Raw genomic sequence first — 144,179 nt, forward strand, 5'->3', positions numbered from 1 at the left:
CAAGTGACCAATGCAGCCTTTGGGGAACAGGCTCAGAGAGACATTTGCCAAAATTTACAAACCTAGAGGGCTTTACTGAGAAGTGTGCCAGACAGCTGACGAAGATGGTCACAACAGTTTTCATCAATTGAGACCCAGAGGCTCAAAGACAGGCAGAACAAAAAGATAAAGAGGAGGATGGATCTCCTTACAGCTGCCCTCACCACAAACCCAGAGTTCACTCAAAGGAGGGGTCTCACTAGAACAAAGTCAATGGCTCAAATGTTTATGAGGGAAAAAAGCGTGGCCAGACAAAAGCGGAAGGCTCCAATGGCCCAGGCAGGCAAGCACCCACTACCATGCTCAAATACTAAGCCTTGATCAGAGAAGGAATGAATGTTTTCCCCCAGGCTTTGGCCTCAACCCCTCCTTTCCCACTTGCTTGGAAGTTGATGATTGACGAATATGGCAGAGGTCCGATAGACACACACGATTGCATCTGATGCATGGGACCCAGAGCAACAGGAGGGCTCAGATGCTGCAAGCCCCAAAATAAACCAGAAATATATTCATGTTAATACCCGATAGTGGGCCATACGGTGCACACTCCAAAAGGACATGCCACCCTGGCTCCAAGCCAAACGCTCTGATCCACCAACAGAAAGGGACACAGAGCCCCATGCACTCAGGCATAGTTAACAGAAGCACAAGCAGGGCAGCTACTATATATAATTAGAGCAGACTCCCACCTGACAAGAGGAGAAAGCCACTCACACAAAGAGCAACACCTAGGTCAGCACAATGTGGCTGCCACACCAGGACCTGCATGGAACCTGCTCTCCAACCTTGGCAGATGGCCCACGGCGAGATAGACAGAGGTGCCTTTTATACAAATGATGTCCCAGGTCATCAATCTCTGCTAAGATTTACGTTAGATTTGAGAGTTGGAGAATCCCAGCAGCCAAGATCCTGCACCTGGACATAACAAAAAAATTCCTGCATCTTAAAGCGCCAGAGGATCTATGTACGCTCCCCTTACCTAAATGGCAGTTCCTCCCAGGGGCTTGGGTACACCATCCTTGGGACAGCACTGGACTCTGACTTAAAAGTCCATATCTATCGAGAAAAAGGTCAAATACTTTGGTTACTATCTGACTCAGCAAAAGAACTGACAATAGCCACCGGTCCTCAAAAGACACAGGAAATCTGCCCAATTCTATTCCCTTCAATCTGCCATCAGACTAGAGAATTCTTTGGGGCTACCAGATTGAGCCATATATGGATCCCCAACTTTCAATTATGGCAAACCTCTCTATGAAGCCACAAAGTGGGGAGAATGGGATCCTCTAATATGGGGGACAACTAAGCAAAAGGCCTTTGAGGACATTAAACAAGCACTCCCAGTGCATCTGGACTGGGGCTCCCTGACCTCACAAAGCTTTACTTTTTGTATTGAACATTCTGGAATGGCTGTAGGAGTCTTGACATGGATATCTGTCCAAATAGCTGGTCTCTGTAGCCCAAGGCTGGCTACTTTGTTTACGGGCCCTTGCAACCACAGATCTTCTGGTGTTGGAAGCTGATAAACTGGCTATGGGACAAAAAAAAAATGGTTTTCAGGGTTTCTCATTGAGTTTTGACATTGTTTGAGTACAAAGGACAATATTGGTTAACTAATGGTCAATACTAGGGCATATTATGTGAAAACCTATGTATCCATGTTAAAGTCATCCAGACTCTAAACCCAGAAACTTTACTGTCCATTGGACCTGGACAATCTGATCACAACTGTATTGAAGTCATGGATGAAATGTTCTTCAGCAGACCACACCTGGCAGACTAGCCCTCAGGGACCCTGATGTGGAGTACTTCACAGATGGAAGTAGTTTTATTAAGATGGGGTATGTTTTGCTGGATATGCAGTGGTCACTCTGGACTCCACTGTTGAGGCAGAACCTCTGCCTCAGGGAACTTCAGCACACAAAGCAAAATTTATTGCTTTGACTCAAGCACCTCAGTTGACAGCAGGAGTCTGTGTGGATATTTACATAGACTCAAAATATACGTTCGCATCCCATGATGTTCATAAGGCCTTATGTAAGGAAAAGGGGCTAATTAACTCAGAGAGAAATTAACTCAGGAGAAAAAAAAAAGGTATGATGTATGGGCAAGAAATTCTTAAACTTTTAGGTGTATTGTGGGCTCCCAGAAAGGTTGTGATTATATATTGCCAAGGTGGTCGAAAGGAAAATACTGTGGTTTTTCAGGGCAACCGAAGAGCTGACAGAGAGGCCAGGTTAGCTGTCTGCAAGAAATGAGAAGAAAATCCAGTCCCCAGTTTAAATGCTGCCCTTCTGCCTGGCTGACTATCTAACAGAATGGGAGCCAATATACTCCCAACATGAAAACAAATGGTTTATGACTGAAAAAGAAAATTTCTTTTTCAGTCCCAGGAGGATGATGGAGATTTTCTGATGGCCAGCATAGCCATCCCAGATATTCTAGCCCCTGCCTTTATCAGTTTCACAGGAGAACACGTTGGGACAGTTCTGAGTCAACATTTGTATATCCCCTGGCTCACAAACATTACCTGGATGATCTGAAAACAATGTGAGGTTTGTGCTCACAACAATCCTTGTCAGGGGCCAGAGCTCCTACCAGGAATCCAAACTATAGGAGGAGCACATTTTGAAGACTTGGAAGTAGACTTCACTGAACTACCATGCTCACGGGGCTATAAGTAACTTTTGGTTGCTGTGTGTTCCTACTCTGACTGGGTGGAAGCCTTTCCCACATGCCCTGAAAAGGCTAGGGAGATAACCAGGATGCTTCTCTGGGAAATGATTCCCAGATTTGGTATCCCAATAACTATTGGCTCAGACAATGAGTCAGCTTTTGGGCAGAGGTGATATGATTACTGACCAAGAATTTAAACATCAGATGGAAGTTATATACTGCCTATAGGCTGCAGAGTTCTGGTAAAATTCAAAGGATGAACAGGACTTTAAGGCTCAATTGGGTAAGCTGTGTCAGGAGACTCACTTACATTGTGATGAACTTCTCCCTATTACACTGTTGAGGATTAGATCCACTTTCCCTAGGAGGACTGGATTCTCTTCTTATAAGATAATGTATGTGAGGCCCCCTCTTAATAGGGGACCATTGGGAGACTTAAGAGAGATAGGAGAATTCACCCTGAGATGACAGCTTCAGACCTTAGGGAAAACTTTAGAGGTTTTCAACCAATGGGTTAGAGAAAGTTTGCCACTAAGTTTGACCACAGGTGCACACTCATTCAAGCCTAGAGATTGAGTCTAGATCAAATAATGGAATATTCAAACACCTACACTTCTTTGGAAGGGCCCTTTCCCTGTTATTTTTATCCACCCCAACTGCAGTCAAGTTTGCAGATATAGGTCCCTGGATTGACTACACCAGACTCAAGCCTGCAGCTGCAAACTGGGCGTGTACTCCAGATGCTGCTACACCCTTGAAGCTGACTGTCTAGAAAAACAAAAGGAGCACCTGAGAAGCTTGAGGGTCAGAAGGACAACATCCCTGCTCCAGTCACTCTGGAAGCTGACTGGTGTATGCATGGCCAAAGTTTGAGGACACTAAGGCCCTGCTTCAGTCACATGGGAGGGACTGGCTGATCAATGCACAGTGAAAGATAAGCTTTCCACCAGGACTAATGAACTCTTTCAACCTCTAAGATAGTTGTTATACTATAATGCATTGCCATGACTTGCTTCTAGATATATACATGATTATCTGGTTTTTGCTACTGGCTTGATAACAGTAATTCCTACTGACTGGACACTGGGTAAAAAAAAAATTATTTATTCTTTTATATCTTGCTCATATAAATTTTCTAGGATTTTTTTGGTGTTATTAGTTTGGCTTTGTTAATTTATGCTGTTTAACCTATGCTAACCAAAACATTAGTCTATTATTTAGTTTGGTTTCCTTTGATAACCTTAAGGGTTCTGTCCTACTCCTATTCCAACCATGGAGATCATGTGAACCATATGTCAAGACAATCCACAATAACCAAGAGGTGGTAGAGCATATATTTAGGACCTGTTCTTCCAGAAGAATGCAATCGATGGATTACTGGAAAGACAAAAGAGGTCCATTGGGAATAAACTTGATTTATGAGGTCACCAATCTTGGACTGAAGATAACTGGCCACCCCAGAAATGATTGCCACTTATGGTTCCACTACCCTGGCATAAAATGGCAGTTGGAGTTATAGAACTCCTATTTACATTTTAAACAGAATCATTCACTTCCAAGCTATACTAGAAATTATTATTAATCAGACTGCCATAGCCTTTGACCTCCTAGCCACACAATAGACCCAATTCAAGTGGCTAACTATCAAAACTGCTTAGCATTAGATTACCTACTCTGAGGAAAGAGAAATATGTGGAGAGTTCAACAGCTCAGACTGTTGCATCCAAATGGATGACAATAGACAAACAGTTAAGAATATCGCCAACAACACAAGAGAACTAGCACATGTGCTAGTTCATACCTAGAAGGGTATTAAACTTTGGGTCCCAAACACGCTTTTGGGAGATGGTTGTCAACTCTTGGTAGATATAAAAGCTTAACTGGTATAGTGAGTTCTGCAGTTAACCTGTTTATTGCTCTCATATTTGGCTCCACTGTGCATTAAAACTCATGGGTCCACTATAGAAGCTGCTGTTAAAAGGATGACAACAACTAAGGTTTTGACATCATATAAAGCTTTAAGCCAATATAATGGTAATGATGCTCTTAAATTTAAAGGAATAAATTATGGGGAGCATGATTAAAGGGGGAATTGAAGTGGCACCCCCTTTCTCCACAGAAAAGTCTGAACTGGGCTTCTCCAGAAATCTTCACCATGGCTGATTTTAGGACTGTCCACAAAAGAGTCTCTGCAAAAGAGTTCAATGTAGATAAACTTCCTATTATCATGTTGCCCTATTTTACTTGGCCACTGGCTGAGAAGATACCAGCACTCCAGGTGCTAGGCACCCCCTTACTAGTTTTTCACAAACATATCCGGTATAGTAGTTGGTAGAAATGTGCAAACAAGGCCATTGGCCTTGAGCTGGGCTTCACAGAGATGCCTACATTTTTAAGATATGTTACCAATTGGGCTCCATGGTAACAACTGGCAGGAAGAGGAAAATGGGGAAAAGAAACTCTCCCCTTCTCAGGAGTTGTCCTTGAAGAGTTAACTTGCCCAAAACAGTGAAATAAAAAGCTGCTTTTATGTGGATATTGAATTCTGCAGACTGTGAACTTCTGACCCCTCCCCTTACATGCTGGGTATAAAATTCTGAAACTGTCTGAAATCGGGGTTCAGGGGATTGATTGATGACAGCAAAAGCTGTGCCCTCTGAACCTGGCTACAGCCAAATAAAACTGTTCCCTGCTATGTTTGGTGCCTTGCCTCATTTGACCCTACAACAGTATTGTGGTATCCTGGCATTACCCGTACTCTCCCCTCCCACTGCTTCTCCCTAGCCTGGGCTCCAAGAATGGGTCCTGGATCCCCACAGACCCCCACAATCCGGCACAAGGTGTCCCTTCATAGTGCCCTCCTTTGGCCCTCCTTTGGGCCAGGTTCCTCTTTGAAGATCTACACATCTGGGGCAGAGGAGTGGAATTGACTGGCCTCTGCCCACTGAAGCTCTAGTGCCAAGCTTGTCCTGCCCAATCCCCTCCCTTCCATCCCTGCCCTCTAGCTTTGCCTGCTGCCCCTACCCCAACCCAGCCCTTCTAACCCTGATGTTACATGCTCTAATCCCAGGGCCTGGCTGCTTACCTGAGCCCCTGATCACTTTCCTTGTATCCCATTTCTTCCCGTGGGGTCTCTTGTTGTTGAGTCTGACCTGGGGGGTCCCTTGCTTGGGCTCCCTAGTGAACTCCCTTCTTTGCCTTTTGTGCTGCCCTCTATCTCCTCATCCTAGCACCGTCCCTTCCTCTCCTTCCCCTAGAGCTTTCCCCCGGAGAGCAGGCCTCCTACTCCTTGGGTTCCTAATCCTCTTTTGGGTGGGCTGGTCCCTTGCCCGGAATTCTTGCTTGGGTCCTGGCTCTTTCCCCTCTCCAAACCCACTGTGACCCTGTGCCATGCTTTCCCATCACCATCCTCCCAGAACTTGTCCCTTGCCAGGCCCCCTTGACCTGGTCCCTGGCCCTTGATTCTCATCTGAGCCAGGGCATCTAGTGGGAAACAGAGGCCTGCCCCTCATGTGGGCCCCTTGCTCTCCCTGGGCCCTTGGTCCTGCACCCGGAACCATGACACCTGGCAGTGGCACTGGGATTCGAGCCTAGCCTGCCCCCTACTGGATCCACAGCCTTCCCTCCCCAGCCCTGTCCACTCTCCTGAGCCCCCTGCCCCAGCCTTGGTCCTTAGCTCTCCATTCCCTGGCCTGGCTCTTCGCTTCACCATCTGGTGGCCCTTCTTGCTCTGTGCGTCCCTGGGCTTGGACTGCGGGCCCTTTGCTTGAGCTGCTTCCCTGTTCCCCTTGGCTTCCCTGCATTGCAGAACCCTAGTACTGTCCTCCTTCCTGGCTCTGCCCTTCCTTGCTCTCTCCTGGCCTGGGCCCTGCTCTAGGTCCCTAGCCTGGGTTTCTTTCTGGGGTCCTGGTTGCTTCCCCACCAACACTGGTCCTCCGGCCCTTCACGCTGTGCCTTTCTTTGGCCCTCCTGTTGTCCCTGTCTCTGCCAGTCCCCCTTTCCTGATCCTTTTTCCTGGATTCTCACCAGACCCAGGGAACTGGACCTGGTTTTTGTCCCTGCGGCCTCCCTTTGGGAAACTGTAGCCTTACCGCTTGTCTGGGCCCTTTGGCCTCCCTCAGCCTGGGCCCTGCTCCCCAACTCTGACACCCATCAGTGGACCTGGGCCTTGAGCCCTCCAATCCCTGTGCCACCCGATCACCTCCCCTCCCTCCCCTTCCCAGCCCTGTCCATTTTTGTGCAACCCTGGCCAGTGCCAAGCCACTTGGCTCTCCATTCCTGGGCCTGGTTCCTTGCTGGAGCATCCGACTATACTTCCTGAGGACTTTACCCTGTCTCTTGATTTCAGGCTCCATTTTCAAGTCATCGCTGTGTCTCCCCTCAGTTCCCCTTGTACTGTATTATCCTGGCACTTTAGGGACCCTCTCTTCCCCCTGCTTCTCTCTAGCCTGGGCTCTCTAATGAGTCCTGACTCCCCATGACCACCCCCCAATTCCAGAAGCAAAACATCTATTCACAGTGCCCTCCTTTGGGCCTCCTTTGGTCTGGTCTCTCTCTGAGGATCTACTCACCTGGAGCAGAGGACTGGAATTGGCTGGCTTCTGCATCCTGAAGACTCCCTATGGGAAATACAACCCTGTCCCACTCCTGGGCCCCCTTGGCCGCTGGAACCCTGACACCTGGCAGTGAAATTGGGCCTAGCGCCAACCTTGCCCTGTGCAATACCCTCCCTTCCTTCCCCTACCCTCTAGCATTGCATGCTCCCCCTACCCCAACCTAGCCCTCCCTAACCCTGACCAATCGTGCTCCTGTCCCCGGGGCCTGGCTGCTCACCTGAGACCCTGACCACATTCCTTCTGTTGTGTGGCTTCACGTGGCATCTCTTGGTGTTAGTCTGACCTGGGGGTCCCTTGATTGGGCCCCCTAGCATACTCCCCTCCTTGCCCTTTGCTCTGCCTGTGTCTCCTATCCTAGCGCTGCCCCTTCCTCTCCTTCCTCTCTTGCTTTCCCCTGTAGCACAGGCCTCCTCCTGCTTGGGTCTCTAATCCACTGTTGGTCAGGTCCATCCCTTGCCTGGGTCCCTGCCTTGAGTCCTGGCTCTTGCCCTTCTCCATAACCAACTCAACTCGGTGCCATGCCCTCCTGTCGCCCTCATCCTGGCCCTTCTCCTTTGCCAGGCCACCTTGGCCAGGTCTCTGAACCTTGAATCTCATCTGGGCCAGGGCGCCTTATGAGAAACAGAGCCCAGGCCCTCGCCTGGTCCCCTTGCTCTCCCTGGGCCCTAGGTCCTGCACTTGAACCCTGACACCTGGCAGTGGTGCTGGCACTCGAGCCTGCCTCTCCCCTACTGCATCCGCTCCCTCTCCTCCCCAGTCCTGTCCACTGTCCTGAGCCCCCTGCCCCAGCTCTGTACCTTGGCTCTCCATTCCCTGGCCTGGCTTCTTACTTGAGCTTCTGGTGTCCCTTCTTTCTCAATGCTTCACTGGGTTTGAATGTGGACCTCTCACTTGCGCCGCTTCCCTGCTCCCCATGGCTTCCCTGCACTGCAGAACCCTAGTGCTGCCCTACTACCTGGGCCCCGCTTCCCTGCTATCCCACGGCCTGGGCCCTCCTCTAGGTCCCTAGCCTTGGCTCCTTTCTGGGATCCTGGTCCCCACTCCACCAACACAAGTCCTCGGCCCTTCACACTGTTACTTCTTCAGCCCTCATGTCACACCTGTCCATGCCAGGCCCCTTTTCCCGATCGCTTTCCCAGGATGCTCACCATGGCCAAGGGACTGGACTTGGCCTTTTGTCACTTCAGTCTCCCTTTGACAAAATGTAGCCCTGCCCCTTCTCTGGGTCCTTTGGCGTTCGTCAGCCAGGGCCCTGCTCCTCAACCCTGACACCCGTCAGTGGACCTGGGCCTTTACCCTTCTTTTCCCTGTGCCACCCACTCCCCTTTCTTCCCCCTCTCTCCTTCCCAGCCCTGACCCTTTTCATGCAACTCTGGCCAGGCCAAGGCACTTGGCTCTCCATTCCTGGGCTTGGTTCCTTGCTTCATCCTCCGAGCATCCTTCTTGAGAACCCTGTCCCTGTCTTGTGATTTCATGATCCATTTTCGAGCCTCCTCCTGTGCTTCCCCTTTGTTCCTCTTGTGCTGTGGTATCCCGTAACTGCCTGGACCCTCCCCTCCCCTCACCCTGCTTCTCCCTGGCCTAGGCTCCTCTAATGGGTCTGGCTCCCCCAGACACCTACCAAATCCCGAAGGATTGGATCCCCTACAATGCCTTCCTTTGGTCCCGGTCTCTCTCTGAGGATCTACTCACCTGGGGCAGAGGAGTGGAATTGGCTGGCCTAAGTAGAAAACACAGCCCTGCCTCACACCTGGGCCCCCTTCGCAGCTGGAACCTTGACACCTGGCAGTGTTCTTGAGTCTAGGGCTGACCTTGACCTGCTCAATCCCCTCCCTTCCATCCCCTGACTCTAACCTTGCATGCTGCCCCTACCCCAACCATCCCATCTCTAACCCTGATCCTTCATGCTCCAGTTCCCAGGGCTTGGGCACTCACCTTAGCCCCTGACCGCGTTCCTCGTGTCGTGTGGCCCCTGGCTGCCCTTCTCAAGGACCCTATTCCACTTGGTGTCGGGTCTGACCGAGGAGCCCTTGGCTTGGGGCCCCTCGCTTGGGCCCCCTACCGCGTTCCCTACCATGCCCTTTATGCTGCCCTCTGTCTCCTCATGCTAGCATCGCCCCTTCCTCTCCTTCCCCTCATGCTTTCCCTGGAGCACAGGATTCCTGCTCCTTGGGTTTCTAACCCTCTGTTGGTTGGGTCAGTCCCTTGCCTCATTTCCTTACTTGGGTCCTGGTTCTTACCCTCTCTTCACCCACCGGGATCCCATGCAATGTCCTCCTGTACCGTCTTCCTGGTCCTTGTCCCTTGTAGGGCCCCCTTGCCTCGTTGCTGACCTTTGATTTTAATCTAGGCCAAGGCAACTTAATGGAAACAAAGTCCTGCCCCTCGCCTGGGCCCTTTGTTCTCCCTGGGCCCTTGGTCTTGCACTCGAAACCCTGATGCCTGGCAGTGGTGCTGGCACTCGAGGTTGCCCCCCACCCCTGCTGGATCACCTGCCTTTCCTCCCTAGTCCTGTCCACTGTCCTGAGCCCCCTGCCCTAGCGCTGGCCCTTGGCTCTCCATTCCCTAGCCTGGCTCCTCACTTGAGCCTCTGGTGGCCCTTATTGCCCAGCATGTCCTTGCTTGGGCTGCTCTCCAAATCCCCTTGGTTTCCCTGCACTGCAGTCCACTAGTGCCACCCTCCAGCCCGACCTTGCCCTTCCCTGCTCTACTCTGCCAAGAGACCTCCTCTAGAAACCTAGCCTGGGTTCCTTGCTGTGGTCCTGACCCCACCCCACCAGCACCCATCCTCCAGGTCTTCATGCTGTGCCATCCTTTGGCCCTCCTGTGGTCCCTGTCCCTGCTAGGCCCCCTTTCCTGATCCATTTCCCAGGATGCTCACCCAGGCCAGGGGACTTGACCTGGCCTCTTGACCCTGCAGGCTCCCTTTGGGAAAACATAGCCCTGCCCCTTGCCTGGGACCTTTTGCCTCCCTCAGCCTGGTCCCTGCTCCCCAACCCTGACACCTACTCTTTGACCTGGGCCTCGAGGCTTCCCCCGCATGCCACCTTCTTCCCTCTCTCCCCTCCCTATTCTCCCAAGCTCTGCCAGGTCTCTGGAACGTGGCTTTCCATCCTGGGTCTGACTCCTTGCTTGAGCCTCTGGCTGCCCTTCTCAAGTACCCTATTCCTGTCCCTGTCCATTGGTTTCAGGCCCCTTGCTTGCACCCTCTCCTGTGCTGCCCCACTGTTCCCCTTGTGCTATGGTATCCTGCACAGTCCGGACCCTCCACTCCCCATGATTCTTCCTAGCCAGGGCTCCTCTAATGGGTCCCGGCTCCCACCCACCCAGCAACTCCTGCCCCCGTTTCTGGACCCGGGATTTCCCCACACAGTGCCCTCCTTTGGCCATCCTTTGGTCCTGGTCCTTATCTGAGGATCTACTCACCTGAGGCAGAGGAGTGGAATTGGCTGGCCTCTGGGCCCTGAAGGCTCCCTATGAGAAACAGCCCTACTCCTCACCTGGGCACCCTTCGCTGCCGGAACCCTGATTCTAGTAGTGGTTGTGGGCCTTGCGCCAACCTTGGCCTGCGTGATCCCCTCCCTCCTGAGCCCGCCTGCTCTGCCCTGCCCTCCCCTGCTCTCCCCTGGTTTGGGCCTTGAGACTTCTTCCCCCAGTGCTACCACTCCCATGTCTACCCTCCTTCACCTCTCCAGCCCTACGGGGCCCTGGCTCGTGGCTCTCCATTCCTGAGCCTCGTTCCTTGTTTGAGCCTCCAGCCGCCCTTTTCCAGGACGGTGTCCCTGTCTCTGTCCCTTGATTTCAAGTCCTTGCTCGAATTCCCTCCTGTGCCACCCTCTATTCCCCTTATGCTGTGGTATCCTGGCACATCCCGGACCCTCAGCTCCCCCTGCTTCTTCCTAGCCTGGGCTCCTCCAATGGGTGCTGGCTCCCCACTGATACCCCCCCCCCAATCCAAGATCAAAGGTATCCCTCATAGTGCCCTCCTTTGGCCCTCCTTTGGTCCTGGTCTCTCTCTGAGGATCTACTCACCTGGGGCAGAAGAGTGGAACTGGCTGGCCTCTGGGACCAAAAGACTCCCTATGGGAAACACAGGCCAGCCCCTTGCCTGGGTTCCCTTCGCTGACCAACCTTGACACCTGGCAGTGTATGTGGGCCTAACAATGACCTTGCCCTAGGCAGTCCCCTGCCTTCCCTCCCCTGCCCTCTAGCCTTGCAAGCTACCCCTAAGCCAACTCAGTCCTCCCTCACCCTGACCCTTCACCCTACAGTCCCCAGGCCTTGCTGCGAGCATGAGCCCCTTACTGTGTCCCTGGTGTTGCATTGCTTTGCCTGGTGTCTCTTTGTGTCGCCTCTCACCTGGACGCCCCTTGCTTTGGCCTCCTAGCGTGCTCCCCTCTGTTCCCTTTGTACAGCCTTCTGTCTCTTCATCCTAGTGCTGCCCTTTCCTCTCCTTCCCCTAGTGCTTTTTCTGGGATCAAGGGCCTCCTGCTCATTGGGGTCCCTAATATCTTTTGGTGGGTCTGGTCCCTTGCCTGGGCTCCTTGATTGGGTCCTGGCTCTTGCCCCTTGCTGCACCCACCATGATCCCCCATTGTGCCCTCCCATCACACTCCTCCCATCACACTTCCCCTGACACCCAGGTTAGAGTGTTCCTTCTACCTTGGGTGTGGTTGGGAGCTCCCCCTGACACCTAGGTTTTAGGGGTGTCTCCCCCTGGAGAGGGGAAGTCTCCTCTACCATGGGTGCAGTTGGGAGCTCCCCACTACATCCAGGTAAAAGGGGTCTCTCCCCACCTGAATGGGGGAGTGCCCTCTACCCTGGGTGTGGTGGGGAGCTTTCCCCCACAAACAGGTTAGAGGGGACTAATCCCCCTGAAGGATGTGAGTCCCCTCTACCCCTTGTGCAGTGGGGTGCTCCCCCACACCCCCAGGTTAGAGGGGAAACTCCCCCCTTTGGAGGGGGGAGAGTCCCTTCTCCCCTGGGTGGGGTGAGGAGATACCCCTGACACCCAGGTTAGAGGGGACCCCCCCTCTGGAGGGGGGAGATTTTCCTCCTGCACCTTTCCCTGGGTGCAGTGGGGAGCTCCCTCTGATACCCAGATTAGAGGGGACACTTTCCCTCCTGGAAGCGGGAGTCCCCTCTACCCTGGTGCAGTGGGGAGCTCCCCCCAATACCCAGGTTAGTGGGGGTCTCTTTCCCCTGGATGAGGAGTCCCCTCTACTCTGGGTGTGATGTATACAGAGCTCCCCCTCTACACCCAGGTTAGAGGGGGTCCCTCCCCTTGATGGGGGAGTCCCTCTACCCTGGGTGCAGTGGGGAGCTCCCCCCAACATCTAGGTTAGAGGGGTCTCCCTCCTGGAGAGAGGAGTCCTGTCTACTCTGGTTGGAGTGGGGAGCTCTCCCCTGACACACATGTAACAGGAGGAAAGAGGTCAGGGGTTCGTGGGAGCAGACAAACCAAGGGACTGGAGCACAAAGGGTGAGGCTTAGGGAGGGCTGGATTGGGGTAGGGGCAGAATGCAAGGCAAGAGGGCACTGGAGGGGAGGGAGGGGACCGCTCAGGGCTAGGTTGTGGAGAGTCCCACCTGTACTGCCAGGTGTCAAGTTCCCAAGGGGAAGGGGACCCAGGCAAGGAGCAGGGCTGTGTTTCCTATAGGGAGCATTCAGGGCACAGAGGCCAGTCAATTCTACTCCTCTGCCCCAGGTGAATAGATCCTCAATGAGGGACTTGGACCAAAGAAGGGCCAAAAGTGGGCACTGTGAGGGGATACCTGGTGTGCAGCAGTGAGGGAGGGTCGTTTGAAAGCCTGGACCCTTACGAGGAGCCCAGGCTAGAGAGAAGCAGGGGGAGAGGAGTGTCCTGGCAGTGCCAGGATACCACAGCACAAAGGGAACAGATGGGAGGCACAGGGGGGTGCCGGAAAACTGGGCCTGAAATCAAGGGACCGGGACAGGTTCTAGAGAAGGGCGACCAGGAGCTCAAGCAAGCAGCCAGGCCCAGAAATGGAGAGACAAATGCATGAAAAAGACAGGCCTGGGAAAGGGAGCCAGGAGAGAAAGGGGAACAAATGGCACAGGGAGAGGAAGCTCAAGGCCCAGGTCCACTGCTGGGCGTCAGGGTTCTAGAGCAGGGCCAGGCTGAGGGAGGCCAAAGGGCCCAGGTAAGGGGCGGGGTTACGTTTTTCCAAAGAAAGCCTGCAGGGCCAAGAGGCCAGGTCCAGTCCCCTGGCCCAGGTGAGCATCCTGGGAAGGGGATTTGGAAGAGGGGCCTGGCATGGACAGGATGACAGGAGGGCCAAAGTAGGGCACAGCCTGAAGGGCCTGAAGATGGGTGTGGGTAGGCTTGAGGCCAGGACCCCACCAAGGAGCCCAGGTTAGGGACATAGAGAGGTCCCATGCCAGGGGAGAGCAGGGAAGGACAGGCCCGGGAAGGCGGGGCAGCAGTAGGGTACTGCCAAACAGGAATCCAAGGGGAGCAGGGAAGCAGCCCCAGCAAGGGGCCCTCAGACAAAGTCCATGGAAAAAGAAAGGCCACCAGAGACTCAAGCAAGGAGCCAGGCCAAGGAATATAGAGCCAAGGGCCAGGGCTGGGGCAGGGGGCTCAGGACAGTGGACAAGACTTTGGAGGGAAAGCAGGGAGGAGGTAGTCTCCAGACCCAGGGCCACTGCCAGGTGTCAGGAATCCAGGTGCAGGACCAAGGGCCCAGAGCGAGGGTCAGGGCTCTGTTTCCCATAAGGCGCTCTGGCCCAGATGAGAATCCAGGGCCAGAGACCTGGCAAAGGAGGCCTTGCAAAGGAAGGGGGCCAAGAGGAGGGCAACGGGAGGACACAGTGGGGGGTCGCGGTGGGCGCGGAGGGGTGCAAGAGCCTGATCCCAAGCCAGGAGACCCGGCAAGGGACTGACACAACCCACTGAGGATGAGGAATCCAAGGAGAAGGAGATCCATGAGCGCCAGGGCAAAGCACCAGAGAAAGGGGAGGAAGGGGTTGCTAGAGGACCAGGAGACAGAGGGAGGTGCAAGGGGCAAAGAGGGGAGCATGCTAGAAGGTCCAAATAAGGGGACTCAGGTCAGACCTAACAAGAAGAGATGACACGCTATGCCACACGACAGGAGGAAAGAGGTCAGGGGCTTTGGGGAGCACACAAGCCTGGGGACTGGAACACAAAGGGTCAGGCTTAGGGAGGGCTGGATTGGGGTAGGGGCAACATGCAAGGCAAGAGGGCACTGAAGGGAAGGGAGGGGATCGCTCAGGGATAGGTTGTCCAGAGTCCCACCTCCACTGCCAGGTGTCAAGTTCCCAAGGGGAAGGGGACCCAGGAGAGGTGCAGGGCTGTTTCCCATAGGAAGCATTCAGGGCACAGAGGCCAGTCAAGTCCACTCCTCTGTTCCAGGTGAGTAGAACCTCAGAGAGGGACCTGGATCAAAGGAGGGCCAAAGGAGGGCACTTGCATCTGGAAGTGGGAGGGTGTTGGTGGGGACCCGGGACCCATTGGAGGTACCTAGGCTAGGGAGAAGCAGGGGGAGGGGAAGGTCCTGACAATGCCAGGATAACACAGCACAAAGGGAACAGAGGGGAGGCACAGGAGGGACCCCCAAAATGGGGCATGAAATCAAGGGACAGGGTCAGGGTCCTTGAGAAGGGCAGCCCGAAGCTCAAGCAAGAAGCCAGCCCAGGAATGGAGAGTCAAGTGTGAGAGCCAGGGAGGGCTGCCTGAATAGGAACAGGGCTGGTGAGGGGAGGGAAAAAAGAAAGGGGAGCTAGTGGTGCAGGGGAAGGAAGGCTCAAAGCCCAGGTCCACTGCCAGGTATAAGGGTTGGGGAGCAGGCCCCGGGCTGAGGGAGGCCAAAGGGCCCAGGAAAGGGGCACGGCTAAGATTTCCCAAAGGGAGCCTGCAGGACCAAGAGGCCAGGTTCAGTCCCCTGGCCCAAGTAAGCATCCTGGGAAAGGAATCAGAAAAAGGGCCCTGGTGGGGATGGGGACAACAGGAGGGCCAAAGGAGGGCACAGCATGAAGGGCCTGAGGACGGTGTGGGTGGGGTGGGAGCCAGGACCCCAGCAAGGAACCCAGACTAGGGACCTAGAGGAGGGCCCGTGTGGGGGAGAGCAGAGAAGGGTGGGGCCAGGCAGGTGAGCAGTACTAGGGTACTGTGGTGCAGGGAAGCCAAGGGGATCAGGGAAACAACCCAAGGGAGGGGCCTTCAGTCAAAGCCAAGGGACACAAGGAGCAAGAAGGGCCACCAGAGGCTCAAGGGAGGAGGAAGGCCAGGGAATGGAGAGCCAAGGGCCAGGGCTGGGGCAGGGGGCTCAGGACAGTGGACAGGACTGGGGAGGAAGGGCAGGGGATAGAGCAAGGGGGAGGCAGGCTGGAGTCCAAGGGCCACTGCCAAGTCTCAAGGTTCTGGGTACAGGACCAAGGACCCAGGGAGAGCAAGGGGCCCAGGCGAGGGGCAGAGCTCTGTTTCCCATAAGGCGCTTTGACTCAGATGAGGTACTGGGCCAGGTACTGGGCAACGGGGGCTGGGCAAGGGAAGGGGTCCAGGAGGAAGGCGAAGGAAGGGTCGTGGTGGGTGTGGAGAGGGGTGAGATCCAGAACCCAAGTCAGGAGCCCAGGCAAGGGACCGACCCTACTGACCCGGGATGAGGGACCCAAGGAGCAGGAGGCGAGCGCAACTGCACTAAGGGAATGCACCTGGAGAAGGTGAGGAAGGGCTGAGCAAGGATGAAGAGACAGAGGACAGTGAAAGGGGCACCCAGGGGAACGCGCTAAGAGACCCAAGAAGGGGCCCCCAGGTCAGACCCAACAGGAAGCAACGCCATGCGAAGCCACGCAACAGGAGGAACAAGGTCAGGACTCAGGTGAGGAGCCAGGCCCTGGGACTGGAGCATGAGGGTCAGGGTTAGGGAGGGCTGGGTTGGGGTAGGGGCAGCATTCAAGGTGAGAGAGCAGGGGAGGGAAGAGAGGGGATCGTGAGGTGCAAGGTCAGAGCAAGGCCCACATCCACTGCCAGGTGTCAAGGTTTGGGCGGTGAAGGGGGCCCAGGCGAGGGGCAGGGCTGTGTTTCCCATAGGAAGCATTCGGGACACAGAGGCCAGCGAATTCCACTCCTCTGCTTCAGGTGAGTAGATCCTCAGAGAAGGCCCGGGACCAAAGGAGGGCCAAAGGAGGGCACTGTAAAGGCATACCTTGCATCTGGAAGTGGAGGGGGGTCTGTGGCGACCCAGGACCCATTGGAGACACCCAGTCTAGAGAGAAGCAGGGGGAAGGGAGGGTCCAGGCAGTGCCAGGATGCCACAGAACAAGAGGAACAGAGGGGAGGCACAGGAGGGGGCCGGAAAAAGGGGCCTGAAATCAAGGGACAGGGACAGGGTCCTTGAGAAGTGAGGTTGGGGGCTCAAAGAAAAAGCCAAGCCCAGGACTGGAGAGCCAAATGAGAGGGCCAGGGTAGGCTGCCTGAACAGGGGGGCTGAGGAGGGGAGGGAGGGGAGAAAGGGGAGTGGGTGGCGCAGGGGAAGGAAGTCTCAAGGTCCAGGTCCACTGCTAGGTGTCAGGGTCGAGAAGCAGGGCCCGGACTGAGGGAGGACAAAGGGCCCAGGCAAGGGACAGGGCTATGATTTTCCAAAAGGAGCCCACAGATCCAAGAGGCCAGGTCTAGTCCCCAGGCCCAGGTGAGCATCCTGGAAAGGAATCAGGAAAAGGGGCCCAGTGGGACAGGGAGGACAGGAGTGCCGAAGGAGGGTACAGCATGAAGGGCCCGAGGACGGGTATGGATGGGGTGGGGGCCAGAACTCCAGCAAGGAGCCAGACTAGGATCCTAGAAGAGGGCCCATGCCAGGGAAGAGCAGGGAAGGGTGGGGCGGGAAGTTGGTGGGGAAGTTGGGCGGCACTAGGATTCTGAGGTGCAGGGAAGCCAAGGGGAGCAATGAAGTGGCCTAAGTGAGGGGCCCGCAGTCAAAGCCCAGGGATGCAGGGAGCAACAAGTGCCACCACAGGCTCAAGCGAGGAAGAAAGCCAGGGAATAGAGATAGACATCCAGTAGAGAAGTAGCAGGGATAACTTATGGGTGAGAAGCCACTAAGAAGGAGAAGGCTTCCAGACCCAGGCAGAAAGTTTGGCCTTACACAGGAGGAAGGACAGCTCCTCTGCTTTAATGCAAGATAGAGGCAGAGAATGGGAGATGCATTGAGGCAGGGCAGCAGAGAGGAGGAAATTCCCATCTACGCTTCTTTTCTTTCTTTCTCTTCAGTAAATTATGATGCTAGGCCATTTTGTAGAAAGTGATTTGTGAGGGTATGTTGGAAAGGGGGCAGGTGGTAATGGTCAAGGAGATGGAAGAAGTCATTGAGTGTAAGTTTACCTGAGAAAACTAGCAGGTCTCTTAGCAGTGTTGAGGATTGAGCCATTTGAAGATGTTGATGAAGTTACAGTGGTACTAATCTCCATTATATCCCCCAGTTCTTAGGGGCAGGCTGGAGACTTGATCCTGAGCTACATGATACAGGTATTCAGACAAGACAAAGTGGAAAAGGATGTTACAGCAAAGTCCATCATTCAAAAATGTGGACTATAACATCTGCTGGGGAAATGACCAAAATAAAGGAACAAGCTGAAGGCTTGGGAGAAAGGAGAGTAAATAATGTTGCTGAGGTCATGGGCAGAGAGCAAGATGCTTAGATTATATTATTATAGTGGTAGAAATGTCAAGGAATCAAGCTAAGGATGGGTGGGTTGTCCAGGTCTGTATCTCCTCACCTTTTAAACTCTCTTCATCACATTCCAACTGCTGCCACAGTCCACCCAACGGCTTTGACTAAGGTCTCAGATGACCTCTATGTATTCAAATCCTATAAATATTCCCCATCCTCATTTTGCACAATTTCTTAGTGTTATATGATACTAAACTGCTCTCATTCTTGTAAAAAGTCTCTTCTGCTGGCTTCTGGGACAACACATTGCCTTATGTCTCCCAGTGAGAAGCTCCAGACATTGAATGCTGTTGCCCAGTCTCCTGTGGGGGCCCATCCTCCCCTTGCTGAGTGGTACATTTGGAAGTTTCCTATTAAGGCTTGGTCCTTAGCTCTTTTACTTGTATTCTTTCTTGGCAATCATATCTGGGGCTCATGGCTTAGCTCATCATCTTAGGAATTTCTTTTTAACTTTAAACCCATATATCCAATTCCTATTGGCTATTCCTCTTGGATGTCTTAGAGATTTTCACATTCCTTACCTATCAACCTGCTCTTATATGTAACTTACCCCCAAACCTGGTTATTTTCTGATGTTCCATCTAAGTGAACCTCTTGTTCCTAGGCAAGTCAGAAATTTAAGAGCCATCCTGAGAGGCTCTGGACAGAGCTCAGTGGTAAAGTGCTTGCCTAAAATGCATGAGGCCCTAGGTTAGATCCCTGGTACTACTACAACCCCTGCCCCCTACACACACACACACACACACACACACACACACACACACACACACACACAGAGCTATCCTTGATGCTTGCCTTCCCCCCAATTCCCTGAATCCATCCATTCACTTCTATGTCCAGTGCTATGACCCGGATCCAGGGCATTTCCCACCCAAGGTGCCACAATTCCCATTCCCTTGGCACAAACCCGCTGATCATATAACCCTAACTTAACCCTCTCTGTTACTTCCCACTGCTCCTTAAATAAATACATGTTCTCATCATGTGGTCCTCAGGCCCAGGATGGCCTGACCTTTGCAGCTGCTGCAGGCATGCTGGCCCTGCAGGCATCTGCTTTACCCACCTGCTCCTCCCTGGTTCTTCCTGTCCTTCACCTCTCAGTTCACACTTCCTGAGGGTAGCCTTCCTGACCACTTCATCCAGGCTGGTCTCTGCCACCATTTCTTCTCATAGTTCATTGTGTGCCTTCCCTTCGCTCTTACCTCAGTGTGGAATTACAGATCTCTCTAGGTGGTCATTTGATTGTGTCTGTGTCCTACACTGTACTCCATGCTCCATTAGAGCAGGAATCACAACTGGTTTTGCTCGTTGTATCTCCTTCTTCCACTTAGTAAAATACTTGGCTCTTGAGGGTGTCCTAATTTTTTTTCTTTTTTAGTTACTAGAAACCACAGGATTTAAGCAGAAAAGTGTCTTATAAATCATCTGTTATCCATCATTTTCTAGCTAAGGAAAAGGTGTGGAGAGGTGAGAGATTGGGGGTTTGTATACCCATGGTGACATAGCTAATTAACAATGGAGTTTCCAGTCCAGGGATCTTTCCACCTCCCCCTAACAACTATTTATTGAATATAAATACTCTAGTAGTATTCTCTCCCTCTCCTTTCCTTTTTTAAAAGTAAAGAGCAAGAGCTGTCTATTCTTAAACTGTGCTCGTGTGTGTACGTACACTCTACAATCACAAAACATCAAACCAGGATGTTTTATGTATATTTCAGTTGTAGATGGACACTATACCTTTATTTTATTTTTGTGGTGGTGAGGATTGAACCCAGTACCTCACCCATGCCAGGCAAGCACTCTACCACTGAGCCCCAGCCTCAGCCCCTCAAGCCATTTTTGGCAGACAAAGTAACATGCTCAGCATCTTAAGGATGTGCTCCCCCTTCATCCCTACACCAACTTGCATCAGTGATGAGGATGTTTCCTTGGGACTCAAGAGGTGGCTTCTCCCATTCACCCACAGTAAAGTCACGGTGCCATCCTGGAAGCCATGTACTTGTTAGAGAATGATGCAAATCCATTTCCCATGTTACAGCAGGTGATCATTTTCTGCACATCATATCACAGTATGATTATCCAAGTAGTTTGCTCTGTTTCCAGAGGTGGCTTTTTCTGCCTATCTGCATGTTTGTGTGGGTGCGTGCTAAATAAACCACGCGGGCCCTCTGGTGGTCATCTGTAGGAAAAAGCTCATGCCTGGAAGAGATTCGACTAGGTTGGGGTGAGAATTCTCAGTTCCTTGCCTCCACAAGCCATTTCTCAAATTAGTCATTAAACCTAAACCAGGGCCATTATAAACCATCTGAATAAGACAGTTTATGCCAGCAATGGACTAATTATTTTTCTGGTCAGGCTCACATTTTGTCAGACCCTGTTGCTAAGCAGAGCAATGACTGATGTAAACTGGGGCTGTGGTCTGTGAATTTGGCCCAGAAATGGAGGGGAAAGAAGGGTCTGATGGTTGTTCTCAAGTGAGCAACAGACATTCCCTCCATGGGAAAATACTGAGCACTACACAGTATTTATATTCACTTATACAACATGTAATTCAAATAATTGCATAGAGACGGGAGTTCTGAGCCAGTGGGTCTTGGGGTGCAATGCTGGGACAAGGGACCTGTGAATAAAGGGCAGGTGGTAGAACATGGGAACAAATCGGTCTTGGGCTATATGCAGAGCTAGATGGTTTTGAGACAACTAAAAGAATGAGATGGAGAGAGGGGAGTGGACGATACGGAGTACTTTTAAATGTCCAAACTGTCTCATCAGGCAGGCCACTTAAGAAATTCAAGTTGCCTGTGCCTGAGGAGGCAGAGGTCCATGCAGGTGAAAGACAGGATCATAACTGACAGCAGGCACTGGGGAATCAGACTTTGAGATAGGAGGCAGTGCCTGTTCTTTTTGGACCTACTCTCAACATGTTGGTAATATCTATTCTTGCTTTTCATTAAAATATTTTTGATGTGCCCTATTATCTTTTTTATATTGTGTTTAGATTTATGTTTAATTTTCTCTGCATATGACAGCCTTTTAAAGTAAAAAATCAAAAATCTGCCTACTTAAAAACATTGGAGGGTTGGGGCTGTAACTGAGTGGTAGAGCACTTGCGTAGCGTATGTGAGGCCCTGAGATCTGTCCCCAGCACAAACAAAACAAGTGACAACAACAGAAATGTAAAAACCCCACGAGGAAATATGTTTGAAAAAGTTAAAAATCACAAAGAGATCAAGAGGGTTTAACAGTTGCTTTTTTTTTCCACATTTGCCTATATTGTTACATATACCATTACTTAGATATCCACACTCCACTCCACATGATAAATTATAAAAGAGAGAGGGACTTTTAAAACCACATTTAATTTTTAATACAAAATCTGTTGCATTATTACAGAAGTGACTCCATGCACAGATAAATTTAGCATGTACCATTATGGAAGGGTAAAAAACTGTACTTTTATTGTTCTGAAACATTGACAAAATAAAGTAACTTTTATCTTTGTGCTCTCTGATGTCAAGGCAAGTCCATTTTATTTTTATTTTTTGTCTTTCAATGGATAGGTTGATCTTTCAAAAGTGGATATGGAGAAATGAAAGCATTAAGGGCACCTTAACCTGGGATTACTTCAAACTGTGCTTTACCTGCATTTACCAAACATGCCAGGTATTAAACCTACTGTGCTCCATAGGCAAAGCTCTGAAGATTTCAGCTAGAAACCTGCTGTGGAAAAGTTCACTATTTCCATGTCACAGCAAAAAGGGAGAAAAAACACAAAAGGTACTTAGATGCTTTCCAATCCCACACACTGCATGAATTAGCTTACTCCTTACACAGTGCAACACAAACATTGTTTACCTGTTTATTTGTATGTAACACCTATAAGCATATAGCATCTACACTTTAAGTATATTTACAAATTCAACAAAATATCTACATATAAAAAGCTTTACTTAAAATTAAACTTGATGCAAGTTATGAGAAACCAATTTATTGGCAAATGAAACTGAGCATTCCTTCAACCATAGGTTGTTATAGATTTTCATATTTAGAGGTAAACCATTTGATAGATATTGTTTATGAATAAGATAGAATATATATATATTTATTTTTTTAAACTGCAGATGTAATCCCTTAGACTGTTGGCCTTTTAAGCACTTGTTAAATTTCTTAGTTTCTGAAGTGTGTCCATTGTGATTTGCATACACATTGCTTAATGCTGCAGAGAGTTTCAAAAGCTCATATAGGTAAAGTCTTACAAATATGAATTATGTTGGCATGCTGTTGTATGCTTTTAGTTTTGCAATAACTTGTTTATTTTTCTATTAATTTTATACCATGTTGACATTCTTACTGAATGTGACCTGTTGGAATGGAAACCAAACTATCATGTTGTCTAGTTGATAATAAAATTTTTCTTTGTAATTTATGGGGAAATGTCCCTTAAAATAAACTATGTTCTTACTTTAATTTTCCACTTCTTTTTTTGTTTTCAGCATTGCAATTTTCATTATCTCTGCTTTTCAAAAGTTACTTTTTGACAATGAGAGTAATCTAAGATGGAGTCCACTGTACCGGCTGATACAGAATGCAGTATATTATGGAATGCTTATTCTGAAGGCACTGCATGTATCTTGCCCTGTGTTTTCTGGAAAATTTTTTGAAATTTAATTACAGTGATTTGTTTTCAATTCTTTCAGTATGGCACAAATGTCCAAATGCATTGCAATACACACTGTTTATGCCTAAAAACAACCAAACACAGATAATGTACAAAGTAGAACACTGTGCTGCTGTAATACCTGGAAGATTAAGAAGCCTATGAAGTAACAGGAGCAAAGAGCAGGTAACAGAGTCTCAGTAGCATCAGCAAATGCAACTGTCATAATTAACTTATTTAGCAAGTATATACTGTACATACTGTTCCTACCAGTCTCCCCAAAAGACTAACAACAGCTAGACATAGGATCACCAATTTCACAACAATGTCCACAAAGACATTGAAGTTCTAGAGAATACTACAGTAACACTCTTGACAATGAAAACGGAATTCATATTTAGGGGTTCAGCTGAGGATAGTATAAACAAAGTATCAAACCATGTTTTAATAACATACTTAACTTAGGTATGTCCTTTAAATGTGTAGCATTTCTCATGCATCCTATTGAACTGTTTCTTGAAGAGGGAATAGCATGATTTGTTGACGATGTTGCATCATTTTGATCAGTTCTGAGGAAATCGAGACAACCCACTTTGAATGAAAAAGTATGCACTTTGTACTGCAGTTCACATTGACATGTCATTTGACGAGTTGTGTTCTTGCTCTAACTTTTCTCATAATATTAACATACAGCAGAAAACATACTTTCTATCCATATGTTCATAGTATGAGAAGGCTGACAAACAAGTGCTTAAGATAAACATTCTAGAGAAATTGGACATTGGCAAAGAGCTTAAAAATTAAACAAAGGAATTCATGGCATTGACAGGAGAAGGTGCCTCTGAGCTCTCGTTTCCCTCTGCCGGTTCTTTCTCTTTCTTACCACTGTATTGTCCAATAAAGGAGCCATCCTCGTTGAATTGGCCATTCACCCCCTCTCCATAGTCAACCAAGCTATCATCGCTGTCTTCTTTTTTCACAGTCCTGTCTGAAGGTGTTCGACTTCCTTTTTTCAAAGGCTTGTGGTCTTCTGCGTCACTGGAATAAAAAGGAAACACTGTTGTCATGACTGGCAGTCGGGTAACATCTTTTTCTTTAAAGATCACGCATGCAAATTATGGAAAAGCACTTGGAGTCCTGAGCTTCTGTAGCCCAAATCTAATTGTCAGGCTGACTCCAGTGACTAGTATGGAGCTGGAATGAAGAGCGGTGGAAATGGTTGAATTATGAAGTCTTCAGTAGAATGGATGGCCTCCGATTGTGCATGTTAATTTCAATGAGAGAGGCTGACCCCTGATTTGAAAGCAATCCAGAAATAATCACAAGCATTAAAAAGGGAAGAATAGAGAAAAAATGGAGACCACTATTTTGAATTTAAAGTGAGAAGAGAAACTTATAGGAGGTAGAGAAGTTATTAGTATGTTAAACTGCATAACATCACCGATTCCTTGGACATGAATGGAGCATGATTTTGATTAAATGTGAAACATGGATTTTTTTTTCTGAGCCAGAAGGAGAAGCAAAATCCTGCATTTCAAATAATTTTGTTATTGGCCAGACTTGTAAACTTCAACCTTACCTTTCAAGAGACCTACAAATTCCATTAAAAGGATGCAGAAGAAACAAATGAAAATAGCCTAAGAAGAAAAGCAAAATCCTTATACTGATAATACACAGTATTTTTTTCCTATAAAACTGTTAGTCATGGGTAAAAACTTATTAATTTGGAAACAGACACACTTTTACTTAAAAGCTCTCCATAATTTGTACTATGAATGGCATGCCAATATTCTAAAGAGCATGAGTGCTTCCAACACAAAAAATCGAAGACTTCCTGCACTCATCTTAACCCCCTCTCTTGTGCCATGTGTGTCATCCAGCTTGTCTACATTGGATGGGAAGCTGAGGGACACACTTTAATAAAGCTTTATAGGACTCTATAGTAATTGTTATTTTTCTTATTTCTCTGAACACCTAAGCACAATTTCTAGGAAGTAGAAGAGGTATTTAAGGATGTCCACCTAATTACATGACTGTTCACGTAACTAGGTATGCACATTGGCCTATTAGATATTAAGAAATATCTTAATAGGTAATATTTGGGCAAAAAATAGTGAAAAAGGCAACGACATAATCCAATATTTTGTTTTCTTTCAAAGAACCAAATGCAAGTCAAAATAGGAAACACACAATATTAGTAAAGAATAAAAAGTCTTAATGTAACAAAGAGGTTGCTTAGCTGTAGTAGTTTATCTAGCAAATTTTAAGATGCACCAATATTCTGTCTTCTTTGTCAGTAACTTCTGCTAGTGGTTTCATTTTTTTCTTCAATAATAGTATCTCAAGACTGGGAAGTAATGCTAGCCACATAACACTGGCTTTTGCTAATGAAAATTACCTATTTAACAACACACAAGTTCTTGTTGAAAATCTATATTATCACCACCACTGATAAACAACTGGGGTGGAGTCACGGAACCTTGAGCTGCCTGTCTTTGGGGGCATTTTGGAGGGCATAACACTCAGCTTCTAATTTGTTACAAAAATAGCTTAGACTACATCTTTGGGATTTATTCATTAATCTGTAGGCTTTGCAGGAATAGTTTCTGTGAAATACTGAACATGACTTGATGAAAACGTCAGTTCTGCTGAAAAGTTCAATAATGAGCAGAATTTTGTCACTTGATTCTAACTATTAGCCTTATTCTGCTTTGTAGAACGAGCTTTCCAAGGATACTACAGGAAATTTTTGTCTATGACACTACTTTGATCCAGCCATCAATGCACTCACCCTTTCATCCAACAAATGTTTACTGAGCATCTAGGCACTGGGGATGAAGGAGCAAAGAAGACAGACTGAAACGCTGACCTCCCAAAATTGACTTCTCTTAGGGTATAGTACAATTAACTATCAATATAACAAGAAAACTAGTGAAGTTGGAAGGCAATTAGTACTATAGAAAATTAGTACTACAGAAAATATATTTGATTAGGATGTCCAGGGAAGGACTCCTCAAGAAGTAGCACTGGATAAAGCTTAAGAACTATGTTGGCCAGCTGGACAGCTGGAAGGAAAGCGATTCTGGCAAAAGTCACAAGACAGTGTAAGTGTCTCGAGGTAGGGGCAAGCTTGGCAACAGCAAGGAGATGTGGCTGGAACTGGAGGAGCAAGTGAGAAGCAGAGATTAATAGGAATGAGGAAGAGACTGGGCTATATCAGTGACCCATGGGACACTGAAGATTCTCCCTGTAACACTGAGTAAGATGGGAAACCACTGGAGAGTTTTCAATGGCTAAGTGACAAAATGTGATCTACATTTTGAAAGCATTACTCTGTTATCAAGTATTGAAAATATACCCCCTAGAGATTAGGCATTTGTAAACTACAGTTAATTTGGTACATGCCCATTTACTATGTATTAATCTATGGTTAATTTGTGCTATACAGAACAGCAGAGCTACAACACAGACCACATGGCCTGCAAAGTAAAAAATATTTACTTGTAGGCACTCAATAAACATTGATAGGATGAATTCATGAAAAAGTAACAATAAAGAGATGGTGGGCATTTCAGAAATTTTTCAGAATTCTAACATTAAAAAATTTCATTCCTTCTTTAATTTTATGATGGCAGATAAAACATGAAAATATATTTTCCTGTATTTTATGTTTAAGATAAATTTTAAGGAGTTCAATGTGTTTTTTGAGTGGAACATGCTTTAGGCATGTGCCCTTATTAAATGCCTACTGAGTAAAATTCAGCAACAGCAATAAATCTGATAATTATGTCTCATTGTCCTGTAGTCGTTATACTATCATGGTTTCATTGACATCCATGACCAAGAAACTCTTTCCAACCCACTCTCTAAAAGCCTGTCATTACTTATTTTGCTCACACATCAGTTCACATTTGTAAGAAGAATAAATCTGAAGTATGTAACAAAAGTGACACAGCTTGGCTTTGGGCAGGCTTTGTGAGTGTGGGTTAGCATTCTTGCAACATGATCACATTCACATGAATGGCAAGATTCCCATGGCAAGAGTCTCCATTTATGCAGTAAGTTATGAGTTCAAGTACCATAGATACATGGTTTACGTGCTGTGTTCATTCTTGTTTCAGAAAGAATGGATCTAAAGAATAAGAAAATACTTACACAGTTGGTTGAATTGTTTCTCTGACTTTTCTATATGCTAGTAAGGATGCAGATCCTACTGTCTGTATAATTAAAGAAACAAACAAACAAAGCTGCAGGCTTCCACATGAGGATAACTGCTTAGGGGTGGGTATTGGAGTGAGTGCATGGGGTTATAGCATATGAAAAAAAAAATCAAATTCGGCCACAATTGAAGTTCCATCCCTCTTTGCACTATGAAATGTCCTGTGGCTCAGAGCCCACCATATAGAAACAGTTTCATTCTCAGACTGGAGAATAAGCAAATTGCACATGGAATAAATTCACATTTAGGCAATCATCCTAATTTTGTGTGTGTCAGTATGATCAGCATTACATTTCAGTTTTGGAATGAAGGATAATGAGAATTAGCAAGTGATAAAGAGCTCAAAACTTTCAGAAGGTGCAAAGCAGAGAAAGGACCCTGGTGATTTAGGGGAAAAAAGTGACACTAAAATGTATTACTACAAAAAAAACTTCTGTAATAAACAGTAGTTGGAACCGTTTTCATTAATTGTGCATCTAAGAAAATAAAGATCATCTGATTTCTTTAAACAGAAATGAAACCAAAAGAAAAAAATTCCGAGGTAGTGTCTGAAAATCACAGGACAAAGCCACTCTGTAACACAGGGTATTCAGGAATTTGGGGAAGTAGTTTTGCACGTGGTGTTGTCCTTATGAACTTTAAGATTCATTAAAAAAAAAAAAAATCACATGACTAAGTTGTGTTTCAAGTTGGAGACACCCATCAGAACTTTATTTCCTTTGGCCCCTCTGCCATCAATGCCATTATATGTGTCATCAGAGTTTTTGTCTTCACTCCAATTGGGTTTGTATTCAATAGGCCCAAATAAAAAGTCTTTTCATCTTGAGAAATCATGGCAAAAGTTAAAGACAGTCATTTGAAAACGCTTCACGAACATAGCACGCATGAATTCACACCAAGACAAAGGAAGATGATCAAACAAATGTAAATTAAATAGGGATTATGAGGCTAATAATCTAAATACTTGCTATGTACTGCTCTAGAGACAAAATCATATTCAAAGTAGTTGGTATATAGCTCACAGTACAGAAATCATAGAACCAGCAAAGAAAGTTTTGACGACCTTCTAATACTTGAACAACTATTTCCCTTTATAGATAAAAAAAAAAAAAGAGAGAGAGAGAGAGACCTTGTCAAACTGAGTACCATATAAAGGAATCACAGGTGATGGTTGAGTTGACAGTAAAATTAACAGTCTCTTGGTTCCAAGCTGGTTCACAAAACTCAACCTCAATTTTAATCAAGTCATAATAGTATAGTTTGCATCGTTACTCCAGGAAAGTCACATTTTTTTTCAGGTCATGGCTTTACATCACCATCATAGCAAATGATATTTGAGATCCATGAAGTGAGCAGTACATTGCCATATTCATTTAAGCATGATAATGGAAAACAGGAATCCATCACCATGTGGAAAATATATGAAGTGCTTATGGTTTATTTTCAACTCATGCAAATATATAATAAGTTTTCCAGACTATATTAAAGATGTTGCTTCTTAACAACCAACAAAGGAGCAGTGTGAATATCCTATACAGAATTATAACCATGAGAATTCTAAAAACAAGCTATTTTAGTGATTACCCGCTCACCTGCTTACAGGAGAAATGTGTAGAAAAGTGAGTTAAATCAGTGAAGACACAGCTTGTAAGTGTAAGATGCAGCTCTCCTGGACTATGGGCATTTATAGGCTGCTCTCATATACTATAAAAACCTTGGGTGCAGAGGGTGGGGGTACTGCAGGAGGTTTTCCTATGCTTTCAGCCTCAGAGCCAACAACTAACATTAAGACAAGCCTCACTACACATTTTTCCATACCCCGAGATACAGAATTTCTGGGAAATTAAAGAAACTGTAGTTGTGTCCGTTAAAGAGAAGATCAGAATGGATGCTCTTCCTTGTGTCCAGACAAGGAAGGCAAAACCCTCGTGTCTACATGGAAACCTGCACAAAACCCATTGTGTTGGAAATATATGGCTTTTCTCAATCAGCTCTATATTTCTCACTGTTGGCATTATTTTACCTTCATGACACTGACATGGAAGTACCAAAAATGAGCTCCAGAAATGGGGCATTCTTAACACAAATATCTTAGATATAAATGCCACCTGGAATCTACAATAGTGAAATGTTTTATTTCACCCAAAAGTCTTTTTTCTTCTAGGAGAAAAAAAAAAGCAAGCCTCAATTTGAGCTCAGTGCAAAGATTTATAGAAATACCCTTTTGTGACACCAGAGTGATGATCTTTTAGAATACTTAAATAAATATTTTGCTACTGTTTTTAATCATGTCTAGAATAAAAACTTCTTTCTTTCTGAAAAGACCTATATTGCCTAGGCAAGAATATTTCTTGTTTAAAGAGATGTTTAAAAAATCAGCAAATAGGTTTTATTAATATTTCTTCTTAATGATTAAGTCAAGAATGTATCTTCAAAGTTCTGTGAGTTAACACATGGACCAAATGGCTGTGATACTGCTTAATAATTAACTGCTTATAAAATGAGATACTCATCTTTAGATGAACAATAGGGGTATAAGTATTGCTTAAGTAGAGCTGCATATCTGAAATTAAAGAGTTTTGTTTACAATGGTTTTATAAAAGCACATTTCTTTACAATGCAGATCCTGTAGGAAGTAGGGTCTTTCATATTCTAATTCTCCCTATAACTTGCTGGCTTTGCTAGATTGACCAACACAACATGGGCCTCTGGAACATACTGTCTCCAAACCTACTCTGCCTCCAAACCTATCATTAAAATGGAAATTTATATTTTAATAAAAAATGAGAATGCTTTAATCTTGAGGAACATGTAAACATTTAGGCATGGAAGTATTTCTAAACTGAGGCCATGTGAACAGCCAGGGAGAGCACATTGCTGGTTGAATCCTGCCTTGGGAGAATGTTTGCAGAGGGGCAGGGCCAAGAAGACAAAGAGCAACAAGAAGTAGAGGCCCACCTGTATTCTCCAAAAGTTCCATCATCTTCCTTCATCGGCTGAATTTCAGGATCTGCATGAGCATCTTCTTTTTCTTTAACTGAAAATTTAGAAATAACATCATTATCCATTGAACTTGTACTTCCTTATCAAAGTTACACAGCAGAGGAAAATAATTCTCTCCACAATTAGATGTTATACAACCATATAAACAGAAATATTATGTAGTTGTGCATGTAATTGATACGTTTGTCATTGCTGTGGGAACCTAATAAAATGAACATTTGTTAACACATAAGGTGACTTTAGTAAGTTTCCAAGATTTTTTCCCCCAGTTCACCCATCTGTTTATTATCTATATTCATGGTAACAAATTGTTTTTGTAAATTTTTTTCTTATAACCAGAAGGTAAATGATCATGTAAAGAAAATATAAATTTGATCTGGGGTTGTGGTTCAGCAGTAAAGCGCTCGCCTAGCATATGTGAGGCACCACATAAAATAAATAAGTAAAATAAAGGTATTGTGTCCAAGTATAATTAAAAAGTAAATATTTTAAAAAAATATATAAATTTGAGTGAACTAAATTGAGTGAACTAATAGGGAAAACAATGTCACATATCACATCAAAACTGGGTCCATGCATTACTTCCTTTGGAAAGCTTCACACACTGATCCTCCACCCCACCACTTGGTTTTTAGGTGCTGCTTCAGTATTGGGAACTTTTGTGGAGCCTAAGAGAGTAAACTTACATTATCAGAGAACAGACTGATTTGCATTTCCAAATGCCCTATGCCTTTGACAGTAATTATGATGTCATTATATAAAAAGGGATTAAAAAAATTGAACAGAAAAATCCATATTTCTGGATCTAGGGAAATAAACTATTGCAATCTACACAATTCTTTTAGTTTAATGAATAATTATAAAGTAATTTCAGTATTTTTTTTTTCTTACCTGGGTATTTACCACCCTTGTTTCTTCTGATGAAGCAAACAATCAGCAAAATTAAGATAAGGAGTGCAACAGCACACATTAGACCTATGAACCAGCCCTGAGTCGCGATATCCACCTGCCGGCTTGCCATCGCTGGAAAACAAATCAATGGTATTGGTTGAAATCGGGTAAGGGACAGAGAACTGTGGTGGCTTCTTGTAATAAAAAAAAAGCCACCTTGATATACAAGCTTTTATACATTTCCCATGTGGCCCCAAATTGGAACCTGTCAGTTATTGATCAGGAATTATATAATTACCTAACTTTGTAAAATCTTCACCATTTAAATAATTTAAGAAATATGAATGCTAATAACATTAAATAGTACCAAACCCTGCTAAATACTGTGTTCACAGTTATGTAAACTATATATTCTCATAGAAACATATTCCCAAGCTAATTAAAAATCTATTGTTTATAGGATAAATTATATATTGATACAATGAAAGGAATATAAAACTGAACTTTAAACAGAACAGAATGTATACATCTAGTGGAGTATTTTTCCTTCAAAGGAAACCACATTTGGAGCCTAAAGTGCCATTGCAATGTTACTGCCATTTTTCAGAGCTTTGGCAATCTGTCTAAAAAGAAGATGATTCACGTGAGAAGCCTGTCACAACCCTATTTTATATAACACCTCAATTCCAAATGGAAATTTCTATAATATTGAGTCTACTCAGATGATCAATATTTGTTATTTCTTAGTTTCTATCAAAAAAACTTTAAAATATATTTTGATCAGTGGAGTTACTGGAATAAATGACCAGTTTGAAGAGAAAATACTCATTCACATGTATATGTTTTCTTTACGTCTTCATTTATTCTGTTTGAGTAAATAAATGTGAGGCCCCTTATTCAACCAGTCATTTCTTAACAAAACTTCTAAGAAAACCACAGGAAAATGACCACTTCTGGTGCTATTCAAAAGTGTTAATTATATGGGACCAAGTGCAGCATCAATGGCTATTCAGACACACCCATGCGGATTTGTTTAAATAAATTTTCATGAATCCTTTGTTAAAGGTCTTGATTTTTTCTCATTTGACCATAAATAAGCAAGGTTAAAACATTTTCTTCTTTGACTTCATAAACGTGCCTATATTATGCTTTCACTTTGATTGAATTTCTTCTGTCAACATTTCTTGTAGTTGGGTTAGATGTGTATGATCTCTGGAGAAATAAGCACGGCTACATGTATCCCGGGTTCTTCTATGTGTTGAAAAGAAAGCATCTCATTGCCCCCTTTTCTCCATAGAAAGTAAGGGAGAAAATAATATGATAAAAATCAAGTGTGAAGAGTAATGTAAAAAATGTCTGAAAATATGTTCAAGAAATAAAATGAGCAGTGGAAACATGGTATCTGGAATAAAATCAAAGGCCAATGGCTTTCCATGCCTCATTAGTTAGAGGGGTTTTGAGCTGTACCATAAGCAGACAAAATTGAAGAGTGAGTATGGGTAGTTTCCCTCTCCAACACACATCCCTGAGTCATGATGGGGAGGATGAAGATAATGACAAGGATGAATAATAATGACAGCTAACACTTTTGTAGGCTTACCATATGCTAGGCACTGTGCTGAGGACATAACCCCATTTAATCTCTACAACAATCCTTTGAGGTAAGCATTAGGAATAAACCATGCCCAAAGAGGTAAAGAGCTTGCCCAAGAGCTGGAGATGGACACATGTTTGTCTGGCTCTGGTGAGATGCTACTAGCTAGTACACTAGCAGCTGCTACAATGCATTCCTAAGCACAGTCTAGACATCAAATCTACAAATATCTGAACACAGAATAAAATACTGAGATAGGTAAAAATGTTTGAAGAGTTTATCATTACACTTTGCAATATAGTTCTGTCAATTTGCCAAAGGTCTTCGTGTGCTTCTTATTCTAAACTGAATCCAAAACCAAGAAGCATAGTCTCTTGAGCATTTGACTTAAGTTAGGAATCTGGTTCTAGTATGCTTAATGATTTATTGCCTTGTCCTAAACAATTTCAACATTGACCTTTTCATCTATTTACATGCAATTGATAATGAAAAAATGTAACAAGATATTCAAATACTAGCACAGAATCTGTCTTATAAAGATGGTGACTGTTAAAAAATGGAATGTCAGGCTAGAAGCTTGCTACTATACAACTGTGCAAAAACTGGAATTGGACAATTGGAAAACTGACAATTGGAAAACAAACATCCACACTGATTCTGAATTTTTGCCTCTCTTTTAAAGAAAAAAAGTATTAAATATATCCCTATCTCATTATTTAAGATTAATCAGGCACAATAAGCTAACAGGTACATGTATACACACACACACATACACACACACACACACACACACACACACACAGTGCACCAGAAGTTGACACAAAACAGATATTCTGCAAGTAGAAATAACTTCTATTGACTTCCCATCTGAACCTGGGATATGAAGCCCAGGATGACAGGATGAGGCTCCCAACCTCCTTAGGACACTCCAAATCAACTTATCTGTAACCTAAAAACTCAGGCCATCACCAAGATTGTGCAGATCATAAACACACACATACACACACACACACGTATGAACAGACATATAAATGAAGCCTATGGGTCTTTTCCTTCTAGAATATGAGTTTCAATGAGTGGGAATGGGGTGGAGACTAAAAGAGGGTTTTCACATTTTCCAAAGTTTTTACAATAAAATTATATACAGGTATTACTGAGTAATCCATAAAGTGATAAAGTTACACATATAAAGACTATGCAAATATAAGGGCTGGGGATGTAGCTCAGTGCAAAAGTGAACCTGGGTCAAATCCTAAGCATCAAAGAAATAAATAATAAAAATAAAATGAGGTAGAGGAATGGAATTTTTGTTGTTGTTGTTGCCTAGAAGTTAATTCTAACAACTGTCCTCCCCTCTCAGACTGAAGAGCTGTGGATAATCTGTGCGTGGTGGTAGGAGGTCTCTGAGGAAGGTGCCCCGGAGTACTCATGGTCACCAAATAAGCTCAGAAGACAGAGAATGACAGAAATGGCACTCTGTTCTACATTACTGAGAAAGAATCCACTATGTTTAAAAATGTTCTGTTCATTTTACAATAGAGATTTTTATAAACAGAAAGGGAAAAAATAATCTTGACAAAAGGTTGGAGGCAGCTGACAAAAAAGCTTTTAGGCACAGTAAGAATAAATTTTAGTCTTAGGAATGTCAGAGAAGGGACTTTAACTGAGGGACAGAGGTGAGAAGGGGAAGAGAAGTGGGTGGTGTTAATGAGCAGTCACACCTGGTCACACAGGTGGGTTGGTGTTAATGAAACATCTGCCAGGAACAAAGGGGAGAAGTGCAGCCTCAGGTGCTGCCTGTAGTCTTGTTTGATTCATTAAAAAAAAAAAAAAAACCTTAAAAATCCAGACTGTTGCCAGACATGGTGGCGTATGCCTGTAATCACCTTGAGAAACTGAAGCAGGAGGATCATGAGTTCAAAGCCAGCCTCAGCATCTTAGCAGGGCCCTAAGTAAGTCAGTTAGACCCTGTTTCTAAATAAAACACAAAAAGTGGCTGGGGATGTGGCTCAGTGGTTAAGTGTCCCTGGGTTCATTCCTCAGCTCATGAAAAAAATCCAGCACACACAAGAAATCTGTAAAAGGCAGAGATGGTGTCACTTTAAGAGGATTTATGAAACAATTAGCATGGGCAGGGAAGGAGCAAGAGCAGGAGAGGACAAGGACTTCTCACTGGTGTCAACCTGCAGGACTAAGGAGGAAGCACCAAAAACTGGGAGGAGAGGTAGAGGTATTCCAGAAGCAGACAGTGTTTGCTCCTAGGAGTAACAGGTGTGTGTGCGGTGGGTGGTACTGGTGAAGGAAACTGACCAAATTATATTGGTTTATTGTGTGCATGTTTGAATCTATAACAGCAAATCCCACCATTATAATCACCAATAGTTTATTTATTTTTTTTAAAGAAGGAGTAACAGGTTAACTAAGGTCACTAGAGTTTTCCATACTCATTCTATCTAACAGTTACATCTAGATGGAAAAAGTGACGGTAACTGGCTGTGGTCTTGTCCTGTCTCTCATCACTGGCATGAAAGAATGGCCCATCTGTCACAATCACTCATCTTGAGCTTCCTGGCAATTGCCACTGGGTTTTGTTTTGTTTTGGTTTTGTCTTATAAAAGAACAGAAAATGCTACAACTTGATTTTGAGGGTGAATCTAACTCATCTGCAAGTCAAGAACACACGAAGCCTTTAGGTCCAGAACAGCAGAAGAGGTACAACAAGGGCTCACTGAAGCCGTCATTTGGGACAACCCACTTCCTTGGAATACAGCCTTTGACCGTGTGTGGGGTCTGGTGAGGGCCTCTCCTCTGATGCTGAGAGGACAGGCTTCTAATCTGGCTCTACTATGTTCCACCTATTGGTCTGGGCAGGTTCTCTGCCTCTAAGTACTGACATGAGGTGTAAGTGGACAATAATAGTGCCCACCTCACAGGATTGCTGAAAGGACTGAAGGAAAAACCACTTGCCTGGTATAGAATAGGACCCACTAAATGCTGGGACTACTATTCCCATTCTAGCTGTATATCTAGACTGGAGCTGCCAAAATTTTCAAATTAAAATTTATTATTAATAATAATAAACAAAAACCTTGTAAAATGAACTATGATTGGTTAGCTATGCCCTATTAAGTTTAATATAGGGGTTCTCTGGAACTATGTATACAAATGGATATGAAGATACGTATAAGGAGCAGAATAATAGGGAGAAATATTTAACATTTATTTTAGCATATGGATGTTTTTAAAATACCACTTGATAAGTTTTTGAATATTATCCTTTGGTTTTTAAATTTTGTAACAAATATGGTTATATATTTCTTAAATTACAAGAAATTATTTTAAAAATCATCATGCTTTGTTAATTAAATACACAACAAAAAAAAAATACATTTTGCTTATGGGTTCTGCAAGGATATGCAATATTTCCTCAAGAATGCATGAAGTGACTGAACATAAGATGAATGTATGAGCCACAAAATGAACACATACCATACAACCCTTATTTAAATTTAAGTAAGCAGGGATTGCTTTCCATCTTGAAAACAAATATGAATATTCATGCATTTTACATGAGCATTTCTTTTTACTTTATAAACATTACTTTTTTGTGTATTTTGATAATGTTCACATAACTAAAACATAAGGAAGTCAAACATGTTGTGACAAAAATGTAATATATGAAGTATAAAATTTCTTGTTCCTTACAAACTTAATAATATTTATATCAGTCATCTAATCAAATTGCAGTATTCTGCTGGGTTGAGATCCATTTTTTGATATAAGAATTGTGACTCTCTTACAAATTATTTTAATTTTAGCAGCATTTCAAAAATTTCAGGTTAACTTTGAGGGAAATTTTATACATGTACGTTATATAAAAATTGAATTATCAAAATAATGTAAGTGAAAATCATATTTAAGTCTTTTTTTTTTTTGGTAAATGGTTTTTGGCAATAATGTGGCTGAAGGATAATTTGCTCAATTGTGTAGTTCATTTGATATGAAGAGCCAAAGACAATTAAAAACCAAAACTCTCAACCCAACAAGGCCCCACAGAAAGGCATTCGTGGCCCTACCCACAACAGGTCCGCCAGTTCCGGTCTCTAACTAGAGCGCCGGTGGCTTCCACCTCTGAGCGAGAGCCAGAACTGGTGTGGTGTGTGCCTCACCTGGGCCTGTCTCAAACACATCCTCTGAACTCACAAAACCAGAGTCCCCCACAGCAACAACTCGAACTTTGTATGCTGTTCCTGGCATTAGACCCTTTAACCCAAAGAAGGTCCGAGAACCATTTACAATTTCTTTTCTCCATTCTTCTTTGCCTATGGAAATTTTGCAAAAAACAACAAATTTGAACATTTTAAGGGTCCAGAAGTCATATAATGCTTCAAGAAAGGAAAATCTTTACATGCTAAAGATAAAATCTAGGACGCTTAGAGTTATCATTTTAGATTATTATAAATCTGATCATGTTAAATGAATGAATAGAAGATCTACATGAAAATATCCTCAAAAATTTCCTGGATACCTTGTTTGCATATTAATTGCATATATTTCCATTGTGTTAATTCTTCTTTTTAATACAAAGAGAGCTTCCTTATCTGCTTTTTGCCTCATGAAACTGTTGAGCTTCTCTAGAAATGTTTATAAAAAGAACTGTTACACATTAAATAGGTTAAATGAACTATGGGAGGAATTAATTTTTAAGGTTCACAAGTTGAATTTCTCAGTAAATTAAATGCCTTCAAATTTGTCCAATTTATAGACTCAACATTTCCCAAGTATTGATTTTTCTGAGAGGATAGTTATTTCTTAAAATATTTATTTGTATGATAAAGCTTAACAGAAAGTTGGACTAAGTTCAAAATTTTGTCCAAATATTCACTGACCATCTATCTAGCTTATTATTATGCAGAGCACAATGAATTAAGCATTTTAAAAAACTGGGTTTAATCAACTGGACTTTAATAAACTGTTGAATATGAAAGTCGCCATCCCCCAGTAGATGTGGCCAGGATGGAAACAGAATGCCAATTTGGGAGTATATCCAAACATTAAGACAAAGTTTTAATTTTCTGCAATTTCTTGTAAAATTTTGTTGGATTAGTTTGGGTAAAATGAATAATTTCAAGGCAGTTTTATTTCTGCTACATTAAGATCCAATTTGAAAAAATAAAAATGTCTTCTTTCCTACCTGTACCTACAAATTATTTGTTATTACTCTTATTTATATGTGTGACTTTGGAACCAATATTAAATACTGGTGTGAAAAACAACAGATGTAATAGTGCTCATGCCCCTTGTCATTCATAACATGATAAAAGACACTCCTCATTATGTATAAAACATATAGACTGACAATTGGCTATAATTTTTTTCAGATAACTGATTTACAGGGTCAAGTTATTTTTCAAAACAATCCATAGTAAATCCTTGGAAGTGTTCTTAATCTCTTGAAAAGTATCCCCCAAATTAAAATCAGGGTAATGAAATAGTTTCTTACTGCCTGCTACACCATATTCAACATAAAAGTTCACATGCTCTGGTCCCTCATACTCCCAACTGATATTGGCACAGGTCTCAGCAGCTGCAGCAGTAAGATTGCTGATCCTGGGACTTACTGCTTGAACTAAATATACAATAGAAAAATAAAACAAACAAACAATCATATTGCAGCACCATACACACAATTTGAAAACAAGTTCAAATGCTCCAAAATTGTGCAAATAAGATTAAGTAAGAATAAATTTTAAAGTTTGGGGTTTGCTCATACCTCACTTTCATTACAGAAAAGTTTTTCATTTGTTAAAGTATTAAGAAATAAATAACCAGAAATAATGATATGTAATATTAAAATTTATAAGTTCTAATATACAGGTTCTGAACAATGTAAACTGTAATCCATAGATGCAGTACCAGGAAATACCACAGTCCTCATTTACAGGTGGATGGATTTCACAACAACCCAGGAACATATATCATTACAGTACATGCGAGACTTCCAGGCAAAACCCAATACTATGAGGCTATTTCTCAATTATATTTTGTCAACTCAGTGGAGGTCTTTAAAGAATTTTTGCAGGAGTGAGAAAGAATGCTCCTTAGAATGTGGCTTTTGACCTGCTTTGAGGTAATGTTGGATGGTTAGAGTATGCTGGAAGAAGAGCTGCAAAAAAGTGCCAAATCTGCTCTATCAGAAGTTAAGAAAGTAGAAATAAAAGGAGTAGGAATTATTTCACTTGATATATCTTAGAAGGCAAGATGATCTTACCTGTTAACCTTTGGTTACATAGCATTTTCTCAAAAAATGTACTACAACTATCTCCTTAAAAATCCAAAGTACACAGTGCATATGATACTATCAGCTTGCTGACTAAAAGCATCTCAAGTGATTAAAAATATTATTTGAATATCCTGAGACTGACAATTCTATCAGCCCGATCTCAATATCTTAAACCAAAAATGATAAATTTACAGAAAAGTAACTTACATCATTAAGAATAAGATTAGTTTGTTACCTATTAATTTATTACCCATTAATGAAACCATTAATGGCTTACTCAGACTCTAAGATTCTAAAATTTTCTATATAATTTAGAAGCTAAACACTTTTGCAGAAACAAATGTAATGAAATAGTATTTCTTAGCATCAAAACCATATGTATATTAAAGAAGTGAAATAAAAAAACTTGACCTCTGAAATAGAATTCAACAACACATGTTCCTTTTGTGCCTCTTTGTATTAATTATCAGATGCAATAACAGAAAGGAAAATTGATTATTAAATTATGCAGTAACTAATTTTAGTTTCCTGACACCTTCTTTTTAAATAAATAAACAATGATGGGAATATGATTAATCGACAGAGAGGGTCACAGGGGCATGTGTGTAAAATATCAGTGGCAAAGAACCCAGGCGAACCATTAAGTTCCATTAAAAAGCTTTAGAATCACAAAACTGGGGTGTTTAGTCTTGAAGTAATTATAGAAGATGTTCAATGAAGAACCATAGTGAAATACTTCTTAACAGAAAAGCATTTAGCTTTTAGTTTTAAAGATCCAATGTATTATTATATATAGTTTGTACTAAAGTATTGATACAGGAAATGCACATTTGGCTTATTCTTAAAGGAACCCAGATATTACAATTTCCTAAAGTTATTCTGTTTGGCTACTTTTATCGTACAGAATTCTAACTCTTATACCATTTTAAATTAAAATATAAAACACATTAAAAAAAATTGGGAGGATTGTGAAGAACTTTCATTTTCCTCCTTTTAGGAGGAAAATCTACTCTGCATGGAAAAGGGAAATATAGATGAGTATGGAATTTCTCATTAGATTGAAAAAAATATTTTAAGGAAGGAAACTCAGAATTACAAAATGTGCCTGAGCAGTTTAAATCATATCATCATTTTATGTAAGCAATGTCAGATTTAGCTTTTTCTTCTTACTTAAACATTATTCTTCCTTTTACTTAAAGATCCTGATTTTATATTGGGGACTTAATGAGCTTTCAGACACTCCATTTTTCCCTTGTTCTATAATCATAAATAACTTGCAATTCAAGACAATAACACCCAATAGTAGAATCCCAACCCCCCAACTCTTTATGTATTTGTCTGGTTATCTATCTATCTATCTATCTATCTATCTATCTACCTACCTACCTACCTACCTACCTACCTATGGTACTGGGGATTGAACCCAAGGGGTGCTTTAGTACTGAGCTATATCCCCAGCTTTTTTAAAAAAAAATTTTGAGACAGGGTCTCACTAAGTTGCTTAGGGCCTTGCTAACTGCTGAGTCTGACCTTAAGCTTGTGATCTTCCTGTCTCAGCCTCTTGAGTACTTGGAATTATAGGCATGAAACACTGTGCCTGGCTCCAAACTCTTAATAAAGATTTCTTTTAGTTATAGTTTATTAAAATAGGGGGTGGTGTTTTTTCCCTGTGAAATTTATATCCTTTTCAAATATGAAAAGTCAATGGAAAATTCAGACAGAATTTAGACAGGTTACACAGGTGGCCCTGTTGATGCACTTTCTCTGATGTACAGGTACAGCACAAAGAAGCCCAGCTCCAATTACAGTTATAGAGCAATAAATTCTTACAAAACAACTAATGTTTTCAATATATACCTAATCCTGGAATAGAAGCATACATACAAAATAAAATAAGCATATATTTTTCTACAATATTGTAGGAATTCTGAATTTTTACAACTTTGTCCTTTACAGTCTAAACCACAAATACAATATTATTAAGAGCACTGGAAATAGCTACAGTTCTATTCAAACTCTCTAAAATATGACACACATTTTATAATTTACCAAGTGTCTGAATATAAGCAAATTTCTAAGGAAAGAGAAGAAATACATCCAACTTAAGCTCACAAGGGCTGAGTAATTTGGGGTCAAACTCTTATTGCTTTTGGTCTTCTTTCCTTCACTCCTATTTGTATTCATTTGTCTGCTACATGCCTGGGAAGAGCCCCAATTGTAGGTCCCTCGCTGGAAACCTCTACCTAGTGGCAGGGACTCTGCTGCTATCTTAAGAACTGAACCAATGGTCAGGCATCAGAGGCTAGAGATCTTTGGTATTGCCATAGGTGAAAGACATATAACAAACAGCTAATCAAGCACCATTCCCCCAACAAGGCTTTCTGACACAGAGAGCTATCAGACATAAAGGAGAACAACAGGCATCCACTCAGAATTGTTTCTATATTTCAGAAGGGGGAGACTTAAGCAGTTTGGTGAAGACAGGATGGAGTAACACAGTTGAGCATAGCATGCAGGCTGACTGGAAGATCCACTTGTAAGCCATCCATTGAGAGACAGTCCCAAACTAGTCATAGGGTGTTCTAAGCACACAGTGTTGTGTCATGCCAGTCAAGTGTACGCTGTGTTTATAAGGAGTGCAGCTAAGTCAGATGGCAGAAGGAAGCTCAGCTGATCTAATCCCTCACAGGTTGTTTCACCACAGGACTAACAAGCCTAAATTCTTGATAAGTGACATGGCCCCATTGGTCTGTGACAAATCCACAGTTTTGGTCCTGTCTGATCCAGCCAAAATTATATTATGAAAAGCTAAGATTAGGATTTGCACCAGGGATAAGTTGAGAAAAAAAATTGGGGGGAGAATTTCATATGTGGCTTTCTACTTGTAAAAATGACTAGAAATTAATTTTAAAGCCATGATCAGTCAAGATCTTCTCCTTTTGGTGGTTCCAAGCATATTTTATTTTATTTTTTTACTCATGCTGCACTTCCCCACATTTAACATTGCAAATTAAACACATGTATAAAGTCATGCAGATGAGTTATTTTACCTTTGCCTGCACCTACATCAGGTGGAAGAATACCAGCTTCAATGAAGGGAAACAGAAATAGGACACTATATAGTTAGATGTAACACACCCATGAGCATGTATAGATACAAAAAACACTTATAAAAAGCTAATGCATGCAAGAAGAATGAATTGTACCACATCAGGTACAGGGGACAGTACTATGTTGGTGTCCCCAAACTTACCCAGTATGCAAATCCACACATTATTTATGTGCATTATTCATACTTGTTAGTAAGAAGGCTTATTATATTTTGCACCAAATTTTGGATAAAAATGTTAATTTCTTTTGCAATGGAATATAATCAGTTGAATAATCCTTAAGCATTTTTATACTTTAGAGACATGCAAAACCAGAAAATCTTTTACAATATTTTTGATCATTTTCAATAAATCTAAAATTTTCAGAAGGATTTTTTAAATAAGCAGAGAAAATTTTAATTCCTTTTCTATGTACTTTAGTGGAGCTATTTTGCTTTCTCTTTACCAGATGACATGTTAAAATACTAAATCCATTGCTCAAACACAAAATAAACACACTATTGAATAACTGTCTTGATTATTTACTAGAAAAACTAAATTAATATTTGGACTAGCAAATTATTTCCAATGAATCATGATTAGAACTAGAATTGTATATATATGGGTATGCAGCATGTGTGTATATATGTATTACAGGTATGAGTACAAATGTGCATGTGTGCATATAAAGTTACATTCAGGAAAAAAACACTGCCTTGAACTTTGAACTCAGGTATGGCAAATATTGTAATTTCTTATTCCCACTCCAATATTTTAAGTTTTTTCATGTAGGCTTGAAAAAGACACCAAATAGTTATTCCAATATGAACTACTGATTTCACTATATATTGGAATGAGAAATTACAAGTGTTTCTATTAATTAGATCAAATGGATACTCTTCGGTAAGCAGAAAAGAGAAAGCATAAACTGAAGTTAAAGATTTTTATTCCATGATATTTATAATTATATGGATTTTATACATACCCATCTTACCTTCATCAGTAGTTGTCATTGCTTCTTCTGTAATTTGACTTCCTGACCCTGCTGATGTTTGTGCATACAAATAAAACTTATAACGAGTGCTGAAATTTAAATTTTTTAAAGTCCAGCGTGTCTTGTTGGCAGGAATTTTTAAATCTATCAGAGGGCCTAATTCGTGGGTACTGTTAACTGTCAATAAGAAATAACAAACAAGATCATTCCCCAATAATTGTACAGAATTACTTTTAAATAATTGTGTCAAGCAAAAATATCCATCCTGGTTTACAATGACTTTCATAATCTACTCATTCTTTGCCCAACATAACTAAGTATAATTTTTATAGCTTTTATAATGTTATACTGTATAAAATAGTAGAGTACAATGCACATAACATGAAAAATGTTTTCTTTTAGTTTATAAACTAGCAGAATTTTATGGTTGAATCATTAATAGCATGTTTTATGCTGTTTTTGCAGGTGGAGTCACCTGTTGTTAAATAACCCCAAATCTTTCTTTCATCAACTTTGAGTCAAAGGAACCTCATTTTACCATTTTATATTCAGAGATAATGCCTACCTAATCTAATTACTGGACCCCTCCCCCCAATCCTACCATCAGAGATCTGTATTATTCCACTGAGTACTTAATTTTTGATAACATATATATAATTTTTCTTTAAAAAGTAAGATTTGAAGTTCCTTCTGTAACCAGTACTTGAAGGTACATGTATATATTCTCCAGATATAAAATAAAAGCCTATATTTTAAGATAACAGTTAAATATGGTTTTTTAAACATATTTCTTCTTTTCCTTCTCCCAATAACTTACTTGGCTGAAATTTTAAGGTGTATTCAATCAAAATGCCATTTGGGTGACTTGGTGGATCCCATTCCAAAGTGAGAGAGTCCCGTGTGGGATTAACAATCTTCAAAGATGAAGGCGAACTGGGGACTTTTAATGGAAACACATAGTCAATTCAAAAGTATTAAACACTTCAATGTGTACTAAAATAACATAGTTTTTTCATGTTTACATAATAGATTTAAAGCTTTGGTATTCAGTATCTTGTGCTTGATTCAGTTGAAAATACATTAATACAAATCTGTGCCAGGAATCTATTTATTGTCTTCTTTTTCTCTAATCATTTCCATTTAAACTCATAAAAACCATTTTTCTCTCAAAATACAAAATGACTGTCTTTATATAAACTTAAATCAAATATTTTTAAAGGACATAGTATTTACTTGATTTATAGAGGGTGTGTCACAATAAAAGCAAACTGGTTACTATGCAAAACTGATTTTACCAGACCTCTGAGGAGAAACAGCTGAATTCTGGGTCATTAAGGACTATTTTCCCCAGCAAAACCAGGTGTCACCAAACAATTGACACTCTTCCTGCTGAGCTTTGGGCCCTCGCCAGCCTACCCAGGTGCAGAGCCACTCATACCCTGAGAGCTGACAGCTGCCCAGGATCTGGTGCTAATGGACAAAAGCCCAAGGCTGGCACACCCCTGGCCCTGGAAGAGGCCTGATGAGTGTTGGGTTGTCTATAGCAGAGACTGTCAAATGGCCAGAGGAAACATCCTCATCTTTTATTTACTTCCTCATGGGAATGATGGATGGTGGCACCTCTCCTTCCTGATGGCTGCTTTCCCTACAAATGCATTAATGGCACCCCCCCCCCGACCCCCGTCCTTATTCTAGCCAGAAACCAGGGAGTCTACCTAGATTTTTCTCTCTGCCTCATTTCCTTCATCTCCTGAGACACTAGTTCCTGGCAACTTCACCTCCTTAACTTCAACCATATCCATACTCTCCTCTCTTCTTCTTTCTCACTTCTCCTCCTTTGCCAGGTCTTTCTATAACCATGCCTGGTATATAGTTACAAGCTTCTAAGCTCCCTCAAATAAATAAGTGGTTCTTAACTTTTGGGGATCACAAAGCGCTTTGAGAATCTGATTACATCCAGAAACTCTCTCCCTAGAAAAATATGCATACATTTTGCCTACAATTTAAGGAGACTCGAGGAGCTTCTTATAAGTTGAAATTGTCCCCCTGAGGGATTATAGTCTACAGGCTAAGAGCCTCTGGACCAGTTTCATATTCATAGCATCCTAAACCATGCATGATGTGGGGCCTCCCTTGCTGACCTCCTTTTCTTACCACTTAGGACCATGCAATCTGTAGTTTCCTATAGGAGCTCTACTATTTCAGAGCTTTGTGTCAGTCACATCACTTCCTTTCTTCTTTATCCTTTAAACCTCTAATTGTTTCTTCTATGACACCTTCCCCTGAGCCATCCAAAGGACCAGTGTGAAAACCTTGGGTGGAAGAAGCACTGCCTCTCTAAAGGGAAGTGAGATCAAGGACAAGCAATTATGGGATGGGAACTCGGGACTCAGAGGCTGTTGGGCAGCTGCCACATCATGAGCCCTCAACCAGGAGCCAGGACAGCATGCATTTGAGAACTGATTTTATCAAAAAGATTAAGGTATTCACAGAAGCTATCTGGCCCCTTATTATGTCTGACTTGATGCAAAATTCAAAATAGATCAAACCCATTTCAGTGCCTTCTTGAATCTCTTTCCTTCTTAGTATACGATCCCCTCTCTGCCTCACCCACTAGGGTCCCACACTCCTCTTGCCAAATTTCTTTTTGCCTTCTCCTCCATCCACATACATTTGATTTTCCTTTGCTGCTCCCCTGCAGTGATCCATACTTGCAGGGGCTTTGACTTTTCCTTCATTTTTCCAACTCATTTGGTCAAGACTTCCACCTTCTAATTCAGCTCAACTTCATAATAAATTATGAAAGTGCACTAAGAAAGAAGCTATAGAAGTCAACCACAACTCTTAGAAATGATTTCCTTTCTCAACATTTTTCTTAAGTATCACATTTAGATCTCATGCTTCTTGGATGAGGCTACTGACACTTAGAGAAGTCACAAAATGTGCCTCAGGTTAGAAAGCTAATAACCCAAATAATCATCAAATTAGCAAGTTTTCAGATAGTGTAAGCAATGGAGAAAATTTTTAAATGAATGGAGAGAGCCCTTTAGGGCAGTATATTGGGTTCTAGAGCCTTCTAAAATGTCCAGAGTTATCTGAAATCTTCAAATCCTTAGGCCACATAGGAGTGACTTTACCACCTTTTGTGTGTATTGTGCTTATCTCTAGGAAAACCACATTTGGCTTCCAGAACATATTTTACTCCGAGGCCCAACTGTCAGGTAAAACCTCTCAGGGAAGGCCATATGTTCCTGGATCTCAGAGGCATGCCCCCCTCCATACCTCCTTCTGGAGTAGTAAAGACTCTGTCAGGACTGGCTGGGCCCTCCCCTTTCCCATTGACCACACGGACATTCAGTGTGTAGTGGCTGAAGGGCTCCAGCCCAGGCAGCATGCCATGAGTCTTGCTGCCTTGGAAGGTGAGGATCTTTTTTTCAATGTGACGTCTGTTTCTTTTGGATGAACTCTGTGCCTTCCAATAGTAAATCTGAAATGATAAAACAAACAAAAGTCAAGGATGCACAAAGGAGGAAACAAGATTCCCCATGCTCACACACACACACACACAAAAAAAAAAAAAAACCAAAAAAACCTTTATTTTCCCAGAAAATTCCTAAGGTGCATTTTATAAGAAAATTAGTAGCAAAACTGATGGATATTGATTCTGAGTCGAGAGGAATAGCTGGGTCATACTATTTTGTTACAGGAGTATAAGTGAAATAAATGAAATAGCATGAGACTAGTAAGGTTCTCTCCAGAACACGAGGCAAATGAACAGACAATAAAAATGATTTAAGTCTTTTATTATATAAAATATTCTAAAAATAAAATTACTAGCCAATGTTTATGTATTTTTCCAGAGTTAATACATGTTCATGTACAATCATTTAGTTTGACCCTAAAAATCACAATGAGGCTTTTATTATTTTTTACAATGTAGGTGAGTTTCTGGGTTATTGAGTGACTGTCTCAAAGCCACAGGGGATCTTCTATTGCAAGTTTAGAGCTTTTCTACTAGGCCAAGCTATATCACTTAAAAAAATGATTATTTTTTAATATTAAATTATAGACACAGGTTTTGGAGAAATAGGTAAACAAAGTGTTAACTTTACTAACAAACAGAATTGTTGTTTATTAAGTTCATCAATTTTTCTTAGGAATTTAAAGGCATTTTTCAAGACAAACCGACATGTATAATACAGAATCTAGCCCATGTTAGGTGGGGAAAAACGAACATAATGCAGTACAAAAAGTGGCCTCTAGGTGTCAGTGTTAACAAAACAAAGGTTGTGTGTGTGTGTGTGTGTGTGTGTGTGTGTGTGTGTGTGTGTGTGTGTGTGTGTTTCTTTGGCTCTCTATCAATCTCTATGAATCCTTTTTCCTATGCATCCCAAGTACAAATACAGTTGATGTTCATAAGAATGACCCAGTTGGTTTATATGATCTTAAAATATAATCTGAATTATTTTTAAAAACGCCTAAATTATTATCAGGATAACTGTGTGTTCAATACATGTGGTTCATATTACTTTGGAATGAGTACAATTCAATATGTTCTAGTTCTTTAAAAATTACTTTTCCTCATTTTGTGCGCATTGTTCAGTTGTCACAATGTTAGATTTGGATCATCTATTGGGAAAAATGGTGACAACTTTTTTTTTTTTTCTCTTTGGAAGAGTGATATTTGGTATTAATTCTAGCTGGGGGGGTCTTATAGCCTTGCCCGAGGCAATAAACAAATGAGCTCTTGAGTTCAACAGCTCATGAGGAGAGGAACCAAATAATTCCAACATTACACAGTGTGTGTGACAAGTGGCATTTGCCAATATCCTGTTACTAAGGGGAGACCATGAAATGTCTCCCATCACTTACCCGATAGCCTTGTAGATGTCCTCGAATGCTTTTCAGAGGTACAGGATCCCAGTGCACCTCCGCCAAGGTGCTGTTCACCACATTCACATGTACATTCCCGGGAGCCACCATAGGGACTAGAAAAAGGATAGGGGAAGGGAGTAGAAGTATCAGTGTTATTTTGAATTTCATGCAAAAAAAATGTCTCTATCTCTAATAAGTTTTATCTGAAACATGTCCCAGCCTATTTTATAGATTCTATAGAATCTTATTCTAAGGATTGTTCAGGATTGAGTTGAATTTTTGGTTATCTTTATGAGAACAACATTTTTTTTTAAGTAATCCCTTTCTTACATTCTGAACTTTTTTTTTTTTTTTTTTTGTGTGTGTGTGTGTGTGTGTGGTGTATGTGGTTCTGGGGAATCAAAGCCAGGACCTTCACATGGTAGGCAAGCACTCTATCACTGAGGTATAGACAGTCCCAGCCCTGAGCCTCCTATTTCTTACATAGCAAACTTAAATTCATAGAAATTAAACAAAATAATTTCACCTTTCTCCTTTGCAAACCTAAGCATCTTTGAAAATGGCCTTGGTTTACACCTTGGTAGGTTTCTTTGGCTGGGGAAGAGTAAAAAGGAAATGGTAGGAGACACTTACGGTCTTCTCCAGAATGTCCCATGACTACAGCTGGTTCTGGAGCAAAGCCCACGTCATTCAGGGCCTGAACTTTTATCAGGTATGGGACAAAGGTTGGTGTGCCGGAGACAATATATTTGGATACATTTGCCACCACCACAGATGTCCATTCATCATCACCATCTTTCTGGCGCCAGCTCACTTTGTACTGAAGGCCTGGCCCATTAGATTCAAAACCATTCAGGGGCTATGGGAAAAGCCAAAGAACCTGAGCTTACAAAACAGATCGACTGCATAACCTTTTATGGGAACAACAAATCCAATTCCCAGACTTAAAGCGAGCATTGAGACACTGAAATACAAGCTATTCACCATTTTCTCCAAGGACCTCTTATCTTTTTTTTTTTTTCATTTGTGATGAAATTTAAGACTTGTTTGGGATCAACATTTCAAAGATTACAAATTACTATCTTAAAGCAGTACATACCACAAAAACCTTTCAAAGCCTGGCTGCATAGCCAAGGGTGGGTAAGTCTTAAAACATTTCAGTTTCTAGATTCCTTTATACATTTCTGTTTGTGTGATAGTATATCATTACCTGTTTTATTTGAAGACTGAAACTTATGAACTATTGCCCTGTTTATTAAATAAAGTTAACCTGTCATACTATCCTAAAATAATATATATTTATGTGTATATATATATATATATATATATATATATATATATATATACACAAGTATGTACACATTTGTATACATATATGTAAGTATCTAAATTTTAAGGATTATATGAGTTAATATGTTATTTTTCAAATCCAAAAAAATACATAATTACTATTACTACTAATAAATCAACTACTGGGAATAGCTTGATGCATGTGCTCCAGGTAGTTATCTTATAATAATGACAATAGTAGCTACTATTTTTGAATACATATATGTGCTAGGCATTATACATGTTCTACAAGTATTATTCCTTTAATCTTATGCAGTTGCTTCTATTGTTATTCTCATTATACAGATGCCTAACAGATGTTCAACAACTGGCTTAAGATCACACTATAAATAGCAGAGCTGGGATTTGCACTCATTTGTTTTGGCTTCAGGGATCAACCTTTTTAACTACTACACAATAATTCCTCTTAAATAAAGATGAATGTGTGAAATTGGATTTTAATGAAGAAGACATTATTTTAAAAAAAACTTTTTCTTTTCACTCTAAAAAGATTGAGGAAAGTTGAAAGCTTCATAGCTCACCTTCCATGTAATCACCAAATTATCAGGCTCTGAACCCAGTCCTTCCACAGCCGTGGGATTTTTATCTGGTTCTAGAAGTTAAGCAGCCACATATGTGTAAGCTTTGGTCATTTGCAAAGAGTGGGAAACTTCTGTATTCTATTTCATATCCCTGAAGTCTACCCTACCTGTGGCTTTTGTCAGATACTGTTCAGATGCCTCACTGGGCAGGCTCCTCCCGATGCTATTCACGGCCATCACTCGGAAGGAGTAGTTCACATAAGGAGACAGTTTCAGCTGGGCTGTGGTCTGTGTTCCAGAAACTTCAGTTTGGTGGTGCCACAGCCCTGCCTCATGCATTGCATCTTCATATTCAATGATGAATTCTGGGCATAACACATAAACACACACACACCACAAACCCAAGACAGTGAGTTCAGTCAACCTAGGGTTAAGTTGTAGCCATAAGTAATAGGGCAATCAAGAGTAGTCAAGCCAAGTGTAGTGGTGCACGCCTGTAATCCCAGTGGCTAGAGAGGCTGAGGCAGGAGGATTGTGAGTTCAAAGCCAACCTCAGCAAAAGCAAGGCACTAAGCAACTCAGTGAGACCCTGTCTCTAAATAAAATACAAAAAAGAGCTGGGGATGTGGTTCAGTGGCCGAGTACCCCTGAGTTCAATCCCCGGTACTCCCCTACAAAAAAAAAAAAAAAAAAAAGAGTAGCCAAACATGGATTAGTTTGCTTTGAAAAAAAATTCATTAGAATATTTTTATTTTCGGGTTCTTTCATTATCCTCAATACCAAAGTGCACTCAATAGTATCTAATATTCTTTCTCTAGCATGCTGAGTTTAGTTTAGTTAAAACTATTTAGAATTGACCCATATACTCCAAGGAAAAGTTTAAATATATGAAAAGATGATCAATTTTTCATAATAGAAGGAGTTAAAATAAATACAATAAGGTGCCACTTTTTGCTAAACATATCGACAACAATCAAAGGCTTAACACATCTTGTTGACTGCCACAGAGAGAAAGAAGCATTCTCAGACTTTACAGGAAGTGTAAATTGGTACAACTTCTATACAGGACAATTTAGAAAATCTTAACAATATTTAACACATGTACTCTTAGAGAAATTGCACTTCTGTTAATTTATTTTGAATAAATGTATTCATGCATATTGTTCAAAGATGCATAAAAAATAATTCACATTGCAACATTGTTTGCAATTGAAACTATCTGTTTGCAAACAAGCTAAATATCCACCAGTAGCCATTGATTAAATCAAGTACCGTCCATCCATGCAGTGGAATATTCTTCATGTTATAAATGTGTGTGGTTGCTTCATATGTACTAAAACAATGACTTCCAAACATAGTCTTAAGTGAAACCAAGTGTGGTATAAAAGAGTGTGTGCTGAATACAACCATTTGTATAAAAGAACATTTCACAAAGTCATGTGCACTTGGATATATATGTACCACCTCTCAGAGGGAAAGAAGCATTCTCAGACTTCAAGGGAAGTGTAAATTGGTACAACTTATATACAGGACAACTTGGAAAATCTAAAAATATTTAACACATTTACGCTTACAGAAATTGCTCTTTTATCAATTTATTTTGAATGAATGTGTTCACATTTCCACAGAAAATGCTTTCAAGAGATGTGACATTATCACAATATGACACAGAAACATAATGTTGACAATGTAAGCCACCTCAAGCTAATTTCACAGAGGATAGACACTGATAATATTGGTACGGTCAGAAGAGCTGGCAGTCAGGAGCAGAAGGAAGATGCACTTTTTCAGTTCAAACCCTCTATAGCTACTAAAAATTTGTGGTATGTTTCTGTTAACTTTTGTAAAAATGTTTATTTAGGCATTCATTGATTGCCTACTATATGCCAGGTATCATGATGTGAACTGAAAATACAAAAGTGAAATACTATACATGTTACAGTGGTCTAAAGCTAAGTCCCTGGAGTGCTTTCAGTCTACGTTCCTTTGCTTCATTTATATCTGCAGCCCAGATCTCTCCCCTGAACCACAGAATTGAATATCCAATCTCCTACTCAACAACTCTACCTGAGTGTCTACTATTACTATAGCATCAAACTGGATATGAACAAAACAGTTCAATCTTCTTCCCCAACTGGTAGTGACAACTCAAGTCAAAACCTTAGAGTCTTTGTTGGCATCTCTCTTTCTTTCACACTTTCAAGAGTACTGTTAGGCTGTACCATTAAAGTATATCCAAAATCTGACCATTTCTCCACCTCCATCCCTCTCACCATCATTTCAAACCACTATCATTTCTCCTATGTGAATTATTACATAACCTTCTAATTCAGTAATTCTCAAAACTTCTTCTGCTTATGATATACTTGGTGTCTCAGTAATTTTTTTCCCACAGGTTCCTTAGATCAAAAGAAATATTTGATGTTTTCATGTATTAACTAATCAGGTCCATGCAATTTAATATGTATTTATGCCTTAAAAATTTAAACACAACTTCCCAAATCTAATAGACAAATTGGACACCACCACCTTCATTTCCTATTCCATACTGATTCTTCACATGGCACTTGCTTTTTTACCACAGAAAAATGCTTTCCAGAGATGTGACATCATCACAGTATGACATAGCAACATAATGTTGAAAATGTAAACCACCTCAAGCTAATTTCACATGGTGCCTGACAGGTGTCACTATACTTTTTATTTTTAATTTTTGGTATTGCAGATTGGACCCAGAGGTGCTTTACTACTGATCCCTTTTTATTGTTTTATTTGAAGACAGGTCTTGCTAAGCTGCTTAGGGCCTCAATGAGTTGATGAGGCTGGCCTTGAACTTGTGAGACCTCAATCAACCAAGCTGTTGCGATTACAGGCATGTACCACAGTACCCGGCTTTTCACCATTTTTTAAATATCAAATCTTTGAAATTAGTTTAATACATCCCTTTGAATTTGCTGAGATATAAGTTCACAACAGTTCATTGCAGTTCACAGTTCGGAAACCACAATATATATGCACCTATATATGCAGATATAAATGAAGAAGTCATCCATTGATGATCTCAGTGTTCCCCCTCTTATTCTTTTATAGACTATTTTCAACAAAATAGAGTTATTTATAATGATGAGGGTTTCCCAACTTTACAATGGCTTGCCAGGCCCTGCACAATTCACACTCCTGCTCACTGCCCAACTCTTCAACTCTGTGAACTTCTCTCCTATTTCACGTCCTCTGGTTCATTTCACTGCAGCCACACTGACTTTCCAACAGACATGCCCCTATCTCAGGGCCTTTGTTTTTTCCCTTTGCTTTGCTTGGAAAGTTCTTTCCCCAGATAATTTTAGAGTGTGACTTCCTCCTCCTGTCCTGATTGACATATTTAAGTGTTAGCTTCTTTGTGTGGCCTTTCCTGACCTCCCTATTCATAATTATACCCTGACACTCCCATCTCTTTCTCCTGATTGTTTTTTGATGGTCTAAACACACACATGCACACACATGCGCATACACACCTATGTTTATAGATAGATATCTACATGTTTGAGTTCTCTAGAAAGAAGATGTTAAGACAGAAGTGAAAGAAATGTGTTTAGGGAAATGTCCATGGAAGATGAAAGGGAGAGGAGACAGAAGTTGGCAGGAAAGACCTTCAGACCAATGCAGGTCTGATGACTAATGGGAGAGAGGAAGGAGGGAAGAGTGAGTGGGAAGAGTGCCCAAATGTACTACAGCTCTGTGACAATCTCAGCTACATCAACAAGAAGCCCCATCATAAAGTTTACCCATTGGAGGGGTTTTCCATTAGGTATGGCTGAGCTCTAGAATCCTTGTTATGCTTGTTCCTGGAGCGCCCCTGGGAGCATGAGGCTCCTGTGAACATTACTTATCCTTGAGAAAAGTGCAGCTTATGGAGGCTGTCATCTAGTATCCCCTGAAATGGGTTCTCTCTTGAAGGTAAACTGAGCAATGTCTTTGTGTGTGTGCATATGCATGTATTTGTAACATTATGCAAAATGATGTAATATTATTTTTATCACATGCTTGTCCTCATCTAAAATGTGCACTCCTAAAGGGCAGAGATTTTTGACTATTTTGTTTTAGGACAATGTCTGGCACGTAATTAGCAATCAATACGTATCCGTTGAATGAATGAGTGAATGAAGGAAAGAGCAGAAATGCCTTGAAACCTAACAATATTGTTTATCATAGGCAAAAACAGTTTCCAAAAAAAATCCTAACCTGCTAATTCAGAGTCATGTGTTGTATTAGCTGGAGACTCAGCCTGTTCTGATCTAAGACACTGAAAACTCAGATGAGAAAAAGGGCACCACTAAATACAAGAGAGAAAAGAAGCATTTGGTTGATTTTATTAGGAATATTCTTCTTTGCCTGGAGGTGCAATAAATCAACACACTTATTATTTCAGAGTAATTTTATATCATCATCAGAAAAGTATTAGAACTTCCTGCAGTCTATACCTGAAGGCAATCACATATCTCAGGCCCATGACTGTGTCTGCTCTCTGTAGTATCTCTTCAGTTTTACAATTAAACCTTGATTACTTCTACTCTAACTTATTAAGTTCCTCCAGCATCCTTATGGTCTGGTCCCTCATTTGACTTTTTTTCACAGGGATTAAGGCATCAAGGTGAGGAGCTGACATTGTTGAATGTGCCACTTTGTAGCAGGAAGCCATGGAAAGAAAGGGACCTATTTGGAACTTAATGGACCTGATGTCTATACCCAGTTCTGGTACGAACTGTGGATTTGAAGGGAATTTACTCAATGAATTTCATTTTCCTAACATTTGGAGGGGGCCTTTTGGCACCTGCTCCTCCTATCTTTTTCTCCCAGAAATAATGGGCAAATTGAATAATGGACTTAAGATGCATCTTCCTACTGCAGTAGAAATTTTCAGGAGTAGTGGCACACACCTGTAATCCCAGTGACTTGGGGGGCTGAGGCAGGAGGATCACAAATTCAAAGTTAAGCATGCTGAGAATTAAGCCAATCCTCCAAAACCAAAAGGTGAACATTTTCTCTGATATGTGGAAGCTAGCCCACCATAAGCAGGGGAGGGGAATAATAGAATTTTAGAGGATTAGACAAAAAAGGACTGAAGGGAAGGGACATGAGATGGAAATAGGAAAGATAGTGAAATGAATCTGATATAACTTTTCTTTCATGAACTGTCCATGGGTTGCATGTGGGTGACTGCACATGGAAGTCTAGTGGATACAAACATCTGGTGTCTGGGAATGACCAGTGGACATTTTCTCTGTTATATTGCTCAGGGGCAGTGTGAATTTCTATCCTGCTCCGCTGAAGCCCACATAGCACCTGAGATGGGTGTGATCTGCCAATATGTTAATCAACCTGCTGACTGCAAGACATCATGAAGCAAGACTCTGCGCTTAAAACCTTATCCCTCCCTTTGATGTACCTCCTTAAATAAACCATAAGAGCTATCTTTTCTTTGTCTAGTTTCAGCACCCATGTGGACTAGATCTATCACGGGCTTTGCTTTTATAAATATATTTCTGGCCATTTGTGTTTTATTATTCACTAATTATTTGAGACTTTAAGTTTTAGGGTGGCTTACATCCTCCTAGGAAGGAAAAAGAACCCCCCAGTGAGATGCTGGCCGACGTCCCCATTTCTTTCCTACGTACATATATGAATATACCATACTGAATCCCGCCATCATGTATATCCACAAGACTAGAGCCCTAATTAGAATAAGCTATATTCCATGTTTGTATAATTTTATTATACTGGACTCTACTGTCATGTATAACTAAAAAGAACCAATTAAAAAAAAGACAAGTTCAAAGTCAGCTTCAACAACTTAGTGACACCCGAAGCAACTTAGCAAGACCCTATCTCAAAACAAAACAAAAATAGAAAGTGCTGGCTCAGTGGTAAAATGCCCCTGGGTCTGGTACCTAAATAGATAAATATATACAAAAATTAAAAACTTAAAGTGATTCTTACAGATCTTAAAAATGACAGTGTATTTGCTTCATAGATATATTCAGAAATTAGTGTCCTGTACTAGAAGCTGTAACCAGGAATCACACCATCTCTGAAGAGAGACGTACATAAATCTTTTAGTTCTGTTGGTAATAAAGCAGAGAATGCCTGTAAGTACCGTCATGAGGAATTGCAGTTGCATAATAGAAAGTGATTCCAAAACAGCCACTAAACTTATCAGTGATAGAGCAAATGACACCACATACTTGTAATGGGGCTGTTGTTGTCATCGCCTGGGGTCCAGGACAGCTGAACACTTTTGTCAAGTTGATTAGTCAATTCTAAATCAAAGGGAGGATTTGGCACATCTGTAGACCAAACACACACATCATGGTTAGCTATCTGTTTTTAAGAGGTTTTTCTTTATTTATGACACTAGCTATTCAGAGGGGACATCTTAAGGACAAAGCATACATGATGGTCAATGAGCATGCAAATGAAGTGAGATGGAAACAACTGAGAGTGCTGGGAACACCAGGGCACAGCCAAGACAACCCATGATGAGCTCTGCTGCTTGCTTTTCAAATGGAATGAAGTAATTTGTAACCAAAGCCAGGGAAGCAAACGGCTCAGGTTCATCAGCACTCTCAGTGTGCATCTTCTTATAAACACGAAAAGCACAAACATAAAGAGTAATGTGAAAGCTTAATTTTTAAGACACGGGGAACAGAATAGCAAATGCTGGAAAGCACATTCAGGCAAACAGATGTACTGTTAAAAGGAGATTCTGAAACATGCTGAATGACAGACTTGAGGAGGGTCTTGAAGAATATTTATATTCTTAAGGATAGTAGTCCTCAGCATGCATAGTGTGTTTACTCTCAGACACTGGACACCGGTTGAACAAAGGTAACCCAGAAGCAGGGCTGCCTTATTGAATAGTGCTTCTGGGATCCAGAGTTAACACTCTGATATGGCCCTTTTTTGAACCTTGCTTCTAGAAGTATTTCTGGTTCTTGGGGAACTCGAGGCCATATAAATATACGGGTTATTCTTTCTCATAAGTAGTAAAGCAGTAAATGTCTACCAAGGACACATTTTATATATAAAATAGCAATATATGTAAAATCTAGCCAATTTATGATTATGCCACAAAAATGAATTTTTGTATTTTTGTGTTGAATAAAGATAAGGTTTCCTTAAAAAAAATTCTGGAAATGATTTCTATTTTCCAGAGTCAGAAAAGTTTTACATGACATTAATGTGCCCTCTCTCTGGGTTTCTAATGACTTATCTGTTGTGAATGAATAGTGGGTCAGCTTTCTCTGACATAAAAGTAAAAAATGTTCTAAATATCCATTTCTTCCCTGTTTAAATTTCTTGAAAATGGATCCCAAAGCAACATTTATTTTCCAAAGCAAATTTTAATAGACTGAAATAAAATCTAACTTGTGGAACAATATAAGAATTTTTTTTTCATTCTTTAAAATATGGATGACAGGTTTTGATAAAGCCCTATGCCACTTGCTTATTTTACAAGGAAACTGTATCAAAGAGGAACTTTTGTCAAATGGAATGATATTTGTAATAGCACCTGCAATATTTAAAAACAACTGGCAATAAACTCAGTAAAAGTTCTAAGGTTATGATGAAGAAATGATTTATTACAGTAAATAAAGGACACAACAATTGACAAACCCCTATTCCTTAAAGAAACATGATGATGTGATAAAGAAAAAAACAAATTCTTTTTTCTGAAAATGTGAAACTGACAGAAAATAGAGAAAGAAGACTCATTAGTTTACCGTAAATGGGAGCTGGAGTTGGAGTAGGAGCTAGAAAGGACATTAATATAAAGGATTTTAATCAAAATTAGTAATGGAAAGATACAAGATAGCACAAGAAGACAAAGACTGCACGTGACTAAGTTAATAAAATTAAGCCCTATGCTTAGCTGTGAGATATGGCATTGACACCTATGCAATAACAATTTAGGCATACAAACCCTTAACTTTTAAATAAAAGTAGATTATTTCCCCCCAATTTTCTTATAAAAATGCCTCCAATATCCACCATTTTATCTCAGTCTGCTATAGAGCTTATCCTGAAATGATCACCTTGAAGGCATAAAAAAAAAAAAAAAAAACTATGGTTTTAAAACTATAATGAGCAAACATTTCATATTTACAATTTTCCTTTTTCTTTTCAATCGAAGACGTGGAAGTGGGCTGTGTTGTATTTGTTCTGGTTCTTACCGACAACGCTGAGCACAGCACTTGCAGAAACATTGTCCAGAGTTGTGTTGGCCACACAAGTGTAGGTCCCACCGTCATTATCATTTACATCAGCTACCACCAAATGATCCTTGTCAACAGTGAACCTGTGAATATAACACGCTCAGAGCTGTTGAAGTGGACAGCCAACCACACCCCAGGACTGTCTTACTGTCACAAAAGACACTGTGAACTTGACAAAACAGAAAGATATTTTTTTATGGTAAGAATTTCAGCAAATTAGAGTGAGAATCCTACAAAATATGTGTTACTTTAGTAATGGTTAGAGTTGAAAAACAATTAGAATGAATAAGAATCTTGGGTTGGGAGAGATATTAAGTATAATGTCTTTCAACCAAGCCTCTGTTGTCTTAGGAGCTGCCTCAAAGCCCCAGGGCAAAACATCACATGGTAGCTCATAAATAAATACTATTATTGCATGTCAATTTAAGAAATTTTAATAAAAGTCCCCAGCAGCATCCTTCGGTGAGGTGGGGGCAGCTTCACAGTTACCCGTGCTAGAGTGCTTGATTAAGGCTACTGCTAAGAAACATCTGAAAACTACTTATTCAGCTTAATTTCTATCAAAAGTGCATATTTTAAAATAATCTCTTATTTACTACAGTAATTTTGTGTCATTTTAAACACATGCATAAGGTCTCAAAGGAGAAAGTAAATTTTATCTGTCTTAGCACTAGACACAGGAAGATTCAGAGCAGCAATCTCCACTGAGAGTTTTTTAGAGGTTACTATTACACATGAAAAATTGCTCCATGGGTCAAAAGTCAATGTATGTAGGACTCCTGTCTGAATTTAATGAGGTTACATAAATCATAAACTGTCTTCCGAGGTAATTTCCAAGTTAAAGTTCACCTGACTTAACCTGATGGTCATTTCTTCATATTTCCTTCTCCTTTATAATCAGCTCAGATTCCACAAATAGAATTGGCCAGTTGAAGCACAGAACTAGATGGAAACTCTGGGCACTAGATTGGAAGGCCAAAAAGGTTTTTTGGGGGACATTCACAAGCAATAGGGCTCCACTCAGGCACCACAGGTTTAGATCAGCTGCAAGAAAACTATGGAAACCGTTTCCACTGGAATACAGCACATCTGTAGCCACTGTGATTGCTAAGGCGCATATACAGCTCTGTGTACCATGTTTACTAAGCTAAATTGAGGTCCTGAGTTGGAAAACACTATGACTTTCCTTCAAGTTCAAGTTAAAGGACTGCAACACACTTGTTTTTTGCTTTTCCTTTTCCCTCCATGGTGTTAGAAAAAATTAAAAGAAAACTCACTCTCCAAATAAAAACTAAAATACTACAAGGATTTCCACCCTCTGATGCTTAGAGATCATATTTCTGCTTTTTTTTCCTTTTTTTTTTTTTTTTTTTTTTTGTAGAATGGGCCTGAAAACATCTGTTGAGACTTTGCTGTTTAAGGTACAATACAATGGATGTTGTCCAAAGCCTGAAGGGTTTTTCCCATCCCAAATTACATAGAACACACACACACACACACACACACACACACACACACACACACAAAGCTAGACAAACATTCTCAGGGTCTGATTTCAATTGCACAATACTTTTTTGGTCCAAATATTTTACAGTAGGGAGAAAATACGTATCTCTTTACTTTGCACATAGCAGACTTCAGAATTAAAAACATCACCATTAAGTCACTATACAACAAATCTTCAGCTCAAGAACGGCTTAGCGAGAGAACAGAAAGAAAGAAAAATTGTCTTCAAATACCTTTCATCGTTGGGCAGCTCGCTGTTGTCCTTCAGCCATGTGACAGTGGGAACTAAGGTGTGATCATGTTTCACTTTGCATTCAAAGGATACTGTGCTCCCTCTTTGCACAACAGCATATTCAGGCTGTTTGATGATCCTCGTTGGATCTGAAATCCAGTTATTGTTAGCCATTGGCCAAGCTGGAGAAGTTGCTCAAAGTTACATAATACTTTAAAAAATTCCTGGCTTCTGCCTTACCTTTGATTTCCAAGTGAACATCATTCTTTGCCATCCCTAATTTGTTCCTTGCAACACATGTATACGTTCCTGAACTATCCTTTTGTGCCACGGGAATTTCCAAAGTTCCATTTTCATGTAAAATATAAATGTCTTCACGAAGAGCACTTCCTTTGGCTCCTTTAAACCTTCATCACAGAAATTATCATGATGAGAATAAAATGACTCATAATTTGAGTCAAACATAAAATGCCATGCTCAAAGTCAACACAATCATGATCTGCAGTACAGTGTCAAGTTTAAAGACATATGGAATCTGCACAAGCATACTGATGCTTGAATGTCAGGAGGCAAACATAAAGAGAAGACAAGACTAGAGAATTTAACCAAAATGGTGTTTGCAGAACTAGGCTAATAATATGTAAGTCTTAAATTATAATTTTTATGAGAGATACATAATTTAATAAATATATTATTACTTATTTTATCCTAAATAGGTGCTAAAATAGGCAGAATAGGCAGAGATAAGATTATTCTTTTTTATTCCCCCCTCCTACACACACAGTAAAGTATTGTAACTCTATCTATAGGCTGTAATTTTAAAGGGATTTTAATTTCAAGGTTATATGGATTGTGTTTTTGAATGTCTGAAAAGGAAAATATTCAGGGAGAATAAAAAACCCATGTGTCAGATGGCAGAAGTGAAGATGAACGAGAAAAAATGAGGGAAATTCAAACTATCACATAAGAGTGAATCTTGTCATCATCATGAGGAAATTTGCACCAGCACCTGGTTTCTGTTCTCAGTGGTTAAGGTGAGGGCCTAGGGAGATTTTCCTTTAATCCTAAGCCTGGCTTCATTCTCATCTCAGTAGCTGAAGTCCAGCACAGAATCTGGAACCTCACAGATGATTCACAAATGTCTGTTCCAATCATTTTCAGAACTTGCCTTGTCTCTCCCCAACTCTTTAAAGCCAGAAAGATAGTCACAGGAGGAGGATGTATACCAGGAGTGGTATGTGACAGGGGGTGGTCTGAAGTGGGAAGTAAAAGGATACAGAAGAGCTTGGCTGGACTCAAGTCAGAAAGACCTGGTGGGAGAGGAACTACAGAGAAATCCTGGTGGTAATAATTTCTGTTTAGTTTCCATAACCTCTCCCCCCACACTACATGATGTTTTATTATTAAGGGAAGTCCCAGTTCCTCCAGTCACTATTCATGAAGTCCCAGGTGATATCCAAGGCATTTAAAATAAAGCAGCCTTAAATCTTAAATTAAAAAAAAAAAAACACATTTACTAGCTTTGTGTTTGGTAGAATGTGCTGCTAAATAGGTTATATGTGTGAAAGTATGTAGCACAGAACAAGAAGTTAATAAATATTTGTGCATGAATGAATGAATTCAATGGTTAATATTATGATGGATTTTGCAGTGTGTTTCTCCTGTTTGTTCTCTGACTAAAGCCCAGCATGTTAAAAATGTGAAAGCTTTAGCAAATGCAAGTGGTTAACAACAAATAGGGCCACTACTTACCACTCAATGGTAGGCAGAGGAGACCCAAAGAAGACACAATCTAGCAAAGCAGGCCTGTTGGCAATGACCTGGTAGAGTGTATTTGCAGATGTGAGGATTCGTGGTGGCTCAGCTAAAAACATTTAAACGGCACAATGAATATTAGAACACATTTTAGGTTTACAGTGTATTTACTGCACTTTGTATTAAGGTCATTAAAGCACAACCAACATGTCTCTTCCTTTATGTTCCTATCAGGTATGACACTACCAGTCGTGGTGGGGAAAAAAAAATTCCTTTCTTTTTGTCCTCAGCACAGTGTCTGGCACAAAAATAATGGCCTAGTGTTATTTTCTTTGAATGATTGATACATCATCACCCCACTGGGTGGGAATGGTGAGGAACAAATAAGCTAACATAAAAATCAAGAGTGATGAGTGTGGTGACTTATATAGAGAGAGGACTAAAAAGCTTCTTACAGTCAAGAAAACACAGTGAAGAGACAATCAACAGAAGGGAGAGATTGTTTACATACCATACATCTGGTGAGGGACTAACATACAAATATATAAGGAGCTCAAACAATTCAAATGATATGTGAAAATAAATAATTCAATTAAAAGATGAGCCAAGGACCTAAATTAACTAAGGAAGACATACAAATGACCAAGAGGTATATTTAAAAATGCTCAAGACACCAATCATCAGAAAAATGCCAACTTTAACCAAAATGACATATCTATCACCGGATAACTATTAGAAGGGCTATTATTAAACAAGAAGCCAATTCTGTCATTTGTGACAACATGGGTGAAACTGAAAGACATTATGAGAAATGAAACAAGCCAGACTCAGAAAGACAAGTACTGCAGAATATCATTTATATGAAGAAACTAAAATGGAATATATAGAAGTAGAGAGAAAAAACAAACAAAAAAACAGAAGTCAAAGCTTCAACATCCACCAATATCTTAACCACTTAGCTATGTGATTAATCACCTTCATTTCAACATGAAGAAAAATAATAAGTATCGACCAGCTTCCTGGTATTAATTTTGTTTGAAAAGAGAGAAGAGTAATCTTAAGAGTTGAAGTATGACTGCTTGGTACCATAAGAACACTTTTGCATAAATATGAACAAGTGTGGATTTTTTTTTTTTTTTGCCCAGTATGAGAAATGCAACCTTCACATAAACCACCCATTTCAGAATATGCATGAGTTCTACATTGTCATAGTTTTCTAAACATATTTGAATGAACTAAGTTAATGTGCATCTATGATTGGGATAATGGCCAAGCATTAAAATTAATAGTTCATTTTCAAAAACTCAGGATCATGAAATTGTTATTCAAATAGTCAGTTTCTAAGGACAGAAGAGCAGGGTTATTTAGTTGCTAATGGCAGACAAAAGCTATTTTCCTTTTGGGGGTTTAAACACTGTAATCATCTGTGAATGGACTAGCCTATTTGATTATTTTCTACAATGAAAAATTGCCATTATGCCAACTGTGTTATGAAAGAACATTAAGACTTGACTGATATTCTTTAGGCCAAATATTTTATCTTATCCACCTTCATATATTCCTTATAGTTCCAAGAACTGTGCATTACATCTAATAGAAGCTCAATATATTTTTGCTGAGTAGAAAATAATAGTAGACATTAATTTAATTTGCCATGTCTTTAATAAAGGGAGAGCTTACCGAGCACATTTACAAATGCATTTGCCAATAAATATCCATATTCATTAGAGGCATTGCACTGATAAACTGCACTTGATCTTTCTTGAACATTTGAAAAAATAATGGTATCACCATCTATTTTTCTGCTGGGGTCATCAGGAGCAACTGTTGGGTTTAAAAATAGAAAGTGTATTATATATTTCTTTTTCCTTAAAAGACACACTTTAAACTTATAAATCCCAAGGTCTACATTGTATAAGTAGGACAGAAACACAGACTGCTCTAGGCATATGAAGCAAGAAGAAGACTAGAATCCAGGCAGAATCTATTTTTTTTCAAACTCAGAATTTAGTTGTCACATGGTGTTTAGGTATATGCACTGTATTCATTTAGTCTTAAGCAGATTAATTCTATAACACTAAATATTATTTTGAGAGATGCAGAAAAGCAAGCACAAGTTTGGATGAAAATTGCACAAATTCAGAAAAAAATATAGTTTCGTTCACAAAGAGACTGTGGGTACTTTAGAGGAGGCCAGTTAACCATGAAAAAAAGTAACAACAGCTTTGCAAAAACTACAGTCACTCCAGCACATATAAACCTGTCACTTTTAAGAACCCCTTCTTGGAACAAACAAGTACATAACTAAGTACGAGGCTAGCAATCAAATGTGAAAATATTTACTTTCCTGCTTTGAAAACTCCTGGAGCTAAAGTAGAAATCAGTTGTGTAAAATTTCTCTTAAAGGCAGCCTTTTCAGCTAAATCCCTCAAGTACTTTAAAGATGCAAAGAGTGAGGTTGATTCTTACTGAAGTGGGATAGAGCTGGCTGGTAATAGAATATGTGAGGATTTAGTCCAAGGCATGCCCAGCAATTTGGAACTGCTGTACGATTAGAGATGAAATCCTTTTTTTTTCTGTGAATGCTAAACTGTAGGTTATGGTCTTACATGGCTTTGAAAGTACACTGTCTCAGCACACAGATCCAAATCAAAACTAAATAATTGCACCATTTTTTTCTGAACTTTGCAACTTGAACTAGCTAAGAGAGCTTTACTTTCATTCTAAACACCATCTTATCCCTTTGATGATACAAAAAGGATGTGCATCTAAGACATATTTATTGCTGCACTGAGACTCCTTTATCACTCTGAAATAAAGAAATATTGGTTTATATGTGGCCTATTAACTTTTAATTAAAAAAACAAACTATAGTTATTCATCATTTTATTATACATACTCAAAGTATTTTGCTCACTCATTCTACAATAGACTTTTACTGTTAATGCAAAAGTTCACCACAAACTTAGTGGCTTAAGACAGCATAAATTAACAATCATTTAGTTCTGTAGATTGGAAGTCTAACAAGCGTCCCAATAAACTAAAATCAAGGTACCAGCAGGCCCATGGTCTTCTCCTCCATCCTTAAAGCTATCAGTATTGCATCACTTCAATCTTTCTTCTGTAGTCATAGTTCTCTTTGACGACAGCCAGGAAAAAAAACTTTGCTTTTGAGGACTTCTGTCATTAAATTGGGTCCAAACCAGATAATCCAGGATAATCTCAACATTTCAAGGCCTTAACCTTAATTAATGTGCAAAGTTTCTTTTGCCATGTAAAGTAACATATTCACAGCTTCCATGGATTAGGATGTGGAGGGGGCAGGGCATGAATTTGCCTACCACATATTCTTTCAGTTTATTTTTCCAGTACTAGGGATGGAACCCAGGGGTACTTTCCTACTGAGTCACATTTCCAGCCCTTAATTTTCTTTTTTATTTTGATACAGGTTATTGATAAATTGCAGAGGCTGTCTTTGAACTGTTGATTCTCCTGTGTTAGCCTGGCGAGAAGCTGGGATTACAGGTGTGTACCACCCTGTCCAACTCCTGCCTACTACATATTCTATCACATTTATAGACTGAAAATCTTTCAGATGTTTCAGACCAGAATATACTAAAAATGCAACATAAATTAAAGATTAAAACAAAGTTTTTGGCTTCCAAGGATTCTCAAAACTCCGATTTAGTAACTACTCTTCATGGACAGATTAATGCCTTCATTCCTGAGCAAGCATGAGAGATATTTTTTACAAAAGTAGTTGTATGACACTCATCACAATCAATAGCTAACTTATAAAATCATTTTAGGTATTTTCATTGGCTCTGTTAGTGGTGAGGGTGTGCTAAAATATTTTGAATTGATTTCTTAGCTCACATTTGCTGGTTTTGACTTTAATCACTTCAAAAATTGCCTTAAGGAACATTTCTCCCAACCAGAAGACAAACACAAGTCATAATTTTCAACAGGCTATGGATTCATTAATAAATGATAGGAATGCCACATTGGACTGTGAAGTGAAGCTGATGGGCAGCCTTGGACCTGAGAAGGTGGTGTATGTTAGGACAGCTGTGCTCTTTGTCCTAGATGCTCATCTTGAACCATTGGGCCTTTCTGACTCACACTCTCAGGGATACCCATCCACTGCCTCAATGCTGGAACACAGAGCAGCATTTCTGGAGATTTCTCTGTGGGTTATTCTTAGACCTTGTGGACCCAGCACTTGTCTACTCAGTGTTGGAACTCTTCAAAGGGATGCCAATGCCAGCCACATGCCCACTCTTAAGTACTTCTGTGGCTATGCCAGGCAGTGTAATACAGTGACACGTATTTCAGCACAGATCTCTGGGCCAAATCTTCCTGGATGGGTAGCAGACTGTGTAATCAAAGATCCTCAGATTACTTGAGTATATTACACTCTTAAGAAAGCCACACAATCATAATAATAATAATAAAAGGTATACTACCATGATTATGGAAGACATAACTCAAATGACAAAGCTAGAAGAATAATTTTTCCCAAGTGGAGATTCATCAATCACAAACATACCTCATTTCTGTAGCTCAGAGTAGTGTTTTTCTTTGGTATCAACTCTTTGAGAAGATATCGTTTCTGGAAAGCCATCTGACTGTATCTGCCTTGTTTATACTAAATGGAGCACTCTTTAAATATTTACTTTTGGCAAAGTATTTAGGAATAAAACAAACTGTTTCAGTATAAGTAATGATTAAGCAAATCTCTTTCTCTCCATGGAAGTTTGGACTACATTTTCCTTAAGCACTTATTGAAAACTGCAAATAAAAACAGGAACTACCACAGTGACATATGGAAACTCAGTTGGTAGCTGGACATAGAATGAAATCACTAGAGCAGAGACATCTGAAGCCCTGGGACACTGTGCGTTGGCTCGTGGGTGGGAGTAACTTACCAGCTTACACACCCAAATTACCTAAAGGAGTAATAATTCATCCTAGGAACAACCAATTTCTACTGTTGTAAACGAACATGTGGAGAAAGACATTTAAGGGCACAGAATTAGCACTTATAACTTGAAGCCCCAAAAGTAAGGTCCAGAAGTAGAATAATAGCTTTCAGAAAACACTTTCTGTTAATCTAACTCTTGTGACATAGCCGGCTAAATCTTTAAAATGTTTTTTAATAACTATTCATAATTAATTTTACAAAGAACTTTATGAAAGAGGTTAATCAGATAGTATATGCATTTTGGATATGGGAAACTACAGACAGGAGAGCTTAATGGTTTCTTTAAGGGAAATTAATGCTGAGGTTTTCTGAAGTAGTCAACTTTATAAACTTTCCTGGAATTATGAGCATTCAGGAATATTGTAGAATCAATCTTTGGATAGAGTTGAATTTTCTTTGTCTTCTACCTATTCCATCCCTTTAAGGGTAAACAACCAAGCCCTTTACCTTTGAGAAAAGGAAGAAGGAAGATGCTTTGACAGAATCTCAGGAATATCTTCTAGTGGGACTCATTCCCCGGCAGCTTACTATGTGTTACTGGCTTTCAGAATGAGTGAAATATGTGATTGTGGCAGGAAGATATCTCCTGCCCTTTCTTGTCACCTTTGTTCTTTTCCCTTCTCATATCTGAGAGAAAAGAAGCCTTTCAACCTAAGAATGTGATATTATACATGTTCCATGCTGAACGGCCTGAGATCTAACACAGCTTACATAGGAGATGATAAAAGAACTGCAGGCATCAGATTCTCCCACTACCTCCTGGGACAGAGACAGGAATTATAGAGTTCACAGCCTTGGCCTTGGGGGTTATCACCAGGATGGCATGGTGATGTGGCATGGACTCTCCAGTGGGGAAGGAAGGGAGGAAAAGAGGAACTTACGAACACTTATCTATTCTGAGGAGAGTACAGAAATGTTTTATCCAACCTGCTGTTAGCGAGTTCTTTTTCTTTCTTGTCCTAGAGTTCAGCTCCCCATCCTCTCAGACACTGCAGGCTGCACAGTAAAATCAAGTTCTTTGGCACCAGTTCTTATAGCTGTGTTATTTTTTTACTTCTGTAGATTGTTTTATAAACATTCTGGGTAGTTTGTGAGCAAATCCAATATTTAATATAATCTATTAGTTACCTCAAGGAGAGTTGTAAATAACTTAGACCCAGTGGGAGAGAGCTTTATAAGCCATTGAGATAATTAGCGCAGGTGATTTGGAATTGATCCTTTCAGTTTGTAAAATAGAAGTTTCCAGATCTAAAGTGCATAGTCGCAAACCAATAATTACTAATTTTGCTAGCCGATCTTGTCTTACCCCTCCCTTGATCTGATCCTGCTTCTCCTTTTACAATATTTGTGTCCACTTGGCAGCCAGAGCCTGCAGAGGCACAGGAGGCAGTAGTGTCTTTGGAGTGATAGCCCACAGAGCAGGAGTGGGAGTCTGTGTGTCTGGCAGTATGGGCCCCTGACTGTGTCTCTGCTGGGTGGCATGGGGGATAGACCTCAGGCACCTGGCAGGGACACTGCATGGCTTCCTATATGATGGTATTGCAGAGGCACAGCTGTACCCTGGCCCAAGCTGCTGGTCCACCCACAGTTTCTGCAGTCTCTTGGATAGTAGGCATTGCCAGCAAGCCAGCTGGTGCCCATAGCCAACTTCTGGGGTCTATTCTGGCTGATAATCCTTACAAGGCTCATTTGTGCCACCGTATATGACAGCAGATTTTGCTCTTGGTCCTTCCTTTGCCTTCTCACATTTCTCTGCCTTCTTTCCCCTATATTCCAGCAATGCTGGATGCATCTTTATGGTACATAACTCAACAAACTATGGATGAGAAACAAACTGTTTTCAGAATGGTCCCCAAATCTCAAAACAATTCTGTTTGGGGGGGGGGGTCTTTAAATTCATGTGGTAACCAAGCAGGGTAGACAGGAAAAGCTCAAGCATCCACTGAATTTTTTTTTTTTTTTAGCCGTTTTCTTCCTCATTTATTCCTTATTTTGAATTAGGAGATGCCAATCTACAATCACTTTAACTTAGCTACTTAAGGCTCAGTATCTACCCAAGAGACTACTCAGCAGAAGTTGTATGTGGGCCAGCCACTGAGAGCCAGGAGTGGGGAACAATTGTGCCTCAGCAGTATCATTGTGTAGGGGTCCTGTAAGTCCATCACCTTTCAGTTCTGGGAAGTCCACACAGTAATCCATGCACATCCATCTTGAACACCTTCAGGAAAGCTTCCCATCACCTTGGTGTAGACACAGCACCTACTCCCAGCACCACCTGAGGGCCTAGCTCCTTGCTTTGAGGCCACACTGTGGTGTTCCCCACAGTGCAAACTCTAGAGTGACTGCTCTGCTGCACACCAGAGGCCAGGGCACCCCAGCTCCGTAGGAGCTACAGAATTCCCATGTCTTCTTGGCCCCCTTTCTTTTCTGTCCCAAGGGGATTTAAAGAATACTTTGGGGATGGAAGAGATGAATTTATTTGGAAGCTGATTTGAGAAAGCTTGTCCTGACTCTTTCTGCTCTAGACCTATTTGGATGATTTAGTGTTAAAGAAGAAGGGACTAAATTGTCTCTCAGGGACCACTGCCTTCTTCCACCAAAGCCTTTTGTAGCAGCTAACCCTCCCCCAAAATAATATGTTTAAAAGGGAGTATCTATGAGTGCATTTTTCAAAGTTCCTAACACAACTATAGTACAGATTTCCCTCAAAGGTGCTACTTACACTGGTGCTGTGATCTGAACATCTGTGGCCCTCCAGAATTCATACCTTGAAACCTAAACTCCCACATTGAAACCTTACCCCCATGGAGGGGTACTGAGGTGAGGACTCTGGGAAGTGATTAGGTCATGAAGGTTCTCCACTCTTGAATGGGGTTAAAGCGCCTTATAAAAAGATCGAGAGAGCGTGTTTGCACCTTTCGTCATGTGAGCACACACAGAAGGCACAGGCCCTGACCAGACAGCAATTCTGTGGGAACCTTCATCTTGGACTGCCTAGCCTACAAAACCATGAGCAATACATTTCTGTTGTTTATAAATTATCCAGTCTAAGATACTAGATTACACCAGCAGGAACAGACTAAGAGCCAATTTGGAAGGACAATAAGCAAATCAGGGGAAAAGAGCAGCCTCATTATTTAATCTCTTACCTTTGTCTCAATTTTCCCTGCGTAGGGCTGCATTCTGACTGCTGAACGTGAGAGTTTAACGAGAGAGTCAGTATCCCCAGGCTTCCCCATTTTCCCTACTGAGTGGCTAGATGGGAATTCCCTCCCACTTGTGTGTTTTGCTGAGTCTATCTCTCAGAAGCATATTTAACCTTCCATAAATCACAAAGAACCTCTGAGCTGCAAAAACAGAAAACAAAAACATGGTGCAAAAGTGCTGAACCAGCTCCATCACTTACCACTATTCTGAATGCATCCCTAAGAAAGTCACATTACCATAAAACCTCCTTTAGTTCTGGGCTTTCTTTCACTTTTTCTTTCAATTTTCACTCATCACCCCCTGAGAGTGGCAGCAACCTCCTTATATACAACCACAAAGTACTGTCACTTTTCCTTATCCTGACCATGACTAAAATTGAGTGTGGAAATACTGTAACCCCTTTTACTGGACTTTTTAGAATCTGTTTTCTCTCAGGAACGTATTTCCTCTGAGCGTAAACATAGGCTGTCTAATTTGAAGTATCTGATGACTACTATGTTTTGGGACACAAGTGATTTCCCCCAAAGTACTCACAGAACAGGGTGTGATTTACCAGTCTAAACCCGAGGTTGTCACACTTGATGATGAAAAACAGGGACTTGTGCCATCTTAAAAATGCTGGTTGTTTTCAGATCAGTCTTAGTGGGGAGAGTAAGTTTCAGGAAAGCCAGTTCAATGGACCTTTTGATTATGTAGAAGCGGAATCAATATTTGACTCTGACTTAGAGGCAATCAGGGGTTGAGCTGCTTTCTACCAGAAGCTGAAGGTTGCCTTTATTATGCAGATATTGTCTGTAATATCTTTGTGGATGACTGTGACATTGACTGGGAGGTGAACTGAGGCTGGATTTGAAGAAGAAACTGATTGTCTCTCTCTGGATCTAAGAGGACATCTGGACCCCAAGAAGTAGAAAATGTTTGGAGATTCCCCTGCCAGCAACAATTCGTGGTGAGTGTTCATAGGAGTCCAAAGGCATTGAGGGGCAATATCCATTTTGACGTTTTTGTCCCCCTTTGCTATTTTTCCCTTCTACTATCTTCAAGCCTCTAACCAAGTTTTTAAAAGTCTGGTCTTAGGAGATTAATGGGAGGGCCTGTGGCCACATTTTGGAGGACCATTGTGGGCAGCATAGCAGCAGCTTGGGAAAATCTGGCTAATAAGAACCATCTGGGAGTGGAGCAGAACAAGGAAGGTGGCTATAGATGACAGGCACAGCCAGGGTATCTAGGCATCACTCAGGGGTGATCTAGGCAATACTCAGGGAAGGTCAGCTTGCAACCAATTGAGCATCCTACATAAGATCAGACCAGGGGATGTGTTCTTTATATGTTAAATGGGATGGTGATCTCCAAAGACTGGAGAATATGGGGAACATCTGGGCTACACTCAGGACTAAAAACTCTTGAAAGTAAGACAGCTGTGCTTCTTATTCTTGTTAGATCCATTGGCTCTAGGGCTACTCTCCTTGCCTGTCTCTTCTGATTCCTATGATTTTTTCCATAAATCACTTGATGTTTGATTATAGAAGATAATATGAACATTTTTGGTGATGTGTATTTCTGGCCATGTCACTCTTTCCATGTTATAAGGTAACAAACAAAAGTATTGCCAAGTCCCAGTCAACACACGCATGTTTACACACACACACACACACACACACACACACACACACACACACACACTATTTTAATAATATAAATTACTCAAAGTCATAATGAATATTTAAAGGTAATGAAATGAAACCTTAAAAATCATTCAGCACATCTGTTTAACTTCTATATGGCTTTCTTCCTTGATCAGAGAAATTTCACCATTTGTTCACTGGTAAGAAATAGATATGCTTTGAAAATATCCTGCAACTACAGTCAATCAAATAAACTTACTTTCTATTGGGACTCCATTTGTTAACCAGCTAATTCTGGGTTTGGGGTTGCCATTAGCTCTACAGATCAGGGTCCCATCCTCTCCTGGGGACAGTACAAGATTTTGAGGTGCCATGATCCAGTAAGGAGCCGCTTTATTAAAAGAAGAGAAAAAAAATCAAAATATGAATCACATAAGTATAATAGCAAAAGAATATGTTGAACTATTTCAGTAATAAAAATAGTTATTTTGCAAAACACTGTTAGTCTCATTTTTTAAAAAGTGAATAGTAATGCTTGAAACTTAGATTTTCAAAAGGATGTTTAAAGAGATTCCCTGAATGTTTAAACACACTCTAGACCTCTTTGACACAAATTTCATTTTATATTTAAATCTATTGGACATCAAAGAGGTGTCAGATTTATCTGAGGTTTTAGAGTAATTTACAGGTATAGGAAAGGTTAAGAAACATGAATTTAAATTCTGAGCCCTGCAAATTACATAAAATTATAAAATTAGGAAGCCACTTGAGAAAATTTTCATTCTTGAAAAGCTACAAAGGTAGTCTATTACGTTTCCATACATCCTTCATTCAGTTTCCTCTAATGTCAACATCTTATTATAAGCAAAGTGCAGTTATCAAAACAAGAAATTAACATCAATGCAATACTATTAACTACACTCTACATTTTGTTTGGATTTCCCTCTTTTCTGCACTAATGTCTTATTTCTATTCTAGGATCCTGTCTCAGATACCACACTGTATTGAATCTTTATAGGTAGGTCCTTGTAGGTCCTTACCTCCTCCAATCAGACAGTTTCTTAGTCTTTCTTTGTCTTTCATGACTATTACAATGATAGTTATTTGGTAGAACGTCTTCCAACAAAGGTTTTCCTGATGTTATCTCATGATTAGCTGAAGTTTTGGGTTTTAAGAATACCACCAAAGGAATGGACCAACTTGTTGTACCATATTGAGGGAGGACATGAGATCAACACGACTTCATCTGACTTGGTTAAGGTGGTGTCTGCCAAATGTCTCCACTGCAAAATTAGTATTCTCCAGCATTCCACACTTTGTTCATTGTGAGTCATTAAGTGTGCCCAGGAGAAGGGAAGTAAGTTCCATCTCCTCAAGAAAGGAATATTAGGGCTGGGGATGTGGCTCAGGCAGTGGCGCGCTTGCCTGGCATGCGTGCGACCAGGGTTCGATCCTCAGCGCCACATGCAGACAAAGATGTTGTGTCCGCCAAATACTAAAAAATAAATATTAAAATTCTCTCTCTCTCTCTCTCTCTTAAAAAAAAAGAAAGGAATATTTAAAAAAAGTGGACATGCTAAAATTTCCCTAGTTATTCATGTTTTTAGGGAAGAGAGACATTTTGAAGCTAGAGAAATATCCTTTTTCTCCTCAAAATGTGACCCATTAATTTTAATGTTCATCAGTGAACCTTGCCTGCAGCAGTTGCCCTTATGGGATAATGGTGATTTTTGTATTTTCCTCATTCCTTCTATATTTATTAAATGGAATTCTGTAAGGAAGATTTGAAGGAGCAAAATTTTAACCTGGTGTAGATGCATTCTCAATAGCAATGAAAAGAGATTCAAGGTACTGTGAATGCTGATATAAATTTACATTCATCATTACTGAAGAACATTATCAAAGGTATATTAAATTGAAGTATCAGGTCATTGTGTGAAAGCAAGAGGAATGCATCTTAAATAATAATTTACCTTTAACTGTGACAGAAATGGTATGATGGATGGCTCCTAATGCATTTTTAGCTATACACTGGTAATTCCCAGAATCCGCTTCTGTAACATGAATAATCTGCAAGGTTTTCTTAAAGTTCCGATAAAATGTCCGGTTGATGGGTAGTATTCCATCTTCTTTTATCCAGTAAATAATTGGGGTAGGCCTGATGGGATAAACAATGATGTTACAAAAAATGTTCATCTGTGACTACTTTTGAGGGTGAGTTTTCATGCAAGTGTATAATAAATTCTTTAGCATCACACTTTTATAAATAATGCTCAAAACCTACATTTAAAATAGTAAGATACCATTTTCACGTAACCAGAACTATACTAATTTATGGCACACCATAAACTTTGACTTCAGTGATACAGTGCTGCTATGATAAGCTGTTTTACCGAAGGGACCTAAGTATTTTCTTCAAAATCCTTATCAATGAGGAGCTCCCAGGTATTTTTACATGAAGGTATATATCAAGAGAATTTCAATTAAACCAATGATATTGAGCTATATTTTTTCATTAGCTAAAGGTAAAAATGTACAGAGAAACTGGGTGTGGTGGTACATGCCTGTAATCCCAGCAATTTGGGAAATTGAGGCAGGAGAATTATGAATTCAAGGCCAACCTTGGTAACTTAGCAAAACCCTATCTTAAAATAAAAAATACAAATGGGAATGGGGATATAACTTAGTGGTGAAGCACCCCTGGTTCAATCCCCAGTACTCCCCATGCAAAAAAAAAAAAAAGTACTGAGAAAGGGCTCACAAATATATCTGTGTCCCCAGACTTTCACACATTTCCATAGAAAACAATAAGAACTTTTCTATTTTATAACAGGCTAATTGGTGACATGAATTATGTGATTAGAGGATTAGTATTTTTTCCTTAATTTCTTTACTAGTGATACTTAAAAATATTATTACATCAATTGTTAATAGATCAAATTTGTATATTATATAATCTCTCATTCAGCTGTGTTTTTTCTATCTTTTCTACTTCTTTGATGGTACTAGAGATTGAACTCAGGGGTGCTCTACCACTGAGCTCCATTCTCAGTCCTTTTTATTCTTGACTTTGAAATGAGTTCTTGTTAAATGGCCAGAGCTGGTGGTCTCTGCTTTGCCATCATCTTGCCTCAGCCTCCTGAAAACCTGGGATTATAGGTGTGTCCAACCACCTATGCTTCTTACTAAACCCTGAAATATGGAAAAAGATAAAAAGCCAGGATATAGGCTTGAAGTTAAATCTTCCAAGTTCCAGCCTTGTCCTTAAATTTCTCTCTGATTTTGGATCCCTGACCCTTTGGGGTCTTAGTTTTCTTAGTTGCACGACCTGATCTAATGATTTTACAAGGTTTTCATGAGAACAAAATAAATATCCATTCAATACAAACAATTCCTAAACACTAAACTAGATACAGAGCACTGAGTTATGTGCTGGGAAGGTAATGATAAAGTTTGGTCCAGACCTCAGGAAGAACATAATACTTGTCATTAGAAATGCGAGTTGGTTTAACTGATAGTTTATAGTATTGGTTTGGATTGTTTGGAAGAATAGAAATAATTGAGAAATTACTGAAATAATATATATTTGATGAAATAGCTTCTGATTAAACATGTTGTGTATATAAAAAGAGGTAGAAGATGAGAAATCATTTTGAAAATTTGAACAACTATATCGTGTGGAAGCTGAAAACATAAACTGTTCTCTAATAGTTAGACTAATTTGAATTTCATATGATCTGAAGATTAAAGGGGAATGGGGATAGAAACATAATATCATAGTTTCCCCTTCGAAGAGCCATGACTCATTTTGGAGGACTGCTACTCTATTGAGCAATTGTTCCAAATTTGGAATGTTTTGATTCTTTGGGTTTAAAGTTTGTTGTTCTGTAAGAGATAGAGTTCCAATCTTGGTTTTATAACATTCCAGAATTTTAGAAATTCTTTCAGGAATATTGTGAAATTTCCAAAGACCAACCATACTTTATTTCATATTTTATATAATATAGGTTGAGCATACCTATTCAAAAAGCCTAAATCCAAATACTCCAAAATTTGAAATGTTCTAAGTATCATGTTAGCATTCAACGAGTAAAGTCTATGTAAGTATTACAAAATTAAAAACAAAGATATGAAATCCAAAACACTTCTGGTTCCAAGCATTTTGGATAAAGAATACTCAACCTGCAAATCATTTGTGGGAAAATGAGGCACCGAGTTTCACAATAGTTAATTCTACTCCAGTAGGTTGGAGGTTTGAGATTAAGCCACTTTCTAACAAAATAATAAAAATTGGACTTTTTTCTTTTTTTAATTCTGGTGGAAAAGATGAATTTTTAACATATCTTTAAAGGAGGTTGTTGCTAGTATTCAGTCTAAGGAACTGTCATATGTAGTGTGATTTCCTGACTTGGCCAGCAGAGGCTTCCAAATGCTTCCTGAAGTAGTTATTCCTGGACTCAGAAAAGATCAGGCCACTAAGTTACCAGGTCAAGAATAGCATGGATCACAAACTGTGAAGGCAGCATGCTTCTGGGATCCCATTCAAGGCTGTTAGAGGATATTTTCCTATGGAGGCACTTGCTCTAGCCAGGAACTGTGTAGAAACTCTCCTGTAATATAGACCCATCCTAATAGTCACTTTTGTGTCTGGGTGAGGTCTTTGCAATGCCTGTTACAGGCACATCAGTTCTGAGATGTGCACAGATGAGACATTTCAAAGAACCAAGGTTTGGCCTTGTGACCTGTTAATAGGAAGGAATGGAAGGGACAATGTGCTGGTTATGAGGCTAGGCCCTAAGATGCCTGGTGAGTTTCTGTTGTTAGGAGAACAAGCCAGGATGAAACTTGCAAGCAAGAGCTAGGCCAACAACCAGCAGACCCTGAGAGTCACAAACTCTCTGCTGAGTTGTCTAGCAGATACATGAGCATGTTCAACTTACAGTACAATTTCCCTGCAGACCTCCAGACAAAGGATCAATAGTAAACAGCTATTATTTTTAAGCCACTAAGTTTTTAGAAAATAGTTTCTTGCAAAATTGTATCTCCCTATTATAACATAGCAATCATGATGTAACTATTGATACTTATTTCAATGCAAACACTACTACAGTAGTGATTTATCTGAATAATGCGAATCATGCACTCTACTTTGGAAATTAATTGATGCTTGATGAGATTAGTATGACAATGACTCCTGCTATGATAGTAATGCTTCTCCACCAGTCTGCTATATTTTTATAAGAAATGTACATCAGGGCAGTGTGTGAACTCACAGGCCTTCTGCAATGCACTCCAGTGAAAGCACATTTCCTCTTAATTCCTCTTTGTGACTTGCATTGCCTTCTGGAGTTAAAAATGTTGGTGGCCTCTCTCTACTTGATTTAGCTGCAAAAAAGAAAATAAATGCGCATTAAAAATTATGAATATATATTTCTAGAAACGCAGTCACTGTCAAAAAAAACCTGTCTAAAATTCTAATCCCTTTTCAAAACTATTTAGCATTGATTATGAAATTTGTTAAACTACATCCACTTACTCATTGAAACAGGAAAATACAAATACAAATAATTTGGGTTGTATAAGCTCAAGTTGTAGTAAGGACTGTTTTCCTTTTGTAAATCCTTTTAATCTAGGTTAGGGTTTTACAAATTTTCTGTGGATTGACAAATTTCAAAATGTTAACATTGAAAGGAAAATTATGTTATCAAACTATATATCCCTTAAGATTAGTGCTCAGTTCAAAAATAAAATTAACTGTCTATCTTCTAGAAGATATTAGGTTTTTCAAAAAGGTGTCATTATGGAAGAGGTACTTTGGTTTACACTGGGGATAACTTTACAGCCAAATCAATTTCCAAACTCAAAAGTTTATAGAAAATAAAACAAACTTAGAGGACTACTGACAGAGGTCAGCCAAATTATATGTCATAAATTAAGAATAATGGTAGACTTAGATAAATTAAAACCAGTTTCCTCAATGACAAAATAAAGAAGGTCTTAATTCAGAGATCTTAGGGATATTTATGCAGGTCAACTTTTTTTATGAACTCTGCAAAATATAACCTTAACTTCTGAAGGCCTCTTGGAAAAACTTGAAGTAGAAATTATAACATCTTAAGAATCTATAGCTCTTCATTATTTTCAAACTTAAATAAATTACCTAATTGATGCTCGTCAGAGCTGAATGAATAGGTAATATATGAATTATTCTCATTTCTCAGAAGAAAAAACTAAATACCAGAAAAGGAGAAATTAGTTTTCTAAAGAATTTAGAGATTTTAGGGGAAGTTTTCTTTTCTAAAGTCACTTTGGGAATGGTCTTCAGGCCCATATTTTTTTAAGAGTATATTTAAAATAAATGAAGCAAAATAAAATAGCAGGAGTTGGGCTATGTCACTGACACCAAAATGTTCATATCTAAAGTGTGAAAAATATAGTAGAAATTCTGTTTTCTGCCTTCTAGATAATTAAGAGGGCCCTCTATACAGAACTCATTATTTTTATTGATAGAAGTACCACATTTCCCTTAAGTAAATAATTTTTTTTTCAATTTAAAAGAATGAAGTTAAATGCTCTATTTTTTTAAGTTTAATTTCACTGAAGATAGTAACTTGGTTTCATACAAAACCAGAGAAATAGTATTACTATTTGTATTGCATAATGTCATGTGAAAATGAATTGGAAATGTGATGATTTACTATGGAATCCACTTAATGTTAGTCACTAAAAGCTTTGATGTAGACGTATTCTAGCAGGTTAATACACCAGTCGACTCTTATTTAGTTCATGAGAAAAGTTTATGAATAAGACAAAAAAATGGAAAATATAATTCAAAACATATATGAAAGATTTTATCCAGATCAAGTGAAATGGTTCTTTTACATGAGAACAGTTAAAAACAAGTTTCATTATTATACAGACACCATGGAAAATGTTTTAGTGACATGCTTGAAAGTTTACAGCTAAATTTTATAGGAAACACACATTGATACTAGTGGTACTAAACATATAACTAGAAATTTCATAAAGAAATAAGGTTAAATAGCCATGGAGGTGAAGTTAGTGAACTAAAGTCTACAATGAAGGAGAAAATCAGTTACAATCACCATGACTCACCACCATTAAACTCAGTGTCACTCAAATTAGCAGCTATAGTGTCATTCAATTCATCCACTGAAATAAACAGAATATTATGAAGAGGGCACAAAAGTAGGGGAGAGGGGTCAAAAACCACTGGGCAACAAAAACAAAGGTATACAGCTGTGCTAAGTACCATCCCTACCATGTAAAAATGGTGCTTAACACTGTATATGACTAACTCATTATTAATTCACTCAGCCACCCCCAACCAGTAATATGTAAATCTGTGACTTACACAGCAAGATTGTCAAATAAAAGGCATTGTGGGGCATAAAGTACACATCGATGTTCAGAATACCAAGTGATTCAGAAGGTCATCATGGAAACAGTAATGGCAATCACATCATACAGTATTTAGGATATTCACGCTCTTTCCATCTGCCACCACTAGTGATCCTTAACAGGTAGTTTCCTAATCAATGACCCTATTTATCCCAGTAGTATTTAATGGTTTATAATTTTTCACATGTGTAAACATCACTGAAAGGAAGATTTGGAAATGAACTCTTACCTGAAACTACCTTCACAGAAATAGGTTGTTTTTGCTGTATAGTTTGAGTGTGATTAAATCTGGCATAACAGATATAGTCTTCACGGGTATCTTCTGGGAGAACATTGGAAAAATAAAGGTCTCCATTCAGACCTTGGGAAACCCTCTCACTCTGTGGAAGTCTTTGAAAGGCTGGAAAAAGGCAGAAGGAGAACCAGATCACTCCATCATAACATGGGCACACTCCAAATTAGCAGCTTAACTACCAACAATTCTATGGACACTTCACTTAGGGGAAAATACACACACACACACACACACACACACACACACACATATGTACACACACAGATATAAATATATATATTTTAATACTTTTTTTTAGTTTTAGTTGGACACAATACCTTTACCATATTCACCTACCCAGTGCTAAGGATTGAACCCAGGGCCTCTCACATGCTAGGCAAGCTTTCCACCGCGAAGCCACAACCCCAGCCCGATATATATATAATATTTTAATAGAGTTATTAAGAAAGAGCAATTATATAAAAAAGTGGAAGTCACACTAGAACTCCAACTGTACCTGCCCAACCCTAATTTCATAGATGGGGGAAGAGGTGAGATTAGACTCATACAGGGAAATGTTTTATTTAAGCAAGTATAAACAAAGAAATGTTTTACAAAAGTTTGTATGACTTTTCCTAAATTAATCATCCCTGTCTGTGCATATCTTAGAAAATGCTTTAAGAAAGTTCATAAGGATGTTAATATGATCTGCTTCTATATGCCTGCTGGTCCCTGAGCAAGGAGTTGAGCATACCAGAGCCCCAGTCTTGTCTGAGCTTCTGATCTAATTAAAGAACCAGACAGTGAGTGGGAAATTAACTATAGGGTGTGATGACGACATTATTCAAGGCTGCAACCTGCCCCTGAGAAGCAACCCCTACCCCAGTATCCCTCACCTCCTCCACTTTTTCCTTTCTGAATTACCTATCATCTATTGACATACTACATCTTTTACTTTTCATATCCCTGCACCAGAATTCAAGATCCAGGAGAGCAGAGACCTCCATCTCCTGTATACATTGTTGTGGCTCTGGATCGGTGCCTGGCCCTTCAGAGAGATTCCCTCAAATACTCATGGAAAGATTAAATGAATAACCAAGGACATGCTGAATTTCCAGTTTCAGGCATGATGATTCATTTCCCCTCAGGTCAAGAAACTGTCTAGCCGTAGGCATGGAGAGAAGGTCTGTTACCCAATGGAGGATGCAAGGAAGTGGGACTCACAATCTCTGCAAGAAGTTACACTTGGCTAGCTAAAAGGTCTCCTGAAGCTCCTGACTCAGTTCACAGAGCCTGAACTGTGAGAGTTCTTTAGCTCCAAAGTGAAAGAATAAGGAAAAGTTGCATATCTTAGTGGCTTCGGGCCAGGTGTTTGTCTTTCGACAAGATTTCTTCAGCTTGAGGGAAACAGCTATGCTCCTCCGGTGGCAGGTGCCTGGTCTAACATTTCACAAAATGCAAAATCATGGTTAAAAGGCTCCCTCAGGCAAGAAAAGGCCAAGAAACTTGGAGCCAGAGCTTAAAAGAATACCATCAGTTATATGTGTAAGCCAAGTTCTTGGTCAAGATAGGGGTTTGGTAGTGGTTGTAAATTCACAGTTTTAATCCCCTGGAAAACAACGGTTTTAAAAATACTCAGAAAAAAAAGAAGGAACATTTATTTAATGAATGCAAAGAGCTAAAGACAATCATACATTTATTGTCTTTTGTTTATACTGCAGTATTTTATGATTCCTGTGTGTTGGTAGATCAGATGTAAGGCAACAGACTTCACTATGGTGGTATCATTTTGCTCTTTGAGTGTTTTTTTTTTTTTGTATTATGCTTGGAAAAAATGTATGAAGATATGAATAATTTAAGTTATCTTCCAAAAGTGCTATGGGAACTAATTGCTTTCTCATATTGCAAATGCCATTTCCATCTGAAAGGTCAGAAGCTTTGTCAACAGCTTAATATGTACATAAACGATATAGCAAGCTGTGCAAAGTGGGAAAAAATTAGTTACATACTCAGATGATCTGAGAGTTTACATGCAGTATATCTTTTTATTAAGCAGAAAGGAAACCATTGCTGATTAGAACCAATGACCAAACACTGGGTTTCTTTTTTGACAGTGACATGTGGAGAGTGTTGTTCTCAGAACCATTCGTCACTCATATATTGGATTGGCTACTTATTCCTTCAAAACCTGTAAAAAATGTTATAAAGTGAAAATACAAATGTGTTGACATATTTATTTCTTTATATATTTGTTTTTAATTTCTTTGTGATACTTTCTGAGTGATTTCACTTAAAAGTTAAAAAATGAAAATTGAGTGTTAAGAGTCAAATTTTCTCTTTAATAATATATGTAGACTTTGATTGCAGAGGAAATCATGTCACTGGGAATAGACTTCTTGAAGTACTTTCTTTACCTTGCTCTTGGGCCACCACTCTTCCTATGTTATCTGCTGACCTCAGTGACTGCACCTTCTCATTTCCTTTCCTGGTTTCTCCCTAAGTTGGTGACCTCTTGAGGGCTCGTGGTTTCAGTCCCCCAGGCTCTTCTCTGCACCACCTGCACCCACTCCGCTAAATTCTCCCATCCATTCCAGTGTTTTAAGATGTGCTGTCTATGCAATAACATTGCACACACCACTGATCATCCTTCTGATACATGCACCTCTGACTCTTATTGGGCATCTGGACATGAATGCCTTTAGAACTCACACTCTGGTTGCTTAGTTTACAAGCCAAGCCATGTGTTTCCTCTGAGGTAAATGCTATCCTATTAGCATAGGAAAATTGGGAGGGTAGAAGAGGCAGAGCAGTAAATAATTCCTTCAAGGAGAAGATCAAGGGAAGACAAATTTGAAACTAATGGATGGCTTTCTCTTTGCCTCAGTTTCCTCATCTGGAAAGTGAAAAAAAAATCATTAAATACTCCTCATGGGGTTGTTTTTAAAAATTAACGGGACTGTGATGTTCTTAGCAAAGGGACTGGCACTTAGTAAAGGCCCAGTGAATATTAACTGTTGTTGGGGATAAAATAACAAAAATATGACACATTCAAAACAGTTCAGTTTCCTCCCCACTGAGGGCTTCTGCTGATTCAGGAAGTGGCAATTCCATTTTATCAGCTGTTCAGTCTCCAAACTTGGTAGTTGTCTCTTCTTCTTCCTCTCTCTCACGCTCCTGCCCCCACCCCAATACATCCTGAGGGCTCTACCTTCAAAAATAAATCCAGAATCTATCTCACTCTACTGCTACCACCCAAGTCCAAGTACCTTCAACTGTTGCCTAGAGTACAGCAGAACCCCTAACTGGCCTCCCCTTTAGTCCTCTATACTCTCCATACCCCAGCAGAAGTCACACTGCTACTATTTATTTTATTTCAGACAAACACTCCTTCACTGGTTCGCCAGTTTATTCAGAGCAAAAGCTGAAGCACTTTTCTTTGAGTCCTGTGACTTCCATGATCTTGTTCATCTCCCTCTCTCTTGGATCTCTGTGTCTGGCCACATTTGTTTGTCTTTTATACACACCAGGATGCTCCTACCTTAGGGCTTACACCTGTGCTCCCTTCTACTCAAACATTTAGGGGGCCCACCTTCTGTCTTATTTCCTTAGGTCTGGGCTCAAAACTCTGTCTTCTTTCTCTTTTATAACATTTATTATCAACCAACAAAGATTATCTAAATGCATTTATTGTCTGCCTCCTTCTCCAACCCATCCACTTAGATAGAATGTAAGCTCAGTGATAGTGGTGTACTTGTGATTTATTTAGAGCAGTTTCCATTGTATAGTAAGTGCTTGATAAAATTGAAGGAATAAATGAAATGACATGTTATTTATTTCAATGAGCAGCTATTTTCCTGAGCATCTCTATGATATTTTATGAATACTTCATGAATCCCAAACAGAAATAATTTATTATGACAGAAAAACTTTATAAATAAACTCTTGAAGAAAGAAAATTCTTGTTGTTAAAACTTACAGTTATCCATCCAAAATATTATAGCTGGTGGTAATCCAATTGGGGGTCTACAGGGAAGTACTAAAGATTGACCATTTCGAAGTATTATTGGTTCAAGTTTTTCTTTGGTCCATAACGGTGACCCTATTAAATAATTTAAAAAATAACTTCTGCATTATTTTTGAATGAAAAAATTTAATAAGTTCTACAAAGAAAAGCAAACCAAACTTTTTGGGAAATAGAAATTTGAAATTTATGTATTTCAATGAGAAAATGACATTTAAATACAGTGTTAAAGGTTAAAAAATCAAAACATAGTAAAAAACAAAGAAATTATCACTCACTGCCATTGATAGTCTGAATTCTGAGTCAATGATTTCATGTCTAAAAATGTATACTAAATACATCATTATAAAGACACATAACTTTGATCTAAGCATGTTCTCCACAATGAGTATACCTTTGAACATCATACAATATTATTTAAGTCCACTAATTTGTAAGATTGACATGAGAATATACATTCTATGTGAGTAGTTCAGAAAAGGTTGGATTTCAGAATGAGCTGGCTTTATGCACATACATATATATCTGCTGGAAAGAAAGGAAAAGAATATTTGAGCAGTGGTTATTTCCTTGAAAGAAAGGACACTTGAATGATTTTTAAATTTCTTTTTTTACTTGTAATTAATTTTTCTATAATGAACACATTATACACATAATTTTAAAAGTTTTCAAAATGACCAGAACAGCAAATGCTCACTATTTTTTAAATACATGCATACAGGCTCTTGAGGTTTTCGAGAAATTTTTGGTATGACCACTGCAAAAAGAACCACAATAAAAGTTTGAAACAAAAATGTTAAAAGAAATCACCTTCACCCATATACTGAATTTATTTTCATCTAGCTATTAAAAAAAACTTATACAAAAGGCATGTGAGAAAAAATTAGATCAGTTCCAGAATGAGACTTTTTTTTTTAATAAATCTTGGTCTTTTATTCAGGACTTGGATAAAAGACACAATGAATTGGCAAAGCATTAGGCTGAGAAGTTTTGCTAAGGGAAAGCAGAAAGGAGCAATAACTTTCATGCAAAATGAAGTAGGAATATTGTAATCAATGTCATTGCTTTCTTATTACAGTATTTGGATAGTGACGTAACAGATGCTGAATCTTGGATTGATATTTTTCTATTTTATTTTGTGTGTGGTACTAGGGACTGATACCAGGAATGCTCTACTCTAGAACTACATTCTAGCCCCCGCCCCTTTTTTTTTTATTTGTATCAAATCGGGTATAATTTCTCATTTTTCCAAGTGTACAGGTTGCAGAATCACACTGGTTATACAGCCACATGTGTACATACAGCAATACTAGTGTCTATTTTATTCTGCTGCCCTTCCTATCCCCCCTTCACCTCCCCTCCCCTCCCATCACTTCTCTTTACCCAATCTAATGTGACACATTTTTTTTAATTTTTTTTCCCTCACATCATCATACATGTATTTTGTATAACGATGAGGGTCTCCTTCCAGCTTCCATGCAATTCCCTTTCTCCCTCTCATTCCCTCCCACCTCTCTAATCTTCTTCTCATGCTCTTCCTCCCTACCCCATTTTGAGTCACCCCCCCTTTTATTTTTGAGATAGGGTTTCTCTAAGTTGCCCAGGCTGGCCTTGAATTTGAGATCCTCCTGTCTTAACCTCTCAAGTATCTGGAATTATAGGCGTGCACCACCATGCCCAGCTTGGAACAGTACTTTAAATGGTCATATTTGAAAAGTCTCACTTACTGGATGGGCGGACGACAATGTTATTAGAAATTGCAGCACCACGCTCATTCCTCGCTGTACACTGATAGACTCCTTCATAAGTCTCTGCTTTCCCTTCACTCATAATGTTGATTATAAGCGTTCCTGATCCAGGCTTCATGGTGACCAGAGGGTCTTTATCTATGTCAAAATGAGTTCCATTTCGTGTCCAAGAAAAGCTGCCCAATACATCAAGAGTTAAGTTTATTAATGATCCAGAAAAAATAGGATTATTTACTCTTCAACAAGTTCCTAATAGTCATGAGTCCCTAGAAACAATCATTAGATTTTAATATAAAGTAGAAAAGCAATAATTCCCCATATTTAAAATGTTGTTCTGAGTCATGACTTAGAAGAAGGTAGTGGTTACACATTTTGAGGTACCTGTCTTCTTCAAAGCTCAAAGCTAACACACATTGCCTGTCACTTATCCAAGGAAACAGTTCTCTCAGGCATATTCTCTTTGAGTTTTATTAGCATTTTTTATTGTAAACCCCATTATTCATAGAGTTGATAACCTGTCTATAATAATCAGCTCTGGGCTGAAATGTGACAAGAAAGTATTGTCTATATGAGCTGAAAATTGATCAGACCCGTTTCAAGTTACCAAAATGCAAAACGGAGGCTGGGATCAGGGTAAGAGTTATAAGTTCAGGGTGTTTTAAATGTTGTTTTAAAAGTGGTAATTCTATATAAACTCTATTTTGAGAATTTTTACTCTGAGAGATGGTTTTATGAATTCCTCGAAGGTATGCCAAATTGTCAACTGAGATTTCTCTTTCTTGGTTTGATTTATACAAATGCCTCCTATAAAAGTCACAGTGCTCATGCAATTCAATGCTTAATAAATAGTAACAAATCAGTAATGGCCAAGGCCACTTAAAGGCATACATCTCTAAATGTGCTTTCTGGGCCCACTTAGATTTTCCTTTTCTCTGTTCATCCTCACAGTGGTGGTTGCCACAACTAGGACCGTGGGGATGGGGCTCCTGGCACTTGGCAGGTAGAGGACAGGGATGCTGCTAAGTGTCCCACAGTGCACAGGACAATAAAAAAATTATCCCACAATAAAAAAATTATCCAACCCAACTTATCAATGGTGTTGAGGAGGAGAAACCCTATCCTATAGAGAATTACAGAAGGTAGATATTAAACAAGCAAGAAGTTGAAAGGGAACTCCACCAAAGAACATCATGTCAGGGCTTGTGTGGTAAGAGTTTCCAATAATATGGCAGAATATCATTTTAAAGCAAACCTTTGATAAGGATTTTGATATACCATCGGTATTTAGTGCCAGTTAATTTTCTCCTCAGGTGCTAGCTTGTAATAGTAGTAAAATCCTATAATAGCCAAACTTGGAAATAAAATATCTAAAACATTTCACTTCTTTGTTACTTATAATTACATTTATTATAATTTAATAATCATTAAAGTTATTACAATTTACTAATTATTAAAAATCATTGTATTTTGATAACAACCTAACTCTAAAATTCTAATGTACTGGATAAGTCATAGATCATCCACTATAGGACCTTGGATAAGTTATCTAGTATTGCTGGGCATCAATTTCCCCGTCTAATAAATATACCAATTTGACAGGATTTTGACGGATTCATGCCAAGATCCACACGAAGAATACTGAGTACTGAATCCTGACAAATTGGAAAACTATTCAGGACTATATTACAGATCACTATAAAGATAGTAGAGATCTTGAAAGTAGTAAATTTAACTTCTTCTTTTTCTTTTTAACAGATGAGGAAACTGAAACCCAGAGAAATGGGATTTGCTCATGTCATAAGGCCATTAGTGTCAGAGACAGGATTGGAAGGCTCTTTCCACATCTTCCTATAAATTGTGAGCATTCTGCGGAAAATCTGCACATGAAAATGCAATAATCTGGGATTTAAAAGGAACAAATTGGCTCTAATTAATCTGGGAGATAAAACCATAAACCAACAACTGATGCTTTAGGAATAAGCAATTACCTTCTGTATCTTGGAAGAGTTAAAATGAACTGTGGAGTTAAGATAAACCAAAGGGTAATCTAATCAATCACACTGAGAAATGTCTAACTCAAAAAGAAGAGTTCTACATGGTCTACCTTATTCTACGGAGTTTCCAAATTTATTTCTATACTTAGAGATTGCTGGACTTATTTTCAGTACTGTCAAAAAGCAGAAAGTATACCCACCTTGGTGGAGGCTTCCCTTTGGCCTCACACTGGATCACGATATTCTCTCGAGGGTCAATAATGTAATCTTTTGGAGACTGGTGAGTGATGGTTGGAGGTTGTACCACTTCATTTCAGAAGGAAGAATAAATGTAAAAAAATAAATCATGTAATATCATACAGCAACCATTTTTTCTAGTCACTTGCAGGACACTACATTTGCTCCAAACGTCTCTAGTAATTTCCAATGAGGCTGTGCATACCTCAATAGACTTTCAACTTCAAGTTGAAGTTGAGGCATGACTTCCTTGGGGTAACTTTACACACACTCACCAATCCATTTTCCCACACCAAAAGTTTGGGAAAATAATCACCAATATAATCCTAATATTAAGACATTTCTTTCTGATGTAACAATGAGAAATTCTTCTAATTCTTTTGGTACAAATGATGTCTTTCAGTGAAATTCAAGTTGGCACGAAAATTTGAGTCTTTCTTAGGAAAGAGTAATTAACAGTTCATTAGTGTGCTTACGTAAATTAAAATATATTGGGAACAGGTTCACTTGAGAATCTTAACTTTAAAAGATCATTAAATTGGAGACCTGATATGCCTTATTAGAACCAGGGGTAGGTGAATTAGGAACAAGGCAAAAAACAGTCTTATTTCAAAGATAATGAAATTGAAGTTCTCTGTTCTAGAAAACAATGTTTCCATTTCACTTTTCAAAGTGTTATCTGATCTTTTATTATGAAATTGTAGGGGGAAACTGTTTTGAGTCAGAACAATCCAATCTGAAGAAAGTCAGTATCTGGACCTCTGCAGCTCTTCAATTTGCTCTAAGGTCACCATATCTTTCCTCTTATGAAATCAGAATTACAATGTTAGAACAGGAAGGCTCTAGAGAAACAATCTATTTCAACCCTTGTTTAGAATTGCAAATGGCGTGACTAGGAAGGCACAAAGCAGAGAAAAAAATTCTCTAGAAAATTCTCTGCTTGCTTACTCCTGCCACTACCTTGCACAACTCCAGGAGAGCTGTTTACACACACCAGTGGTTCTCAACCAGGGCAATTTGCGCCCAGCCTTCCAGGGGTATTTGGTCATATCTGGAGACAATTTCAGATGTTACAACTAGATAGGTGGCTGTACTGGCCTCTCACAGGTAGAAGCCAGGGATGTTCCTAAATATCTTCAAGTGTACAGGAAATTCCCCACAGCAGACTTATTTGGCCTAAATATCATTAGTGCTGAGAATGGGGAACCTGGCACAGGCCACATCGTGAGAGGCATTCCCAGAGTCCTGCCATGCAATGGCCCTGATCCAATACGCCTCCCCTCATCTGAAACTTTCCTTGAAATCCTCCTTTGAACTCTCAATTTCCTTTCCTTTGTTGATGCATTTGACTTTCTGGATCATTTCGGTTTTTCATCTTCTGGATCTTACCTGTCCTCTCTGCCCACATTCTGTGCTTGCTTTGTGAAAACTCTTTTACCTGCCAACCAAGCATTTTCCAAAGCTCAGTAACTACCCCCTGCTCTTGTCCCTATTGAGGTTAACTGTTGCTGGGGCAAAATTTAATGCCTCTGCATCTAAAGCTTTGTAAATCTGTGAACATGGTTCTCTTCTCTTGCCTTGGTCTGCAGCTTATTGCTGCTGTTCACTAGGCATTTCCTACTAAACATCCAAGTAAGTCCTAAATTTTAAAGCTAAATTCTTTCTGGTCATCATTTATTATGCACTAATTAAATGTAGCCTCCTGAACAATATAAGTTTTCTTACCCTTTAGCAACATACCATCGCCTTTTCATCCTCCAACTAACTTGCCTCCTCTTTTAGCCTTTCACCATACATGTAAATCCCACATTTTTCTAGCCCTTTCAACTTCCAATGTTGGCTAGCAGATTGGTCCAGAGGTTCAGAATTTGTATGTTTGTTTCTTACTAACTGTGGGACTTAAGCAAGTTTCTTAATTTCTGTATGTCCTAGTTTCTTCAGAGGGAAAGTGAGGTTTAAAAGTAGTATTTACATCCTACGGTAGCTGGGGGAATTAATAAAATAATTTGTGTAAAATTCTTAGTAAATGCCAATATTAGAAATGTTGCTATTTTTAAATTATTGCCATAATTATTTTTATTTGTATCAGCTTTACCTATGAGGAGTGATTGATTGATCCTTCTATCTCTGGGAATACAGTTTGGGATGATGGAAGGAAGCCTGGGATTCCACACCTCAAAAATGGTGAGCATAGGCACAAATTCGGTGGTTTCAAATGCAGAGCTTCTCTCATGTGTCTACAGCTGAGCCAGCTTAGATGTCACTCCTAGCTGCCAGGAGTTTACCATCTGGAGGTACCTTTGTGAACAGTGCTCTGGTCACATGGCAATTAACAAATGTTTTGCAGTAATAAACAGTAATAAGTGATTTTACATAATTTTCCTGGCTAACTCAACATCAAAGGAAATTTTCAAATGCCTGAAAACAGACTATATTTTTTTCTAGATGATACATGCTGCCCAGCTGTCAGAGACAGCAGAAGGTTTAGATTAAGCACTCAGAAATGATATGAGTGGGGGCTGCTTGTCTTTTGCATACTTCAAGACAATATTCTTGTCTGCTGGGTTATTCTACCAATGTCATTTAGAAACACTAGCCTGAACAGTTCTGAAGGCTGAAGCAGCAAGAGAGAGACAACGGCTGACCTGGTGAAGCTTCGGCACGCACCCACCTTCTAAAAGACACCAAAAAGATGTGTCTTTGTTCTAGTAAGCATGTAAAACCAGATAATCATTCTTGTGTATGTGTGTTTGGGGGTGGGGGATAGTGTGGATTGAACGTAGGGTTGCTGTACCACTGAACCATATTCCCAGACGTTTTATTTTTTATTCAGAGAGACAGGTTCTCTCTAAGTTGACCAGGCTGGCCTCAAACTATGGATCCTCCTGCCTCAGCCCCCTGTCACTGGGATTCGAGGTGTATTACATCTTGCCCAGCGACTTAGAGGGCTGTGGATTTTCTCATTGAGTTACATCAGATGTGAAAAAAGCATGGGAGTTAGTAGAGCAGCATATTGGCAAGAGAATAATACCCAAGTCTTCACAATTCATGCAGGTAATATATTTGAACCTTGATAATCAAATGCAATATTTAACTATAGTAAACACACACACGCTTAAAAAGACACTTGTCACAAAACATAACATTGTGCATTTAATTTACAGTACTAACTCAAAAAACAAAGACATAGTCAAAATTTCACACTGCTTAGTAATTTATAGAAAGACACTTACAGTCTTCAAGAAGTTTTGCTTTTTCCCCATCAATATCAGCAGGTGAGTGGGCAAACAGGATTAAAGAAAATCAGATGTTAGTAATGAGAACGTTAGAACCTGAAGATAAAATGGGTGTCTCCTCAATTTGATTTGACCTAAAAACCCATATTGTGAAGGCTGTAGTTGTGAAGTTGTAAGAGAAAGAAACTGGCATTGATGCTTTTGTTTGCTCCTGCAGCAGCTTCTCACATAAACATAAGAAAGAACAAAAGCAATGCTATAGGCAAAAAAGGAAAAAAAAAAAAGAAGAAGAAAGAGATTCTTCCAGGAATAGGAATGGCTAATTCCAACCCATACATATTGTGCTGGACATGTAATTATGTTCAATTTGAAAAATAGCTGAACTCTACAATTAATTTGAGTTGTCACATACTGTGTAGTGTCTGATCCTATTATCCCAGACATCACTATGCACATGATAATCATACCTAACAATGGGACATCGCTACAATGACAACGCCCCATTCACGCCAAGCCCAGCACTGATTTCAGAATTTTATATTTCTATGAGTACTCTTCAAGTCTGTAATGAAACTTTTTAGGCTGTTAGCATCTTTCTGCTTCCAAATTTCTCAATCATCCAGGGATGGCTGGGTCCTACCCTAAGGAGTGGTTCACATACTAGAAAAAGGGTGTAAGGAAGAGGGGCAGGGAAGAAATTACATTTGCATGCAGTTCTAATCATTCTGCTGTGCTGCCTGTCATTACTACTTGTAAAGGTTAATGCAGGAGTGCCTGGGTTATCCGTGACTTTCTTTTCATCATGGTGCTGCCTCTTCTCCATTAGCAGCGATAATTGAGTTAGCCCTAGGTGCCCGTTTCCCTCTGATTGTTAGATTGAGCATTTAGATTAAAAAGAAATATATTTAACATGAGAGAGAACAAAAGCATTTCTCCCAAGCATTTTCTTTCTGTTGTATCTGTTGGGGAAAATGCTTATTTAGGCATTCCCATTCCAACAAGCTTGAGTAAACATATATAAATTAAAGCTACTGGATGAGCATTTTTTTAAACAAGCAAAATAGTGCATTTTATTGTATTCTGCAATATAGAAGTACAGCAAAGGAAGTGAACAAAGTGTGGGGCAAACCACATCTCTTCTTAATGTCTTCCCACTGGCAGTTGCGACTTCTATGGCAAAAAAAAAGTGCATCCTAACAATTGAATAGCCCCAGGAAAGTGCTGTCTTCCTTGCACCTTGGAAATCTTGCCAAACAGATGTTCTATTCAGAAAGCTAATGGATTTAGAGAGGTCATGCAGATTAGGGATAAAGGATAAATCAATTCCAGAGTACAGTAATTGTCCAGATTTGAAATTCTGCTTTCCATGGCAAGAAAAGTGAACAGTTGGAACCTAGAATTATGTTTATTTTTCACAAACAGGCCACCCAAAGCAGACAGAATGTGGTATCTATTTTACTACTGGGACAAGAGTAGACTAAATAGAATAGCTGTTGTTTGCTTCATTTTAGTATTTTTACAGATTGCTTATTGTCAAAAATTTATATCTTGGTCTTTGATCATGTCATTTAAATTAAAAAAAAAAAAAAAGACTATTCACTAGGCTTGTAGCTACGACACTTTTTCTAGTTCCAGACTCAATATTTAGGATTCAAAATTAGAAAATGAAATAAATGTGCCTTGTCTAAATCAAGATAAATTAAGTATGGGTGGTTTAGGATACAGGGGATCTAGGGTGGAGGCGCCCATCCAGTCCTTCGGGAGCTCTCTCTGCCTAGGGAGGGAGAAAGTGACATGGTGATGGGATAAGTGGGGAGGTCTCCAAGATCCTTGTTAAGAGTTTACATGGTTTTCTTGCAGGACTATTTCTACAAAGAGCTGCCTGATGGGAGGATCTGGGCAGCTGCACAAGTCCCTCCTACTCAGGCTATTCCCTCCTTGGTACACAAAAGGCACCTGAGGGAGAAGGATAATGAAAGGGTGGGGACAGTGCTGCTGGCAGTTTCAATGGCCATTTCTATGATGTGAGCCTTTATAAACACCAGGCACTGAAGGTAAATGCCAAATTAATTTCGATTAGCTTTTCAGTATCACGCAGACACCTTGTCCATCCACACAGTTCAGGGTGATGGCAAATGCTGGGAGGTTTTGACTCCTAGGCCTAAGAGCTTTAAAATGTTAATACTTACGATCAAGAGGTACTTCCAGTGCACTAATCATCTGGCACAGGAGGAGAACCAGGGGCACTCTGCCTGCAGATAAGCGCTTCTTTTTCGGCATTATTTTAAGCTGCATTAGTTTCACTCCTGCTGAGATCCACAAGCTGAATTTCCTTTTCTTCTTTCACAAAAGATTTGTGTGCAACGTTTAAATAATTTTTCATGCAGGGAACTGAAAAGAGATGGAATAAGAATAATAATTATAATGTATTAAAAAGAAGGAAATGAAGGACGGAAGTCGGCAGCACAGAAAATCAGCCCTGTATTATACATGAACTCTAAAAGGAGTTAACTTTTAAATATTTAACTCCCAAGACTGGAATAATTATTTATTCATAAATCAGCTAAAATCAGTTCAGAAATACTTGTGGTGATATCAAGCAAATCTGTCCATTTTCCCATCCTTATGGTTTTCCCATTTTAAATATTTGAACTTAAAATGCTCAAAGGCCACAATGTCTTTCTTAACAGAGAGGAAAACTTGGCTTTTAAGCTTTTTGGAAAGCCATCACTTTGTGACTTTAGAGGGGAGGTTTAAAGCTTTTCCAATCCGAAGACCACCTCTGGGAAAGTTCAGGGCATTGCTGCAAATTTCCTTTAAACCCCAAACACTGATTTACCAGCTGAATAATGCCAATCCAGGCCATCACTGGCTCTCACTCAGAGTACGTCCCCAGACCTGGCTGGGCTCTCAGGTCCAAGGCTTCCTCACTGTGGTCACCCTCCTTCACAATGCTGATTAATTTTTCCTACAGGGTCTTCTTTGATTCAAGTTTGAGAATAGCCACACACATTCTACCAACTGAAGTCCATTCTCTTCCTAAACAAGCATCAAAACACCTCAGTATTCCAGCAGCAGTTTATCCTGCCAACCCCACCTCTTTCCATATCCATTAACTGTTTTTTTGTTGAATGACTTATTTCTTTTTTTTCTTATGTCAACCCTTCAATATGTCTCAATTTTCTCACCTTCTTGTCTTTTTTTTTTTTTTTTTCAATTTTCTTTCCTGGTATGTTTATCCATCACATTTTCTTATCTAAGTTCTAATGATTTCTTAAATGTCAATTAAAGTGACACCTCCAAGAAACTAGCAATCATTTCACCACCCCATCAGAATTCCTAAAGTTCCTTGTTTTAAACATCACGTATATTACAAAAGATATACAAATAAATAGATCTGTGCATATGATTGTGTTATGCATACTCTCTTTCTGCACCTTCAGTCAAGAATATGTCTCCCTCATCACCTTACATCCTTCTCCCATCACTTAGTAGAGTGTGCCTTGCACATGGAAGCATCCCACTGGACAGTCCAAATCAATACAAAATATAGATGTTTTTTCCCTGCAAGCTCCCACCTAGAGTGCTAGGTTTGATAATGTCTTCTCATTCATGGAAACAGGTAGGTGTGATCCATGGCTCTCTTGAGCAGTTGAGCAGTTAGGAGAAATATTATAATCACAAACTGGGGCAACTCCTACAACTTTAATTACTGAATAATTTGTATTATTTTTATAGTTATGTGTTTTTATGATGTTCATCTTTCCCATTCATTATATGCAAGTCTCCTCAGGACTGGGAGTATATTTGTCCTGTTCCCCAGTACATCCCGATCACCTGTCACAGTGCTTGAAACATGAAAGGATATAAACATATTTCTAGGGGAAAAGAATGAATGAAAGGAAGAAAGAAGAACACAATGGAGACAATGTCTTCAAAGTTGAGATTGACTTTAGATACTCTGACCATAGTCTACCCAAAGCAATATTTATGTTTATATTTATACTCTTTGGTTTGAAAACCAAAATCTAATCAATATGATTATAATTAGTTGTCATATCATGTCTGTATATGGAATTAAGCATAAATGCAAAAACAATTAAATAAAATAAACAAGGCTGATAATGCGTTTTGCTAGCAGCTGAGTTCTGATTTACACTTGGTTAAATATATCAGAGGACACTTCTTGCAAAAAAAGTTAAAACATTACAAATATTATGAAAAGTATTTGAAAACTGAAGTTAAAACATTACAAATATTATGTTGCAAAACATCCACATCATGGGTTTTTGTTTAAGAACCAGGAAACTTATCTTTCTGTATTGTGATCTATTAATTCTCATGTCCAGGAAGAAATGAGATGCGAATAGAAAAGTGATCAAAATATAAACCAGAATGCCTTTCTTTGTGTGCCAAAGAACATCTCTCCATTCAATCAAGTTTACTCAGGTCTCTAGTGATTTTCCTGTCAAAATGCTAATTCTGAAGTCATACATTTATTCTGACAATAAAATAAATGGCACAAACAGCAACAAAACAAGTAGATCTTACTATAGTAGAATAAAACTCAGACACAAAGGACATATCTGCCTGATTCCTGTGCCTTGCTAATCCAGATTATTCTATTCAAGTACCTAGCTCTCTGAACAGGTACTGTAAAACTCAAATACTTTCCAAAATTTGTACTAGTGCATTGTAATAATGTAAGATCTTCAACTACTACATACTACTTCTATGTTCTTCATTTATTATTATTTACTTTGCTTTGATGCCTTAACTATTCAATCCTCAAAATAGAGAAAACTGTAAGACAACTTTACATAAAGAAAGTATCAATGCACTATCTTTACTTTTTCAATGTATACATGAAATATACAATAGTGCCTGAAATCAGCATCTGATAAGTAAAAACTCAAAATTCTAAGAAAAATTGAGAGAACACTTACTTAATGAGTCATGAGTAAATAAATCTTCACACTGCAGGGAGGCCATGAACAACTGTAATTGAAGATGTGGTCTCTTCTCAGAAGTTGTAAGTTAACTGCACCATTAGCCACAAGATCATTCTAGCAGAGGCTCTGTTTAGGGAGGACAAAGCAATGGTCTAGCCCATCCTCTGAATCCTACCCACGGAAAGTCACACACTCCTCCTACGAATGCCCTCATAGGTGAAAACCCAAATGCTCAAGGACAGCATTAAGTCCCCAGCACTCAATCAAACTGAAAAATCAAATACAGCTGCAGAAAACTGAGCTTTCTCTCAGTAAAAGTGATGTGCTCTGAATGTCTCACAAAGAAGAACCACTGCTTCACCCTCTCAGTAATGATGTCAACGCCCTGCCCACCCAGAGCCTATCTACTTTTACTTCACCTTGGAAGATAATGGTCATTCCCCCTTAATTGTGAATCATGAACAAAGACTAACTTATGTCATGTAATTATGTTAAAATGAAAAACCCCAATATGAAGCAGCAATATTATTTTTAGTTAAGGCTTAGGAGCATGCTAGCTTGTGATTTTCAAAATATATTTGCTATAGACATTTTAGGTATGCTTGAATGAGAAAAGTTCTATTTAATTTTCAGAAAATAACTTACCCTCATATTGAAAATCATATATTCTATTAAAATGACCATGAGTAAAAATAAACAGTAAAGTCTTTTGATATTTCATTTAACTACACTAAAAGCAACTTTTCATGTTACCTATAGAACCTGTGAAACAGAAAAAAAATCTCCCATCTTCAACAAACAAATTTCTAATAAATAAATATAACAAACCTATCTTTAATAAACTTTTCATAACTGTAAACAAATTCAATTAAAGCTTCCCTTACTTCTTTTGCATCAAAGTAACTTTAAATCATAGAGCATTATTTACTATTTGTTTCAAAAGAAAAACCTAAGGTTTTGACAAAGAATTCACACTGAGCCTGAGAAAAGGGTGACCTATTATTTAAGAACTCTTGTTTTTGGAAAGAAAAAAAAAAAAAAAAAACTTTGTTTTTCTCTCAATTGAAAGTTGAAATTATCTTAATTTTTTTTTTTTTTTAATCAGCTCTCCAGAAGAATTGGAAGGCCAAGCATTATTTACCATTTCCTTCGGCTCTGTTTGTGCTCTTCAGTATCCAACATGGGTGGTCCAATGCTGACTGCACACACAACATGATCTACATTCTCCAAGCCAGTAAATATGCTTATGTGACTGTGACTGGACATCCGATGACACAATATTGCTCTGATAGCCCATCAGTGGCTGGCATCACTCACTGTATAACTAAGTAGGCATGGCATCATCCTGACTGTGAGTGGTGTTTCCCAGCAGCCAACTCTAGAATAGTCACTTTTTATATTTGAAATATTTATCCAAAAGAATAAGCACATGAATGCCCATCCCTAGTTGATGCCTGGATACTTTCAATCACAGATTTGAGTCTGAGACTGTAGAAAGAAGGTTAGAGAAAAATCATGAATAAAGTCACAGTTACATCTATGCAACTGTACAACTAAAAATGAACCTCATAAAAAAGTTATTTGGGGGCTGGGGATGTGGCTCAAGCGGTAGCGCACTCGCCTGGCATGCATGTGACCCGGGTTCGACCCTCAGCACCACATACAAACAACGATGTGTGTCCGGCAATAACTAAAAAATAAATATTAAAAATTCTCTCTCTCCCTCTCCCACTCTCTCTTAAAAATAAAAAGTTATTTGGGGTTATGGGACTAAAGAACTTGTAAGGATCTCTTCAGACCATAGTATATTGTAAGAAGCTTCAAGGACTATATTTCTATATAGTCCAAAAGAATCTCTCATAGTAGAGTTTCTACAAGGAATCTGGTAACAATTAACAGGTGTTTTGTTTTACCAGAATACAGATGATGAAACAGAATCTGATAATAGCTCAAAATCTTCATTCCTTAGAGTACTATAGCTAATTATCTTATTTGAGACTTATGAGAATTCCAGACAACAGGAAAGCAGGTATTATGTCCATTTAACAGATGAGGGGCAAAAACCCCCCAATCCCTACGGTTACCATTATTGAGCACTTTTCTGTGCTAGTCATTGCCCTGAAGGTCCTCCATGAATCGGATTATCCCATATTCCCAACAACCCCCAAAGATAAATTTTATTATCCCACTTACTGATTAGGACTCCAAGGACTAGGCTGGTAATCATGTGCTGAAGGACTCACACATGGATTGTGAGGTACCAGATCTAGAGCTCCAATTCTGAAAAGTCCTGATGCTTTCAGTCACCAAAATCTGTGAGAGGCCCTAGCATTCCCCTCCCTTCTATATTCTCCTACTTTGCAATCAGCCAATAAGCAAAAAGAATTACCAAGTTTCGTCACTGACATTTTTTTTAAAGTGCTAATGGATTCTGAATATCTATAGATCTTCACACTGTTACTCATAGCACCGCTTCAGCAGCCTCTGCACAGTGAATTCCATGTGAAAAGTACACCCTGAAATTCTACCACATGCTGGCCCTGGACTTTTAAAGGGACAGCAAATTAGGAGAATGGAGACAAGACATATTTTTAAAAGCTGATTTTAAAAGAAGGCAATACATGTACATGGTAGAATATTCATAAAATATAAAAAGTTATTTAGTGCAAAGGCAACAACCAGAAGCCAGTTTCTCCCTTGAAAGATAGTCCCTGTTACCAAGTTTTGTGAATTCTTCCAGAGGTAGTTCATAAATAAACATAAAAATATTAAACAATATTTTAAGGATGTTTTGAATTCAGAAGATTATAAAATTTGACACTGAAGTTAGACCACTGATAGGTGGGAAACAAGAATTGACAAAGTGTAGTTATTCACAACACATGAAAAAAAATCTCTGGAAACTGACTTTTCCACATTTATTTTAGTTAGCAGAGCAATGACAAGAAAAGAAATAGTATAATATGAAACAATGATGTAATTAGAGATCTAAGACAAAGGCTAAAACACGGTTAATGGAAAGACCTTATGTGTGAGATGAGTAACAACCTGGCTGACGATGCACCTGTTCCACTCTTGTTCAGTCAGATGTCTGAGACAGTCTTCAGGATCAGCTTCAGGGATGAGAGAGCTGACTGGAAACGGAAGGCTGGCTGGACTAGAAGAGAAAGGGACTAGTTCTTCTAAAAGGATAAGGCAATCCCCTTCCTCTTCCCTACTTCTAAATCCAATCACAATTAGCTAAGCAGAAGAGTGGAGACAACACCCCGAATGCTTCCATGCTCAGTCTTTCTACACTGACCCTGCCATCCTGGCAGAGGCTAATAGAATCAGGGTGGGCATCTGAACAAAAAGGCAGGCAGCCATGTGGAGCCTGTGAGGTGACTCCACTACTTGAGAGGACTGAAGAGTGACCAACCAAGTTGTAACAAATTCCTTTCTTATGAGGATCATGAATGAGAGGGAGACAGAGTGAGTCAGCATTTGGAGTAGGAACCAAGGACAAAGGTCAAACAGAGTCAAAGTAGCATGAGCAAGTATGAGTCAGTAGAGGACATTTGAAGTGTTGAAAGCAGAATGAAGCTGTTGGGCAGCCAAGGATCAGTGGAAGCAGAGACAGACTGCTAAGTGACCACAGCATTGATGCAACACTGGACAGGTGATAAAAAGCACCTGCTACTCTTGCATGACATGATAACCAGGCCTTTAAATCTAAGTGGCCCAAATCACATTCCAATTCTCTATGAGGATATCTAGAAGAGTAGTGACTGGTTGAGATGGCTTCCTGTCTTTCTTGCATCTTGTGAATTCCGCAACAACCTTCATTAGTGTGGAAGGTAGAACATTACATTGGGAACCGCCAGGAAGCAGTCTTCCTGGTATTCCTCCCTTGTCTAGTCCCTTTTCATGGTGGCTGTGGGTTGGATCATGTGATGTGCTTTGGCCACAGGATTTTAGCATGCATTACACAAGTAGAGATGTGATGAGTGTTTGTATGCTGGGGCCTATCCTCTTGTCCCCTCTAGAAGGTTTGAGCTATATCACTGATGGTGAGACATCAGTAAAAAGAAACCCTGGGAGAAAAAAGACCATTTTGGACTTTCTGGTCCCAGCTAACTCCAAACTGAAAGCATATGAGAAAGTGACCTTTAAACCAAATGCAACAGAAGAACCACTCTGTCAACTCTCAGAATTATGAGAAATAAATTGTTTTTCAGGTCACAGAATTTTGTGGTGTTTTTTTTATGTAGCCCCAGATACCTGCATCAATGAATTTATAGAAACTGGAATTGGCTGTTTCTTGCAACCAGAAAAATGCCAGTTTGCATGTTAGGAGGAGTAATGATCCAAATGCATATGTCTCCCTGACAGATCATATCTGGAAACATAAGAATGTTTAAAGAATATAGTCTAGTGACATAGGTTTTTTTTCCCCTCAAAACTTCTCTATTATTTGTTTTTAAACAGATTTCTTTGTGCACATGTTGGAGCAAGCAAAGAGTACATACTTCAGTCACATTTCTCACACAATACTTATTTAAACTCAGAAATAAATAGGAGATGGTTAACAGGTTAATTTAGTATAAATATCTTTATACTAAAATTATTGTAGATTATGCCTATTTTGGGTCTTAAGTATTTTATTGCACAAAAGCAAAAAGTAAGCTTGAGAACAGGGTGAGGCAGTCCAGTTTTTGACAGCCTACCCTCTTACCACCTCTATAAATAGCACTAAAGTTCTGATGGAAGTCGGAGGCGATGGCACAAACCTGTAATTCCAGCAGCTTGGGAGGCTGAGGCAGGAGGATCAAGAGTTCAAAGCCAGCCTCAGCAACAGCAAGGTGCTAAGCAACTCAGTGACACCCTGTCTCTTAATAAAATACAAAATAGGGCTGGGGTGTGGCTCAGTGGTCCAAAGCCCCTGAGTTCAATCCCCAGTTTCCTCCCCATTCCCGTCAAAAAAAAAAAAAAAGTTCTGATGCAGTTCAGCCCAGCCCTATCCCTCTCACTCTCCCACCAAACAGTAGACTGAAGAAAGGCTCCCAGGTTAGGTGGAAGAAAAAGGCCAAGCCCCAGAGAGAGACCTACTCCTTTACCACAAGGTCTACTTCTCAAGGGGTTTCTTCAGATAATAAAAAAGAAACAAAAGTTTCAGTTTTTAAAAATGGAAAGTAGGGAATTATTGTAAAGGTGAAGTCTGAGAAAGGGAAATTTAATTCTGAATATCAGTATTGAGAGTGACCGATTTGGAAACATTTGTAGATTGAAACAAGCTCTGGCTTTGTTTATCTTCCTTTACATTGAAATTTCTACAAATATCATGAAAAGATATAAGGATCAGAAATAATTACTAAGAATTTTAGACACAGAGACACACAAAAAGGCCATGTAGGATATTAGTATTCTAAATGTGTTCTACCTTATCTACTTGTCAAGCAAACAACACATGGAGAATGGCAGCCATTTAATAGTAGATAAAGGCCTTTTGGAATGCCTGGCTGGCTAGTCACTTTTAAGAAACCTATGTCACAATTCAAAGATAAACCCTATTACACTTGGTGAGCAGGATGAGCTATTCAGGGTAGGGATGCAGCACACAGGTTAGCATCTCAATGTGTGTTTCTTTACTGATGTGCATAGGGAGTGATAGTGCAGGAGAAGAATGAGTAACAGAGAATTAACCTATACTCCAGAAGAAATTAACCTAGAAGTCTCAGTGCCCAACACAATGCAATTTATACTTCACTCATGCTAAGGTCCAGTGAATGTGTGGGGCCTCTATTCCAGGCTGACAGGCTCCCACTTTGTGATGTAGCCATCTCAACAAGTAGCTTCCAAAATCTCATGTCCTCCCGCTCTTACCTTCTTCTAACCAGAAGTGACACACACATGCAGCTGAGCTTGGTGGTGCATGCCTGTAATCCCAGTGGCTCAGGAGGCTGAGGCAGAGGGATCAAGAGTTCGAAGCCAGGATCAGCAACCGTGAGGCACTAAGCAACTTAGTGAGACCCTGTCTCTAAATAAAATACAAAATAGGGCTGGGGATATGGCTCAATGGTTGAGTGCCCCTGAGTTCAATCCCTGTCCACACCCCCCCCTCCTGGCCTGCAAAAGATTTGACACACACATATTTTGTTCACAGTACATTGACTGTAAGTAGTCAATGTCTCCATTCTCAAGACAGTCTGGGAAATGTTGAGGGCATGTGGAATATTTAGTAAGAACTACCCTCTGTGCCACATAGAACATGCTCCATTCCTAGCAAATCTGAAGTGCCTTTCTGGGAAAGAGTTTCAGAAGTGACATTCTGCAGGATAGCCATCTTTTTGCTTTATCTCGGTGATGAGTCAGGGAGCAGAAAAATTGGGTGAGCCATGGCTGATGGACTGTGTGAGTGTTTGTTGGCTGCACCCAGCTCCTTTGTCTCCCTTCTAGCTGAATTTCTGAGTTATTCTTTTCTATAATTTGGCCTTTTTCCAATAATAGGCCTGGGTATGGGATTGTGGAGGCAAAAGACCCAGATTTATCAAGCCCAATGTACATCAAACCCAATGTACATCACTCTTGCCATGTCAAAGATTACTATAATCTTCACAGCAACATTTCAAAATAAATTTTGCTAAGGTATCCAGGCTATGCATAATTACAACAGAACCATGAAAATGAGGAATGGAAATTGACATGACCTGAAGAATTGTATTTTCTACTTGCTATCAGGCTAGAGAAGGTATATTATCATAAACCAAACAGCTGGAAATCCTTCATTCCAGCCAGAGGCTATTTCATATAAAGAACAAATATCAGTCACTTGCTGATATGTGTTTTGTACTACAAAGGATTTACTAGTAAAACAGCAGAGTAATGCAAGAAATTTACTCCTGGCACAGTTAGTTTTCTCTAACAGGCCGTGTGAAAATCTGCACTTAGCAAAAATAAATAAATCAATGAGGGGCCACTTTCTTAAAAGAAAATTTGTCAGATTTATGTATGCCACCTTATTTATTTATTTATGCATCCTTCTCCTGAGCATTTAGAAAACAACTAAGTTTCCAGGAAGTTAAGTATAATCTCTTCAGGAGGCTATGTTCTCTGTAAAAGCTAAGTACACAAAAGCATCAATGTTAGAAACAATATTCTCTGTAATATGAGATTTCATCAATCTAATGGTTTAAGAGCTTTGGAGTAGTCTGCTGTCTGTGCTAAAAGATTGACTTCTCAGGAACCACCTTTTCTAAGACAGGCACTTTTGTTTCTATTCCCAGTTATGCAAACGCCATAACATATTCCATTGCAAATAGTATAAAGGAAATGGCAATTCAATGAGCAGTTGAGGAATATCCCCAAGAAGAAAGTATACTTGGTCTAAGTGTCCATAACTTGGAAGAATCAGGACAGAAAAGCCTCTGGTTTGTATCAAAGTTGGTTGATTAGAACATTAAGCCTAGAATTGCTGTCTCTCTGTGTCTCTTTGGTTAAGTTTTCATAAAAAATTTTTTATGGGTAAACTGACATTTATCTCCAAAGACAAACATTTGTATTCTTCTGGAAAGAGTTGGGAAATAGGGGGAAAAAAGTAAGTCAGGAAGACAAAGGTAATGCACTGAAAGAAGAGATGTTATAGATGTAATGAATTTCAGTTACATTGTGATTATTTGTTTTTTCATTTAGAAATTATGGCAATGCACCCAAAAAACTGGGCTAAAATTATAAAAACAAATTTCTTCAAGCATGTTAAAGGTCTCACAATCAAGAAAAAGAAATGTATGGGTGTGGGGGATGCTCAGTAACGGGCAGAATAAACTGCTGAGGGTCCAGTCCTTGCTTGTCAGCTGCCTCCGGATGAAGTGGTGAGCTGTGGATGCCCTCCACATACATGTACCTCAGGATGAGGGAAGCATCTTAAATATGTCTTGTTTGTCTCAGGAAGGCTTTCAAAGTTCAAGTTTTGTCTCCTTTGAGAATTTTAAATGGGAGTATTTTGACCTTTATGTGTATCTATAAAGCACCAATTTAAAATAAATAGATATATAAATAGAAGAAAGGGGAACAGGGGAGGGAGGAGAGGAGGAAAAGAGGAGACAACGGGGATTCAAATGGAGCCTAATAGATTCCATGCATGTATGATTATGTTGAAATGAACCTAACTATTACATATAATGCACTAATAAAAGTATTTTTTTAAATAGTATTTTCAGCCCTTGCTAGAGTATAAATCATTAATTGTTTTGGCCTCCAACTCCTCTAATAAGCCTTGGAAAAAAAACCTTTTATTTTTGGAAGGTCTAATGACCTTCTAGAAACAGTTCTAGATTTGTTGCTATCCATAGGAGCTCAGTGATGACATTTGATTTTTATCAAAGTTGGTTGTAAGAACAGCCTTCATAAATTTTCAGTTTTGTCCTGTTTTTTAACTGTATATTCAACTAGTTCAAGAGACATAGTTCTACTTGGTAGGGTGGCTCACACCAGTAATCCCAGTAACTCAGGAGGCTGAGGCAGGAGGAGAGTGTAGCTGGAGGATGGCAAGTTCAAGGCCAGCCTGAGCAACTTCATGAGATTTGTCTCAAAAGAAAAAATAAAAAGGACTGGAGGTAAAGTCCCCCTGGGTTCAATCCCCTGATATTAGAAAAAAGAAAGAACCATCTAGTTCTTAGATACAACCTTTTCAAATGGAACTTAAGCTATCAGCCAGACAAACAAGTAGGAAAAAAAATCATCTTTGAAAGATGAAATTTTGATTGGCATTGAGAACAAAGGTTTGGATGGAAACAAACTATCCTGTATACATTTCTGAGTAATGAGTTCAACAGGGGGAAGTAGCTGATAGTAATCTCTACATTAGATGCTGAATATTTTGACTGGAGGAGGAGCCTCCAAAACTGAGAAGCAAGCTCATATCCTGTACGAGATAGCAAAGTCCAAGAGCTGGAGTATTTCTAAAGTGTCAGTACTTAATGGACAGAATTCTCATTTTTACTAAAAGCCTTGAGGCTGTAGCATTAGAAAAATTCTAAGTGCACTGAGTTCTTTGTAAGATTGGTCAAATGTATTATTAAAAACATACATTATTACCCATTAAGTTTCAGATACTGTGGGATTCCAAAGAGAATTTGACAAAATTTGTACCCCTGAAAGTATTCAAATCTGGGCTGGAGAGAGGTAAGTGAGCTCTGTGAGAAGAAAAGTGAGTATTAAACCATGTGGTGAGGAATCCACTAGGAGCAGGAGCTGAGTCTACAGAAGCAGGAAACAAGATGTGTCCAATTCTGTTTAAGAGGAAAAACATCACGAGCCTTGGAAAAGTAACCAGAATACTCTACCCAAGGGAAAGGGAAACTCAGGGAGTCACAGAAGCCAACTATGTTGTGTTTCTGACAGTATTCAGACAGAGCCAAAGGACTCAAAGAAGGAGGAATAGGATAGAAAAGTCGAGCTGGTGCCTGGGTATAAGGGAATTTAAGTGCTGTGTGAATGAGTTTTGAATGTATTTTATTAGATGAATTTTACAGTATTGAGCTGGGTACAGTGAAAGAACTTTTTTTTTTCCACAAGGAGCATGAAGAGTACCACTTTCCTCATGCAAAGAGTGAAATGTGCAGGGAATTTTAGAGGGTTCAGTGAAATCCAGCTCAATCATTTGGGAATTTATTCTGTACAGATCAATGGCTGCCTGAGGCTGGAGACAGTGGGAGAGGAAATTGATGGCTAAGAGGCAGGAGGGGACTTTTTTTTAAGTGTTCAACAGTAGGGATGACATAGGACTGCTGGGGCCAAGTTATAATTATTTAAACTGACAACAATATACCCAGCCTCCTGCCATCTATCATAACCACAACCACTAAACCATAAAACTAACAGAGACTGCCAATCCCCTGTTGGAGCATTCAGGAAACTCTTAGAATAAAACTCAGTAATTTTCCATCTTTAGCATAAAATGCAAGAAAATAGCTCTGTGATCTTGGTTAGTAATTGCTTAGATATGACACCAAAGGGAAAAAAAAATTGATAAATAGAACACCATCAAAATTAAAAATATTTGATCCTCAAAAGACATGGATAAGAAAATGCAAAGACTTCCCACAGACTAGGAAGAAAAGTATTTGCAAATTATATATCTAATAAAAGACTTGTATCCACAACATAAAGAAAAACGCTTAGAACTCAAAAATAGGAAGACAAACATCTTAACAAAGCAGAAGGGCAAAAGATTTGGATAAACACTTCTCCAAGGAAAATACATGAATTTCTAATAAGCACATGAAAAGACACTCAATGTCACTTATCACTAAGGAAACACAAATTAAGAGCACAATGTGGTACTGCAACACAGCCACTTGAATGTCTATATTTGAAATGACCGATAATATCCAGTGTTGGTAAGGAAACGGAGAAACTAGAATCCTCAGATGCTGTTATGGGAACACAAAAAAAGATACTTCAGAAAAGAGTTTGACAATTTGTTGAAAGTTAAACACTGCCTTACCAAATGACCTAGCAGTTCTATTCCTAGGTATCATGAAAAATATATCTACATAAACACTTGTATGCAAATGTATACAGAATTATTTATAATAATAAAAAATGGGAAAAAATCCAAATATGAATCAACTGGTAAAATGATAAACAAAATGTGGCCTATCCACATAATGGAATACTACCCAGAAGTAAAGAAGAATGAATTCTTATACAAAATGCAACAGCCTGCAACGTGGATGCAAACCTCAAACCATGCTAAGTGAAAGAAGGCACGATTCCACTGGTGTGAGCTTCTAGAAAGACAAACACAAAACCGACATTCCAGGGGCTGGAGGGGGAGACAGGGGTTTTCAGTTGATGGTGGTGGTCTCTTTTTTGTTGCTGGGGATTGAACTCAGGGGTGCTTAACCACTTAGCCACATTCCCAGCCCTCTTAAATATTTTATTTAGAGACAGGGTCTCACTGTCTTGCTTGGGGCTCACTAAGTTGCTGAGGCTGGCTTTGAACTCAAAATCTTCCTGACTCAGGCTCCCAAGCCACTGGGATTACAGGCATGTGCCATCATACCCAGCTGATGGAGGTGTTATATAACTTGGAAGGGGCGAAGTCTGCCCAACAATTAAAAATGTGCTAACACTCATAAAACCACATTTAACATGGTTAAATTTTGTGGCATGTAAACCATACCTTAATAAAGTTGTAAAAAAAAAAAAAGTTGAATACTAGGTTTTCCAAATCAAGACACTCTTTAGAGGACATATTCCTGACTATATCCCTGGGTATATCACTGGGTGAATGCTTTCACATATAACACTCATGCTAGTCCCAGTATAAGTTAAACAAATCTGTTTCTAAATGCAGGAAACTAAACAACATACACACACACACACACACACACAAAATGGCAGACAATATATTAGTCTATGACTCTAACTGAATTATTGAAAGATTCCAAGAGGAGAAATGTACATAGAATCATATTCTAATGGAAATAAATAAAGCCAACAAGAAGAAGCTATGTTTGTCATTTTCATAAAAAATTCTATCACCATCTGCAAATCAGTTTCCTTAATAAGAGTTCATGACAATTTTCGGTTTTTCTCAAAATGGTTTTTGTGATATATTAAGCTTCACTTCTACATAACTTGATTTCAAATCAAAATTACTTCCAGCCTTACATTCCCTTCCAGCTCATTGGAGGCACGTGAGATGTAAACCTAAGTTAGGCAGAGAGGATCTGCTCCCTCACAGTCGCAGATGACTGCGTTTGTCCCCTGCTTTACACGCCACACCGCCTCCTCCTGTCTCTACATCGCCTGGCATGCTGAGGATTACAAACACGTTGAAAAGTCAATGCTATTTATTTCTGTCTAAGAAAAATAAGCCACCAGAAATAGAGATTAGAAAGAAACATCTAACTGAGACTCAGATACTGTGAAACTGTTTTTCCTTAGTAGAGCCAGAGCCTGGGCCTCTTCTGCCTGTTGGGGAAAGAGTTGGTTGTCTGTGTGCTGTGATAGGATTTTTGCCAATTTCCTTCTCCAATTAGCACTCTGAGCTCTGGGCAGTCAGTCCTTTTGTCCTAAGGGGATGACAACAATCCCCTCCAACCACAGCACTCTTCCTCCAGTGCTTTCTCTTAGTTATTCCCACTACCCCTGCTGTCCAGCCTCCTATTTCCCACTCTTCAGGAACTCTTCACATCCTTCTCCTTTCTAGCCCTAGGTCCTACTGGGCCATTCCTTTCTGACCCTTTTCTCTCAACTCCTTTCTCTCCTTGATTTTACATCATTTTGTTCTTGCATAGAGTATCCTAATTAAGAACAGGCTTGCCTATTGACAGAAAGCCCAAACTCCCCATGTGGTTTGCACAAGTTGGGCAAAGTGATGGAATGAAAAGAGGAAGGACTGTGGAGTCAGACCCTCTTTTAAATTCCGGCTTCATCACTTAGAAGCTTAGTTGCACTGATTATGTTAAATAAACTCTGTATGTTATTCTCCTCCCTTATAAAATAGGCAGTGGAGAATGAGAAACGTTGTGCGCATACAATGTGCCGGAAGCACAGTGGACCCTCAGTAAATGGTGGTTATTATAATCACACAGCCCATCAGAGACACCTCCGTTTCTAGGCTCTTTCTTTTTACTCACTTTGTCACAAGCCCACAAACACATGAATCTCCATGCCTTTCACTGTTGTTCCCTTGCCCTGGAACACTTCTTTCCTGGAGAGAATGTTCCTATTCACTGGAGACGCCCTCAAGATGTCAACCTTTGGAACTGTGCTGTCCCAAACAGCAACCACTAGACACATGTGCCTATTTAAATTCAAATTAATTAAGGTAAACCAAGATTACAATTCGAGTGTGCAATAACCATGCGTCTGGCCAGCGCCTGTCGTGTTGGACAGGCAGAACAAAACATTTTCCTCATGGCAAAAAGTCCTGGTGGACAGAGCTTTTCTAGAGGAAGTTGTCTTTGCCCCACTCTCACGAAGAACCCATAGGTAACTTTGTGGTTTGAGTGTTGATTCTCTGTTTTTCCTCCATAAATTGTGAGTGTTTTCAAGTATTACACACATTAGTATTAATTTTCGAAATTAATCATTGAATGATGGATTAAAAAGGCTTTAAAAAAATTTCAGGCTGGGGCTGTAGCTCAGTGGTAGAGTGCTGGCCTCCAATGTGTGAGGCACTGGGTGCGATCCTCAGCACCACATAAAAAATAAATTAATAAACAAAGGTTAAAAAAAAAAACAACTTTCAATTGTTTGGAGGCTGGAGGCCCAGAGCCACAGGGAAGGAATTCTGATATTCATGCTTTCAGGAGGCTGGTCCTACATTGTCTTGATTTGTTTCCTAGTCCATTTCTTATCCCATTTCCAATCCTTCATAATTCAGTTCCTGATCTCCCGGATCTGGCCTCTTGCCTCTTTTCTGATGTGTGTCATCCCAGCTGGGCTGCTGTGTCCTGCCCTTGTGGTTTTTTCATGGCTTCCTTCTGAGCCTCTCTTTTTATTCTTTTGTGAAATTTTTACTTGTTTCTGGCTCCTCTGGGTCTCTAACCCAGCCCAGTTCTAGACCTTGTGGCTAAGATTTCTGGACCTATAAGAAAGGGAATTAAGCAATATAGTTCCCAAGGAAACATCTAATATAGATAGGTCATTGAACATGAAAATTCATCTAGCAGGATACAGAAGTGCACACCTGTAATCCCACTGACTTGAAAGGCTGAGGTAGGAAGATCCCAAGTTTGAGACCAGCCTGGGCCACTTAGAGAGACCCTGACTCAAAATGAAAAAGGGGCTGGGAATGCAGCTCAGTGGTAGAGTGTCCTGGTTTAACCCCAGTACCCACCCCCTCTAAACATACACAAAGTCCACCTCTTTGTCCATAGTGCCTCAATCAGTAACTGGCATAATAAATATTTGTTGAAGAATGTATGGGCTACTATTTTATCAGGAGGAATGAGGTATATGGGGAAAAGCAGCTGGGAAAATAAGACAGCCAATATGGAGACGTATATAAAACCATTAAGCATGACTGATTGTTCAATCCATAGACCAAGCTCCCAGGGAGATATAAAAACTGGAACTCAAAACTGGCCCTAAAATGGAGTGGGGACAGGCAGAAGAATTTATTTCAGGTCCACTTGGTCAAATGTTTACTCCTTTGTACCTGTGGTTTGTGCATTCCAAGGCACGAGCTCTAGAGGGTCCTGCAAGTGTCACATAGGCACCATCCTTGGGTGAGAGATGCAAGGTGTACTGGTGTGAAGTTGGTTGGAACCCTCCTGGTGCCGGAGCGAGCTATTAGGACACCAAAAGAATAAACAAAGACTCTAAAGTGGTACATAAAAGGTGTCTATCTTAGGATATATAAATAAAGTTTGCAAATTCTCGAGTCATCACGGGCAGGATTTTTGGAGTCTGGCAAATAGGACATTTGCTTTGCAATGTGGGGTATTGTCATACTCAATTCCTGACAAGGTTCTAGGTTCTCAATTCCTGGCAATCAACTGGTCCATAGCACAGAGGCATCCTGAGCAGTCTAGTAGGGTGCTAGGTTCCCAAGTGGGGTTGTGATGAAGAGGAATTGAGGGTGAGGATGATAGGGAGGATTGCTGGGTATAGAAGGGCTGTAAACACACTTGATCCACTGCATAATTGTGTCTGGAACCCAGAAAACTCTGAAAAAAATTTCCCATGTCCTCTATTTTATTTTATTTTATTTAAGTCTTAAAGCTAATGAAATCACCCTGGAATACATTTTCACATTTTCACCTTTAATAAAACTTCCCAGATCATTGTAAAACCACTTGAGGCCCAGGTATTTGTTGTGGTACTAAGGATGGAAACATTTGACTTTCTATCAGATTTTCCTTGAGTCCAAGCACCGCTTTGTTTTTAGCATTTATCATAACTGCCTAAGCTTAGATCTATTGTAGACACTGGGTGTAGCTCCATTTTCTTCCATATCTTGTACACAGCTGGCAGATATCTTTTGGAGAATAAAAATTGCAAATTCTGTGATTTGCTGTGTCCATTCATACTTTATTCATCAACAGATTTTTAGCAAGTTTTGGCTTCATCTCCATGAATTCTCAACTTGAAAGACTAAAGACACTCTAAGAAATTATTTATTTTGTCTCCTCATTTCTAGGCAGAAAGACAAAAAAAAAAAAAAAAAAAAAGGCACCCCTATAAGAGTTGCTATATTGGACTTCAAAGTTCCCTCAGTTGGTCCTCTTATTTTAGCCACAGCTATAGGGACCTGTTTCTCTGTAGGTTTGAGCAGTTTTGTACAGATATGCCTGTACAGTGGCCTCACCTTGTCCCTCTTAAAGAATCCCTTGCCTCCTGTCCTAGGCATCTCTGATCTTCATTTTAATAGTCTTGTAATCCACGCTGCACTTGAACATGCACAATCCAGTAGTGAAGGGGAATTAAGGCTTTGGGAGCCACTCTTGACGAGTAGGGATCTGCAGTCAGTGTACAAACACATCCCTGTTTCATCTCCTGGCAGAAAAATCTGAGAAGATTTATAAACCTCCTGACTGGTCCCGGGGGAACAGTCAAGGTAATAATGCATCCTTGTGTTGGCTCTCTGCTTTGCTCTGTTTCACTGCCCCAGTCCAGCATTTCTGCTCCCTGAGATCACATTTCCAAACAAACTACCACAGGACAAGGATTGGTCTCTGTTTCAGCACTTGGGGGACTCAAGGCTAAGACAATGAACAGCAATCTTGAGACCAACAAAAATCTTATTCCTTGTATTTGTGTCCCAAGAGTACAGCTCTCAAAACTGGCCCCTGGTATATCACTGCCACTCTTACCCAAGGACTCCTCAATTGCAATGATTTGCAATGATTTGAACCCAGCCCAATAGTTTAAAAGTTCATCATCTTTCTACAACATTTGACGAATAGACAAACCTTACTACTACAAGTTTTGAGCATTCTTTTTCTCTACATTTATTTACTAAAATTCTGAAGGATAAGCTTTATTTAAGGTAGGGATGTCTATATGTGCAGATTCACTCTTTTCCTGAGTCTTTTCTTCTTGGGACTCTTGAGTGTGGTTTTCCTCAATTGCTTCAGGGAGCAGAAGATGCTGAGCTTCTCTGAGTGGCTCATTTTGACCCTCACTGTGACGAAGGTCACACTGCCTTGTTGGTTAGAATTCTTTCACTTTTCCTACTTCCACCACAAAGCCTCTTGGCTTAGCTCTTTATATTTCTTTGCTTCACTGGAAACATAATTACACACTCCCTTCATGCAAATCCCTTCATTCTGTGCAGAAGCACATAAACCACTGCTTGGAGAAGCATTTCTCAGACATCTTTAATGTCTCCTCAAGCTTGGATGCCAGCTTGACTTGGGAAACACATTGGGAGGAAGGTAGACAATATTATACAGCCTATGGAGACCACCAAAAAGGGCTCATCTTTCATGGTGTTTGGAGAGAGTGGCATCTCCTCATTGTGGACTCTCAGGACCCACATTGATGCCATGGCAGAAACCCTCCAATTTCATCTCAGGCTCTAGACTCTAGAGGAATAACTAAATCATGTTATTTTTTTATCTGTTTGCTTCAATTCACCCTTTTCCTTAAACATCTTCACAGAAAATAATTTGATTATTTTTTTTCCTTGCTAATTTTTTTCTGTCTTTCTTTCTTTTTGTGGGAATGAGAATTGATTTCCTTTTTCTCTAAGTGATAGATTTAGAATAACACTAACTTTAAAGGTTAGAAAGAAATCCTCTGCGTAAGAGAGACACAAATAGTCTGGCCTCTTCACTAACAGGTGCAAAATGGCAGAAGAGCCTATTGCAGTAGAGTGTCTTAACGCTGAGCTTCCTCATCAGGCGGTGCTGAAACAGGGCCTGTCCACTTCCTGCCAACACCATCTGGCAGGTGCTGGCATTTCTCAGTCATGAACCAGGCTGCGTAATTGCCTTGAATCATGGGGTGCTTCTCTGAAGCCCTTACCCCTGCCATGAGCACAACTGTCACATAGAAAGCACTTAGGAAATTAGAAGTCATTCATCTGACCCACTCCACAGAGCTCTGCTCACAGGCTTAGGGATGACTTAATCAGAAAAGCTCATTTTCGTGTTGGGTGAGTGCCACCAGGAAGGAACACATGTCAGACAGCTGAAAGTGACCTGGACCAGGCCTTACACCCGCCCCACACCTGAAGAGTTCCTGAACTTCATTTACCTTAGAATACACTCAGATTGTCCTGTAGTCAGCAGGAATGCCTGTTGTTTTTTTTAAACACCACAATACCACTACTACATTAATGATATATATATGAAAATACCATACGACTTACAACCTTCTTGGATACTTCCTGTGTGGCATTTTCTTTTCATTTATCTAGGAAGACATTTAATGCAGCATTAGTTTATTCTTAAAAATAGTTAGATTCTTTGCAAGCTGAGTTACATGTTTTCTTAATCAAAAAGATAATGCACAACTGGGGACTCACAGAAAAATCACAAGGGCCACAAAGTCATTGGGTCTCACCTACAACCAGGATTATTGTTCTACCTTTACTTGAAATGATCACTTTAAAAGTAGTAACAAACTGTATGTAACAAACTGAAATTTCAGAAACGTAGTCATGTTCCACACTTACTGATACAATATTTAACTATAACTGGCATCAAACATTCATATGGTACTATCTTTATTAGTCTTAGGGCAACTCATTTCTTCTTATGGTTTTTTTGGTAGTTAGGACTAAACACAAAGATATTTTCTCTGTTTCTATCAAAACACATAATAACTCTTTCTGAGTTGTCTTCCTAACCAGAAATTGGGGTCTGCCTCCAGTCTTACTAACTAAAGAGATAATAATTTTTTCTTCCCCTCAGAACTCATTGAATTAAAAACCTAGAAGCTAGACTTTTAATTAGCTAGGTTTTTAATTCAATGGGTTCTGAGGGGAAGAAAAAATTATTATCTCTTTCAGGACAATGTACAACGAAAACACAGTAATCTCAACACCTCCTTTCCCCTCTAACACCAATGAACAATGAGGTTCATTATCTTCTACCAGACAGATAAGAAATCTGACCTTATATCTGCTCAAGAGTTTCTAAATATCAGGGCCTAAAGCTCCATCAGATGCTCCCAGGGACAAAAGTGGCACCTTTGTAACCTCCAACAGTTCCTGGCTCTCACTCCACTTTCTGAAAGATAATGGGAGCTTCGAATGTAGCAGCCAAGGCTCACACAAGGTTTTAGGGGACAGAGCTGCACTTAGGAAGTGAAGCTGTGTGGTAAGACCCATGGCATATTCCCAATTGTCCTTTCCTTTATCATTTGTGAAACCTGGTGAATCCTAATCCAGTTTAATACATGGGTAGAGTCCTCCATATGTTTTTCCATCTTTTCCTAATCATCAGTTTCACACCTGACCCCTAATTTATACTTTAAAAATTATACACAAAATTTGAATGTCTCTTTGTGGAGACATTAAAAATTTTCACATCTTTAAAACTGGTTCCTCCCATAGTCAATATTTATTGAGCACTTACCACTCTATTTGACCTTCACAGCAGGTCTCTGAGCTAGGTGTTATCGGTTACAGATAATGGCTTGTTAATATGAAGTTTCACAGGTAGTTAGCAGAATTCACAAAAAACTACAACAGCATCTTCAAGAATTACCTGGCACATTTGTACGCTATTCAAAGCAGTTCTCTTTAAACCAAGCCTTTCTTACTTGCAATACCTTTCACAATAAAGTATACTATTCGATGTAGTATACTATAGTATACTATGTATAGTATACTATCCATCGAAGTATACTATTCGATGTTTAGCCTGTTAGAGAGGAAAATTGGTGACTGAGAAAAACAGGGGCTGCAAAAGATATTCAACATTTTGGATAGCTCTGAATTGTTTAAATCATTTGAAATATTCTATTCCCATACATCTTATCTGGTTTTTACTATTTTTCATGGAATTTTTCATTTTTTTAAGTTTTAATACATTGTGTATGTATTTTATTTTGGGGTTCTTTATAAGAGACAGAGTGCCATTCCACAGTGTACTTGGTAAAGTTTCCCCACATCATTGTTCTCAATGAGGCTTTATGATGCTCAGTCCAGTGAGGTAAGAGCTAACAGAAGCTGCTCTCCTAGGCATGTTGGGAGGGCCTCAGCTCAACCATTTTAGGTGAAGGGTAAATATTTCACCTTGTCTAGCAGGACTGTTTCCTAAGTATCTGTGCTAGGCAGAATAAATGCTGCATTATATCCCTCATAACAATGTAGACTTTGGAATCCTGGGAGGGTGAGCTGATCTTACCCTTATGACTTCTGAACATCTGCTCCATCTCAAAAAGTAAGCAGTCATTGCACACAGGGTTTCTGCATGTTCTCTAATTAATTAAGGTATTGTTTTTTAGGAAAAACTTGAGTCCAAAGACACAAAGTTCAGATCAGATCCAGGGTCCTCTCTGTCCCTACATGCACAAAACCTTCATGAAAAGACAAACTCCTAAACTCTAGAAATAATAATTGTTTTTCTGTGATTCACACCACCTTCTATATTTAGAATTGGGTCTCCTGCCATCTGAAACAATGTTCTATACAGTTGCTATATTTCAGGCCATGTTATCTTTAAGCTTAGTACTTTCCACTTGGGATCAAGTACAGAGAAAAAGGAAAGAGGCATTATATTTGTTTTTTAAAGGACATTCCTTTCAGTAAGTTTTAAGAGTCTAAGATTTTATCCCATTCAGAAGCTAACAGATTAGCTTGCTACAATTTAAAGATGTCATCAGAGAACGCAAGACGCCTAGGTCAAAGACAAAGAATTTCTTACGCATAGTAGTAGCAGTAGCCAGGGCATCATGCTTTCTTGCACTGGTTCTTAAGGATGTAGTTCCCATAGGGTAAATTAAAGAGGGTCAGGTGATGCCTGCACACATAGCATTCTACATTACATGAGAGGAACTCTGAAATTAGGGAACCAGAATTTTTTTAACAGTGGGTAGTAAGCACGTCTGCACTTTGCTTTCTCTGCCTCCTGAACCTATTCAGTGTACAACCATCAAAAATTGTATCTGGAACAAAGGGCAACCAGTAACTATGGTGCCATAGAACCATGGAGAAGTTTTGCCCAAAGATCCCTTGATTTTGCAGCTGCCTGCTGTGGTAGAAGGGCACACTGTATGGCCAGGCAATATAGCAATACTCTTTGTTCAGGCAACCACCAGCTCTTGCTCAAGGCTCTTGGCTTTTGGCCCTGAGAATCCCAGGGTTCCCAAAGGGAATATTAATGTAAATAATGTTTTTTTAAATTACATGTGCCCATATAAAGTTATTACACTTTCAAAGTAACTTAGAGTTTTACTACAAATTCTCCAAATTCAAGCAATGACCATAAAAATCACATATTTATAGGAAAATGTTTTCATTTCTCGTCCTTTTATTGAATTGTAATACTGCATTTAATTTTAGTGTATTTGGGGTTCTTTATAAGAGACAAAAAGTACTAATCGTTACATATAATCTCTGATGAAATATACAAAGATGCTTTTGTAGTTTTTTTTGTGAATCCTGTGAAGTCAAAGGAGAATATTAATGTATGGGAATAGAATATTTCAAATGATTTAAACAATTCAGAACTATCCAAAATGCTGAGTATCTTTTGCAGCCCCTGTTTTTCTCAGTCACCAATTTTCCTCTCTAACAGGCATGTGTTCATTGGCTAAACATCGAATAGTATACTTTATTGTGAAAGGTATTGCAAGTAAGAAAGGCTTGGTTTAAAGAGAACTGCTCTGAATAGCGTACGAATGTGCCAGGTAATTCTTGAAGATGCTGTTGTAGTTTTTTGTGAATTCTGTGAAGTCAAAGGAGAATATTAATTCCAGTCAAGTGGCCTTCTATCTATAAATTGTTGATTCAGAGCTGGAGGGTAAAACAGGAGAAATCCCACATTTATTCTGAAATAAAGCTCACTTCTTCCATAGTGTAACATTATTTTCCCCAGAGCCATTATTATATTCACACATAGAATCTACTTATGCAAAAATATTACCTGGTTAACCAGAAATCTATACAAATAATTAAGTTTTGTTATCTAACACAGTTGCCCACAGTCTCGTGGAATAAATTAGTCCCCATCAGGGTTTTAAAAGTTGCGACTTGTATTTAGCCATTTTCAGATTAATATCTTAAATTAGTTTTTTTTTATTGTTGGTTGTTCAAAACATTACATAGTTCTTGATATATCATATTTCACACTTTGATTCGAGTGGGTTATGAACTCCCATTTTTACCCCGTATACAAACTGCAGAATCACATCAGTTACACTTCCATTGATTTATATATTGCCATACTAGTGTCTGTTGTATTCTAAGTGAAATTCATTTACATGTCATTTTTTCACTTTTTTCAATAAGGAATTTCTCATGTTTACTCTTTGTAATTTTACTCTGTGTACTTTGTGTAATGCAATACAGTTTCCATCAGAGATAAGAGGATGATATTCTTGTCAAAAAGTGCTTTTGTTTGAGCATGCTAAGCACATGCTCAATGGCAGAGCACATGCCTAGCATGCATGAGGTCCTAGTTTCAATTCCGGCATCCCCATAAAAAAGTGCTTTCATGGGAATAAAAAAGATATGTATTAGATTTTGTAGAATCAGAATTTAAAGTCACAAGAGAACTAAATGCTAACAGAAAGCTATGAGTTTCCTCAGATGGGAAAAGAAGTAGTGAATTTTGCAAGAGGTGATACTGATAATGTACTGGTACACTTAACTGTGCCCCATCCTCTGGAAGATACATAAGACATTCATTAGTGAATGAAGGTAAGAATCTAAAGTTATGCTTGCCTCAACAGCACATGAACCAATACTACAAGATGCAAGTGCAGAGATGTCTGGCATAGGATCTGTGTGAGAAAAATACAAACTCACAAAGTTTCTGTTTCTGAAACAGAAACATATTTTCCCCACCTTTTTACTGAATTCCATGTTTCTGAAAGTGAAAGACATATTTGCCTGCGGATGTCAGTGATTCCCAATTCCTCAATATCTTCCTGGATATTTAACAGAAAAAAAAATAGGAGGAAATGAGCACATGTAATTAGCAAGCCTTTGGTTTTTATTTTTATTTTTTTGGTACTGGGGATTGAACCCAAGGGAGCCTAACCACTGAACCACATCCCCAGCCCCCCCCCTTTATTATTTTGCATTGGGTAACATTATTATTATTTTTATTTTTTTTTAGTTATACATGACAGCAGAATGTATTTTGACATATAATACATACACGGAATGTACATACATCAATGATATTGTCTATTCTATTCTGCTGCCCTTCCTATCCTCCCTACTCCTCCCCTCCTCTCCCATCCTTTCTCTCAGCCCTTTTTAAGACAGGATTTTGCTAAGTTGCTTGGTCCTTTCTAAATTGCTGAGGATGGCTTTGAACTTGTTATCCTCCTGACTCAGCCTCCCAAGTAGCTGGTATTACAGGCACAGGCCACCACACCCAGCTCACTTTTAAAATATATAACCACATCAGTTATAATATTATCTTGAAGTACATGTATAAATTCAGTTAAAAGACAGGGAAAATACACAGAAGTGTGGTAAATTCAGATTTATGGGATCCAACTCACAGTGAATCATTCCATTCTATAAACACTCTAGACGCATCTTCCTTTGCTATACATCTTAAACACACCGTATGTCAGGTGCTGCCCCACCCTTTACAAATGTGAACTAATTTCAATCCTCATAAAAGCCTTATAAAATACTATTACAATCCTAACTCACAAAAGGGAAAACTTAGGCATGACATTAGCATCTTGTTCAAGGTCATACAGCTAGTAAGTATCAAACCCAGGACTTCAACCTAGGAAGTTTGGCTTTGGGAAGGGCTTGGGACTAGGGTGAGGTGAGTGATGTATTTACCTCAGGTGCAAAAGTTTCAGAGGCACCCAAAACTCAGAGACCAAGGCCATATTTTAATGAAGTATTTGAAAGTTAATGCAAAATATAAAAAATTTGAACAAAATATAAAAAATTTAAATAAAGAGTAGTATTACTGATTTTTTTTCTTTTTGTCTCAGGTTCAATATGGCTTAGCATGGGATGGCTTTAAGTCAAGGTTTTTAACCACTAGGATATACAACCATTTACTCATCTCTTTTCTCTCTGTAGCTCTGATTGCTGTTTCCAATTGTACAAATATAGGGAATTTGTTTCTTTTTTTTTCTCTACAAGATAGTGAAGTTTAGATTTGCCTATCTCTGGTCTCCTTTATCTGACATAAGCAGAAAGAAGAATGTGGCTAGGACAGAAGGGGTAGGTGATAGGGAGGTATTCCAGGTGTCACAGAGGAAAGGGGTGTGAGATTCTTACTGGTTGTAGCTTCAAATATGACAAGATTATGTATCTGACAAAAAGAACATGTTGAAAATATAATAAAAACAAAGTTAGGTACAATTGCAATGAGTTTTATGCTTGAATAATATACTCCATTAACCAGCCAAGTAAATAATCAAAGACCTACATGCCCAAATCATTAAAAAAAATATGGTTTAAAGTGAATTAGAATTTTTATTAAAACTGAAAATATAACCTATACACTATTCATCCTGTAGCCATAAGATCCTGACTTTATCAACAGAGCACTTGTAAGAGTAAGAAGGAATAAACAAAATTTTATAGTTGTATAAAAGGTTTTGAATGGCCTGGGGATACAGCTCAGTGGCAGAGCACTTGCTAGCATGGATATGAGTTCAATTCCCAGTATTGTAAAAAAAAAAAAAAAGTTTTTAGCAAGATTTCATTAAATAGTATCTATACTGTATTTACATCATGGTCTGATTTGCATCTGGAAAAAAAACTGGTTCTTTACCTGTGTTCATTAGAGTTCAAAATGTTTTAGCAGATAGAGCTTCCCTTATCTTCACAACCTATTATGAGAAATTTCAGTTTGCACTATTTTGTCTTTATTGTTGCTATTTGATAAGGAGCTATTTGATTGGTTACTTGAGAGTTGGTCAAATAGGAAAAGGCAGCAAGATAGGAAGTGCAATAGTTAGAGATGAAAAAAATAATTCAATAGAAAAAAAACAGTCATTTCTCTTAGGAGTCTGTCCTGGGTTCTAAGTTTGAACTGACTTGCTATAAGAAACTCTGTGGTAAAGCCCAGCATAGTTCTTCAGCCAGGACATTTTCAAGGTTCCCTTCATGTAGAGGTCAGCAACTTAATAACTCACAGTCAAATCTGAAATTTAAAAATGCTATCTATGTTGAATTTTTGCTATTTATACTTTAAATAACTGAGTTGGTACATTATCAGGATTGTTTTTAAAGGTAGTGTGAGCATCACTAAACACAAAGGCGGTAACTGTACTAATTCAAGATTAGGAAGCTGGGGCTGGGGTCATGGCTCAGTGATAGAGACCTTGTCTAGCACATGTGAGGCCTGGGTTTGATCCTCAGCACCACATACAAAAAAATAAATAAATAAAGTTATTGTGTCCAACTACAACTAAAAATATATATTAAAAAAAAAAAGATAAGGAAGCTGACCATACCCATATTCAAGGCAGCATCATTCACTAGAGCCACAACTCAAGTGTCCATGAGGATGAATGGACAAACAAAAGGTGGTATAGACATATAATGAAAAACATTTTCAACCTTAAAAAGGAAGGAAATTCTGACATATGTTACAAAATGGATAAATCTTCAAGACACTGTGTCACAAAACAAATCAGTCACAGAAGGACCCACAAATACGAGTTCCTTTATATAAGGTACACCTAGTAGTCAGTCTTAAAGACAGAAAGTGAAATGGTGGTTGCCAGGGGCCAAGGGAGGGAAGAAAGAGGAGCTAAGTGTGTAATGGGTACAGAGTTTCAGCTGTGGAAAATGAAAAAGTTCTGGTGAAAGGGATGGTCATGGTCACACAAACACTGAGAATATATTTAATGCCACAGAATTTACATTTAAAAATGGTTAAAGAGTAAATTTTGTGTTGTGTCTATTTTACCATAATAAAAAAATTCAAGAAGTTTCCAGAAGAAGTAAATTTTTAAAATGACTCTTTCCAATTGTTATATAATATGCCTTTCTAAAAAAGATTTTTAAATCTATGTATTTTCATTAAATAGGTAGATATACTAGAAAAAAAAGAGTCCTAAAAGAAAATATTTTTCCTGCCAGGACACAATGGTTAACATTTATTCAAAATATGCCCCTGTGCCATGACTTCCTTTTCTCTTCCATTTAAGAAGTTAGATCAGAAACTAGCATAGGGTAACTGGAAAATCTCACCCACTTATTTTTTAACTAAATAGTTTAAAAATTCTGTCACTATATTACGTGTGAAACTTCTTGTGAGATATCTTACACTGATCTTGGTATACCAGCATCCTGAGAGTTTGAGGGCAAAGATCACATGGAACATAAACTCACAAGCAAAATTTAGCATAAACATAAATCTATGTAGACTGTTCAGACATTGAACTACTGAAGTGATTGATTTTATCCCCTCAAGTAAGAATTATGGTGAAAACCAGAAAAAGCTAAAAATGTCTTGGTGCTAATTTTAACTCTATGCAATGGAAATCTCATTTCCTGTTCTAAATCTATAATTTTGATCTTATCAATCATCTCAGAGGACAGTAACATATCTGGATCTAAAATTACTCAGAAAGGAATTCATATCTGCCTGTGAATAATTTTTAAAGCAAATTTCACCATCCTTTTTCAAAGAAACTTTTATAAAATCCCACAGGGATCAGAAGTATATATTGGGTAGAATTCCTTTATTCAAATTACAGTTTGTGTAAGAGATGAGATCCACTTTATCTGCCATTAATTTAAATAAAAACAACAGCTACCATTGGTGTAGTAACTTCTATTTGCCAAACACACTCTGAAAGTAGGGGTTAATACAAGCTCAACGATGATTTATCCAAACATCTTGAGAAATAAAAGTTGTGATGACAATCTTGATGTATATACAGTCTTTTAAAAGCCTGTTAAGTGTAAACATATGCAGTTTTATTGATGAATTGCTAATATGTTTGATGATGCTGTTCTAGACTCTGCTGGGTATGATATGCAACATTTATATATGCACTGTGTTACCTTTCTAAAATAAAATCTCTATAAATCCTGAACTCTAAAACTCATCTGGCCCTGTAATTCCAAGAAAGGAATTATAAACTTGCACTCCCACGTTAAGATGAAGACACTGAGATTCAGAGTGTTGAAAGGCCATATAGCATGTATGAAACTGGGGCACTAAAAGAGGGCCATCTACTTAGAACACCTGAACTCTTTCCATCATACCAAACAGTGGACAAATACACATCTGAATAAGGATTTTAGGGCAAGAGATTTGGTAGTTGGTGTTAATCTGAGTGGCTTCCTGGTATACATGCATCATGACTAGTGTGGTTGGAACATTGATTACTTGAATGTGATAGTACTAGGATTTTCCTTGAGAAAAATGACAGTTTTCATTAATTTTATTTTCTTTGATTTTACTTCCTGTAATGATGAAACAATTTGAAAGTTTTATATACTCACAAATTAAATAGAAACTTGTCTTACGTTTCACAATTGCTATAGATTATTCTATACACCTTTAAACACTTATATTCTTAAAATACAAAATATCTATGAATATAAGACACAGATGTCTAAAGATATTACATTTTTTATGTGTGAGAATGTAGATGTGGGGGGACTTATGCACAACCATGCTTGTGTTTACAAAAGGATCTCAGTGATATTTGCAACTTAAGAGCAGGATAACTGGGCAGAGAGGGGTTTAAAGTGGAGTACCCTATTCTTCACAGCAAAGGAAATGATCAAGAATGTGAAGCGAGAGCTCACAGAATGGCAGAAAGTCTTGCCACCTGTACCTCAGATAGAGCATTAATCTCCAGGATATCCAAAGATCTCAAAAATTTAACACCAAAACCAAATAACATGCCAATTAATAAATGGGCAAAGGAACTGAACGGCACTTCACAAAAGAAGAAATATGATCTGTCAACAAATATATGAAAAAATGTTCGACTTCTCTAGCAATTAGAGAAATGCAAGTTAAAACTACAGAGATTTCATCTCACTCTAGTCAGAATGGCAAATATCAACAACACAAGTAACAATACATGTTGACGAGGATATAGGGAAAAAGGTACACTCATACATTGCTGGTGGGACTGCAAATTGGTGCAACCACTCTGGAAAGCAGTATGGACATTCCTTGGAAAACTTGGAATGGAACCACCATTTGACCCAGTTATCCCACTCCTTGGTTTATACCCAAAGGACTTATAATCAGCATACTATGGTGATGCAGTCATATCAATGTTTATAGTAACTCAAATCACAATAGCTAAACTATGGAACCAACACTTCAATAGTTAAGTGGATAAAGAAAATTTGGTATATATACACAATTGAATTCTATTCAGCTATAAAGAGAAATAAAATCGTGACATTGCCAGTAAATGGATGAAACTGGAGACTATCATGCTAAGTGAAATAAGCCAATTTCAAAAAAGCCAAAGGCCAAATGTTCTCTCTGATATGTAGATGCTAACACATAATGGGGACGGGAGCAGGGAAGAATAGAAGACTTTGGATTAGACAAAGGGGAATAAAGGGAAGGGAGGGAGAATGGGAATAGGAAAGATAGTAGAATGAATTGGACATTACTTTCCTATGTGCATATATGATTACACAATCAATGTAATTCTACATCATGTACAATCAGAAGAATGAAAAGTTATACTCCATAATGTATGTCAAAATACATTTTAGTGTTATGTATAACTAGTAAGAACAACAACAAAAGGTGAAAGAGTCTGAGCAATGATGTTGCATGGGAGCCTGGGTCTTGCACATTCAGCTTCGGCAGCAACGGTGCCAATATTTACTATCAAGGACAAAAGCCTTATGTCTCTACAGGTAATTCTTGTATCCAAACAACTTAATAGTGAAAATAATAAAAGAAAGGCCGGAATAAAAAGCCTCCCATGGAACCCTTTGGGCTAAGAGCTGGCCTCCTCTCAACATCAGTAGATTCACAGCTACCTTTCCTTAGGTAGTGCAAAATAAAACAAATCTCTCCATTGAGTTAACAAGCCTCAAACCTCCAACGCTTTTGGCTTTTTTCACCAGAATAAAGGGCAATTTAGGACAATAGGGAGAGGCCAGAGTTTTCCTATGTGAGAAAGTAATGAGGCATTTAGTATATGATGTAAAAGCTCCTCTTTCTCTCTCTCCCTTGTTTCCCCCCTCCCAAGGACAGTTAGTGGGATGCCCAAGAACTACCACCCTGAGCACATCCAGCAAGCTGTCAGCCATCCTATTCAGTTGTGCTACAATTACCTTTAAAAAGAACTAGTGAAATCCCAGAGCGCCAAGTTGAAATGGAGGCCTCACCGTGAACAATGGTGAGTGCATGCAACCCTAACTACCTCAACCTAATTTTTTTCACTGAACTGTTTCAAAGATCATGATGAAGTTAACTCTGCACGCCCACATTTAGTGTCTCTGGGTCCTATTAAAAATAGTTTGACCTTTGTCATCGTAACTGGATTGAGGGGAATAACAATGTCATTGTATTTTACATAATGAAATAACGGATCTGCTGAGACAACCAGCAGCTGTTATAAAGAAGATACAAATGCCATCTTAATATGATTTCTTAAATATTTAATAAGCTGGGTCTGTATGCTTCTAACACTAGGTCGGAAAAGATAACCAAATAATGAATTATCTTCTGCATGAGGACAGGGAAGGCAAGGAAGCGATGGGCCTATTACACTAAAAGCTCTTAAAATGGAGGCATTTAATGTGCTCAAAAATTAAATGATGGAAGACTTGCCCCTCAAAATCCTAACAGACTTTACATAGGGGTTCTTGGGTAAAGGAAATAGTTTGTTGCCTGCTCACAATATGATACATTAAGTATGATAATTATTTCATGGAATAACTTAATTTCAGAAAATTGCTTTAAATGATTATATTTATTTCCATTTCACAATATTAAAAATTATAAAACCAGAGGTCTACTTTGTCCTCTTAACCTGATGAAATGAACAAAATTAAATATATACTTTAGCAATTTCCTCACGTCTTCATTTATATACTTGTTTGCATATATATACTATTAACTTAATGATGAAAATTCAGCTACACATTTTATAAATTCCTTTGTTTTTATTGTTTTAAGGTCCCAGATTGAGGGCAAAAAAAGCAAATGAATAATGAAAACTCTCAAGGAGCTCTGAGAATAGGGGGAGAGAATAGGCAGGAGGCTGCACCATAAATTACTGGTACTATAGAATGAAGGAACAAACAGCACAGGGATGGCACAAGGGCCCTCCAAGTTCAGGGGAAGGCAAGTTGTTTTGGAATCCCAAGTCAGAAAGGTTTCACGGGGTAGCAAATGGCCAGGATTTAAAAGGGTACTAAAGATATCCAGCTGGCTACCCAGGGCTGAGGAAAGGGTTATAATCTGTCCACCAGGAAATGTGGGTTGAAGAGCATGTTGAAAAGTCCGGGTGAGGGGTTTCCAAAGAAATCAGGAGACTTCAGTGTGAGATGCTGCTGAGCTCAGGGCCTCTCTCTGCTCACACAAGCAGGCTGGAGCTGGGGAAGAAGGGTGGCTCTGGCTTTGAATAAAGTTGGCGGTTTTGATGAGTAAACTGGACATACTAATAACTAAATTGAGAGTGTTTCAGAAATTCAAGTGCCTTGAAGACTTTTGATTAAACACAGGTGACTGGATTGAGTGTCTGAGACTTCATCTGGGAGCAGATCTAGCCCTGCAGAGCACAAGTGTAGGGACAACTGTGGGAAAATTGAAGCTGCTGTGTTTTGTACTCTGTGAGTCCTGCTCTTTCAAACTAACAGTTACATAAATACAAAACTGTCTTAACATGTACAATTTATTTAGTTCTTTTAAATATACCTAGCTGTTAATAGTGTGTGTGTGTGTGTGTGTGTGTGTGTGTGTGTATATATATATATATACACACATAACTTAGTAGTGCAACAAAGTACAGTATCAAGAACAAAATATATTACTACACTATTTCTAATGAAATGAGCAAAACTGAGTTTCTTAACATAGAAGATAAGCAGGATCTCACTGTTAATTTCTCTTATGAAACAAGCTGGAGGACTTTAGTATATCTGAAATGAACTGCTGGCTGGGTGCTTACCTCTTTCCTTTCTCTTTAAAGAAAGAAACATTACCTTTTTTTTCCCCTGAAGACATGCTTACTAGAAATGTGTAACACTTGGACAGGAGCATTCATCAACCTAGTTTTTAAAAGAAATTTTTATCTCAAATTTACCAAGAACAAAGTTAATAGGGGCCCTTAGTACTTTTAACAATATTAAATCACCTCAGAATCTCAGTATGAAATCAAGTGCATTTTCTATCAAGTTAGACATGAAAATTTTTGATATATTCAAGGTTTGCTGGCAATGGGCCAAAGCAGCACATTTATAAAGGAAATTGGTATTTTTCTCCTGATAGAGATGAGATCTGTCAGTCATCTTTAAGGATGGTTCTCTCAGCGACTGCAGACATGGGGTGGGGGATTATGAAGAGAATATATTAGAGTTGAAAACAAATCTTCTGCTTTATAACTACACATAAATTTCCATGTAGAAACAATAAGTCATCACTAGTAAAAGAAGTGATCTTGATAATGCAAATCAGCTTGAAAAGCTGGTTCTCCACATCTACTATACATTAGAACACCTGGGGAAAGCTGAAGCCTCCCAAAACCGAAAACTCTGGGCAGGACTCAGACATCAAAATTTCCAAAATCCTCAGCTGATTCCTACGTGCTTCAGGTTTGAGTACCCATGATTTAAATGCTTCTCTGTTCCTTACTCTTCCAAGTATACTACTGGTTTTTTGTAGCCAAATTTAAAATTGTCCATGGAAATGAACAACATAAAGAATATTGTGAAAAAGGCAGCCTTGTTATTTTCATATTCTGCAACAAGCTAAACTTTGGTGGTGGGGGATTGATTTTTGAATTCTTTCAATCATTCTAGAAAGACAATAACACATCTTTAGTTTATCTAATAGCTGAATTACCAAGTACTCTGCAATTTGACCTGTGTGCTTTGCAATATAGCAGCAAAAATACAATTATAAGAGTTATCATAATATTAGGCAAAAAGTGACTTTACAGAAAAGTACTATGTATGATTGACTAGGAAGGAAAAGCAATCCAAATTGAAGGTGATGGCATCTGAAGCATTCATTTCAGTAAAGGAAAAGGAGCAGGACAGGCAAATTGAGGAACACAGAAGAAACTAAATATTTTAATTTGGTGGAAGCAAGAAGATTTTTTTAAAAGGATGTAGGGGGTCACTTCTGGGAGGCTACTGACGATCTGAACCCTCCTTTTTACACTCTCTTCCCTCAGATTCCACAGTCTTCTTCACTTTCTAGTTCTCTAATGTCTTTTTCCAGTGGCTACAGACCTCTCTTCCTCATTCATCTTATGTGTTTCTTATTCTTGAAAACATCTTGTTCCAGAATTCTATTCCACCACATCTTCCGGTCCCATACCACAAATGTTTGATGTTTGAGCTACTCTCAGGTGCTGGGATTCCAAGATGGAACCTCTATGTCATTCTCCCTCCTTCTCCCCCTATCTTAACAAATCCTTCAGTTCAGCCAAGCCTTTTCCCTTAACCTCTAACTTTCACCTTCTGAAAGTGAAACCAGCTACTCTTGAATAACCTATAAGCTCTAACTTTTTCCTACCTCCAGCTTCAATATCCCCTGTCCATTCTCCAAACAGTGTCCAGAGCATCATTACAAAATCCTGACCTTGCATCCTCCTTGCACAATACCCTGAAGTTCCTAGGTTAACATTCACACCATCTTCTTAGCACATAAGATTCCTTCTGATTTGCTCATTTCTAATGTGATCCCCTCCCACCTATACCTGTGATTCTAGTCATCCCAACCTAACTGCAATTGCTAGAGGAGATAATTTTTTCTAACTTTATGCCTTCCTAAATATTATTTCTCTGGCCGGTCTCACATTCCTCTCCTTTTCTTTCTTCAAACCTCAATTAATTTCCCTGGAAGCCTTTTAAGAAGCTATGGTCTGATTCAGATGGTCTTTCTCTGTGCCCAACTCATGGCTAGACTGAATTCAAACTGTCGGTTTACTCTTCTGTCCCCAGAATGCATTTTCATTTGCACAGATGGCTATCTATTAGAAGCCCCACCATACTTCACTTCACTCCTTTACAAGCCCCTCTCCCCTGGGAGCCTAGAAGCACCTTTCTGGGGAGGGCAGGATACACTTCTTGTTCTACTTTGTGTTTCAAACACTTAATATGGCGCCTGGCACATAATTAACACTCCATGGAATGAATGAATGAATGAATGAATGACTAATCAGAGATGTGCAGTAGAAGGGCTCATTCATCTACTCCTTGAATGACTGAAGCAACAATGTGAACAATGGAGTGGGTGAAACTTTGAGAGAAGAGAGGAATTAGATGCTACCACAAAAAGTCAGCAATTGGCAATTGGCAGGCAGTGTTGTTTTATTAAATTCACAGGCTTGTCTAGCTCAGCCATCTGAGCTGTAAGTCTACTTAATGGCTTTATTCCTCCCTCTTCTCCCTCAATCTGAGTCACTGGATACTGATTGCATTGTGCCTTCCTCAGGGCTGCAGAAAAACAAAAACAAGAAAACCCGACCTTCTACCCTTTTTTTTTATATACCCAGTTCCATTACTTTAGAGTAAAATACTATGCCACTAAATCTCATAGGAGTAGCTTTTGTATTTAATTGAAGAATAATATGCATTGATTCACAAATACCAGTAGTACTGGCTTCATCTCAGGGGGTACTATCAGAGAATAGGTGACTCCTTTCAATTTGTTTCTTAAAAAAGTTTTACAATGAGTTTCAAAATGGATATTTGATCTGGTTAGTTCTTCTTCCAAAGACAAACAATAGAATTCCCAGATTGCTCACCGGAGACAATGGGTTTCCCAAGGATAGCAGACTAAGGGGGGAGGTGGGGATTTAGATACCTTCTGAAATGCAAATCCAAACTGCTCATAGGGATTGTTTCAGTGAAATCTCACTGCTTCATAGATAAAATTATCTAAAAGCATTGGGAAGCAAGTCAACAAAACTCTTTTGCATATAGTTCTCAGTCATTAAATTTTGTCAGGAGTTAATGGCATGGTGAAAAGAGCAGAGATGGGTTTTCTTCTCTGTGTGTAGATAAGAAAGGCCATCATCTCTTCTTTACACATCTCTTCTCTAGGAAGCTTAGGTTTAGGTTTAGTCTAGGAAGCTTAAGTCTAGGTTTCCTACAGTGAAACCCCCTTCCAGGGTTTGCTTCATGCATATTTTCCATTCATTTAGAACAGGGGTCATATGGTAAGTATTTTAGGCTTGGTGAGCCATATAGTCTCTATTGAAACTGCACAAGTCTTTATTTTGTGAAAGCAGTCATAGACAATACTAAACAAATATGCAGAGTTGTATTCAAATAAAACTTTATATGTACTGAAAAATTATAATTTTCCCATCATTAAATATTCTTCTTCTCCTGATTTTTCTCCCCAACCATTTAAAAACATAGAAGACTTTATTTTTAGACTGTAGGCCATAACAAACAAACAACAACAACAACAACAAAAAAAAAAAAAACTCAGGGCCAGATTTGGCCAGCAGCAGATTGCAGCCCAGTACTTTAAAGCAACATTCATTAGCTTTATCTGTGAGTGCGGAGTTGGTTCTGAATGATTACTTCAAAAATCAAATTTATCCTCAGTAGGTAGAAAAAAGATAACAGATTCCATGAGGTGACTCCTTTATGTAGAACAACACTCACTGGGATGAATAAATAGAAACAAGCTAAGGAGAAGAAGACAGAAGAGGAGGAAAGGAAAGAGAATAAAAATGAATGGAGGTAGAAGAGAAAGCATTTACTGAATGATTAATATGTATCAAACATTGCTCTATGTATTTTCTGTACCTTTATTGAATCTTCCAGAATCCTTGGAAGTCAGCATTACTGCTTTATCCTGCCACTTTGCTGACACTTGGTTTATTAAGAGCAAGAACCATAATTCAAAACCATGTTTGTGTAATTCCATGTCCCACTCTCTTCCCATTCCACTTTAGAGTTTACAGAAGCAAATATACTGTTTTTATTATTTTTAGACACATCTTACACAGTGAGGTTCCAATATATGTTTTTAAATCTTAAGAAATTCTTTAAAAATCTTAAGTCTATTAAGCACATTCTCTCATATTAAATAGAAGCAATAGCTACTTAATGGAACACAGAAGATGTGTGTCAGTATAGTATTTTGAAAACTGTAAGTAAACCAGTGTGTATGTCTCTAGCTAATTAATTTAGATTCAAAAAGAAACTTCTTTCATATGTTGTCGTCCCCTATCTTTGCCTGACAGCATTGGTAACACAAATCCTTTCTCAGGTTGGTAGGCATCAAACCTGTCCTTACTACTACTACCTCCAGTTTCATAATGCTTTCTAAAATAAATTAGTAATTGGTAGGAACCAGGAGGAGTTCTCTACAAGTCTTTCCAATAACAGTAGGAAAAGCATTTTCCCTCTCCCAAAGATGAGAGATAACTAACCATATGGGCCATCAATACTGAATTTGCTTGTTATTTTTATCTTTGAAGCAGGAGATATTCGCTTTCTGTGGAGAAGATATGAATTATTTCTTCAGCCAAAGGTTGTGATTTAGACCTTGGGGCTCAGATGTTGTTTCCAGTTGCTTTCTGACATTTCAAGGGGGTGGGGGTGAAGTTGGGGAGATAATCAGCCTGCTTGGAATGGAAGACAGATGAATTGGGCTGTGACTTCCCTGAAACAAAAGTTATCTAGGAATCACAAATTATAGGACACAAACCTCTGTTACAAATTAAAAATACAAAATCACCACTAGAATAGTTGGAGTAATATGATCAAAGAAATTTGTCTCTTAATTAAAGTTTCTTTATACACTACTGGCAATATAAACAAAATTTTTACAAACAGGTTCTCTGCCCTTTCATTGTAGTAATTTAGATAAATTGAAGTATGTCTATAAGCTTTTTACTTTTTAAAAAAATTCACAAACAAAATAGCATATGTTTATCAGGTATAACACAATGTTTTGAAATATATATACATTGCAGAATGGTTAAATCAAGATAATTAACATATGTGTTGTACAATAAATTTCTTGTACTTATTCCTCCTATCTCAATGAAAGTGTATAACCTTTGATCAACACCTATTTGTAAGCATTTCAAGGGCAGAGTCTTTTACTTATTTTAGTACCCTAATCTTGTACTGCCTAGGCAACCTCCCAATCTTGTTCATCTTTGAGGACAAATCTATGGGCCAGAAGCACCTCTTCAGGTGAGCTAGCTGAAACTGGCTGGATGTGAGATGGTTACCAGAGTGACTCCCAGACAACCTCTAACTGCATTATAATAACATCTGCATGCTGAATGACACACCCCCCAGATAGTTGATGATTGCCATAAATGGAAAGAACCATAAAAAGAATAAAAGAAGGTGGTGCCGGAACTCCCAGAAAATCTCCACCCATTCCCATAAAAGACATGAACATTCTTTCCCTTTATTAGCCTTGCTCTCCCCCTTATTTCTTTTATCCTACATTTTTATAAAATTCTGGCCATGATTGGATTGAGAAGTTGATTTGTGGGTTTCTTTCTCACTTCTCCTATTCTTAGTCAAGAATGAGTCTCCTTTGCTCCTGTTATTGGTTCCACAATTCTGAGAGAGAAAAGGGACCTAGTTTGGGGCCAAAAATTAGTAATATCCTTACATTTCAAGTAATGCCTGTCAGAGCTAGTCACACAGGAGGCACTCAGGAAATGATTGTTATATTAAAAGGAATCAACAGCTAAATCACAGGAAGTCTTAAGGTGTCCTTCAGAGCCTTATCTAAGAATTCCTCACTAACAGGAATCTTGACTCTTAACTGATAAGATTCTTCTAATCTTGTGGACTCTCAAAGTGTGGTCTCCAGACCATCTTTATCAGCACTGCTTTGCAATTTGTTGGGCAGATTCTTTGGCCTTACTTCAAACCCAATGAATCAGAAACTTTCATTTTGCAATAAATTTATCAGGTGATTCTGAAGCACACTAAGGTTTTAGAACTACTAACAAAAAATAGTATTGCTGAGCTCATCCCTTCCTAAAAGGAAGGCCATGAAGAATTAGCACTTTATTCTCTGCTTTGGGGGCAAGTCTATGGTATTACTAAATATAAACTTGGTAGATCAGATCATGAGGAAGCTTTTACATTAATCTCATCAAATTTCAAAGGCTCCAGTTCTTCTCAAAGTCTCAAAGGTCAACACTTAATGTTAGCTAAATCTAATACATTTATCTGTTGGAAAAATTCTCCTGTCATGAGGTCTGTGTTCTTTTTGTGCTTTTCCACCTTCCTGCATAAAATGTGGCATGACCAGCAGTCAAACTGGAAGAGTGAGGACTGGGGAGGTAGTTAGTGGTAGAGCACTCGCCTAGCATAAGCAAGCATTGGCGGGACCTGGGGGTGAGAGACATAGTCTATGGAGGAAAAAGCAGAAAACAGAAAGGATCATATGGCCTGAAGATAATTTTCTGAATTTCATATCTTCCCCAGTTGCTCAACACCAGACTTCTTTGTCCTGAGCAAAACCACTACTCCTTCACTGAATTCATTTTTTTATAGGTTTCTGTCAGCTGAACACCATTCCTATGTGACCACAAAAACTAAAAACCGTTTTCCTCAAACATTTTAAAAGTCAAATCAGCAACTATCAGAGCAGGACAGAGCAGAGTCAACAGTACAAAACAAAGTGAGTATTTCCACTCTTTGTGATTACAGCTATCTAAACATTTCTGACAGATTTCATGTGGTAATGTTTTTTTGAATGGCATCTTATAGAACTTAAACAATAAAGAATCAAAGTCAAAACTTGAAAAAGCTAATCAAAGAAAATGAAGTGTAATCTTTTTTAAAAAGCTAAATTGCATCAACATTTGAATATCCATTCTTTCTTTCCTCATTTCAGCATTGTGTACTATCATTATCTATTCTTTCAGGGTTTTGAAAAGGCTTTAGAATCTGCTGATTGTCATCAACCAGCTACTGGAGCCACAAAGCTCTCAATACTACTGGACCATAGCAAATGTAAAAAGGACAGTTAACTACTGCAGACAGGGTTTCTGTTGCCAGATAAATGGCATTGCAAAGCTGGAGTTACAGAGCTCACATCTGGACACTTTGAGAGAGCAAGCTGCACATGAGCATGAACAAAACCGCCTGGGATTAGTCACATTTTCAGTGATTCCACAATGAAACCTGGAAAATCCAGAATCTAGTCACTTTGCTGTTGGCAGATAAAATATACAAGATCAAAAGAACTGGGTTGTGTTTCTGGGCAACCCCTTCCTCCATATATTCCTAATTCAACATCAGATTATTTTGTATAACAAGGATGTTTTGAATTAAACAGGCCATGGAAATATTTTATTATCTCTTGCATTTACTTTATGTAAATACTGCTTAATTTGACTCCCTTCTGAGTAATTAAAAATGCATTATCTCAACAGGAAATAGAATTAATTTCATTATGCAATTTATTTTTGAATTAAAAATAGCCAGATAGCAAGCAAATGCTTAGAGGTCATAAGCCTGATGATATATAATTAGAAAACTAGAAATTATACAATGTAATGATTGGCATAATAACACAGGGAAAGACAAATCAATCCCAAATAGTTTGCTTTCTCTTAAATGTCCTCCTTGACAGTTAAGTATGAGGACTGGATAATTACAGTATCACCAACGGATTTTAAAATAATTTAGTTATGCTGGATATGATGGTGCATGCCTATAATATCAGCGTCTCTAGAGGCTGAGGCAAAAGGATTGCAAGTTTGAGGCCAGCCTGGGCAACTTAGTGAGACCCTGTCTTAAATAAAAAATAAAAAGGTCTTGGGATATATTTCCCTGTATTCAATCCTCAGTACATCAAATATGTATATGTGTAAATATATATTATATATGTGTGTGTGTGTATATGTATATATATACACACACACACATATTTGTTACCTATGTATATACTTATTGCATGTAAGTGAACAGAGTGATTGATGTTATTTTGACCTTGCCTGAAATAAATCTCCATATATTCTTTATCACCCAAGTTGGGGGGAAGGAAGTATTGAGGAGGACATAACTGTTACCATCCCCTAAGAGCCACTACAATCTGACTAAAACTAAAACATTAAAAAGAAGCCGCATTCTAAGTGGTCCTAATTTTCTGAAAGAGCCACATAGTTTAGCTAAAAGAAAATTTCATAGGAACCAGGAGATCTTTGTTCTGAAGTAGAGGTCACAGCTAAAAAAGGAATGTGCCTAAGTGGGAAAAATGGACACACAGGCCACGCAGCAACAAGATGTGGCTGTTACTCTGCTCTAGCAGATGTGGTCAAGAACACTTTCCCAGTGCCACCTGGCTGCCCAATCTTTTTAAAACCAAAAAATTCAACTATTGACATGAAATTAACTGTTTTTAAAATGTGAGCAACTACTTTAAAAGTGCTATGTGGCCAGGTGTGGTGGTGCACATCTGTGATCCTCGTGGCACAGGATTTCAGGCCAGTCTGGGACCCTATTTCAAAATAAAAAAATAAAGAAGGGCTCGAGTGTGGTTCAGTAGTAGAGTTCCCCTAGGTTTAATCTGCAATACCACTAAAACCTACAAAAAAGGTGCTGGGTGGGTCCAAGACTCTGGGATGAAAAGAAACATCCAGGGCCTGATGATGTGTAGACCTTGCCTGCTACTAAGTAGCTGTGGATCTCTTTGAAACTGTTTCCATATCTGTAAAATACAGTCCAAGTTTTTACTGATACCTATTTTGGTCTTCTGATACAATAAGCTTCTTTATTTATAAATAAACTGCTTAGGGATATTAATTCTCAATAAGTATTGAAATCACACCAAAATCAGAAAAGACTATCTCAAAATGCTGACGCAATCTGAGTCTCGGAGACTTGATTGGTCACACAGGGGATGACTTATTCATAGAAGTTTGTGCTGTCAATATGCCATATAGAAGTAGGTGAACATTGTTCAAGCAAGTATTAACAGAAAGAAGTTTCCATTTTTGAGAGGCAGTGCTTCCTGGTGGTCAAGGATGTGCAGTGGAGTCAGTCTGACCTTGGCTCAAAGCCCAACTCTGCCCCTCACTAACCTCAATCTTACACAAGTTACTTAAAGTCTGTGCACCTCAATTTCCTCATCTGTACAAATGGGGATCACAGTGTCTACCTCACAGGGTTATTATGCTGGTTAAATGAGCCACTATAAAATTCTTGGAACAGTGTCTTAGAAACATCAACAACCAGCTGTTGTTACTACAACTATCAAACAGCTGAAATGCTAAAACCACCTGAGAATAGCTAAATCCACCAAACCTCCTACACATTTTACTCTAAACCAATAGAAATTAGATGCAATCTTCATCCAATGGAGAATAATATCAATGGTTTGCCAAAAACAACTTGACCAGTTACTTGCAAATGAGAGGACCTAATATGCAACAATAGGTAGAAATCTAACAGAGGTCAACCTAGGAAACCCAAGTCAATGCAGTGGAACAAGGGCCATGCAAAATCAAACAGTGTGAACGAAATGCCTCGTCCGTGGTTTCCACCCCCTCGTGATTAATTAACAGCCTTACTGCATCCACCCACCAGCTGTATCCTTGCTCTTATGCCTGACCCCAACTGAGGACTACAACAGTATAATGAAACTGTGCTTCTAATTGTTCAGCGGGCGATCATGGCTTGGCTAAGGAAAGCTCTTTCACTCCCCTCCTTTCTGATTAACTAGATGGCTTTATAAATCCTCTTAATAAGTTCATTTGTGTAACCCAAGGCTAGTTGCCCTTCCTTCCTGCTGCTAAGAGGGCTCAGCTGCTTATCTTTGGATGTGACCCATCATGAGAATTGTTAAGAAAAAAAAAAATCAAAAGTCTGTTAAACTGACAAGTAATTTTGATCTCATATCTCCTCTAATTTAGCAATGTTTTCCTGTGTCATAAAGGAAGCCTAAGTGCAAGCAGTGAATTGTGAGACTTGTAGAAACCTTTGCTGGTTTATAAATAAAAGTCCTTATGATTCTCTCATAAGCAGTGAATTAGAAAATTGCCAACAGGCCCATGTAAAGTAACTAATATCCACCCAAATACATATTGTTACTGAATGATTTCCATATACATTACCTTATTTAGTCCTCCCACCAGCTCTGTGAGGAAGTACTATGGCTATTCTCATTATACAAGAGAGAAAGTTGTGTAAGAAGAATATTGATTACTGCAGGTCAGATATGGTTTGGTTTCAGGTTTCTGCTTTTAAACCTGGTACTTGTTCCTTTATAACATGTGTGCCAAATTTTCATCTGTTGGCTTGCCACCCTGCACCTGCCTCCCCATACTTTGAATTATGGGGATTAGGAGTTTACAATCTAAATTATCCTTAACCACTTGCCTTTCCATTCAGTTCTGCTCACTGGAGGTTGTGTTGGTTAAGCTCTCCAACACTGTGAAAAGATACCTGGGATAAACAACTTAAAAGGAGCAAAGATTTACTTTTGCCTCTTTGTTTCAGTCCATGTTCACCAATGGTAAGGCAGAAATCATGGCAGTGAGCACGTCAGGAGCAAAGCTACTCACCACACAGTGGCTGTGGAGCAAAGACAGAGCCAGGGACATGCTGGGATCTTAATATGCCCTTCAAGGACATATCCCTAGTGACCTCATGTCCCTCAAAAAGGTCCCAGCACCTAAAGATTTCACCACCTGTCAGTAGCATCTCAGGCTGGAGTCCAAAGCCTTTAGCACAGGAGCCACAGGGAAGCATTTAAGATCCAAACCAGAACAGAGGTACTAAAGGGCAATAAGAAAGTATGACAAAGAAGATTCACAGTTCTGATACTTAAAATGAGGCAATTGATGGCAGTTACTACAGGAACTCAAGGTGCTGTGGTTCTAGACTCCAGCAGCCTAGAAAACGCTAGTGTGGGGCTGGGGATATGGCTCAAGGGGTAGCGTGCTTTCCTGGCATGCGTGCGGCCCGGGTTCAATCCTCACCACCACATACAAACAAAGATGTTGTGTCTGCCGAAAACTAAAAAATAAATATCAAAAAATTATCTCTCTCACTCTCTCTTTAAAAAAAAAAAGAAAGAAAGAAAAGGCTAGTGCTTTTTTCCAACCTGTTTGAGATAGCACCTCCTGAGTGGATTAGAAATCAAATGCAAGTTCTCCAACCCACTTATACCAGCTGGAACAAGTTCACAGGCTCCAGTCAAGGGATGTTAGCTACTTCTGCTATGGGCATCATCTCTTTTTCCTTTATGTTCCTCTTACTACATTTTTCAGTTCCAGCCTTGCAATATATACCACCCTTGTTTGAAATGCCTAAAGCAGCTTCCGTTTTCCCGCCGCATTTTGCCTCACACACATATAGGCAATGCTTTGGGGAAAGTTATAAAATAGAAGACAAAGTCATTGCATGGATGGAATTTGTAATCCATTTGGGTAGTAGAACTAATACCTTTGAGCCAAAAGTAAAAAAAAAAAAAAAAATAGATACAACAAAGGGCTGAGGTAAGTGGTACCCAGAGTATTTGTGCAATGTAAAGGTCAATGTCAATGGGCACTTCATCACCAAATTTATTGACCTGGTATGAGGAGAGAGGCTTGAATTTGTGTTTTTGCTTTGAGTGGCATGTTATCAGCCAGTCCAGAGGCACCCCTTGTCCAGCCCACCCTTGGTCTTTCCAATCACTTTCCCTGTTGGGGACATGCTTGGTTCATACTTCCTGCCCCGCAGCCATCTCTGGAGCCAACTTGTCTGCCTCATTCTTGTTCAGTTTCCTGTTCATTAACTTCTGGCTCATTATACCACCAGCATCCCTAAAGTCCACATTTGCATCACCATACATAAAAAAACTTTTTTGTCTTTAGTGAAAAGGGGCACAATTACGACATATGTAATTTGGGACAGAATTGCTAATTACAGAAGGGGTTAAGAGAGGAGAAAAAGTGATTAAATGATTGCTAGACTGTCAAATTTTTTCATCCCTCATTAAATCTACTCTTTACTCCTCTGAAATTGGAAAATTCTATATCATTTGGGATTAAGTTTTTATTTTTAAAACAACAACTACTATTTATGTAGGGCTTAATCTGTATTGAGTACTTTGTACATATTCGCTCTTTCACACCTCTCCAAAACCAAATGTTTTCCTACTTTACAGATAAACAGAGGCCCACAGTAGTTAAGTTACTTCTTCATTGTCTTAATCTATTCAGCATGCTAGAAGTATCACCAACTGGATGGTTTACAATCAGCAGAAATTTATTTCTCACAGTTCTGGGTCTGCAAATCCCAGATCAAGGCACCAGCAGATCTAGTGTCCATTGAGGATATGAGTTTTTGGTTCATGGACTGTGCCTTCTCTCTGTGTCTTCACATGGTGAAACAGAGCAAGGCAGCTCTCTGGGGTCTCTTTTATAAGGGCACTAATTCCATTTTTGAGGGTACTGTTCCTTTTTTGTTTTTTGTTTTTTGGTACTGAAGATTAAATCCAGGGCCACTCTACCACTAGGCTACATCCCCAGCCCATTTTAAAATTTTGAGACGGGGTCTCACTAAGTTGCCAAGACTGGCCTTGAACTTTCAATCCTCCTCTACCTGGGATTACAGGTGTACAACACAGCCTCCTGTAAGGGCTCTGCTCTGATGACTTAATCACCTTCCAAAGTTGCTACCTCCAAACATCATCACACTGGAGGTTAGGTTTCAGCTGATGAAATTTGGGGAGGTCATAAACTTTCAGACCACAGAGTCTGTGTTTCTTACTTGTTACTGGCAAAGCCAGGATTCACAGCATCTGACTAGATTGTCTGATTCTTGAGTTCCTGCACTAAAAAAACACACTGAACTGTCCCTCTCTCTAGGGATGGAGAGCATCATTTGTGACAACTATCTAAGAACCTTTATAGCCAGTGTCCTCAACCAGGGAAAAGGATCATGGGGGGAGCCTCTGCAGGGCACAGAGTAGATATGGAAGAGAGGGAGTCCAAGAGCAGCTCAGTTTCTCTTTTTATGTACAGGAATTCTGCATATGACCGCATTTTAAAAGGACTTCACTGCACCTGCTGAAGGAGCATATTTGCACTCACACGGTTCCCAGAGTTGGTCTGAAAGCAAAGCTGATACTCTTTTCCACAGGGTGACAAGCAGCACTTCCACTTCAAGTGTTTTCACATACTTCAAGGTCTTAAGAAGGGTAGAGAAAGCAGTCACCTAAGGTATTCATGCTGCTGACATTCTTTAATCCCTACAACTAGTGGAGTTAAGCTGGGCCCTTCAGTGTCCTGATATTTTTGTGAGAAAGAATGGAAATATACAGCCACTATCGAATGACACTTGAATGATATCTCAAAGATTTAATTTAAGTAGGTATAGAAGGATAAAGTCCAGGCATATGGGAAAGTATACAGGTGACCCAGGGTGCCAATAATTTGTCTGACATATGACTGGAGTAGAAGCAGCTCAATAAATATAGAAATGAATTCAGGAAAGCAGGTTTCAGCAGGAAAATTTTAAGTATTAGCTAGTAGGTCTAGATGTGTTTGTTGTGATTGTTTTGTTTGATTTTTTTTTTTTTTAAGAGTACTGTGGGGATTTGCTAGCATCAAACAAATCTGAAATCACAATATGAATGCAGGCCCTGGGGTAGGACTTGTGCACTGACAAAGGTGTGTTTATGTGTGTGTGTGTGTTTGTACTGGGGATTTAACTCAGAAATCCTTTACCACTGAGCCACATCTTTAGCCCTTTTCATTTTTTATTTTGAGACAGCGTCTTGCTAAATTGCTTAGAGCATCCATAAATTGCTAAGGCCAGCCTCAAACTTGCTATCCTCAAACTTGCTTCAGCCTCCTGAGTTGCTGGGGTTATAGTTTGTACCATCTCTCCAGGCTTGATAAAGGTTTATGATAGTATTTACAGGAAACACGTTGTTCTAAGTGTTATTACACAAAACGTAAACGTTGTATTGAGGAGACATTTAGGAAAATTGTTCTAATTTATATGGTCTCTTGTGCTTCTAAGACTAGCAAATAGAATAAATTATTGGAGGTGGGGAACCTCTAAGAAACAATAATAATTTCTCTCCCCAAATCATCTGTATGTTTCCCTCTACCACGATGGCAGAATTCTTAATGTTTTTATAATCCAAGCAATGACTTATTTTAATCCAAAAGAAGGTACTAGACAGACAATCTAATTTCTTTAAGGACAAGTGTTTTTACTTACAATATACGTGGCTATGTCAGTAAAGAGCCACCTCTGTGTCAGTGCCAGAAATGAGTCACAAGCCAAATGCCCAATTGGTCTTTGTAAACTTATGATTAGCTTTCAACCCAACAGAGCCTGTGTTTGTCACTAGGATACTTGCTTTCCCAGCTACTGGTTAAAGCATCAGTGACATACTTCAAAGATTTTGGGAACAGTTTCTGTTCTTTTCGAAGAGCATTTGTTCTCTCAAAAACAAATGCTAGATTTGTTCATTTGCTTCAAAAAATGAAAGGAACATTTCTTTTGATTGTTTTCCAACCCCACCTCCGCATTTCAACAATGGAAGGCCATAAGACCCTTTCCCTCTGCTAGAGAATTTGTGAGTAAGCTGAGTTCCAGAATATGCCATTTCCAAACCTTGGGAACTCAGAGTATTACATAAAAGTAGGGCAGAATTTATTTTAGTCGATAACATTATCTGACAAAGGGCTAAACATTAAAGATCCATAGTCATCATTCATTCATTCATTCATTCATTCCTTGAGCAAATTAACCACCTACTGTAGGCCAAGCAGTATTCTTTTTGCTAGGCTCTATTAACGAACATAACGTACAAATGTTCCTGTCTCACATACCTTACACTACAGTTGGGGAGGGGGTCAGAAATCATAATAAATTGTAAATTATTAGTTTGTTTGTTTGTTAAGTGGTCTTATGGGGGAGAAAATAAAACAAGGGAGGTATAATGGAGTCTCAGGTGTGTATGTGTGCACATGCCTAATACATTTGCTTGCCACAGGATTAGGAAATAAATGATATCTGAGCAAGAGACAGTGAGCTACAAGTATGTATGTGGAGAATTATGTTCTAGACAAAGGGAGCCATAGCAAAAAGGCCCTGAAGTAGGAATATGCCTGGCTTGTTCATGGGACACTAAAGACACCAGAGTACCTGGGGAGAGTAACACAAGCTAACTAAGGTCAGCCTAAGGGCACTGGCTTTGTTTAAGGATAAGGAAAAAGTAAATAATATCCAGAATGAAAGAGTTAACAATTAGGAGATAATGAATACAATTAAATACAAATTTAAATAAAATTCGTGTTGCAAAGTCATAATTTATTAGTAATGATCACATTTAAAGAAAAAAGTACTCATTTATCATGATCATTGTCTCAAAGGCATAGCTAAGATGATTATACTCTAAGAAGGTAGGGATTTGTAAGTAGATAGTTTTACTGCGTGGCAAAGTAGGAGATTCATGGAACAGGGCTCTCCTGTCCAAAAGAGAGAGACAAACCTTCACATAATTCTACTCATTGAATCAAATGATAAGGCTTCATTTCCCTTCCTTTGGATCTTCATGGTCATTTATTTTGAGAGTCTTCTATTAAAACGCAAACACTGAATCAGAATGGGTGGGGGCAGAGAAGGGGTGGGAAGTCACATCCAAAGCAGGCAGAAGATAATTGCTTCCCTAGAAGCTGTGGACCAAGCTAGTTGACTTTATTCATTTGTTTTATTATTATTATTATTTTACTGTAGTGAGGACTGGACCCAGGGGTACTCTATCACTGACCCACATCCCCAGCGCTTTTTATTTTGAAACAGGTTTTCACTATGTTGCATAGGGCCTAACTAAGTTGCCCAGGCTGGTATTGAACATGAGATTCTCCTGCCTCAGTCTCCTGAGTTGCTGGGATTATAGACATGTACCACCATGGTTAGTGTTTGGGTTCCTTGTAAAGAGGGAAGAGTTGGCATGAGGAGCGGGCAAGGTATAAGAAGCAAGCTTTAATTATGACGATTTCTATTACTAGGTCATAACTGGTGAGCAAACCACATTGGCACTAAATTCCAATAATATCTTTGTTTTAGATAGAATCAATCACATAAGAGAGAAGAAGAATGTACAATGTTACTTCAATACTACCTTGTAGCAGGCAAGCACCCCTGACGGATTATACTGTTTGGCCTAGAATTTATTTTCTCTTTCTGTAGCACCCATTTCTTCTACATGATGCACATGAACATGGAATGGATATTTAGAAGCACAGGTGCAGTGAGTTACACTGACAGCCTTTAGACTTATTAATCAGTATAAACGGGCAGCAGGGTAATAGCTTTGACTTCCACATGAGACCTTATTTGTCATGTACACACAGCACATTGACCAGAACTCCCGAGGCCAAGTGTTTCTCTTATGAACTAATTAAGCATTCTGGTAGGCACAATTCTAGCCCAGGCAAAGATAGGGCGGTGAACCACACACACCCTAGAGCTGGAATATGTGGCGTAAATCTCTGCTCTAGCATTTATTAGCTCTGTGCCTATGGACAATGTACATAATTTTGTACCTCCATTTCTTCATCTATAAAAATGAAGATAATAAGTGGCTGTGAGGATAATATGTGTAAAAAACATGTAAAATGTTTAAAACCCATGGTAAACCTCAATAAATGGTAACTGTTATTATAATGGAATGAAAGTTTTTAGAATCGGTATCCTTGGAAATATGTAATCCAATGTAAGCATATTACTGCCTATATACAAATTTAATACTTTCCCCAAACTTCTGTTAACCTTTTGTTATGGGCATTAAAAGAAGAAGATGAAGAAGAAAAAAAAGTCCCTGATATTAAAAAAATACTGCTTGGGGAATATTGTGATTTTTTTGATTGTTGTTGTAACACTGTGTTAATTTTATCTTATTAAATATTGAAGAAGGGCCATCACCATTGGGAAGAAATTAGAACACATTATATGAAATTAAACTAATTTGTCTTTATAAAATACACTGTTAGAGGATCCCAGATGCTATTTTTACAATAAACATCTATTTTTTACAAAAGGTCATAGCATCATACATGTGCCAACAAAACAGAGAATAAGAAGACAAATGCATCCTTAGGTAAGCTGAGAGCCTTCAGGAAAACACCTAGTGTCTACGCTGTGCTAAACTAAGGGCAACATGAATGCATAAGTCAAATGTACATGTCCAAAGAAGAAAGTTAAATATGGGCACAGGCCAGGAGGAAATGTCAATTAATAATAAAGAAACAAGGCAAAATTTTGTATCAGATCTGGCATTAAAATCTAGAATTTTTCCATTTTCTTTTCCAATTTATTGTAAGATTAAAATTTAAATTATGGTGCTGATTTGAGAATAATAAATGTTTTATGAGTCTTGGGAAAATATTATTATTAAATTCATATACTTTTGCTCAAACTATAATCAACTCAGTAATAAAAAGCCTGTTTTAAAAAAGAACATCTATTTTACACTGGGGAAATAGGTTTTCCTTATATTGAATGCATATCCTAAAGAACTAGAGTCCATTGAATCACAAATTCTCATTAGAAGATTTTAAAAAATAAAAGGGGAATCATAGAAGATTCTCAATATTCTATAAACAGAGTAAGCCATTCAATTATAAGGCACAACTATATAATGCCAAGAAAAGACAATTTTAATAAGAAAGTGAATTTAAAATGTAATAAACTCTCTAATATCATCTGCAAAATTCAAGATCATTTGAACTACTTAAAAGTGCACTGTATATCCTAACAAACATTTCCCATTCTTTTTATTGGGAAGTTAGTTAACGACAGATGATAAACGTGATTTCATTACAAATACCAAAGTGTGTTATGTGCCAACCAAATTCAGAACAATGTCAAAAAAAGAAAAAGAAAAAATGAACCAGAACAATGCCAAGTAAAATGTGGAAAACAAGTGAGAAGCCCCCCCCACCGACCACAGACGACATTTACAGAAATTATAACAAATATTGCAGTAGTTTTCCAGAAAGTAGGTTCTGTGACCTGTATAGATCACCAAGACGACTTCTAGGACACAAGACAGTAGTGGAGAGTTGCTACCAGGCGCCTGGGAAATTGTTAACACCAACAAAAATTAACAGAATGATCTGGGGTACGTAGGTGTCTCTGTGGCACAGACCTCCACATTATTTTATATTTTTGCTGTACATGAAAAATAGATGCAAAATTAAATGACTTTCCAAAATATGACTCTTTTCCATTTAACTGGTTGGACAGAAGACAAATGGACACTGTTATAAGTTTTGATTAAGAAATACCTAGGAGCTCAAAATGAAAAATTTACACATATAATTTGTTTGGGCATTTAAAATTATGATTTGATACACTAATTATGGTAGGATTTTTCCACAAGTGCACATGAATTCCCTCTGCAGTAAATGCATTGCTTTAGGACAATATTTCTGAGTTTTGTGATTCATCTTTGCACATGCCCTAGGGTTAAAGTGCCTTTCATCTTAATAAATCTAAAAGAATTATTAAGATGGAAATGTTTCATAGAAATACGACCTCAATCATCTGGGATATGTCTAACTAATCACCCTTTCCAAATAGTGATCACAGGACAAAAATAAAACAAAACCCACAAAAAATAACAACAGAAACAATGTAGCTCTTTCTCTTATGTTTGACTCAAATTTGTCTGCTTGTAATAATGACATATTGTCCCATTCGATTGCTTTAAAAAATGTTTCCAGTGACCCTTGGGAATGTTATGTACTGTGTCCCTTCATATTTGCCCTTGGCAAAGTTTCCCTTATTCAGATCACTCTTTGAGAAAATAATTTCAGTCCAAATTATGTACATTCTAGGTCCTTTAGTTAATAAAGATTTTTGACCTTCTGGTTCATACATGGCTAGTTCTTCTCTTGGAGATGATTGATGGCATTAATTCTCTTTGTATGGCATCTCTGGGAAACCATTCTCTTTTTCATAAAAGTGAA

The 144,179-nt window shown here is 39.3% G+C and overlaps 1 protein-coding gene across 34 annotated transcripts; it reads right to left on the bottom strand.

The window, feature by feature from the left end:
* Positions 1-23,165: 23,165 nt before the first annotated feature.
* On the bottom strand, positions 23,166-92,322 carry Nrcam (neuronal cell adhesion molecule). 34 transcript variants are annotated; one of them, XM_076862611.1, is made up of 30 exons: positions 92,217-92,322; positions 90,025-90,042; positions 86,755-86,860; positions 84,540-84,736; positions 82,768-82,890; positions 78,747-78,917; positions 78,212-78,268; positions 76,369-76,480; positions 73,069-73,253; positions 71,355-71,486; positions 62,960-63,103; positions 61,277-61,388; positions 59,765-59,931; positions 59,526-59,673; positions 57,745-57,869; positions 57,295-57,324; positions 55,756-55,857; positions 49,684-49,881; positions 49,517-49,587; positions 48,279-48,504; positions 47,643-47,758; positions 46,053-46,257; positions 43,588-43,710; positions 42,771-42,947; positions 41,738-41,773; positions 37,908-38,033; positions 36,574-36,726; positions 30,811-30,942; positions 29,875-29,953; positions 23,166-23,735 (listed from the first exon to the last, which is right to left on the bottom strand). In XM_076862611.1, the coding sequence occupies exons 1-30, from the start codon at positions 92,320-92,322 to the stop codon at positions 23,498-23,500; spliced, it is 3,915 nt and encodes a 1,304-aa protein (XP_076718726.1). In that variant the 3' UTR covers positions 23,166-23,497. The 34 variants fall into 34 exon arrangements, with proteins under 34 accessions (XP_076718726.1, XP_076718719.1, XP_076718738.1 ...); XM_076862604.1 differs by having other exon boundaries at positions 42,762-42,947; XM_076862623.1 differs by lacking the exon at positions 78,212-78,268.
* Between the last annotated feature and the right edge of the window lie 51,857 nt (positions 92,323-144,179).

The sequence above is a fragment of the Callospermophilus lateralis genome, chromosome 1 (genome assembly GCF_048772815.1).
Source record: "Callospermophilus lateralis isolate mCalLat2 chromosome 1, mCalLat2.hap1, whole genome shotgun sequence".
NCBI lineage: Eukaryota > Metazoa > Chordata > Mammalia > Rodentia > Sciuridae > Callospermophilus > Callospermophilus lateralis.

Coding starts and splice junctions, on each gene's coding strand:
- Nrcam (XM_076862604.1), bottom strand. CDS start 92,322: ATGCAGCTTAAAATAATGCCGAAAAAGAAGCGCTTATCTGCAGGCAGA. Junction 55,858..57,294: donor AACTCCAGCTCCCATTTACG/GTAAACTAATGA, acceptor TTTGGTCTACAG/ATGTGCCAAATCCTCCCTTT. Junction 48,505..49,516: donor ATTTGGTGATTACATGGAAG/GTGAGCTATGAA, acceptor CTTTTCCCATAG/CCCCTGAATGGTTTTGAATC.